At 40.4% G+C, this 144,179-nt stretch overlaps 1 protein-coding gene across 1 annotated transcript; it reads left to right on the forward strand.

Annotated features, from left to right (window-relative positions):
• The first annotated feature begins 17,543 nt into the window (after positions 1-17,543).
• LOC133977882 (chemokine-like protein TAFA-1) lies at positions 17,544-118,352 on the forward strand. Its single transcript, XM_062416181.1, has 4 exons — positions 17,544-17,667; positions 106,156-106,296; positions 116,925-117,049; positions 118,326-118,352. Exons 1-4 carry the CDS (start codon positions 17,544-17,546, stop codon positions 118,350-118,352), a joined length of 417 nt encoding a protein of 138 aa, XP_062272165.1.
• The last annotated feature ends 25,827 nt before the right edge of the window (positions 118,353-144,179 follow it).

Consider the following 144,179-nt stretch of genomic DNA (forward strand, 5'->3'; position numbering starts at 1 on the left):
TTGCATTTTCACCTAGTATTAAAATGTGTCTTTGCTATCTGAACTTTTCCCCCATTGTGAATGGATATCAATATGTAAACTAGTAAGGCAAACCTGCATCTGACATGTCAATAGACACAGTGTCTCCCAGGTTAAGGAAAGCAATGCTACGATAAAGTGGGTGAGAATACACAGTTGGTCCTAATTACTCTTTGTCTTTCTTTTCATACTCATCATTTGTTTATTCAGCCACTTTTACATCCACATCTTGGAGCATTGCTTTCATTGCATACTATCCTGGGTTTTGTTTGTGCTTAGCATTGTTTTGTTACATTTTTTTTACTGTATCTGTATTTCTGGGTTTAGTTATGAGACACATGTATTTACGCTCACCTATTGATTATTGATTTAAGTTTCAAGAGTTTCACTAGTGATAGATTAGCTTGCATCATTACAAATTAGACTGAAGATGTCCTAATCTCTCAAATATTTTCCATCATAACTGGAGTTAGCATGTAAACATCTCAGTATCAAAATGGAGGCTGAACTCTGATGTTTCAATTGACACCTCTCATGAGAGAGTAGGAACTTCCCACAGCCCACAATAGCCACGAGAGTCTGAGTTGAAAGGAAGTGCCTTTGAATAGCCAATGAAATTCCGACAATGACCATTATACAGCTTTAGTAGTTTCTTCAAAGCTAGTAGATAGTTTGCTTTGTGTTACTTACATATGTTACTGCTTTTCCGCCACAGCATTTGTTTATATGCACAAAACTTAGTTTCTAGAAGAGAACTATCATTTTGTTTATGCTACAGTTACTCTGAAGCAGGGGTTATTTGGTGTCTTTAAATGACGCTTTTTTGCAATATGCCTAAGGAAAACGTGTAAAAAATTCATATTCTCTGGCATTGTTATATTAAATTTAAACTTGGACAAGATGAGGCTCCGTGCTGTGGTCCCAATGTGTTTTCCAGTTAATAAGTCCCAGCTATAGGGCATCTGCAGGTATCTGTTTGCAAAAAACAATACTCAGGTGGAAAAAAAACTACTTTAGTGTGTTCAAACTTCTATTACTCAACTCCAGCACACTTACAGTGATTCTGACTGTTGGGGAAAAAACAAGTGTTACCTTTCAAAATAAACAAAGATGGTTCAAGAGCAGCTTTCAATTTACTTTAGGCATGCCTTGGATAGGAGTTTTAGGCTAATTTTACAGGAATTTAAAAGAATATCATTAACATTATATGGTAAAATATCCACAAAAAGATGATATTTTAATATAAGGTGTAAATGGGGTGTTGGTGATCACATATTTTATGTGAGTTTAGTAGGTACCAAACAGCAATTGCAACCTCCCTGTGGCATTGGTCTAGAGGGCAGTGTGGCAATGTTACAGCACAGAATACACTTCTGATTGTGTACTGAATAAACAGATGTGTATATGCTATTTGTTTACTGGTGAGCTTTACAGGTGTTGGTAGGCATATTTTTGACCTTTGGAGGGAACCATGCTACCTGCTTTCTTATGCTTCCAGTATGGCCCAAAATAGGCTAATCTCCTAGCTTCACATTTAACTAATAGATATTAAGGCGCCCGCTAATGTAAAATTCAATTAAAGGATTAAGCTTTGCAAAATCTTATTGCCAAAGAATTGTAAACAATGTGAAACTAATTACTTAATTGTCATCTAAAGTACTAATAATTACTGAAAAAAATCCACATTTTATGGTTAATGGTGCTCCGACTGATGGAAGATAACTCTCTACCATTTCACAGCTGACACTGTCAGAAACGTTCTCTACCTTTCCCTCCACCGTTTAAAGTAACGCTGAAATAGAACAAGAAGGTCCTGACGTGATGGATGTCAGGGGTGATGCACTGCAATTAGCTGTGATGAATTACAGGACTCTTTAGATACTCTGTAAATAATTGATTTTAAAAAGAAACATCAGGTGTAAGCATTCCAAAACTACAAGCATCAGTGTCAGTAGGTGATGTATGGAAACCCAGTTAAGAGCCCATTTCCCTCCCATTCCAAGGGGACAGGAGAGGCCGCAGTAAATAACCACTACATCTCCAGAGAGGAAAAGGGAGAGAGTGGAGAAGCGAAAATCCCCTGTACCTTCGCCACCTTTCTTTCTCCTTCTGCTTCCCGTTAACGCTACTTCATGCATTCATTTTCGCCTGCTTTCTGCTTCTCGCTTGTGTCCCTCTCGCTTTCCTCCAATCTCTCCTCTGTATGTCTCAATCTCCTTTGCTTTCTTGCCCTCTCAATCGTGCTTCTTTCATTCCTGTGTGCCTGGCGGACGATTGCTGAAAGGAAGGTGGAATTGGATGCCTCCCTTGCAGTGCTTCCCTTTGAGACTTGTAGGAGATTTTGTTTTGCTGGAGTGAGCCGTTACAGCTCCCTGGCTCATCGTCATCTAAAACATCATCCAACAGCATCTGTCACTGTCTGCTATGGCCCTTAAGAGTTCAAAGCATCTAGGACAACAGACATACCTTGATCACACGAAGGAGTACATACACTTATGATATGAAGCGAGATGATCTATCTATGACATACTGTAGGCGTTTTTCTTTCATGTGAATGGTTTCCATTTGCTGCTTTGATTGATAGGGATGAGAAAATGTTCCAGTCGTTACATGCTCCTCAGAGCTGTGCTAAGGTCGTGGATGAAATTGCAGTCATTATTATCAGAATTTAGTGAGTCACTCCAACAGATGTGTTCTCTGTGATGCTGCTTTCAAGTATGGCTGACTCATCCCAGGAACCTCTAAATGAAGAGTCGGAAGTCTCTCTCCAGCTCGAATGATTCGCATTGGAACATGTAATCCTTTGTAGGTGGGACTTGGGTGTTTGGAATTCAGCTGCGATATTTTTCCTCTTGGCTTCAACCAGACTTTTGACAGGTCATAATTGTCAGCAGAGGGGAAACCAATCAACACCCCTGTCTCATGGCTGATCAAAAAGGTCACTTCAGTTCTTCCATGTTACCCCAACCCGCTGAGTCACCAGTACAGACAGCAGTGGCTGACAACTGAGTCGTCCGAATCCCCCACCCCCATTTTTCCTCCCTATCTCTCCAAAGCAAAGCAACAGAGGGTTTAATCCCCACCCACAGGTTGAAACCATCTCCTCTCATATATCCCTCTCTTTCTGCTTCTCTTTGAATGATGGACAGGCTGCTTGAGCCGTTGTGGAAGGCAGCCAGACAGTTCAAAGGTGACTTGAGTGGAATAATCCCTTTATGAAACCCTCCTCGCCTGCAGAAGTAAAGCTGGCGTAAGGAAGGTCAGCATGTAGGCTCTGTCCCTCCTCAGCATCGGCCGAAGATTGTAATGCTCTATTCACTCTTTTACCTTGAGAAGCACACAGCTGGCTTATCACCCTGGAATTGGCTGTGCAGCCTGAATGCAGCACAAGAGAGAAGCCAGATGAATGTTTGAATGGGGCTCGAGTGTGAATGCCTTTAACTGTTTCACTCTATCTGCCGTCAGCTTCTCTCCATCCTTTATCTCTTGTTTCTCTTTCACTTAGTTTTATCTCAATCTATTCTTGCCCACATTTTCTAACCCTGTGTGAGGGAATTGAATCAGTCTCCTGTCTGTGATGTGTGTGTTTTTTAAGATGACCCAAGTAAAGAACAAGTTTTGCTGAGAGGGATCATGGCTTTTTCTACAGGTCAGGTTGGATCAGACCTGTTCTGTGTGTCCAGATGAACCTGCTAAATTCCCAGAAAACACTTCAACACAGTGACTCTGAACTTTCAGTACATTTGAGTTTTGTTTTGCAGACAGATATAAAGACAGAGTGACAAAGTGTGTGTTTTTAAAGCTACACCAATCAATATTTTATATTAACAATGTATTACATCACTTTGTTGAATGTGAAAGTGGTTGCTTGTGGTGATGAACCCACTAAAAATGATCATCTGACTCTATAGTTCCCATCAGCTCTACCAAGTGCTTTAGCATCTTTCAGCTCTTTGTTTTGATTTTAAAGCATGTGGTTTTACTGTTTTAGGAAAAAATAAATGGGGATGGTTAAGGTTAAGGGATGATTGTGATCATGGTTCAAAAACACAAAAACACCCATCCATCTACCTCAATCTCCCCTACAGACTTTATCTATCTATAATAACATCCTGCTACATTTCAATCAAGATTCTTACCAGTTGGCAGGACCTTTGTTCCAGCCGCTCTACCAAAAAACTTTTGAAAACAATCAAAAACAAAATCCTACAGTGTCTACTCTATTAAATAAATATGACTTTATCTTTATTTAATCATCATATGTATTCTGTCATATTCTTGTATTCTGAGCAGCATGCTGACAAACGACCCACCATGGACTATGATCAAGCGCTCAGCCTACAAGGGGCTGATGGTGACCTGTTAACCCGCACATTTCTGGCAGTCTGGGCCCTCTCTTAGGTCATGCGTTTCAGATTTGTATTAAATTATTAGTTACAGTGGAAGTTTGATCATTCTCGCTGATGATTAATCACAATACACTTATATTAACACTCTATTCAAAGGACAAAAGTGGTGCGTCATTTTCTTTTTCAAAAAAAATGTGTCATACTATGTTTTGAGAATGAATCACTTCACATAGGCTACCTTCAGCTGTCAGAGGTGACGCCTGCCTCCTGTGAACAACACAAACCTCCATGTTTCCACGTTTCAGTGTAAATGTGTTCAGATAAACTGTGCCACTGCATTAATGGTGGCTTTGCTTCAGAACACAACACATTATTAGCCGGCAGATTCATTCCTAATGAATGTCTACATGAATGTACACAGATTCTAGCAAAAAAAGCCTCTTTGAGACTGTAGCAAAAAATGCTTTATGTTTGCAGCATCAGATTTATGTTTCATTATTAAGGTTTAAATGTTGATTTAGGTGCATTTCATAGAATTAAACTAAAGTCTTATGAAGTGGTCAAATAAAACACTCATACTTCCTCATTCTAATTTTTCAGTTAAATTGTGTTGAACATCTGTTGTTTGGAGGGAGCCTGGAGCAAATCTGCTATTTCCCCAATTTGAAAAGTGAAAAGCAGTGGGAGCATTTTTTTTTGTCTCCTTGTTCTCATCAGCATCACTCCTTTTATCACTTCTTTTTCTCTCAGTTAGTCCCCTGTCTCATCAGTTTATTAGTGGTGTATTGAGAAAAGCATTTCCACAGGTGGTCTCCTCGGGCAACAACCCAACCCCACCGTCCCTGGTCCAATTACAGCAAGAAGGAGAGGACATTTTTATTGGTCTGCAAGGGAACATTTCCAAGGCCGCCATAGTCTCCAGGAGAGGAGTCAGGCAGTGCTTAATTACTCTTCCATCTTGAACTGACAAGGGAAGGAAAATGTCCCCTGCTGAGACCCGGTGAGTCCCAGTGCATTACCAGCAAAGAATTTCTGACCTACTTCAAACAAAAGAACCCCACAACTTATTCTCACTGCTACCTTTTACCTTTTTTTATTTTAGCAGCTCCCCAAGCAACCTAGTCTCAATTCAGAACATGTAATAGCTACATTGATCCACAGCACAAAACATTTCATAATAATGGCTCTAAAATTGTGAGATGCCTACATTTCTTTTGTCCCGTTCTTTTCTATTGAACCTCTTTCATGTGCCATTGCTGTGAAAACAAACAAATCGGCTGACATTCTTTTTATTCACAGTGGGAAATATTTTATTTTCATAATCTACATCCAGTGAATGTATATGATGTTTAGTTTGTTAGTTAGTATGAGGTTGTTTCAGGTTCTGCAAGAAAACTGTTGGAATGCAACGTTGCAATATTGAAGATACAACTTTGGGTCTGGATATATCATCTTTGGTTTTAAAGGAGTTTTATTTTTTTAATCTCTCATCAGCTGTGTCTTGTTTTTAATTTTGTGTTTTATGTGAACAGGAATCCTTATAAGCGGGAAATTGGCTCACGCATCTTTAATGACACGAGCATTTCAAGATTTTCCTCATTATTTGTGGAGTTTGGTGAATCCTTAGATTTACTTTCCAACACAAATGACTTTGTGAACGGCTTCAACGATGCACAACTGCTTAAAATAATGTTGCTCCTCTAAAATGGTTATTTCAATTCAATTCATCATCTGTATTACCTTTGATTACTGAAAGAATCTGTGGCATGAAAAGGGAGTGTAGGAAAACTGAGAGACTATGGAAGAAATCAAATCTTTCAGTATTCTATGAACATATGATTTTCTTTATATAACAGTCTTATAATGGGGAAATTAAAGATGCAAAATACTTGTCAATGCTCACCACCTCTAGCCACAAGTCTAATTCTTATTCAAGACCTCTGATGTATTAGTCAACCCTGGTTTTCCTGGTGTCCCTATTACTTCTTATGCAGACTGTGAAACGTTTTTAACCTTTTTCATTGTGGAAATTACTCTATAAGAAATAACTTCTATTTATATAGAATATACTGTATTTCACATACTGTATGACACTTTCATCAGGCCTAATGGATGTAATGTCTACCAAATTCTTATTAGAAGTTCTAGACTGTACCTGCTCTCATCATTAATAGTTCATTATTTTCTAGATGCGTTCCCGACAATTTTAAGACTGCTATTGTCTAGCCACTTCTCAAAAAACCTGGTATTGATCCCTCTGTAGAGAAAATTGACTCAAATCAATTGTTGGAAGTCTTGATCAATAATATTTTTGAGATGTATTAATCCGGTTTCTGAAAGACACACAGCACAGAGACTGCACTTGTAAGAGTTGTCAATTATATCTTGATGAAAACTGATGCAGGTGAATGCTCAGTACTGGTCTTGCTTGTTCTTAGCACTGCATTTGACATGGTGCATCACAGCATTATTGTTAAAAGAATGAGAACATAGGTTGGTATCTCTAGGACTGCCCTCCAGTGGTTTTCCTCATACTTTTCTAACAGAAAATATGTTGTGTCTGTTTATGGCTTCATCTCTTCAAAAGCATTGTCTTAAATGAAATGAAAATAAAATTGGACCTAGAATGAAGCCCTGTGGCACCACATACAAGGTGCCACAGGGCTTCATTCTAGGTCCAATTTTATTTTCCCTTTACTTACTCCCTTTGGGCAACATTATCAAAAAGCATGATATTTCATTTCATACTGATGATACTTAGCTTTACTTGTCCTGCAAACCATCTGAATTAAGTTATATCCCTTGTATAATTGCCTAGTTGTGGTTTAGGATTGGATGGCAGTACATTTTCTTCATCTTAACAAGACCAAAACATAAATTGTTATTATATACCCTGAACACATTCAGGGCCAGGCTCTGCCTGCTCTTGGCTCTCTAGCTCAGCATATTGTAGCCAGTGTTATTTAGTTATTTAGTTCAGAACCTCACTCTCGAGTCCCGTGTTAAAAAGGTCAGTCATGTTTTTTATCCACATTTAACCGACTTTAACAGACTTTTAACAAAATCATGAAAGCATGATCATACCTCTTCTTCTACTTTTTTGGCCCTCAACTGTATGACACCAAGCTACCTGGCTGAGCTTCTAAATCATTACTCACTAGCCCATAGCTTGAGATCCTCTGATAAAGATCCGTTAGCTATTTCCTGCTGAAGGCTGAAGACTAAGGGTAACAGGGTTTGTGCTGTTAGGGTTACAACCCTTTGGTATAGCTTACCTGAGGAACTATCTATTAATCTTATGTTACTTTTATTCATTATTTCATATTTACTTTTAACTGTTTCATGTGTTATTTTATTAGCACTTGCCTCAGCTGTGTTACACCTGACCCTCCTTTCCCAGTTAATATGTGCCTGCTCTCTGCTGTGTTATGTGATGACTGTTCTGTTTTGTGGTTTTTGACCCCATGGTTACACCCTGATTCATGGTCATGTTAATAAGGTTGGGCTCCGTACTGTTCTGCTGAAGCGGCTTAGATTACAAAGTAGTAGGAGGGCAGCGGCAGCTGTCTAATAGCCAGTCGGGCTCAGTGAGGCAGTCTAATGACATGTTGTGGCAGGGCAAACACCCTCTGTACCCATAGGGTCCAGTAGAGGGGCAGAGTATGTGATATAGAACAAAAGTTATACTATTGTAAACTTAGTTCTATAAACACAGAAAGAGCCCTCTATCTAAGGACACTGCCTCTCCTACACCATCCTCTGAAGTGGTTTTGGGATGAGAGCATCAGTGAAGTGCTGCTTTTTATACTGTGTGAGACACATGTAATCAGTAGGCACGATCCAATTGGCTGGCAAATTTTGACATGCAAATTTCACTGGGCGATTGTGTGCGTGTGAGTGGAGCAGAGTATTACTCACAGACTACAGTAGATGGCTCCGCCTGTGCTTGAAGAACTATGGTTAAAATATTGTAACCTTCATTTTGAAAAGTACTATATAAATGAAGTTATTATTACTATTATTACCCACATTGTATTATTAGATATGTGCCAAGTAATAATCCCTTGGAATTTGGTAGAGTGACACCAGCAGAAAGACTCTTAATAACATACTTTTCCATACAAAGCGTAAAAAGGCATTTAAATCAATTTCAATAATTTTGAAAGCAAAGATGCAACCAGTAAAAACAATATCTCAAAGGTACATATTAATAAAAAAGTGAAAGCCTGTTTAATTACCTTAGTAAGTATGATTTGTATTGTCATAATATATTAATGTGATGATAAATAGATGTACAGTGAATATAAATTCTTTTTCAGTCTTTTGAATTCTACTGTACTTACATGGAGACAGTCTTAAAGCAAGCATTGAGGTCAGGTATATTGGCTAAGCAGTTAATGGATGATTTACTGAATGACAGCCTATATGTAGCCACTATCAAAAACAATCTGCCCAGTGCAGCACACATACAATATATTTCATTGCTCTCATTCGATGAAAAATCCTAGCTTTTCAGCATAAGAAGAACAGTATGCAGAGGCTGACAGTCGCTTACATGGGGATTTTATTGTGTGCCAAGATTTATAATGCTAGTCATATGTTTATCAGCATAATAATACCCACATGCCAGGCAGTGATAAGAAACCTTATATAAATTTGTATGTGCAGATAGGGAACAGCATAACTGTTGCAGTACCTGATTTTTGTGCTGTACCATGTTGTGTGTGATGGCTGTTTTTAATGTTTTAATTTGTTTCCTTTTTCTTTTCTTTTTTTTTTTTTACCATGGACCAATTACCTGGGCGAAAAAAACTGTTAATAGATAATGTAAATGGAACATTACAGACTTCCTAAGACTATTTATTGCGGTATAATAGTGTTACACTACATTTACCTTTATTGAGTTTAAGCAGGTTGTTACTGTATCCAATATTTAAAATCCACCATGCAGCTTTCAAGGGAAGTCTGGTGGTTTCTGTTTTCATAGGCAAATAAAAATGCATGTGGTCACTTACCAGTGAAAGGAAATTTGACAATAGATTATTTTAGCCACCTGGCATAAATATATAAATAAACAATTATAGAGGACCTTGGTCAGAACCAAGAGGAACTCCACTGTTTAGGGTGTCAGTTGAAGATTTAATTTATCTTTAGTGACACAGGAAATCAACCACTTGAGAGAAAATCATCTGATCAGCCATAAAAGCAAAACACAGGTCCTTGTTAGGCATCACCGGGGGAACGAAGAAGAGAGCCTTAGCACCAACAGAGTTTGCTGAGAGAACCTCCAGATGGCTATGGATCACATGGAGTGATCTGTGGGATAAAGCTGCTGGGACATAAGTCTGGGTCTGGGGGGAATGGCTGTGTGAGGCAGGAGGGCAGAAGTTGTCCAGTAACATATAGTAATAATAAAAATGATAATAAGAGAAGTCATTACCCATTTTGTCCTGTATCTCTATAACTCCCTGGCGGTCTGTTCCTGCAGTTATCAGCTCGTAAAATCTTGTTTTAAAATGTTATATCGGAGTTCAACTGGAGCTGTAACTGAACCTGTCCGACCACAGCTCTGCAGCTCTGCTCCAACAGTGGACATGTTGAGTTTTTGTGGTACTGCTCCAGCAGTGGACAGGTTCATGCAGGACAGACTGTTTCTCCAGAGCTGTGGTTACATTGCAATTTAAAAATTTAAAACAACATTTTGCGAACTGATAACTGCAGGAACAGACAGCTGGAGAGTTGAAGAGCTGCATTTCTGTTGTTTTTTGTGGTTTTCAGCATCTCTTCCTCCTGGGGAAAGTTACAGACTGAGAAACCCCCTCCAGCAGGCCGGTGCCGCTGTTAGCTGCTGTTAGCTCCTGAAGCTAAAACGTCTCCCTCGATCAGCATATTTGAAAATGAGCATGGGCAGGCTGCACAGTTTCATAGATTCCCACTACAGGATGGGGATTGGGAGAGATGGGTGTTATCATTCTATCATGTATATAAATGTATATAAAATGATAGAGAATGGTCAACTCTGTGTCAGCATTGACCCTAGCTGGAGTCGCTTTTTCATACATTTGGTTTCAATGTCAATATTATTACCAGCATTGATGTGTTTCACAGTACAGTCATATAATTTAGTTTACAGTGCAATAACACTAATAATAATGCCCAAAATAAGTCGTGAATGAGTGGTGAATACTGCATCTACTTACAACATCTCATTACAAAGTTAGAAACCAAAATCAGACTCAGGAGGCAGATCAGGTGTACTAAAAACAGTTTATACCTTGTCAAGAGGTAGGCCTGAAACCAGCGAGGGGAAGGCAATCCACCAAACAAAGAACAAATTGAAAGTGCCATAGCAAAGGCATCTTAACAACAGGCACAGACAAAACATCCAAGGCTGGAATTCTAAGACAACATAAATGATTTGGCAGAGAAGGATATCTAGAAACTATGTGTAGAAGAACTAATGGGATGATGGGAGGCAGCTTTACAGACAGATGATGGGGTCAGGCTGATGGCTAGGGATGGGAGACAGCATGCACACTGCAATTTGCAGTGCCAGAGCCACATTGTAGGTCCAGCCATCTAACCTGACTTGCTTCCTCAGACTTTAGAAAGTGGTATAATATCATATGATGTCCGCCATTGCTATTGAACATTAACCTACAGACTACTACCCAGTAAAAATAGTCCAACTATAGAGGATTGAACTGTGTCGATGACTTAAATTTGCCACTTGATGAAAATTAAGGAATAATTTGGGACATTACAGAATAAAAATATTAACATTTATGGCTATGAAATTAATCATTTGCTTTTGTGGAACTGTGTATATCTTTCTATTAGAGTTTGTACTGACATGTTAGTGCTTTTTCTGTCAGTGTCTGCTGACAAAACAGAAAGGTGAGTGTAAATCCTGACAGGTTTATGTGCAGAGAACTGTATATCCACTAATCTCACCCTTTACACTTAAAATTCCACTGCTACAAAATAGACAATATCCTCACAGCCAGGTTCTCTCAGTAATGAACACCTGTGAGCAAAAGCAGAAAAAGGGATGCTGTGACAAATGTGAAATAAATTATTATTATAGATCAGGCTCCTTTGTTTCATTAATCATCTTCTTACCTTCACCATCCACCAGTGAGCATTAGTTGCCACCACATACTTCTTCCAAATTAATTTTCTCTGCTTGCCTTAATCTTTACTTCTTTTTTTGTTATTTTCTTCCTCTGTTTCTGTGTCACTACCTTTCTCTCAAGTAGTGTTTTATAGAGTGTGTCTACGGAGAATAGGTTTACTAACATAACACCTCCCCTCATCAGATAAAGAAATGCTTGGTTTGCTCTAGTGAGAAATGTTGAGAGGTAGGTAAGGAATAACACTGGACAAGAAGTCATTTTTTAAAAGAAAGCATAAAGCTGTTGGGGCGGGGAGGGAGGGGCAAAATTGGTATTTTAGTACTGCTAGCGGATGTATATTGAAGCTTCTTGGCTGCACTGGAAGGAAGAATCTTATTAGCCAGAGGGAGAAACAGAAAGAAGGAGAATGACAGAATGAGAAAGAAAGAGTGAGAGAGGGATTTTGGCAAACGCTGCTGTTTAACAGGGCTGCCCAGATCCAAACACAGAGTTGGCCAGTGATTGGTCGGTTGTGGTTAGGTCCTGGCACGGACTGCGGCGACAGCTGTTTGGAAATGATGGAAGCCCCCGAGAAGGCAGACAGGGAAGAGTGGGACCACGACAACAATCCACAATTACTGTGAAATACTGTTGTCCCAGTCCACTCTCCCAACGCAGCTCGGGCTGACGCAGAATAAAGAATAGGAGACCACAACGAATCAACAATAGGAAAAAATTAAGATACAAATGAGAGACTTGCGTTGATACCGCATATTGCTGAAAGGAACAAGTCGTAATTGGATGCCTTCAATCTTAAGTTCTCCTCTGAGGCTTGTTTGTGGGCCTGTTTCATTTCACGCCTTCATCTCATTCCAATGGGACAGATCATAAAGACATTAAGCGCTGAAGACAAAATGAAATTCAAGCGTGCATGCTATTAATGCTCCTTACAAAAGGAAATATCAACAAATATGCACAAATACAAATAAGCCTATTTATTGGTAATCAAGCCATTTAGTGCAAATATAGCTTGACAGTGTAGAAACACTAATCAATGTGGTAATTACTCCGCAGTTCCTGCTTAATGTGAATCTGGTGACTTAACATGTGGTGTGCTTTACCCAACTGAGATCCAGATGGCAGCTTCACTATTTATAACTGCATTCCCATTAGAATATTACAGAAGTATGTGAATACAAAGGACGCAGTCCAAAGGCAAAAACACATCAACACATGGCTTAAAACACATCCAGGAATAACTACCACAATACTTTTTTTTTTTTTTTTTGCCCAATATTTAGCCATACATGGAGGTCTCTGTTAACAGCTACTTGTTTACCCACTCAGGTACTCACATCACACTTTGAGTAATCCAACAGACAGAATAATAAATCCCCTCCACATCTCTTCCTCCATTTTGTTACATTGTGTTTTCTGCATTCATCACCTCTCTCCCCTGCAGATTGTAACTCTGTGGGGCTGTGAGCATCTGGCTGTCAAATCACACTATGGCGTGTAAAGAACAAGCAGAGGTGATAGCAGCAGCAGATATGGTCCAGGATGCCCTGTGGTATGACACAGTGACCAGCAATTGAAGGGCCTGTTAACCATCTCAAAAGTTTCACCCACTTGATAAGTGGACAATGGGGGTTGATACTTTTTGCACTGTAGACACACATGGATGTACTGTATTTGCATACATCATCACACAAGCAAAGTTAAAATGGAGTAGAAGATATTAATCATCAAGTTCATCTGTCTACTCCCCAACAGCACTGACACTATCCTCACAGTCTGCCAGCTTATTTAGCCCCTCAGCTGTGCATTGTTGTGAGTAGCATAGGGTTCATTTTCTGTGAAATGTCAGACTGTGAGTGAGTCAGCCATGGCAGGTGCGTGGGATTGGCATATACTGTAAATCTCTGTTAACAGTATAATGAGTTAAAGGAGAGCTCCTCCATATGGAAGAAAATGTGTTGGAGGAAAACATACTCCACACAAATAAGAGTCATTGCTCTCACCTGCCTGGCTCAGGCTCAAACAAACCAACACACACACACACACACACACACACACACACACACACACACACACACACACACACACACACACACACACACACACACACACACACACACAACACACACACAGACAGACACAGAAACACACATGCACATTGTCCTAGGTCACTTTTGGGGATATAGCATAGACTTACATACTTTTCCTGGAGACATATTCTAACCTAAAAATGACCCAGACATCAACGTTTTACCAATTGGGGACACAGCTTTTGTCCCCAATTGCACAAGCTGTCCCCGACCAACTGGTGTTAAGTCTGGTGTGTGTCCCTGAAAGTGGCTGAAGTCATACCCACACACACACACACACACACACACACACACACACACACACACACACAATACACAGAGCCAGCAGCTTCAGTATATGAGCAAATGACAGACGGATGCTCACAGGCTCTGTCAGGCTCTCACAGCAGATGCAATCATTTTCCTTGGTGGGAAACATCCAAAAGGTACTGGCTGTATGAACACTGATCCCAACCCATCACCCCAAAAACAGGTAAAAAGAGCACAGCCAGCTTGTAATGGATAATATGGTGATTGCAGAACTCTGATGAGGCACTCTGCCTTCTATTAAAAGTGCTGTGCTTGAAGCATATTTCACTCCAGCCCCTCAAATGCTGCAGGGTGATGACTAAAAGAAGCACATTCAGTCATCCTCTCTCCACACCCTCTCCAACATACACACATACTTGTGCACATGGTTACACTCAAACACGTTGAAATTGAGCTGAAGGCTGTACTTTGCCTGTCTACTGACGTTGTGGACGGGAGGTTGGGATGTAAAGAGAGGGGGGGGGGGGTTAATAAAGCATGCCTCATTTGCTGATGAAGTCTTGATGCAGAAGTGGGCAGTCTTGCTTTAAGACATGTGATCTGACTCTCTCTCATCTCTCTCTCTCTCTTTCCAGCTGGGCTACATTGTAATACACACACACACACACACGCACGCTCACTCACACACCCGCTCTGCCTCTCTGACACAGACTCTCTACTTAGTGCGTTGGAGAGAGGACTGAGGCTCACACTATCAGCACAGCTTCTCAATGGGGGGACGCAGCCAAGAGCAGACAGAGCAGTCATTCCACTGGAGCCTTCCGCTGCCCGCGTGAGAAGGAGACGACAAGTGAGGAGGGTAAATTAGCTCCCTGTCAACACAAAATAGGAGTTCTACTGACGGAGAACAGACAGAGACTGAAGGAAGGAGAGGAGAAGAGACCTGCATGTATGTGGCTAATACAGCAGTGACATGATCAGACTCCCAGCCCTCAAATCCTGGCCAGTTTGTGACACAGACCCCTGGGTGTTTTGCTTTTGGTGAGTGTTTGTGTTGCCAAGGATCTCAAAGGAACTGAGCAGCAGGGGTCCAGAGGAGGAAATACTGAGGAAAAGAACAGCATTTTATCCCCTTTTGCAAGGTGTTTGTCTAGTCTGGTACTGGAATTTCATGCGGGAATCCCTGGCTTCAAAGTATGGATGGATTTAAGACAGAGGAGTGAGTCTGCTTGGCAGACAGGCAGTGAATCTAACTGAGCTTCTTTCCTCCTCAACACACTGCTCAGGTAAGGGTGTGGGACTTTCGAGGAACACCTCTGATGTTTGGGGATGGGGTGGGGGGTGATTTTACTAAGACATTTGTATCTCTGGGATATATTTCCCACAAAAGACTGCTTGTAGAAGAATGTGTTTGAGTTGAGTAGAAAGGCACATGACTGGGAAACTGTATGTATGAAGTCAAAGATGGAAAAATGAAAACACCCTACATCATAATACAGTATTTAACCAATATATTATATAACTTTCAACCACGTTTAAACGGGTGAAATATGTTGAATTTAAATTCCATATTATAAGTGTATCATCAGTCAGTCATTATGTTTAATAAAATGCAAAAAGCTCAGCTGCATCTTTCAGGTGATATGCTGTGTTGAGACACCTCGATCATGCAGCGTCAACAACACAGCGCATCTTTTGACACTGACTGCTAAAGTTGTCTGCACATGTGAAGAAGAAGATAACCAGGCTCTTAGAAACTGTTATTTTGTTCAATCAATGTCGCACGCAGGAGAATGGGTGTTTAGTGCGCCTGCAGGTCTGTCTCCTGTTTCAACTCCTCGACCTGCCTTCACTGTATCACGCCGGACTTACCAATTAGTGCGCATTGTAGAGCTGTCCTCTCGCCTTATGTGAGATCACGAACCCAGGCTTTTAAAATGGCTTGCTTTCTGGCGTGGAAAATAAAGGAAGAGAAAAGCTTTCTTGCGCGGAAAAAATGGTTCTTTTTTTCCCCCTCTCCCTGAAGTTCCTTTAAAATGATGCCCGAGCACGTTCGTTTTATTCAAAGTGTGCTGCGAGTCTTCACCTCTGGTAAAACGCTGCTGGGAAGAATCACATTTTATTTTCGGCAAGACTGCCTTCCGATAACCGAGAGGAACTCTGTATGCAATATGCAGCAAACTGTGAACGCGTAACGACTCTTTTGAATATGAAGCCAGTTTGGCAAAGAGAAAACACTGTGTGGTTAAAAAAAGGAAGAGGAAAATATACCCATGGGACCAGTTTACATTTCCACAAACCCGCGGATTATGGTGGATTTAGCGCAGGGGTGGGGATTTACAATGTGCTTTTAATAATTATATGCTTAATTTTTCCCTGAATATTAAGCAGTGTCAATGTCACAGAGGGCACAGACACAAGCAGTATTTAGTAACCTAATGGCTTTAATTTCAAATGCACATCAAAATATTGTCTGGTTTGAGGAAACAAGCAAGCAAGCAGTGGCTTTGCTTTGTGAGAATTGCTTATTGGATCAGGCCTGCTTTCATGACACTTTTTGCAGACATTTATGTCTATATACAAGCTCTTTAGTCAGTTGTGAAATTGCTTGGTTTGAAGATCATATTGAAGAGACTCCCTGGGGCTCACAGTCTGCTTTATATTCTCTTGTGTATTAAGATATGGTGCTGTAGAATCAAACATGAAAGGAGTACTTGATTGTAACATTAGAGAATCAAATTCACACAGTCACCATTCGAGTGAAAAAGTAAGAAATGTAAAACAGATGAAATCAGTGTCAGTAATATCCAACCCATGCTGTTGACTGAGTGTGAAAAACAGAAGTTGAATATATTCTTCTCAAAAGTTGGGTTCAGTTCAAGGTTTGTTAACTTTTTCCAAGCAGCTGCCGACAGTGTCAGTGAGTAGGATGTAGGTAGGTGTACAGTTCTAAAAGTCTGCTTAAATACACCACGGTTGTAGTTTCGAGGAGGTGGGTTGATGCTTTTAAATTTCCCACTGCTGGGTCTTGAATGGAGAGAAGCGCTGTTAACACCTGGAGAGGAGGAAAGTCTCATTATTCAATGAGGGCTAAGGCGTGTCTCCATATGCTGGCCCTCACCAGATATTAGACAGTCGCTAAACAAATCTGTGAGTTTGTGCTTAGAAATGCAATCTTTTGCACAATTTAGGACTGCTGTTTTTAATTGAACTGTAATTGAACCCTTTGTTTGGCTATACAAACTGTAATTGTGTATGGCCAAACGTAGGAATCAGGTTATATTCCTGCTACCACTTAACAGTGTATCGACTATGTTTGTGTGGTACACGACTGTTCAGACTACAGTGGGTTTGGAGAAGACAGATATTGACTATCTCAACTTTGTGTTTGATCAGTTCTTTTGGTATTTTGTGCTCAGGGTTTAATACTGAAAGCCTCTCTTATTCTCTTTACTCCTGGTGTTAAGATAAGAAAATACCCATGTGCAAACCTCTAAATAAATCATTCTAGACATGTTAGTCCAAATATTTCTAACTGACAATAGCATAAGACATGTCAGTATACGTGTTTCTTTTGTGTGGCTTAACTCAGTGTGTGTGTCTGTGTTATAGATATGTGTCGAGACCTGCTGTAATATAACTCTTTTCATGTTTCCCTGTTATGTTTCTCCCACTGTGTGCCATGCTGCAGACTCGGCCTTAACATGTCCTGGTTGTTGGCCATGTGGATTAGCCTCGGCTTCCTGCTGTTGTGCCAGGCCACCCTCTACCAGACCATCCAGCAGCACCATGTGGCCCGGCCCGGCCGCACCGACATTCTCACCCTAGGTACGTGTGCTTCTTTGTCAGATTTCGGCTTCCCAGCAAAGTGATACAATGTGAGACGTTGCCCCCTCGATGGGGCAGCAGTTGTTAGCTTTGTCTGTTTTAAAAGCAACAGCGAGAGACTGCTGCAGTATGTCAGAATTTGCCACAGCGCTGTACTGTAACATGATGATTCACCATGCTTGCAGTCATACAGGATGAGCAAAAAGGAAGACGACTAATTGTGCTTCTAATTGCATGTTACATCCTTGGATTTAGTCAGACTCAAATCTATACGTCTGTATACATTTTGTACTATTTATGGAAGGAATGTGCTTGTTTCACTTTGAAGCTGAGCTGCACGCTTCTGTTTAAATCTGAACATGGAAGTCCAGCTAGACAAAGAGCATCTTACATTGTGAGTTAGCTGGTAGGAAGATGATTTTCCATGTAGGGTGAGAAATTCTTGACGATTGCACCCTGAATCTTGCTGGCAGACTCTTATGAGTAGGACAAGCTGTAGGCAAAAATCCTTATTACTGTGCCGAGTAGCCAAGGGAGCTTTGATCACTGTGGCTTAGATGGAAATGACAATTATGTTTCCCTCTTTTGCACTGGAAACGTTTGGCAATTAAGCCTGACGCCTTCTGCACCGTAGGGGCAAAAGGGGAGGGTAGACGCTGAAGCGGATTTAATTCTCTGATTATGAAAAAGCTTACCACCATTGCTTATGGTGTATGAGGAAGTGTTACAGGGAAGGCAAAGGTTTTTTTTTTAGAGCAAAGCGAAGGCTTTCTTTAAGCTTCTAACAATGAGTGTGACTCCCATGCTGAACCCTCACGCAGAGTGGGGCTCTCTCTCCGGAAGCCAAGCGGCTGTTAAACATTGATGCTATCTTCAGCTTGGTTCCCTCTGTGTGTTGCATTGCCAAGCAAAAAGACAGTAATTGAGGCACAGCAAAAGAAAAAAAAAGAAAAAATCCAGCATTGAATTCTCCATGCTTGTGTTGAATACTGGTGATTTTAAGCAGCATGTCGGAGAACTGGCTTACTTTACTGTGGAACAGCTGACACATGAAAATCCCAACTATGATAGATAGAAAGTTCTCAAAGTATCCCGGTGCCGTTAATTGGAACAAGAGGGTGAGGGATGAGCGACAGAGAGCTCAGAATGAATTTTTAAAGGCTGGCTTCCAGTTTTTGTGTTTTTCTTTCTTTCTTTTTTTTTTTGACTGGTTGGCAAGTCGAGCTTGGTGCCAAAGATGTACAAGGAAGTGCAAGGCTCAGTAAGTGTCTTTTGAATAATGCAGCTGTCCCAAAGGGGGAAAAGGGAAGAAAATAAGATCCCCCCCCCCACTACCACCAGTTACTGCTGCTGCTGGTGGTGGTGGTGGTGATGGTGGAGGAGCGGATCCACAAGAGTCGCCCAGGATGGATGATGATGGTTATGGCTGAGGGTTCTCTGGAAGGTTTCCTGTCAGACAGATCAACTCACACTCTAACTGCATACAAAACTAAAGAGGGTACGGTCATGTACATGCTCACACATTTACACGCCGGTTTCTCACTGAGGTCATTATGATTGTGGCATTTTCACGGATCTTCTGGGGATACTGGAGCTGTGTTCACAACACATCAGGTCCGAGAAGTTGTAAGCTGCACAGACGCTCGATAACCACATACTCTGCTGATTTGATGTTTTTAAGTTTCATTTTTTCATTAACATTTTTAGATGGAGCCACTCAATGATGAAAAATGTGACCATGAAGTAATCAATATAAATGTTTTAAAGCGTCCCAGCATTCACACTGAGACTGTTGCAGTGTTATTTCATTTATTTATTTATTATTACACAAGTACCCTCCAGAAAAAGTTTTTAAATCAACAAACTGTGATGGATGACAGCAATAATTGGTGCTGACAATCATAATCTCAGGATATGTTATGATATTTTACTATCCTAATCAGCTCGGCTTCCCAGGGATAATGGTCTATCACAACTGGGCACTCAGAGAGAAAACATTTCTGTCTGTTTCTTTTTCCTTTTTTTTATGCTGCTGGGCAACTGTACAATTTACTGTATATCATGTTATTTTAAGAGGATTAAGGCTGACATCAATCTTACTCAGCCGTGGAGTGGCGTTAACCGATCTAACCAGAACTGCTCTCTCACAATTGAAATGCTATGATGAATATTTGAATTAGAATTGATTTTATAATTTAAGAAGCGCTCTGGTTACATTGAGGCCAGAACCCTCAGATATAAATAGATATGGCCATGTAGGAAAGGGCAAAAAAAGCAATGTCTTGCCTTGAAAAATCCATTGACTTTCATGCTTTCCGTAATCGAATAATATTTGTGTTTCAAAAGAGAAGATGAGAGAATGTGTGATATACTGTTTGCCATACAGTAAATTAAGTTGTACATTTGTTTAAAGGAAGCTTTTAAAATACAGGATTCAAAATTGTTTATGCTGATAACAGCTTAATGGTAAAGTGTATTTTCATAGGATCACACATGCCGAGATTATTGATTAATTATCCCTAAAAATAAGATTTGTGGAGCGTCTTTCCTATACCTTGGAATATGACATGTCTTGCTAGTATATTGTCTTTTGGCAGCCTTAAGCTAAGTCTTGAAGTGAAATAGAGGGTTGGTATTTTGTAAGAAACACTGTCTTGAAATACACTTTTGTGGATCTTGGCGAGGAGCCTGGCCAACTGCCTGAGAGACTGAGTAGTACAAAAACTCACAAACCATCCCACATAAGACAAGGACACACAGACAAGGGGCTGTGTGGGTATCTGAGGACGGGAAGTGAAGGTCATGGTGAGCTAGGTACAGATATAATCCTCCATTCTGTTGAAACATCTAACAGTGTTTGAGAAATCAGCTTGTCTGCCTCCCGCAACGTTGAGCTGATACTGCATACCAAAAAAAAAAAAAAACAGAAAGAAAGAAAAACTGCGTAGATCAAGTTTCAAGATAATATTTAGTTGTTTTGTTGTTTTTTTTCTCCAAATGTTTCCGTGACAAATCGGCATAGTCACCGCAGAGGTGGAGATTGAGTAACGAGTCGCCTGCTTCGTCACCTGCTCAGGAAGCGGTGCCGCTCTCCTTCCCATGAGCCTCCGCTTCACACCGCCTCCCCTGCGTCCTGCTCGTGCGGCTGAAGATTGATGGCGGCCTGATTCTGGGCAGCCAATTCTGGTCTCTCAAGAAATAATCCACTACATTGACAGATGAGCCGAATGTGACATGACACACACAAGCCTGGCTCTGCACTCTCTCCACCTGCCAACACAGCGAGCAGAAGTGTTTACTGCCAAGACTGCTGCTGCACAAACCAGGCCACTCTTGACAGCGTATAGTATTGGACTCCATCAAAAGTCAGTAAAAGTGTAACCAATTTACAATGTCCATACATTGCGGCCATGACTTACAGCAGATTTGGTGTCTTCTAATATTGAAATGAAAGCGTTCCCTAATGTTTCATCTGCAGTGTTGTACAATAGTGCCAGTAAGTTACGCTTAGCAGGGACTGTGGTTATTTACTCTTGTTCAGCTAAAGAATGCATACAGCAGCCATGTTCATAATGTATCAATACCCAGAGGAGCAGTCGGAATATAACAACACTTTAGCTGGTGCTTTATTTTTTATGACTCTGACAGGGCAGTTTAAAAGAGTCTCAGATCTAATAGAGCAGGATGATTCCTGTTCCAGGTGCAGCTGTAAAACTAACTCTACTAGCTTCTTCCACTTTAATTGCGGTTTGTTGCTGACGTTTTGTTTTACCATTGTTTTTGTCAGCCATGATGACAAGGCAGGCACATTGTATACCGTATGTGCACTATTACAGAACTGTATACATATTGTTAAACCTCTTAATATGTAAGTTACCTGCTGTTGGTTGTGACTTACAGCCACAGCATGCTGATTTTGCATGTATATGAAAACGGCACATGTAGGCTTATGTTATATGTTACGAGTGTAACTGACACAGTAGTGCTGCTGTTATGTTTTTTATCCAGTGATTTATCCAGTGATTTGAAATGGCTGGTAAAGTCTCAGATGTTTTGAAGACATTCTAATGAGCTCATTGTGCAATGTGCCATAATGCTCCCTCGGTCTAGAGCATTATTTGAGGTGGAAAAAAAACCATTTAATTACTTTGATTAGCCAAGACGCATTATATGGTCAGACAATAGCAACAGCCATTATAAGTGAGGGGGTGTTTAGTAAATTAAGGAATGCAACTTCCACTTTAAGAACACAGACAGAAGAACTGTCAAAATACTGTAGTGCTGGATTTAAGCTTTATGTATCTATTAAAGCTCCAGTTTTTATCTTTAGATCTAAGGTTTGGGTTTTTCTGGGAAGAGGAAAATATGACAATATACAGGGTGCTAAAATAAACCTTGAACTTGATTTAGGATTGCTGTCTTTTGGCAAATGAGGATGGGATAGAAGTCTGGAAGCCATACATATACACAGCATGAATTGATTTTTTTCCTCCTTTCTTTCTTTCCATTGCTGAGCGGATGGCTGCTTCAGAAGATTGCTGATTTTTCTGGCAGTGTTTGAGAATGTTAAGAAATTAGCTTCACGGGCTCCCAAACTGTATGCGCACACCATTTTCAACTTGGAACTCATTTCCATAGTCCTCAGTCTCCTCATTACAATAGCGGCAGAAGTGAACATTCGCTTTTTTCCCCTTTTTTTTACATAGTCAACCTCAAATTAGTAATCATGATGCTTCACTTCTTCTGTGGAGATGTAGGAGCGACCATCCTAACCGTATCTTTCCATAGAGGCTCTCTGTGCTTTTTGTCTTGCCGCTAAATCTGCTGTATTTACATCCCCCATTAAACTGAGGGGACTAATTAGTGTGAGAATTGATTGCAGAAACAAAATTCAATGAAATTTCAGTCACTTGAGTGGATGACGCCTTAATCATATTTTTGTGAAGTGGATCAAAACTAATTGTTTGATCCAGCTGTAGCTCAAGCTGAAAAATATCAACATGCAACCCATAATTGCATGTACATATAAACACGTCCAAACCACTAGTGTCCAAGATATTGAAATAACCTTCTCTGAGTTTGCAGTGGGCAGGTTTTTTTAAATCCATTTTGTTATTCTTAATATCACTTGTTTATGTGTGTGTATTTGTGTGTGTGTGTGTGTGTGTGTGTGTGTGTGTGCGCGTATCATGCCTTTTAAGAACTAAATTAAACTACACAGTGATGAAAATCATACATTTTATATGACACAAATTTAATTAGAAACATTCATTTTCTGAATGTGGCATCTACAAATCCTGCCGTGTGCCAACCGAGAAACTAAAATCCGATAATCTACCTCCACATGGGATTATAATTGCTTTGAAAACTGTGGGCTTAGGTAGAGAGCTCATCAGCGCTGTGTGATCTCTCACTCTCCATCGCACAGCATGCCCTTCGAGGTAATGAAAGCAACCTCTCTAAAAACCGGGCAATAACTGCCTGATCATTCAGGTGCCGAGCAGCACTCTCTCAGCGGCTGGCCTCTTCCCCCAGCCCTCCATCGTCTTGTCCCCTACTCCCCCTCCTCTCTCCTCTTCCCTCCCTCCATCTCCTCGTCTCTATTGGCCCCTCAGACGATTTGTCATGGATCAGATGAGACAATTTGTCATGGATTAGTGCACTTAAATGTCTGTGTGATAGTGGAAGCAGTCACTGGAAAAGCTTAGGAATCCTATTACACTGCGTTTTATGGCCGACGAGAGTGGAGGGAGGAGTGGAGGTTGAATTGGCACTTTCTGTGGCCTGTGTACCATTTCTCTACTTTTTCCTCCACACATAATCAGATATTCACTTAGAGGTGAGCTCTACTGATGTGTCTGAAGTGGGACTGAACATTATATATTCTTTTAAAGATTCATCACTTCACGCTGCATAAGTTTAATTAGGGTGTTGTCTGCTTTCCTCCACTGTACCTACTCATTTTATCATCTCAGTGACACATTTGCAGCCAAATATGAACAGTCTGTATTTTGAGTGTCACTTGCATCAATAAGTGAATCAGACAGCGGGAAATTATCTAGGTTCCCTTCACTGTCTCGCTTTTTTTATTAATTTTTTTTTTTTTTTTTGGAAAACATATTCTGATTCACCTCTGGCAATCTTGCTGTGTCATTAGTACGTATTTACTCTGCAGTGTTTCTCATCACAAGCCTTTTTTGCTGCATGTACTCTGGTGCTTTTCCTTCCTCCTTGAGTGAGATTAGATGGTAGCAGATTAGATACTTTCTCCTCTGATGTCAGATAATTGTGTCAGACAGGGTGCACAGGTGCTATTTAACACAGGTGGCATGTTCCACCAAACAATTTCTCATAAAGAGCACGAAGTATGAAAATACACACACATAGCAAAGTGTGTTCAAACAACCCGACAGTCAGGCGATACCATGAGATACACACCTGTGTCACAGTTTTTCTTTTTTCAGCTGTCTTTTTAATTAGTGTGTTATTTATTTTTCTGCCAGATTTTTATTTATTCCAGCCCCTTACAGCACATCCATTTTATTTATACTAAACAGAGTTGTGGAAAGTTACTGTGTCATAGATCATTACCATCTTTATTCATACTATATCTCATGCAGCTTCTCCATCACCTCTAGGCCCCTCAAACCCTTTAGTATCATCTTGCTGAGGTAAAATAGCTTGCTTATGTTAATGGGGCAAAGAGACACTGGCAGGTAATTGTGATGCAGCAGAGCTACTTCATGGCATCATTTAAAACCACTGCAGGGGACAAATGTTGCTCATTGAGTGTTTTGTTTGCAGAGGACTCACTTTGCCCCAGCAACTCATTTACCCGGCAGCAGTCAAATTAGGTGTTCTTACTTCCATGTTACTAATTTACCTCTAAATCTGTTCACTTTTTTTGCAATCACTTTTTTGTAGGCAAACGATTCAGTGTTTGATATGAAACCCTAAAAGAGACCTAAAATAGTCTTAGCATGTTTTTTTTGCCACAGTTCTGCAAAGAGAATACACACGTAGCCCTCTTCTCTGACTGGCATGTTGAAATAGATGACAGATGTCACTGATTTTGAATTCCAGTTTGCCTCTGGTCTAAATTAATCACTTCTTTGTTCAATGACAATTTTAACCTCTAAAATATTTAAAGTTAAAAATGTATGTTTCTACTTTAAAATTCAAGTCTTCTTTATATCATGTTACACTTCCAAATGTACACTTGCCTCACTTACACTCCCAAAATGTGTGAAACCACTTCATCTACACAGAGTCTGTGTCCCCGAATTGTTTTCACACACCTAATAACATGAAATTTGAGATGCATGTATTCAATTTGTTGCCAAGGTGACTTCTCAGTTTGGCCCAGTGAATCATTCATTCAAGCCCTGACAGGGGACAAAAGTGGATTATGGGGTTTGGAATTATGGAAACAGAAATCCTCTTGCTTGAATATGTCCCCACTTGTCAAAGGAATGATTGAAAGTCTGTCTAAATTTTCCACCCGGGGTGCTCTGTCAGCATTAGCTGAGGTCTATTTGTCTTGTCTGATGTGTCTGGATCAGTCTATGCGGCTGCTGCGCCGATGCAGCTCCATATTGTCTTATCACAGCCTTATCTGACAGCAGATGCTCTAATAATGGAAGTTGGGTTGATATGTCACAGTTAACTGTTTATCACAGCTGTAAAAATAAGCCACATGAGATGGACACAGGCAAATACCTTAATAGATAGACAGGATATCTTATTTTAATCTTTTCCATACTATTGTGTATCTTGTATTAAATATGCCCGTCACTTGTACTGTACACAGTGAGAATGGTGACAGACTGTTGAAAATGCAGGGGGACAATTAGTATCCGCTGGCCCTGCAATGTATCTTCATTTGCGACAGTATCTCCAGCACATGTCAGGTTCACTGAACATGGCTCAATGCCCTCATACCTTCCTGCTCTGTGCCTGTTGGCCAGGAGAGAGAGAAAATGAAGGATGGGGTGGCACCTGCACGTGTCTGTCTGTAGCATAATGACCCAGAGGAGCTTTCTCTCTCACACTGTCTCCCTCTTCTCACTTTCATACTCTTTGTCTTTGTCATTCTCCGGACACTTCGTCTGCCTATTAGGTCTGGTCTGACCTCAATCCTGTACCTATAAACTTCTCTATACATCAGTTTCCTCTATGGCTCTCTCTCAAAAATAAAAAATAAAAAATGACAGGTTTAATTATGTTGGGAGCTGAGCAATGTTGGCAGTGTGTATTTGCAAGGAAATATTTAGGCAGCCAGGCAGCCTATGTTTCCCTTCCTCATCTCACATCCCATGGGGTTTTAAGTGGTACGAGCAATCGAGCTTTTCCAACAAAAAGACCTTTTGACCTGTTCTCTGTAAGTTTTGAGTTGAGTTTAAACGAGGATTAATGCCTGCTCTAAAGAACTCGTTCAACCTTTTCCCCAAAGGCATCAACAAAAGTGTGAGGATGGTATACATGTGTATAAAATAAGAGTGTTATTGGAACTGAGCTGATAGAACTGAATACCTTTCCACATGCTGTCTTTGATCTTAATATCTTTCCCTGTCCTTGTGGATTCCCCCTCTCCAAGGCATAAACTGAAAGGTACACATGCATGCTAAATAAAGAGTACTGGAACTGTACTGACATACAACTGGATCACTCACTTCATCTCTTATCGTAATTTTTTTTTTCTCAGTCCTTGTGGAATCCACATCAAGGCCTGTGAAATTAAGCTCCTGTCTGAAAAACAAACAAAAATGAGAAATATAAATACAACTAAGGTTCTATGAATACTGGATGACCGCCAGAAATGGTATGTAATACCTGGATATCACTTGCATGTGTAGGAGGTCGAGACAAAATAACTGGGTAACGCAAGCAATCTGATAACGGTGCCTGGCAATCAGCGGTTGTCTCCTATGGAATCTTCTTGTCAAGACTCCAAGTGACTATGAATTCTGGCAGTCATGATTTCATAGAACCTTTTATATTCGTAACTCTCATTCTATTTCATTATTCCTTACCACCAGAGACAGTATGTAATACTTGGACAACCTATACCAGCAATCTGGCCATGGTATAGGAAGAAGCCCAAGTAGCTGTGGAAGACCCTATAAGGCAGCCCCAGAGCTGAACACACTCCTGGTTGAATGACAATTCACATGGGGCTTCTGAACCTCTGACTTACAGAACAAAGCTGACACATGTATTTACTCTTTAAGAACCTGAATAGGACAAAGTAGGTTGACATTAGAATGCAGTTTGTCCTCCCCTGGCTGTGGGGCAAAAACTACAAAATTGACAGGCTGCTGGATGTGAAAATCTGGAAGCCTCTTCTGAAAAAAAGAGGGGTTGGGCCACATGGTGTCCCCAGATTCATTAGAATTCCAACACAAACAGTCCCCGGCAATGGACAGGGCATGGAGTTTACCAACTAGCTTTGCAGATGCAACAGTGAGCAGAAAGGCCATCTTACCGGACAACCATCTGTGGTTATCCTGTTCCAGGGGCTCAAACAGTGGAGGACATAAAGATTCTAGGAAATCCCATGATGGCACCCGTACAACATGAAGGGGCCACAACTGGAGAGCACCTTTCAGAAAACAGCTCACCATAGGATGTGACCAAACAGTTTGAAAAGAGGAGCATCTGGCTCTTAAGGGACTCTGATTGTTGTTTGCAGTGCGTAGAGTGCCGGTGTGTCTTGGTGTAGCAAATGAGCCCGGCATAAGTCAGCAAACTATTGCCTGGCTTTGTTCACTAGCGCACTATACTCCAAGGCATGGTCAATGGGTATCCGGTCTAAAGGCCTTGGTTGTGTTCTGGAGATACTATCTAGACCAAATGCTTACCATTGATAGTGTTGTCTTTCATAGCAACCAAGGCCCTGCAGTCACTCATTAGGCAGAGGAGCACCTTGGAGTCTAGCTAGCACATCTGAAGTTAGTGAATGTGTGACACAGAGGGTGTAACTCTGAAAGCAGATGGTGTGCAATGCACTTGAAAAGGCACTAGAGGGAACAGTCTATACAGGAGCAGAATTTAGACCAAGCCATGAAATGGCCAATTGGATGGCTTGCCTTTCTGTGGAATGACCAGCCTTCCTTCAAGGAATCTGCTCCTGACCTGTGACAACCTGTCACTGATGGCAGGGAAAGAAGAATCCCTGAGGTTGCAACAGATGCAACATCATTATGCCATTATGCTGGCTATCAACAGAGGGTAAAGTAGCTAGGCCATCACTGACATCATAGGCCTGGAGTGGCGGCTCTGACACAGCAGAGACAGCAGACAGCAAGTTAAGAAGAAGGGTCTTAATCTAGGGCAAACTCCGAGGCCAATGTGTTCACTTTAATAGCCAATGGTTCATCACACTTCCATTTCTTCTTAGTGTTGGAGGCTTGACCCTGTGTGTGCCTGCAGCGCATAGAACCTGAAGGAGGACTAAATGCAGGCATTCCTGAAGGAAGTAAACCAGCTTCAGCAATGCTACTGTCAGACCTTGCCAACCTTGCATTCCTCTCTGCTAACAGCATGCAGCTGCAATTAGTGCAAGCATTATCTGTCAGTGCCTGGCTTAGGTGTTGGATGCCATGATGGACATGTTATTGACATCCTCTGGACGGAGAAGGACCAAGCAAACGGAGAGCATAATCGACTTTAGTACAGTCTCTCATAAACTAGAAAGAGGGTATAGCCTGAGGGATAAGATAGTGTAACAGGTGTTGGGGAACAAGCCCATTCCTACCCCACCCAGAAACTGCTAAGGTGAGTGAACCTCAACACGTGTAGCGCCCTATAGTTTTATAATAGTAGCAGAGCAAGACACTTCCCTACAAATGTAAAGTAATTTAGCACCTATTATGCCGTAAGGCTAGCGATATAGCAGTAGAGTGAGAAAAACTCACCTACAATTCCCATTAAACCAGCACCTATGCACCGAAAGGCTAGCGATGTAGCGCTATAGCGAGAAACACTGCTACAAATCCAATTTCCACTAATGTTGCAGGCAATCCTATTGTATGTGTGTGACTTGTAAGTGTGTAATGAAAAGTCTACTCAGAGCTGAGCCAATGTGCTCTGCTATCGTCAGGATCAAGGGCTTTAGTTTCACTCTCAACAGATGCAAAGAAGCACAGTAACGGTGTGATGTTTCGCTGAAGAGAGACCTCTGGCTCACTGACTGTATATTGGCTTTTAGTATTACATTCCACCTCTTCCGCTGTTTTGCTGAGTGCAAGCCTTGCATATAGCTTCGCTCACATCTTAACACGACTTCCCCTCTCTCTTAGGTGCAATAAAGTGCAAGTCTTTGATTTAACCATGAATAAAATAGATAAATATTTTGTGATACATTCAGTGGAGTGATCTGCAACTCTGTCTAGCTTGGGTGCTAAATGTTCTATTTTTTTTTTTTTTTTTTTTTACAGAATGCGTGTCAGGCAGAGAGCTGTTAGAAAGTGATGAATGCTTAGGCTCTGTCTCAGCATTCATATTAGTCATAGTCAACAGTATTACTCATTCAAAATCTTGGTCACTTATGTCACACTTCCACACCTTCTACTGTCTCATTGGAGACTAGTCACTATGGTCACATGGTGTTAGCACGATAATTATTTCTTATAGATGACATAGCATCACCTTAGCATGAAACATAGCTTTAGCAGGAGGTGCTGCTTCTCAGAGTTTGTTGGGATGTAGAGGATCTGTGTGCATCCTGTCAGTGTAGTCTCACCAGGGTGGGCCCGAGAAAAGCAGCATGTTGCCTTAGCGATGTTATTACAATTTTGGATGATTCACATGAGAGGGCACGCAGGCAGATAGCAATGCATTTTTTTTTCTCAGCTCCTTTGCAAATGAGAAATGTCACCCACAGCTGTAGCTGGGGCAGGCTTGAGGGGGTACATATTCAAAGAGCTATAACTATGTGTTCCACTGTTGTAATGTAGTTGGCATTATACACCGGAGGGAAGAGGAATAAAGGATATGAAAAGTTGTAGAGTAATACTTAGCCAGTGAAGAAGAAGAAGAGGATGGAGGGCAGAGCAGTGAGGAAGATGGAAACCTTCGAGCAAGGCTCATTAGGGGCTGGAAGTATAAGTTTGACTTGGAGAATATGTATTTCTGACAGGCTGCTCTCTGCCCTGACACTATGACATCCACACTGCCAACATTTATAGAGATGCATGTGTGTGTGAGTGTGTGTAACTGTGTAAAACAGCATTGTGTCTTGGGTTGAGATGTGCAAATAGAAAAGGGATCATTTCCAGTCAAGTGCCCACTGATATGGTATAGTGTTTTTATCACATTTTCAACCTTGGCCTTCCTGTTAGATTGTGCCTTAGCCATTTGATAACCTGGTGTTAGATCCGTGTCATACAACTTCAAGCTCTACAAAATACTGTCAAACATCCTTATTTTTCTTGTAGGAGAATATTAGTGTGAAATACAGTAAAACCTCACTGAAACAATTTTGAGCTAAATTGAACTTTTTTTGTCCTGTTTACACACAGGTTAATTTTACAGTGAATGCCACGCTGTTATCACGTGCAGGGTCATTATTTTTATTTACTTATCTTAAGTTGCTTTAACAGTAAGGTGACCAGATTTCTGAAATGAAAATCGGGGACATTTTCAATGCAGCAATGAAAAATCATTAAATATTATCATTATGAAATAAAAAATGGGGACAAGTACTTTTTCATGTATTTTAACCAGCTTTTATTACACAAAAGGGCCAGGTTAATACATCAAAATATCAGCACCCACAAATATCATGTATCAGTAGCGCACAGCAGTGTCAAAAACACAAATATAGAATAATACATGAGAAAAAACATCTCTCTTCCAAAGTTAAGTGTCATGTGCAAAGACAGCTGCCAGACCAGTAGCTAGTAAATAACATCAAGATGTAATTAATAATAATTACCAAGTCAAAACATTTAAAAAGATGTAAGTGGATCACATAATGTGTGCCACTGGAAACTGTGGGCCTGGCCCAAATAGTACGAAAAAAAAGAACAAGAAAATACATCTCTAGTAAGAAGGCTGTACACAAAAGGTTGCAAGCAAACAAAGAACAAATGGGTGACATCACCAACCATCCATCCACTGAGGAAGAGAAAAATATATTTTATGGATTTTTGGTCAAAAGTTTCTACTCACAACTGAATACTGAACTGATATTTATGACACAAAAGGTGGCAATCAAAAAAATGAGTGACATTACCGTGATCCCCTCATTCATCCACCTCTGCCTCAGGAGCCTGGGTAGAATAAGAACAGAGGAGAACATGAGAAAAACTGCAAGAACAGAGCCAATAATAATAGTTTACTACTGTATTAACTGTATTCTTTATTTTTGCCTTTCCACACTGTTCTCCTGCTCTTTTCCTATTTTCTCCTTCACTCTGTTGTTTACTTCTTTATTTCTACCTTTCCACACTATTCTCCTGCTCTTTTCTCCTTCACTCTGTTGTTTACTTCTTTATTTCTGCCTTTCCAAACTGTTCTCCTGCTCTTCTCTCCTTCACTCTTTACTATCAGTCTCTCCTATACTTGTCTTCCCCCTAATCTACAACAGAGCAACATAGAGATAATATTGTAATCTCCTGGTAATCTAATATAACAAGTTACACCTTTACTAACAACATTGTCATACAAAACAATGATTCAGGGCATCAGCTAATCAGATGGTCTGCATTTATAACTACTACAGTCATTGGTTACCCACACAGCCTGACACAAAATACAGTAGTTAGCCTAACACACACAACTATCAACCATTGACTTATTATTAATTAATTTATTATTTTAACAGTCTCAGGTCCCTATGCCTACAGGAAAATCACATGCTACCAAAGCAGTCTTCCACCTCCCCCTCTTCCAAAACAGAGCCACATACAATGTGGTAATCTCATGCTAACGTTAACATTACAGCTTGACTAATGACAGATATGAAAACATTGTCATAATGTTAACGTTCACTAACTTTTATAACGTTACGTTAGGTCTTCAGTTCAGATAAACAATCATACTTACTTTAACGTAACATCACTTCACACACACACACACACACACACACACACACACACAGCCAAGTCTACTGCCAATTTACACAAAATAAATAAGTTTATAAACAACATACCATTTATCGCGGCCGCTTGTCTTCTTTTCTCTCCTTTTTGCCGCCTCTGAACGTCATACGACGACTTCTCTGGCGATGCGTTAAATGGCTACCGTAATAACTGGTGTTTGAGTCTGCGTGCATTTTTTCCCCAATTCAGTGTCAAAATCGGGGACATTTTCGGGGACAGCTTTGACCGGGGACAGGTCACCCTAAACGGGGACTGTCCCCGGAAATCAGGGACGTCTGGTCACCCTATTTAACAGGACAAATCAATCTTGAAATTAAAGGGGACCTATTATGCTTTCCCTTATTTTCAGTCGTACATATAATGTTACAATGTCAGATGTTCCTGTTAAAAGTGGCCAAAGTGTCAAATAATGTGGTAAACGTTGGTAGAACTAATCCCTGTGAGCGAAAAAAGCACTGGCTTCAGACTGCTCTAAACACTCAGTTCCAATGTTTTTTTTCTACTTTTAGCCTGAAACAACATCAGCTTGTGACGGATTTTTGTTTATGGTCTTCTGCTCCATGCACTGCTCCACTCCAATAACATTATGACATTTTTCCATTTTTTTGAGGGTAGTCATTCTGAGCAATGACACGAGTCTAACTGGCACACTGTGAGTGTTTTGCCATTACGCAGCAGGGCAAAATAAAATAAGTAGTTTACTTGTTGGAGACGTACTGGTCGTCTGCAGCTCCTCATCAAACATCATCATCACTGTGGCTGTTTCTTTACTATTAGTCCCTGCATCATTCCTAACAGATCTGCTGAACAAAGAGCTCCAAATATCTTCATATCTTGTTGTTTCGACCAGTTTTTTTGGCTCCGCAAAGGAAGCCCTTTTAATTTGGTGAGGAACATGTTACATTTCCTGTTAATTCTTCACAGTAAAAGTCTCCACTTACTTAGTCGTTTAAAAGTTTTTAATATGAAGCAGCAAAAGCAGGAAATGTTGGGTTTTCATCAGCAGTAACTTAACACAACTATGATACGGCTGGCCTTCGGCAGGCTTCCTGAAAGCTGGCCAATCAGAACAGAGTGGTCTTTTCAGGAGGGGGGACTTAAAGAGACAGGAGCTAAGACTGCTTGTCAGAGAAAGAGGCTGAACTGAGGGTATGCATGAAGGGCCAGTATAAGATAACTTTGAACTGTGTATCATGCAGAATGACTTTCGTTAGTCCCAGAATAAAGAGATGGAATTGAGCATAATAGTATTGAGACGTCACAAATAAAGATAGATGATGTGGGAGTCAAGTTTACAGCAACATGTTTGTGAAGAATTATTGCTCGTGGAGATTGTGTCTGTAAGCACAGTGTAACACAATCATAAAAGATGTCAGCAGTCAGTGAAAAGTTTTGACCTGGTCTGACCCCAATCACTGGTGACAGAATGAGTTCCGATTTTTCTGATTCTTTTTTTCTTTCATCTGGCTGGGGTTTCTTATTACTTATTTTTCTTTATTAGTCGGAGCAATTGAGTTACACCTTTTTAAAATGATAAATTTTACTTTGTCATAAAAGTGTCATCATGTTTGGGGTTGTTAAGTGCTAAGCGGTTTGTGCTTACATTTTTTAATCAATATCGGTTTTTAGTCTTTTGGGCTCTGATCAAAACCTGAAATATTGTGTGGTCCAGATATTTCCTGTATATAAATAAACCGATTTTAAAACACATCAACAGTAAATCACACAATAATACTCAGTCTTTGACAAAAGAAAATAAGGGCTTATGTTCAATTTCAATTATTTACAAGATTCTATCAAAACACTCCAGAATACCTGGTGGAGGTGAGGGACAAAGTAAACTCAAACAAAAAATGTAATATGCCTTAGAGCTGAATCAGTAATCAGTTAAAAAAAAAACTTAAAGTAACTGCATGCTCTACACAATTTGTGTCACTGCTTGAATTAGTTTAAGTATAAAGAAGCTTAAATGAAAGACAAAATTCAAGAATTTGACACACTAACACACGCTAACCTTTTGAGTTAAAAATGTATTAGTGCCTTTCAATATTGAAAAGTCAACATTTTCTGTAATAAATCTTTCACCTACCCCCGCATGGACAGAATAGGAAGAAGAAACGTGGAATTAACCTGTGTGCCTCTTCAGCACTGAATCGATGAGAGGAGATTTTCTGAAGCCCAAGGAGACTTAAGCCCTACAGTTGTGCCTAACAGATGTTATCCGACACCAGTGCTGGAGAGGAGGGCACCTCTTTCTTACTCTCTAGCCAGAGGTGTGTTGTGCTAATGTTAGTATTGGTGATATTGGAAGGTGAATATGAGCACTGCGTAAGGTCTTTTAGGCTCTCGTGAACACATCATCTTATCCTGCGATGAATTGGATGAGAAGCGAGCACAGATCTCATAAGTCCCCTGTAGGAGTCACGGCTTGCTCTGCAAGGCCACTCATAATAGGCGCCTTACACATTGGATAGTAGTGATAAAACAGCCTAATATTTCTTTTCATGAGGAGGAGGGGATTATGTAGTCTTAAAAGAGGAATGTGGCTCGCATACTGTACATGTGAAGGATACACATCTACACTAAAGGCATCATGTGTAGGTTTAACATTGATAATAGTGTAAATCATTTAAGAACCATATGGTAATGACTTGCTAATCTTTCTAATCTCTTATTGTTAGCTAGACAGAATGCCTGTGTCTGTGCTTTGTGGCTGAATATGAGAGTGAAAACAATTAGATTTGTGTTTCTGTGGATGTGTGGATTGTATTCAGGCCTTGCTGCCAGTTGGAGGAGGCAGAAATGTAGTTGAACAGTGAGAAAATTTGGCCAATCAATCTCACGTCCCCTGTCCAATGGCTAAACTGCCATCGATCATCGTTTACCCGTTACATCTAATTTCCAGCAAGGTGCTAGTTGCCATCTCGTAACACTTTCCTGTGGACATTTGCATGTCTGGCTGGATTCACCTTTTATGTGTGTATGTGTGTGTGTTTGTGAGAAAGAGGGAAAAAACGAATGAGTTTATGTGTATGCAAAAGAACGAAATAGGATGTGTCGGTCTGAGCCAGCCAACCAGCTTGCTGCGGTGCTGTTGCTGAAGCCCAGCCAGACAGATGGCATCCATTTGATCATGAAAATGTTGTAATGGTTGGCCAGGAGCAGCTAAGAGAGGCTGGTTTTGGGTGCTCTTGAACAGGCCATACTCTTAGTCTGCCAGGCAGGGAAAACTTTAACCTTTTAAAAAGCTTTCTTTCTTTTCCCCTTACTGCTGATGTGCCAGATTGTTATCATAACTGTTTCAGAGCTCGGAGTGTGTATATTCATCAGTGTTTGCATATGGACATACTTGTGTATCTGTTGCACTTAAAGGGTAGCTATTATTTTAATTTTATCCACAAAAAGAGACCACAATGAATTCTGCATTGAACATTTGTCTATATACACTAACCACAACTTGATATAACTTAATCAACTTAAGCTCTGTGCCATAGACCTCTGTTGTATTACAAAAACAATGAAAATATAATTAACAATACATATAAAGAAACTGTTTTCTTATTAGTGTGATCATTACAATAAACATCAGAGTAATCTGAAATGCAAGGACAGCATTTGTAAACTCTAGAGAGTAACTCCAGGCAGCTGATGTTATGAGCATGTTAGAAGATTTTATCTTTACTTCTGAAAAGAATAAAGTATTAAATATACGATTGGATGGATGTACACAACATTTTATACCCAGAGTATGAATTGTAATAACGTTGGAGATCCCCTGACTATTCTTATAGTGCCATCATCGGTTCAAAATCCAATGCAGATCTAAAATCTGAAGCTTCTTTGTGATTAGTGCTAATAAACTAATGTTAGCATGCTAACACTCTAAACTAAGATGGTGGCTAGGGTCAAAACTTCACCAGCTCCTCAGTATGTTAGGATTGTTATTACGAGCATGTTATCATGCTGATGTTAGCATTTAGTCAAAAGCCTCACTGTATGTACAGTCTCACAGAGCGGCTCTAGCTTTAGAGTCTTAGTCTTTGAAGATAATGCAGTGGTATGGCATTGAACCATGAGCTATGTCAGACTGGCCATACAGAAAGTGGGATTTGTCGATAATTATAAAAATAAAATATAGCAGCAGTCCTTATCCTTAAAATGTGGAGATGCATTACTGTATGTGATACAATAGGGCTCTCATGCTGGGCTCCAACCTATGTCTATCATTGTTCAACAGATTTAGACAGAGTTTATTTCTCTATAAAAGTGAGACATTAGCTATGACGGTGATGTATTGTTATCATTATTTTCCAGCACTACCACTTATACAGATGGTATCCACCTGCTTTAAAAGGTGTTAGATGTTAATGGCAATAGCTTTGTGCTGCATTGTCAAAATAGTTTTTACTTAATCAGTCCAGCACAGAACATATGCTAAGTACACAGAGTGCTAATCTTCCCTGTGCACACATTTGATATGAGATGAAAGGCGACATCTTAAGCACAGTGTGTTTCATTTTTCTATGAACACTGCAATTGTCTCCCCTTCTTTCTCTCTCAGTGTCTTGTCACAGGGCAGAGACATTTTCATGATCACATTCGGTCCTTATCTCGTCATACTTGCAAATCCATTTTTAAAAGGTTAGACATTAATGGCAAAAATCCCCTCCTTCCTGCTCCTCTTTGCCCTCCCACTTCTCAGATATGAGATTATACATTTCACCCTGGGCAACAGACAGAAACTAATCCGTGGTCCATGTGAGATATAGTATTAGGCCTATGCTCATGGTGTTGCTGACAGCTCTGCAGGGCCAAGTTTTGATATTGGGCATTTAACAGGCCGCTGTAAAAATCCAGCTTCTGTTACGCACTAAACCACACATACCACACACACACCCCCACTCACTTGGTGTTGTGCGCACCATCCGTATATGAAGACAAGTGTGCACGAACATACACACTCTCAAAGCAGCAGTCTAGTTTTGATGAGAAGCTATGCAGCGTGATTTCAAGTACAGCAAATGTTAAATAGCAAGATAAGCATTGGGCCTATCAGAGTAAGTGTGATAAGTATCCCATTAAGTACCCTATGGCTTCCACATTCTCTCTGAATCAGTGTGTGTGTTAATATTTAATGCCGCTGGTACAGACACTTTGTGGGTGATTGCATCAAACTCACAGTGGATTTGACCATATCTGACAAAACTTTTACAACATTAGGCTTATCTACAACTTGAAATTCATTTACAGCCAACATCTCAGCTCTTCCCCCATTTCACAAGTGTTGCCGAAATACATATATTTGCCTACAGTGCATACAATATTCACACTTGTTTGATTGTTTTTTCCTTCCTCAGTGCTAACATTTATACACTTGCTATAACATTTAAATTTTGTCTTTAAACAAATACTTTTTATAGCCCCACAATCAGTAATATTCAAATTGAGCAATTTAGATGTGCTGACAGCAAAAAGGGTCATGATGATAGGAAATGTTACCAATGAACCAGATAATTATTTATCAACTTAAAACATGATAGTTATTTGTAACTAAGAGCTATTCATCAGACCGTACAGAATACAAGCTTCAACTGTTGGACTTCTTCCCATTGGCTGTTGCACTTTACAGCTTTAATAGTGGCAGCAGTATCAAGTAGACCCTTAATTTTTATTAAACATGAGTAACTACTGTTCACTCTGTTTAAATGAAAGACAGACTGGACTGCAGTTTTAGTGGCCAGGAGGGAATTTACTCAGCATTCATCATGCATGTCCAATTCATTAGCATCCAGCTCTTTGTAAGGGTATCATAATTCAATTTCAGATCTGGATTTTAACATCAAGAACTTAGCCTTATTAATAAATTACCACTACATAATTTGGATTAGTCTGAACCAAATTTTTTGTGGTTGAATAAATCAAAACAGGGTGTTAAATCGTGGCATGTTTTATGTTGTCAAAGGGCATAAGCATGCTCATGACACTATGTGTGCATGTGTGATTTTTGTAGTCACCCACCCTATAGCATCCAGTGTTAAATTATTTAGTTTTAGTTTTACTTTAAGTAAACAAGGCTCGTTGACATGTCTCAGGCCTCAAAACAGAACCAGAACAAATCTGAAATTGTGGCACATATCAAAAAGCATCTAAGTGTCAAGGTCAAATTAGATTAAAAGGCATTCCTGGATATACAGCGTCACATTAGCTTGAGTGACTGAATGACTCGAGTTGTCGACTTGAGTTTTGTCATCTGTGGACATGTTTCTTTGAGACTCTGTCATTCAGGACAACTTTGATGAGATTACAGTTGTCTTTTGTCTCTTTCAAGAGCAACACGCTCCCCGCACAGCTCTGTTTACAACATAGAATAGATGGCAGTCGATAGACAGCCAAGTCTCTATTGTGTTCCTGTTGTGCATACAGCCGTGAGGTCTGGACTACGGTAATGAGTTACTGTATGCGTGTTTGAGACGCGAGCCAACGCTGAGCCAACGCTATTCACAGAGTTGCAAAAGCGGGCAGGGAGTCGGGTTTGTCAGCATGTGTGCTCAGACCCTCCATTCACACCAGTCTGTTGGTGTAAATCCAATTCATCAGCCCTTAATGGACTGCACAAATTGTCTCTCTAGGATCTTAACTTGAGGAGTGGACAGACTAAGCAGGAATAGAGTGGAAGCATATGGCGCATGGTGTTGAGCAAAGGATAAAAAGGCAAGAGCTGCAGAATTGATTATTAACATATAAAAAAGGGTTTTGTGTTGTAATTCAATTTATATTTTGTCATTACCCCCCCCCCCCCCCCCCCCCCCCCCCCCCCAGGCAGCTTAGCAGAATTACTGGCTTAGAAATCAAACATTCACTCTGGAGAAGTATTTCATTCACACTGAGCAACAAAGCTAGATCTGACAATTAGCAATTACTTTACAAATTAAAATTCTGACGTTTTATGACAGTATGAGTGCTGGAGTTCTCAAGAAAGGTGTGTCGGAATTGTGCTGCAAGTTTCAACCATGCTGTTTTCACACTTAGCATTGCAATCACAGTTCGGAAGAGCTGGCAAACAAATGTGTGTATCTGCCCTGTGGTGGTTGTGCGGCTGAATGTCAATGCACACATTTCCACTGCACCGGCACTAAAATTACAGATGGTGTTTTTCAGTGGCAATGAGCGTCTGTCACAGAACGATGTTCAATGGCCGGTGGACTCTGCTGTGAGTGGTGCGCTGGAGATCTGAGAGTTATCCTTTCTCCTATAGTCCATTTACTCCCTCCATTTACCTGCATTTGAACATGATCACACAGCTCATAGGGCACAACAGCGGCAACAATGACAACATTAGTAAATTGTTGCTCATTTACTCAGGGGCAGCAACATTTACCGGGCACTCAACTCCACCAAGCCTTTGATCCCATTTGTGAATGGTGCATGTTTATGCATGTGTGTCTGTGTGTAATACACAGCAGCACATACATTGCATTTCTCAGTATAAGTCTTGGTTTCTCCTGAAAGGTACATTTTAAAGAAGAGCATTTACTGTGGAAATTCCAATGCAAACACACCTTTAACTGTTTTGCCCCCACAGTATTTCTTGTTTTTCTCAGTTTGTCTGCACCCTCTCTCCAGATGTCAAATTACCACTCCTCTGACTTGTTTCACTGCAATTGATTACTTAGTACAATTTGGAGGAAAAAAAAGAGCAACAAGGTTGGTAGACTGGCTCACTTTGTTTCTTTTTTTCCCCTCTTGTATTTTAAATGAAAGGTGAAAGGGAGAGAATGAATCCATCTGCACTGAAATGACTCATCAGTCCTTTTCCAAGGTTGATATCGCTCTTAACAATCTGGGATTGCAGTCAGTCTCCCAAATACTATACTACAACATCACCGGTAAAACACCAGACTGGACACCTTTCACACACAAGCTCAGCTTTATACTTCTGAGAGAGAACGTCTAAGCAAACCTGAATATTGGACAATGGGAAGTCGAACTCTTGGATAACCTATTATTGTGACATCGCTATTCAGCCTAATCATGACTTTGGATTATTCTGAGCTTGTTCCAGTTAATGTATTATGAGAGTTGGTCTAGGATCAGCCAGTTATTCTCTTAAAATGATGAAGCTTCCTTTTATCTCCCAATAAGGGACTCCTCTCGGCTTACCTCTTCTCTGCACTCTTGCATGAGGCTCTCCTGACCTTACTTCACGCTCCGCTTGGCAGGAACACTTAAAGACTCTCCATCTATTGCTTTTCTCTCTCTCTCTCTCTCTCTCTCTCTCTCTCTCTCTCTCTCTCTCTCTCTCTCTCTCTCTCTCTCTCTCTCTCTCTCTCTCTCTCTCTCTCCCTCTCTCACACTTTCGCTCTGCCCAGCAGTGACATAACCGAGGGAATCGACTCTCATGATTTTTTAATATCTCTCACATGTTGGGACTCGGGAGCCGAGGTGAAGAGTGTTTTGTGTGATCAATGTTTTCCAGACTCTACATCTCGTTTTAATCAGGATATCATCTCCCCACTCGGGTATGCTGGGACGGATCTCCTTTTTTTCGCTTTCCCTCTATCACCTTTGTCTTGCAACCCTACCACCTCTCCCTTTCCCTGAGGTGTGAGGATGTTATTTAAGTCTTCCCTGCAAGAGGACTCCCTAGGGTAAAGGTAGAGAGAAAGTGTGTGGTGTGAAAAGAAGGAGAGGGAGCTTTGACTAGGAGGTTGGTTGCATGACGCAGGATGCAGGATAAGGCCAGGTCAATGCACACTGATTGAGCTGAGCAAATCCCTCATGGAGATAGAAAACAGTGCCAAATCACAACTTCCGTTTTATTTTAACCCAGTGGATACATTTGTCTGTCTCCATTATCCACCCTCAAGGAGAGTTTGACACCTGTGAACAAAGGCGTATGGCTTAGGAAGCTAAAGGAAAAGACACAGTGTGAGATTTTAGTTTATGTTGAACTGTGCTGCTATAACACTTCACTTAGAAGTGCAAGGCTGTCATATTAGCTCTGCGCCAACAATTCAGAGGTACAGAAAACAAACCAACTTTTTTCCAAGTCACATCATAAGGCACGGGTGTCACAGTGACAGCTCGAGCAAAAACTTCTTTGCAAATTTGGCTTTTTCCACTTTTTTGCCTTGTAACTTCGTTTTTTTTTCTTCCTTTTTCTGGATTCACTTTGAGGTAAATATTGTCATTTTAGGGATCAGAGTGTACAGTATAGTCTATCAGAGAGCATTTTATTTCTCCGGGTCTCTAACGTTCCAGTGTGAGTTGGATCAAAAGCGCTCATCAGATCAGAAGAAAGCCAGAGCGGGCCTGAACCCACACTGCAAAGGTCACGGTTCACTCCATTATTCATCAGGCTTCCATGCTTAAGCCGTGGAGTGTCAAGAAAGAAAAAAGGAGAGGAGAGATCGAAAGATTGATTTAGAGAAGCGCCCCCCCACCTTTTTTATACCTGTCCTCCTACAGAGACCCTTGCCAAAACAGCCAGCTCTCCCATGGATAAAGAACAAAGGGTGGAGGCAAAATGAATGAGGGAGCAGCACAGAAAGAGAGAAAGAGGCAGGGGAGGGAGAGCACCTCGCTTTGTGTGTCCTGTCCCCTCTACCTCAAAGACCCCTTCTCCTGATTTAGCCATCTCTCCTCGCTTCCAACACCAACACCCGTCAGAGATATGAGACCAAGACAGATAGATGCCCTTTATCTCTCCAAATATGACAACGGCAATGCCACCTTGATGTGTTCAAGCCCCACCACCACTTCACTCCAAGACCCTCAACCACTGGCCAAGATGAATAGAGTTGCCAAGAACAGAGAGAATATTCATTTGGTAGGTTCCCTTGAAATGCCTCCCACCTCCCTCCCTGTCATCAGCAGCAACAGCAGCAGCAGCAGCAGCATCATCACCAATAGCAGCAGCAGCTTGGCGCCCAACAATCACTGTGTCACCCATTTCAGCAAAGCGCATACCTGTTATTCTCTGTTAAGGATCGAAAAGAAGTGAAAGCACGAAGCCCGGGATGCTGTGAAAAAAACACACATTCACACTTTTCCTGTGAAATCTAAATATGTCTGGGGCCCTTGTTGTACATTCTGTACAGCTATTGTATTCCCAGCAGAGTGTATATGCTGTAGCAGTTCCGGCTCATTTTATTTTATTTTCTTTATTTATTTATTTTATAAAACGGTGGCATAGGCCTAGCACTGGCCGTCAGCAGAGCTCCGTCTAAACAGTGACCCACGCTATCCAGCCTCTCGGGAAAATCCTGACGTCCTCGCTACCCAGGGGAATATTTCAGGAAAAGGAGCATGAGAGGTGAGATCTATAACTGAACACATATCACATTTCTTCTCCTGAGTCGCCCCCGCTATCGCTTCCATCCCGTCGACACACATATACACACCACCTCCGCAGAACAATGAGAGAATTCTGTGATCCCCCGTTGTGAAAAAAAGCACACTCCTCCAGTCAACTTTTTTTTTCTTTTTTTTTTTAATAGCAGCATACAGTATCAGCAGAATTACTGCAGCTCGGCTTTGGCGCTGCAGCAGCCTTGCTAGAGTGTGTCAAGCCCAGAGGGGTTTACGGCTTTGATCTAACGTACAATACCCAGTGTGTGAGGGGAAAAAGCGTGCGTGTGTGCGCACGCGCAGCGGTACGCAAATGAGCACACGGATCACGCGCACCAGCAAATGCTCACAAACACACACACCTCTACAGAGACACACACACACATACATCCCCTTTGATATAGTTCCAGGGTTTTAGTGGGTGATTAGGAGAGGCGACCCAGCTAAGGTCTAGAGTGATAGGAGGAAACAGGAGCCTGCTGCTCTTTAGTTAGAGGAAACCAATACGCTGTCTGTAGATAGAGGAGTAATTATGCTCAAGGATTGAAGGGAAAGAGGAGTGAGCATTTTGGAGAAGAAGCCAAAGAGGGGAGGAGGAGGAGGATGGGGAGGCGGAGGGGGTGTGAGAGGTTGGGTTGGTTTCAGATTCCCCACTGTGTCACCCCCACATAGCAATTAAAATTCCTCCAGAGGGTTTTTAATGTGTGTTTATTATACATGTGTGTGTGTGTGGCTAAGCATATGTATATTTACATTACGGTGCAGGGTGCGGTTGTGCATAAATTCACATAGTGCTGCATAAATGCAGTCGAGGCTACCGTTGTGGTGCATGCCCACATGTGTGAGTGTGCACACGCCTGTTTACTGAATCCACTCTAACACTTGTTGGTGGTCTAAGGGCTATGAAATATTAATGCCCCCTCTCTCTTAATGATTCATAAATTGTATTCCGATACTCGCCACTCTGCTTCTCTTCGCTACTTTCCACTCCCTATAATTGGACTGTTGGCTTGGTTAAAAAAAAAAAGAGAGAGAGAGACAGAGACAGAGAGAGAGAGGGGTGTGAACTGTGGGGCAGGAGATGAAAATCAAGCTTTCCTCCCTCCTCACACATTTCAGCAAGCCGTATGCAAGTGCTGAGGGATCATAATGTCAGTAAATAGTATTCATGAACAAATGCTCTCCCGGGGAAAGTGTCTTTAGCATGAAGCACTGAATAGTTGACCTGGAAAACCGTTGCAGACTGTCAGTGACACCTTACAAAATATTGGCTTTAGCAGACAGGAAGTGAGTGAATGCTTTATTTACTGTAATAAACCTTCCATTATCAAGAGAAAGTTCAGGGATTATTTTCTTCTCCCTCTCCACACATAAAGATATGGTGAGGTCTCACTCTAATGTGTGCTAATCTAAAAGAAACAGATTCACATTATGTTTGTTTTATTTATTTATTACTCGGCATCGATCGGAGCAGCGAAATAACCACTTGGGACTAAATGAAAAGAAAATAAGCTCCTCACTCTATAGCTTCTTTGTCTCCCGTTTCTCTCAATCCCCAGTCTCACCTTATTCGATCCAATAACACTTTATAAAGCAGGAACATTAATATTAGAAGAGGAGAAATCTAGAGTGGGAGTTTTGGCTTCATTACATGCCCTTCCTCACTCTCTCCGGCCTTATTCTGTCTTGAACTCTCTCATACGTGCACCTAAACGCACACACAGGGGCATAAATGGCCCATCTGCAGGGCCAGCTGCATGTCTGTTTACTGTAACCAGTTAAGAGATAAAGCACAGAGCTTCCGCGCACAAGTGAGAGCATACGTTTGTGCATTCGATGAGCCTTGACATAAGCTCCTTCATTACACTCACACACACACACATAATGAGGGATAAGCCGCAAAGGGTTTTGCAGCAGGTGGGTTGTCATTCTTGTCGAAAGCAAGTAAAGGAATCAAAAAAACAATGAGAAAAGGGATGACTGTGACTTGCACAACCACAGACCCTGTTGTAGGTAAGATACAGGGACATGTATGTTCAGTCATGCTCACTTTAGTTTCAAGGATTCATCAGGAATTATCAGTGCAGCTGGAATTTCCTCCCATATCGCTCTCGTGAATGAAGAATGTACTGTACTAAATATTACTGATCATCAATCATTTGCTGTGATTGGATTTTATCACCTGCACTTAAAGCACATAAAGAAGAAACTTCAAAATACAATTGCACCTAATTGTGCTTTTTGGACAAAAGGAGCAATAAATCAATCAGCCCAGAGGTTTAGCAGGAAACACTTTTTAAAGCAGGGACTAGTGGCTCCTCAATCAACCCCCAACTCTACTGACTACAGCAAAGGTCAGTCCCTCTGAGAATCGAAACGACCAGGCCAAGATATCCTTGCCGGTGACAGGGGCCTCTTTTTTTCCCTCTGCCTGAGCCCACGCTGACCAATGACTAATGAAGATTGATCCAGTATATTATGGAGATAACAACTTCCAGGAGCTGATAAATCCTGCTAGTGCTGTTCTACAGACAGACAGACAGACAGAGACACAAAAAAAAACAGAGAGAGGAGGGAACAGGGTGTCGGGGGGGAAAAACAGCTGTAGGGTTGTTGATGTGCTCCTCCTTCCTATTTTGTGGTACAGATGTTTTACTTGGAATAGTGTGGGAGTTATGTGGGTCAGAGTCCAGGGACGGGGTTATTTGTGATATAAGAGCATGGTGGTAGTTGCTGCAGGGTTGGAAGTGTGGTAAATTTCACACACAAAAAATGAAAAGAATGACATATTGACATGGTGTGGTATGTAGATGAAGCATCTGTCACTACAGGGTTTATTCAGCTGTGGATTTGAGTTGCACATGTGCAAGCAGATCTGCCATCTTGGACAGTTAGGTATGGCAATACCACTTGGACAAACCAAATTTTGTTAAAACAGGATTGTCACTTCATGATCTGAGTGTCAACTAGGATTTTGCACACTTGTTTCACAGCATATGAGTTATTACATAAAAATTATTTGGCAAAATGGGAAACTGTATTCATTCTGTAATGTATGTGAATGTGATCTGTTTTGTTTCTTCCATCTTTGACATTAATTTGATAAAACATTGGGACTCACCTTCTGTTTCCTGAGATTCTGGAGTTTTTATGTTGTTTATTTTGGTCAAACTGTTTGGTTCATGTTCAAGATGTAATTTTTTGGCCCTGAAAGTTCTAAAAGTAGTGTTGAAAAAATAAAAGTGTACAATCTTTCAGTATCTGCTTGAGCATTCACTCTGAAAAAAATATAAGCTATGGCCTACATTACCACATTGATACAGAATAGCGAATAAACTCACATGTGCTTAAAATGCCCCCTGCTGCTATATATTGATATAAAAAATATAAATAAAAACATATATGCACACACACACACAAACACACACACAATGCACAATATTTTCAAATGTAGTGGAATTGGTTACTGAGTGAATTACTGTGTTCATACATACAATCTGTAACATTAATGTTACAACTCAGGGATTAACTCGGGATTCATTTCAATATAGCTACTGTAACCCTTTATCCAGACACACACACACACACACACACACACACACACACACACACACAAATACATGCATAGGATATGCAGTATGTATAATTGAGATATATATATCTTAATGTTGTGTTAATGCTCATATTACTGTTATTGTGTACAATCCAATTATTTGGAAACATTGTATTTCTTAATATTGGAGTATATTTCTGTAATAATTTGTAAATGAACAACAATGAACATTTGCAAATGAAAAACTGATGAAAAAAGTACTAATTTCATAACACCATACTACGTATTTTCAGTGAAAACTGCAAAGAAAGTAACACGATACACTTGGAGATTGACAAGTCAGTACTGACTGAATAATAATGAAAATGTAATTGGCTCCTTTTATGTACCCGTATCCTGCCAGAGCTCTCACCTTACATGCTTCCCTTTAGACATATTGGCATAAACTGTCACTCAGTGTGGTGTTACATTGACTGTTATGAGGTGCCCAAGGAGCATATGAGAAATGCATTATGCAATGTATGTTTTCTTTGATGGGATTAAATAAAACCCAATGTGATGTACTGTAAGGTAAAATGTCTTTACTTGTGTGTTGAACTAAAAAACTTTCATCTGAAACACATATACTGTGTATTCCTCTTATAGTGTGTAATGCTACAGTAAATCAGTGGCACGCATACCATCCAAAAGTATTTATTTATACAAAAACAGGAGCCGGAAAACAAAGCTTTTGGTTGACCCTACAAACCCCTGGTTACATTCACCTTTGGGGAAAAACAATTGAGGAAGCCTATCAGGTGGAAAGGCTGAGATAAAGCAAAGGGTTTGGAGAAGATTGAAGAGGAAGGAGAGGGAGAGGAACTGACAGAACTGACAAGTGTGATGGCTACCCTTGAATGTAAAAAAATAATAAAAAATAGATAAAATAAATAAAAAAAAAGGTGTGCACATCAAACATCACAAAGTGTAAAAATCCTGGCCTCTTTTTTGCTGCCAAAACTTGGTTGGAAATCCATATCCAGCATCTCTCCACTGCATTTGGTCTCTCAGATACAGGGCAATATTTTTGATATAATTTTCCAGAGGGGTGAAATAAACTCTGTCATGTAAAAAATGGCCAAGACATTTATGCTTTATTTGAAGATGATGTACAATAATTCCACCAATAGACAAAACTAGCCATCACACTGTTAATGTTAGCACCAGGCTTTGTCCATCTTCTTGGGGTGGGCAGACCTCCACTGACATCGCTGGGTAATGGCAGAGAGGATGAGTTTCATCTGAGGGGATTGCCAGTGGAGATATTGCAAGCCCTGCTTGAGTCCCTGTGATGAACTTCACGCTCTTGATGTTCCAGAGATCATTTCCTGCACAGTGAATCAACAGGACACCTGGCACAGCTCTTCCTCCAAGGCACCAATGAAAGAGGGGGAGGAGGTTTCTCCAAACCATGCCATCACTAGACCAAGGGTGATCCTTGGTTAAATGAAAAAAATCACAACATTCCAGATATTTCCATGATATTTATTGATTGATGACATCTCCCCTCGTCTAAGGTGAGGATAACAAAACTAAAACAATGACTATCCATCCAAATATATTGACTGTACATGAGAAGACCAGAGGTGTGTTTTGTTTCTATCAGTCGCTAACATTGAATGCATGTGCTAACCTGGCTAAAGCATAGACCGTATGAACTGAAAAGAGAGATGATTTGGCTGTGATAGTTGTGTTTAATTTCAATAATTTTCAATAATAACTTCAATATGTCTATATACTTTTAGAAATATAGTATGTGAGTGACCTTTTATGCTCATTTTCAACTATTTTATTTTGGACTCTACTAGAGTAGCTTTACATGATAAACAGTTAAAAAAAACTCTTTATTGATCTTATGCTGACCCTTTATGCAGCTCCGCCTCTGTCTAATATATATGACTGAAAATAAAGAAAAGCATAATAGGTCCTCTTTAAGATGTGTGACTTTTTGAATACTGTGCTTAGTTGTTGTATTTACCTTATTTTAATGAGCCTTCCGTTGTAGTACAACCAGTAGGAAAGCAGCCAGGCTAAATCAAAAGGGCCTGTGTGCTCAGTTTGTCCAAGTGGTGTTGCTGTACCTCGCTGTCCAAATGACAGATACGCTCATGCATGTGGGACTCAAATCCACGGTTGATTCAAATCCTGTAGTGACAGCATCCACACACACAAGCGCTATAATAAGCATATCACCACTCTGTCATCATATTACATGTGTCATTGCTGGACGAAAAACCGCCCACTTGTTCACTGTTTTCATGATAATGTCACCCACACACTAGCAAAACGAGTTAACATGGCTGCCATGTTAGGAAATGCATGAGTTTCTACTGACAGTGAGGTGATGATAGTTATAAAGCATGTCACATACACTTACTTCCTCAGTGCATTTAACATAGCTGAATAGAGAAGTTAAGACAAGACAGTTTTCTCCTGGACTGTGAATGGGGCTGTCTTTAATTTAGTTATTTCATTATAATTATATTTAATGAGGCTAACAGAGCAAAATCTGGCAAAGAGATAAAATAGCTAGCTAGCAGGGAAATCCTTTTATCACTGAGACAGAAGGTTGGCTGGTCACCAGCATGATGCAACATGGTGACATTTTTATCATCTGTCCTTACGTAAGCTGTTCCTTAATACAATAGGTACATTGTGATTTTTTTTTAAATTAAGATATCTCACAAACTAACTCTTTTCTTCACAACTCTGCTTTCATACTTTTTTCCCCTTCCACACACACATCAGCACTGTCACAAATGCACAACACAGATAACACACAAGTCATTAAGCCCCCCCGCCCTCCACATTTCCCATGTTTTCCACTCAAAATGAGACACAATACAGTCTGAGGCGTGCAACCATCTCTCTTCTTCTCCATTTAAGTGATGTATTAAAGCAGCAACTCTCCCCTTCATATTTCCACCCACTCTGGGGTTATGTTGTGATGGGTGGAGAACTGCGCCCGAGGCCCCCCCAGGCCCTTCCACATCTGGAGCCTGCCACTACCGTTCTGTTCCAGCAGGCTTGTGAGCTGCAGTGGTGACCACCTCAGGCCACCCCTAATTCAGTGTCCCTGTTGTGGGTGGGGTACACCTCCCATCAACTGACATAGATGCTGTGCATGTTTATGTATGTTTCGATTCTAATAACGTCCACTTCATTTATTTGCCAGGCTAGACAGTGGTGGGCCACCATATGCGACTCATCTTGCACTCTGACTTGCCTGTCTGCCACATGTCTGCACTACCAACGCAAGGCCTTCATGGAGCATTGTCTGAGCTTTGTCTGTTTATGCACTCGCCTCAGGGTGTTCCAGGATAAGCTGCCGCATAGACTGTAAATGCCTTCCATACCATTCCTGTCGCTGCCTCCCACCTCTACCCGTGTCAATATGTCATATTTATAGTATGCACTACACGGCATAATAGCAAGTGCTAGCTTTTGATTAGTTGATGTCTCACGGTAATGCACTCTGATGTTATGTATAGAAGGGGAATCGAAAAAGACCAATCTCCCAAGACGTCCTTCACCACCAAACACTTAGTCGGGGCTGATGTTTCACCCCATGTTTAAGATAGCAGAGGAGGGAGAGGAGGGAGAGGAAAGCAGTGTGGGAAGAAGGGGAGGCGAGGAGCAGAGAGGAGGAGTGGAAACCTAATAGTGAGGGATTGTTCCGTGACGTGGCCCTACAGAGAGAGACAGCCCTCCATCTCACTTATCTCCTGTTTTCTCAATTTCCTCTGTGTACGGCAGTGCACCTGGGGTCTCTCTGCAGCCTCCCAATGCTCCTCAGTGGCAGCCCCCATGAGATAATAGCCAATCCCGCTCTCCCCACTCCCCAAATCAGACAGGGCCAAAAGACCTTGCGCTTTGTTTAAGATTTCCAATGAACAAACCCGTGTCCCTGTGGTAGCAAGCCATTACAAAACCAGACAGACTTATATCAGACTCCTTTTTGCTCAGCTAATAATACAAAGGAGAAAAAGAAAAGAAAAGAAACCTCTCTGGTCTTAGACAGAGGTTGTGTCAACTAAAAGGGGCCATTTGGCTATTGTGTGCTACAGGATGATTACTCCATAGAGGATAAGAAAAAAACGTATTTCACCATGATTACCTTGAAGTCAATAATCCAGTTACCTCAAATCAGAGCATTACTTACAGTATGATTGGCTGTTAATGGGCGCAGATTGTGAGATACACACAACGGGCTGATAACAGCGATAGCAAAGCACTCTGTATACAAAGTTGCAGAGCTGCCACAAATGCTTTGATGTCCTCCACCATTATGCTCCCACTCGACAACGTGTCTCCTTTGTGTTTGCTGAAGGAGTCAGATGCAATTATCAGATGGCTCATGTGGCGGTGTCAATCAGTCTCTCTTCTCCCAGATACCTAATTCCTCTTTTAACTTGGACGTTGTGTCTGTCATTATTAAAACGCAGCAGCTGCCTTTTATGAAAGGTATTCACACTTCTCAGTTAGAGCCTTTCAAATTCATGTGACTGCCGAAGACCCTAAAGTTTGCAAAGGGCTAACAAAATAGCAGGTAATTGGATATTTGTGTGGCATTCATATATAGGATGGATGTGAACAACTACATTAATTCTGAATTATATTTCTTTATAGACGTGGTCAGCAACAGATTTCCTCACATTTTATATACACTGTAAAAAATAATTATAATAATAATAATAAAAACTGGCAGCTGTGTTTGCCAGAATAATTCTTTAAAAAATACAACAAAACTGTAGTCATCTTTAAAGAACAACCTGTAAATGTTTTTCTGCATTTAAACAGTAATGTTTGGTTTAGTATTTTACAAAATCTTATGGTAAAGTAAACAATGCTCCATTGTATTTCCATTTACAGTTTTTTGATGTCATGATTTAACAGCCGTTGGGTGTTAATTCTATGAACATTTCTTACAGTGTATGTGTGTAATAATTAACTGAATCTGTTTATTGGTTGATGTTAAAGTGCTTAAGCCTACTATGTCTGCTCCTTCCTGTCACATACTCAGTGTATGCAGAGCTGTGTTTTACAGTGTAGAGGAGTATCTCTGCCTTCCTGCAGCAGAGATAGGCCAAACAGATAGACCGTTATAGCATAAAGTAACATCCCAAGGGTACGCTCTCTTCTGGTCAAAGAGGAAAAGAACCGCAGGTGAATCGTTAGGAAATCCAAACCTTTAAAAACCCAAGCACAAATCAATGAGCAGAGCTGCCTGTAAGGAGCGCATACAACCAAACAGCCTTTGACTTCCCGATTGCCGCACTATTAACATTTCATGTTGATGTGACGGGATCAGCAGCACAGTGGGAAAACCACTCTGTCCCTGTCCGTCATGGTCAAGACATATGAGATGCTAAGGCCCCTTAGAGATGAAAACAGAGATATTACCTACATGCAGTCAGAGCAGACACACATATGCAAACTGCACACCGGCATCCAAGCACACCCAAGCTCGCTCACACATATTATGAGCAGCGGAGCTATCAGAGCTTGTAAGCCGCAAATCCATTTGATATGAGAAATCCGAACAGAACAACAGGATAATCAGCGACACAGTGATATGCAGCACCTCTTCTCCTCTCACTCCTTCGATGTCTACAACACACAGCGCTCTAAAGGAATCCAACCTTAATATGTAGCATACTAGTGAGAGCTTTTAATGTCTCCTGTTTCTGCACTCTAAAATGCCAAATCATTGCTAACCTACTTAACCCAACACCCCTGGAAAGGGTGAGAGATTACAGCAGACTTTTATCCCTCTAGTAAAAACCACACATGCCAGGGAGAGGATCGGGCAGGGAGGTTCCTTCTTAATAGGGCCCTCTCTAACTAATGCTCTTAAATGATAGATTAAACAAGGAGACTCTTGGTGGTACAGAGGGTTGTGGGGAGATCCAAGTGATCCGTGAGTGAAATTAGAATGAGAAAGACACATGGCAAGGGAGAGAGAGAGAAGGAGAGAGAGAGAGAGAGAGAGAGAGAGAGAGAGAGAGAGAGAGAGAGAGAGAGAGAGAGAGAGAGAGAGAGATACGTAGGAGTGGGAAATGCAGTCTGCCAGAGTTGAGTCCCAGCACAGCAAGCATACACAAATTCTAAATAATGCAGGGTTAGACACACAAAGCTTTGATGATGTTAACTAAGATGCTTTACCACACGCTGTCCTCTTGCTAATCAAGTATGGGATGAACCAACAAGCCAGGTTGGGAATTATAGGAGGTAGTTAAAGCCTTTTATGGCACAGTGTGATAGGTTCTTTAAAAGTAAGGCCTCGTCTCTGGAGAGTCTGCCATTAAGGAGTAAGCGATAGGAGGTAAGTTAGACACAATCAAACCAGAGATCATAAATACACAGATGGTGCTAGGCTGCCTGTTTAGACTACTAGTCTTAACTGCTGTGACATTCAAACACGCCCACACTGGTATACTAACAATCATTCACAATAGCCTGACTCAGAAAAGGGAATTGGGAAATGTCAAGAGAAAGTCAAGAATGCTTGTTAGTCTTAATGGAATGTCTAGTGCCATTGTAAATGCAGAAACATTATCTTTAGGTTTGTTTGTTTGTTTGGTTTTTTTTCTGCCATAGCTCAGATTCAGTTCAGAGACGCTGCAGTTCACTGCTCTGGTGTCTTTATGACAGTCAGGAGGTGTAAGTTAACTTTTCCCGTTGAAGAGAGGCACTTAACATTGATGTGTGCATGCTGAGATATTTGCTGGTTCATTTAACTCCAAGTGGACATGCTGCTCTCTCTCGTGTGAGGCTGTGTGTGTGTGTGTGTGTGTGTGTGTGTGTGTGTGTGTGTGTGTGTGTGTGTGTGTGTGTGTGTGTGCCCGTGCACAAATGTATATTTATGTTAAATGTTTTTGAATACTTATACATGCATGCTTTTTAACAGCAACATTTCAATGCAGTATTCTGGATACTACCCCCCCCGACTTCCTACAGCTTGTTCTCATTCAGTCGGTGATACTGTCTGTCTGCGCCTCCCAGCTCATTAAATGTGCCAGTCTCTTTTGCCTCACAAGCGCTGTTATCTAAGAGATGAGCAAATATACAAATAATGACTCATCCACATGTAATTATATCAGATTATTGTCACATTACAGTTATTGTATGTGATCGCCGGCCCCCTCGTTATCATTTATAATCTATGCAAACCCCCATAACTGTCCTCCTGTTTTTATATCTTGAATGCATGCGCTTTGACGTAGTGTTACATGCAATTAGACATAATTGGTGATGTTTCATGAAGATCTTTTCCTCTCGAGAGCAGCCCGAAGATTACTTATTGAGATACATACTGTATCTCTTATGACGCCCGGCCACAGCGCCTTGACTGTCACAATGTATTAGTCAGTGTAGTATTCACACTGACAATCCTACCACACAAAAAACGCACAAATAACTCTTTATTTTCCAGAGAGGATACTACTAATTTTCTGATTCCATTATGCTAAGATGAGTCCTGCCGGAGACAAGGAAGCACTTGTGTAATTTTCTTTCAGAATTATAAGAAATTATAAGTGTGAAATATTTGATATCATGGTTTTACAGAAGATTAGTGATGAAAACAGAGACGGAAGAGTGCAGAAACAACAGCTTGTACTCTATACATTTTTCAGAACAACTGATACTGATATTGATCAAATATTTCCTTGCCTATGTCAAATAAAATTCAGCACTGGATCTGAGTTGAAACATAAATCATCCCACATGTGCAGCCTTGCCTCTTATCATCCACATTATGAACATCTAATTGCCAATTGCAGACCGGGTTAGGAAATAACAACATTTCACCTTTTTTATACGTCTCTAAAAAAAGTGTAAATGCTCTGACTTTCCCTCGCTTATGCAGTCATGTTCTCAGTTATATTAATACTTTGGCAAACAAAAGTGCTATTAATCCCTAATATGGTTTTTAAAAGGACACGTGTGCCTCAGAGGGCAGACTGCAGCCTTTGTGATAGTTAAAAACAAAAAAATCTATCAGACAGCCAGGCCTTGGAAGTGTAATTAAGCAGCTACCTGGCAAAATTCTCTCTGATGCCAAAGTTTTCAAAGCCCACCTTGCTTCAAAGCAAAGGACCCCTGAAGAAAGGAATCAATTAATTCATTATTTATTGTTTACCGACTACAAAACTCTTTTTTAAGCACCTAATACAACCTCTAAGCTCAGCTCCTCTGAGAGTAAACAATGGCTGGTTTTAGTTTTCTGCATCCTGCCTCCGCAAATTATTTTCCATTATGTGTTTTTGTGTTCACTGCAATTTAGAACACATATGTGCTCCGAAGCAAATGTCTGCTGCTCATAATTATATGACTTATCTATAAGAATGTGAGTGGATGAGAGGCACTGGAAGAAGATAGATGGAGAGCAAGTGACTGATTCTTGGCACCATAGTAACAAATGGCAGCCTTGACTCTGAGTCACCTATGGGTGAAGGCCTGCTGGACAATGTGTGACGCTAATGTTGAGTGACACAGCAGCCTATTGGCTAATGGGAGCCTGGTGACCAGACTGAAACTAGAGTTTTCCTTTCTCACCATGCATAATATGTCACGCAAATATTTATCATTTCATAAAGAGGGAGTTCTCGACTCAATGTGGCATGCATTGTAGCGCATCGCAGATTACTCATAAATTAGATTTTAGTGTCTTAATATTTTGTAAACCCATCCGGGCATAGATGTCACTTTAGCAAACTTTTCTGTGTACAAATAATGAGGTTGTTTAATGTGATTATTTTGATGTCAACGTGATAAATGTGTTATTGTTTGGGTTTAGAAATATTAGATGTTGCACCAGCCGTTGTAAATGCTTCTGCTGTTAGAAAATAACACAATAGGACATAACAGGGTAGAAAATTACGACACAAACGAGGAAAATGTAAAGCCTAGAATTAAATACCAGTGGAGCACAGAGCCAATCAGTGTCTTTCGAGGTGAAGCAAACTTTGCCTTCTGACTTTGCAATAAGTAAAGTCAAGTGAAGTCTTTTTAACTCAATCATCCCTCTCTAAGCACATATTTCTTAGTTTGTTTGAAGATCCAGTTGAATTAAGTCATATGCATCAAGCAGTGAGCAAATGTGTGTAACACACACACACACACAATGCTCAGAGGCCGCTGATCACTTCTCATTCAGACAAGACGAGGATGCACAGAAGATTTGCACATACAACTGTGTACGTCTGTGGGGAGCCCTTTCATTTCATACAGTCATTTAATGATTCACTGCACTTGGAAATAGCGTGAGTGCTATAGAGAGTATCAACATGCCTTCATAAATGTATGTTGTAAAGCCAGCATGATTTGACATGATTGCTATCAGCTTTCACTGAAGAGGAGCTGCAGCAGCAGACGCTAAGAAGTAAATCACTCTGAGAGGATGATTCACAGATGATAGATTAAGCATTCAGCATCTCAGGGAGTGTGCTGTTATTGTAAATAATGACCCTATCAACCTCCCGCATTATGCACAAAAACCTGTTCTTCAAACATTACAGCGCGACCGATGTTGTTATTCAACATCAGCGGTGCTGTCATTCAGCTTTGCATCTGACAGCCTTGCTCCTATTGCCTAACATTTAATTAGCTAGAACGTTTTGCCTGCCACCTGATTTCAGCAGCTATTGAGCAATGAAGATTTTCAGAGGAGCATCCTTGGGCCTGAGCAAACACTACACCAACACCACAACCGGAAAAAAGTATTTCTTGAAAAACTATATCTCTATATTATAATTGACCCTGAACATCAATCAAATTAAAATCCTCCCATCAGCAGTTGCTGGTGAAGTGGTATAATTGTTGCTCTTAGATGCTGAGAGCCATGCAGTGCTATGCAGTGCAGCAGGCTCTTTGCACAAGGGTTGATAGTTGCCATGGAGACAGGTATCTGCACTATCTAAGTTGTGATTTGTCAAAACACCCTCAGGTATGTAGTTTATACTTGAGGCTCTAAGAGGAGGAAACTCCTCAACTGCATGGTCAGGACCAGTCAGGGAAAGATTTTAAATCTGTTACAAGTTAAGTGATAGTTAAAGAGTTGGCCTTTAAGACTCTTAGTATCAGGGAATGGAAATTAATATTACAACCTGCCTGTCTTATATATACAACTTGAGCTGAGTTATGCCAACAGTGTGAAGTCAGACCAGTGGACAATAAAGGGAGCAAAATCCCTCATGGCTTTTTGAGTTTGAGTTGGCTCAGGGGCTGTAACCCAAGTGAACTGGAATCATTACGACCTCTTGGACCTGGCTCTGCAGAAATAAAGCTCTGTGCTCAGAGTTGAGGAAAAGGGGGTCAGGGGCCAAATGGTGGCTGGGGAATGGGTCAGTGATTACAGTAAGAGGCCCAGTCGCTCATCGATCCCTCGGCTCAGCCGAGAGCAGGTGGACTGGAGCTCTCACAGACAACCACAGACTAAAATGGAGCTGATGCAAGGAAACAGGAAGTGATGGGGGCCAAGGAGAGGCCAGGGACACTGAGAAGCAGAGGCTTGCACTATGAAGTCTATCCCAATGAGAGTAGGAAGGGCAGTGTCAGCGAGTGTTGTGTAGAGGCAACATGAAATGTGTGAAGTGAACCTGAACTAAGCACCCGTGGAGAAATGTTCTCTTTTTTGTTGGGAAACTTTAAAAAAAAAAAAAAAAGGAGTGTATTCAATTTTCTTTGTGGAGTATTTGCGTACAGATGCATACTTCACATGCCAAATACTTCTGACTGCGCTCAAACTTTAATTACTTTCAAACATGGCTGTGATTATCTAGCCTGCAACCATTTCTTTCTGAGAATCACAGACTAATGTAGTCCAGTAATCACAGTGAGTAGGGCTTATTGAAAAGCTAATTGCCTATTAGGCTCAACTTGTTGCCTTAGATTTTCCTAGCCTGGTCATGAGGCTGAGGACTAAAGGGCTTGAGAAAAATATGAGGCGATGTTTTCAAACTTCAGAGAGAAGCTGTCAAGCTGTAATGGAAATTGCCAAGTTCTGCAATGATGGTTTTACACAGCCAGAGAAAACAGCAAATATTTATAAAGTTCGAGTCACTCCATCATGCTCTACTTCTTTGAAAAAGCTATAATAAAACAACAGTTTTTTTGTTTTCTAAAATGCAAACACTAAAACAAATATAATAATATGTGGTCTCAAATTTGCATTCAAATACAATGAAGAAGAAATAATGAGAAATGTGTTGGATTTTAATTATTTTTGCAACACCTTCAAGCTTCTCTCACATATTAGCTCATTCTGCAAGACGAGCAGGTTTATACCATCTAGGAACACTAAAACATACAATAGTTCAATTCAGACACACATGCATACACACACAAACAAAGTGGACAATCTCATCAAATTGTCCACCCACTCCCCCTGCCAGTCCTACTCCTGTCTGCACTACTATTTTCCTTTCCAAGCCCTCTCCACCCCAGTCCCTATGCAGTCCTCACAAACATTTTACCCCCACTGAGTTAATCACAGGGGGAGGTTACAGCAGTATACCTACAGAGTATACACTATAATCTGTCTAAACACACACTTGCTACACACACACTGCACCTGTACTCGTATAGGTTATAATCAACCTGGTCGGCTCTCTCCCGGTGTGAGTAGAAGAGAAGGGTGGGCCAGGCAGCAACAGGAGACTATTAAAGTGATGATGGCCTGAGCAGTAATCACTACCTGATGATGCGAGAGGGGCCCACACTGGGGCTTTGCGTTCTGGCCCCAATGCACCAGTGCTATAAAACATTTTTAAAAATGCAAATTGATGTATTTCATGCTTATTGCACTTGTTTTTTTTTTTTCATTTTACACCCTGATATATCTCTGTTTGTTTCTGTGTCACTTGAGGACAAGGAGATGATTCTTAAAATGATAGATTACCACAAAAGTCAGAATAATGGTGTTTAAAAATAGCCACTACCAGTGTTACATCCCAGCACTCACAGAAAGCCACACAAGTCTGAAGCAGAGCCACCACCCCCCCACAACCCCAACCAAATGCTTATGGGGATGCTAAATATAGAAACCATTTTCCATATTTCTTTTCATCAACACTAGGGCTATTGCCCAGTATATCATTTTCTCATCATGCAAATTGGCAGAAGCTTGCATCATTTGTGTTGTTCATCTATTTGGCAGAGAAAAGCCTGTTCACTTCATGAGACAGCGTTACAAAGCAAACTGGAGGGTTTCTGCTTGTTTGTTTGACTTTGATATAATGCACTGTAGTGGAAACTGTAAAAAAAAGAAAAAGTGCGAGATGTGACTGAAGGAAGTTTCTAATGCATATTTATGAACTTAATGGTGCAATGGCATGTGGAGTGAGGAGGAGAATACAACTCGAGTCGAAACTAAAATGTGGCATTAAAATATGTCCTGCTGGGTAAAAAACTGCCTCTGCGATCAGAACATGAACAAAAACACCAAAGATCCAATTTAAACAATTATTATAAACCACAAACCACCGGTCGGTTTCTGGGTGGGGGACACTCTAACTTATGAATGTGTAAATAATTCATGTCTCAGTTTCAACAATGCATCCAAAGTATTATATATTCATCTATGATAAAGACGACAAACTCCAGCCAAACTGCCTGAGACAGTGAAAAGTGTTTGCATAGTCTCTCTGCTGTTGGGGGAAAATATAAATAAATAAAGGAATAAATATAAATAAAGAAGTAGCTGATGAAAATAGTGTGATAAGGGATGAGAATACGGCAATAAGAGGAGTGTCTGCCTGCTATCGCCAGGACGTGGCAGAGTGAGAGAGGACAGAAAAAGATGGTGAGGCTGGAGAGACAGAGAGGTAGAGGAGCTCTCAGCTTCCTAATGGATCAGATCTGCTGCCACTAACTGCAGCTGTGCTGTCACCACCACTTCTCTTTAAACCTTTAAGGAGGGAATATGTAGCCAAGAAACCTGGCTGATAGGGTCTAACCTACAGTAGCAGGAATGCATTACAGGATTGCTGCTTTGTGCTCACTTAAGGCTGTTAGGAAGGCTTCTTTTGGACGCTTTTCAGGTGAACAAATGTGCACTAAATGTTAAAAAACCAAACAAACAAACTACTGCCTTTGGCCTCCCCGTGATTAGATGCATCCCTTGTGTTTTGTTAGCATTGACTTCACCCTCTGTTGAATGTCTGATTACCTGAGCTGAAGTTTTTTAATTACTTAGCATCATCAGTTGATATTTATGATCAATTCCAAATCAGATTTTGTTCCCCTCGTCTGTTTATTCAAATGCTAATTGAGTGGGGACTTGCTGCTTGTTATTGCACATAAATAACAAGACATTTCTGATGATTAATTACATGTTTGGTTTGATGATGGGCTGTGCCGGCAGGATACATTGAATATAATTTCATGAAGTGTTAATAAGTGTATCAACCAACAAAAATAAACAAGAGGATACATTTTTAATCAGGATATTTTAAACAAAGTGTGGCGGTCTCTGGACACTTTAGATTGATTATTGGATTCATTTCATATATTATAGATGAATGATATTAAGGGCAACACTTACAAGAGGCATCTCTAGCTTTTTCAGAGTAGGTTACCTTATACAGCCGACTTTTTAGTATCTAAAGATGTCAATAGCATACATAGTAAAAGGTCTTTTGACCAAGAACACAACTTTTTTCAGACTCACGTCCTAGACTAAATTTCTATTTCCCACTGCAGAACACACTTTTTTTTTTTTTTTTTTTTTTACAAATGCCAGCATCTCAAAAAGTGCTGGATCAAAATCTTAAGTGACTTCTTTTTTTTTTCCTCAGCAAATGCATTTTTGACAGGAGAAAAGTTGCCACAAACATCCAGACTTTTAGTACTAGAAATTCCAGAGTAGGAAGGAACTTGTGTGTGCTCAAGTGGGAGCAAAATATCTTCTCCAGGCATATTTTGTGAGGTGAATGATAAAATGATGCCCACAGGAAACAATATAGTTGCATAGCAAGCAGAAATTCCACTTAAATTCAACTAAAGCAAAGCTTTTTCTTCCTGTGGTGGGTCCTACGTGCTTGTCTGACTCTTAATCCACGATGATGTGTGCGTCTTTGAACACGTTTCAATTCCTGCATCATTCTCCCCATCATCACCCGCAGCTGTAAGACTGTTGAGTTGGGTTTTTTTCTATTTAAAAACAGCCATAAAGAAGAGCAGCACTTCCCTCTCCATGTTCTCACTCTTAATTACTTGTGATCACTCAGCTTGTTTCCAAAAGCATCTATTCACAGCTCCACAACTTGACAAAGACAACAACAGAGACGATGCTCTTATTGCAGGGATGGAAGGAGAGAGGGAGGAGGAGGAGTGTGTGTGCGTATGTGGTATGTCAAGTCAAATTGTTTTTACATTTCATCTTGTTGGCTCCTTATCTATTCCAGTGTTTATCTGCATCTCTGCTGGGGTATGTGCAGACTCCTGGCGTGTGTTCTCTGTGTATGTTTGTGTGCAGCAACTGCCAAAGTAAGAAGGCAGTCAGCTTGCTGTGTCAAGGGCTGTAGGGGGAATGTTCAAACCCCAGTCAGCGGGGGATTGTGTGTGAAATACAGATGTTAGAAAAGGCTCGACTGTTTGCCTATTGTTATCACTGCTCTTTGGCTAAGAGAAGAACAGTCTCGGGTTTTGACTTGACAAGGGAGAAACAGAATGATAAATTGTCCCACCAGCTTTCATCCAACCCACCGCTCCCACTCTTCCCCCATTGCTCTGCCGCCCCACCCTGCTGTAGATAGCATGAAAAAACCAACAGATTACAAAGTAATACACAGACAGCTACACAATGAGCAGAGGAGATAGGAGTCCCCACCCTCTTGTCTCACCAGCTGCCACATCGGAAAACAGGGCATGAATTAATAAGGCAAGAAGAGGGTTACAGCAGTTTTTTTAAATAAGGGATTTCTGGGGGCTGAATGGAAGAAAGAAGAGGGACTGACAGCTAGAGACGAAGAAATGTAAGCACAGTTGTGTGCTATATGAAATTAGAGCGGAGTAAAATAATAATGCATTCTGAGATGGGTTCTCGTGATGATAATGATTTTTTACAACGCTTGTTTTCCACTGCTGTTATATATTTATATATATATATATATACACATACTAATTAGCCACAAGAACAAAGAAGTCAACTCTCTGATCTCGCCTGCTGAATGCTGACGATGGGCAGTTTGGCTGCAGCAGTAATTAAGTCCAACAAATATAGTAAGTTACCCAACAAAGTAAAAGAGTTTCGCGCCTTGGTGAAATGAGGTCTTTTATTTTTTTTATAATATAATAATAAAAAGTAAACTAGACACAAACAACACACATCAAGGTTTCCGCAACATCATTAGCAGATACGTCACCATTTGAACGGGGCTTTCATAGTGTTTGTGTGGCCTCTGTGCAGGCTGACACCGCATAAAAAAGGAGATAACAAAACAAATATTTTTGGCAGTAAAAATAGCGTAGAACAGAGCCTCTTGGCTAATTAAAGACCTGGCACATAAGGAGAAGAACGTTAGGTGTTAGAGTGAAGGTGTGGATGTCTAATTAATCTGCAGAGACCACTGGCATGGCTGTGACTAGTGTTGCTAATGAATCTATGCATTTTCAGGGAAGCTTATACTAATACTGTATATGGAAAATGCTGTTATAGTGTGCCATATTCTAACAATTCACTAAACAAATGTGAAAATTGAGGCATTCCCAAAACCTTAAACCTCACATAACCTTAACCCGTATCCCTCAAATGAATAGCACACACTACAAACCTACCTCCTACACACAAACACAAACACAAACACAAACACACACACACACACACACACACACACACACACACCCACACACACACACACACACACACACACACACACACACACACACACACACAAACACATAACTGTCAACCCACTATGCACCTCCCCAACGGAAAAGTAAAAGATCTAAATTTCTCCACCGTGAGCTGCCGGAGCACTCAGGCTGATGTGTAACATTAATTTCTCATGATGTCAGTCAGCTTTCATCAGCGTTAAACTTTAGCATGCCCGCGAGATGACCATCCGGGACAGACGTGGGAAGACACCAGAGGGCTATGTGAGAAGATGACTGTCCCCCTCTGCTCCGGTGGTGGCGAACCCCCCAACCCCACTCTGAACTCTGAAAAAAAAAAAAAAAAGATGAAACTTATACATTTTAATATCTTCTGCCTGGATGCCTTCCCCTGGCTGCATGGTCATGTTTCCTAGGATGCCTTCACTGGCTTTCCAATTACAGTAGAGAACAAAACAGGAGATGGGAACAAAAGAGCGTAATGGAAACACACACTGCTTGGGTGTGTGTGTGTGTGTGTGTGTGTGTGTGTGTGTGTGTGTGTGTGTGTGTGTGTGTGTGTGTGTGTGTGTGTGTGTGTGTGTGTGTGTGTGTGTATGTGTGAGTGAGCTGATGTAGGTGTGTTTCTGTGTAGTTGATGCTTTATCTTCTTTGTTATCGAGGTGCAGTATTTGAATATATTATTATATAAAACAGTGGTGTAAAGCCTATCAGTGATATATGATTGTGTACTGTACATTATTTAAACAGTAAATAACAGTACCGTTAAGATTAAAAGATTGTTGTATTCCTGTATGATGTTTTGGTCTTAAGTTAATCAGTATTCTATGAGAACAAAGGTGCTTTTACACACTACTTTTCACCGTGTCTGTCTGAATATTCAGTAGACATTGAGCGTGTGATGGAGCTGACTGGCACTGTGCAGTGGAAGCACTCTGTTCACTCTCTTCTAGTTTCAATCATAATAGGATCTTTTTTTTCTCGCATGCAGAGTAAAGAGTTAGGACAACATTGACACAGAATTTGACCTTGTACTGCAGGTAGCTGATAGCCCCTGCAGGAATGGAGTAAAAAATCGTTAACCAATAGCGATGAGGTGTATGGAACTTAAGATGCTGTCTGCAGGGTTTAGCAGCTTCCTCTCCTCACACAGTGTTCAGCCTTTGTGGGGAGAGCAGCGTTTCCATCCATCATGCATCACCATGATAGGACAGCTTCCACAGCCAGCTAGTTTTACATTATGTATTGTGAGCCAAGTGGTCTTATGCAGGCTTATTGCCACTAAAGGAACAGCCAGCGCTTCTCTTACTAAAAGGATTTTTTCTCCCCCGTCTCTCTCTCTCTCTCACTTGTTTGCCTTTTTGAATTTCTATGAAGAGGAAGGGGCTTTTAATCTGTGTAACACATGCTGGTGCCTCACAGAGAGAGACCTTCACTTTTATAGTTTATCATTGGTTCAACTAATCCGTTTGGCCATGGCTAGACAGGAGCAGAAGCATGTCTCTGCGTTATCTTACAGTACTTTGAGCTCTTAACTTCAATGATTTTTCTTGTGGGTTGTGCGGGAGAGCGTCTTTTCATCTATCCCACTGATAGTATTGGTTTATTAAGAGCCTCGAATAATCCTTGGAATCATTCCCAAGTGCCCTGTCCCCAAAAAAATGGGGTAGGGAAGGTAAAAAATGTAAAGCAGTTATTGTATTTTTCATGTGGTGGGTTTTGTGATACGCTCACTTCACAGTTGGAAAACCGTCAATGAGCCGTGCACAGTGAGGAGAAAAAAAATAATTTTGTTTGTTTCAAGTTGCTCTCGAAGAAGTCATTGCTCTGGCACGGAGTAAGAGAATATCGCCTCACACAGTTTCGATGAATGACTCAGGAAAACGTGGTTCACCACACAGAATATAAATATTCTGTCAACGTGCTTCTCCATAGGGATCTATGTGGACTATCAATATGATGGATTAGTCTTTGCCTACAGGAGAAAAAAAATAATTACTCAAAGCAATAATTACACTAGCACCATGCTGACTTGCACAACACTCTGTCAGTAGATAAGATTTAATTGTCAAAGTGCTGAACTGTATAACATGCAACTTGAAGGACAAGCGGAGAGCAACAAACTTCACAGGTCATCTGTGTGCACATTTTTATGCCTGTTTATTCTTCGCTTACATGACAGCTTAATTAAATGTATACAGTCCAGGTTAGCCCACAGTTCTGCCGATGTTATATTAAACCTGAATACACTTAAATTATTTAATTTCAGCTCTCCATGAAGAAATACTATGTAAAAAATATAACCAAGCAGAACAGTAGTTTTGAAATATACTTTATCAAGTTCTTTAATGGGCGAAAAAAGTGGTTGGATGATGACTCTCCAACTGGGGTTTTCGATGCTTTGGACCTCTGCACGAGCCCTTGTGTTCACGTAAGCATGTAAGCAAGTTCATCGTATGGCTGATATAAGCCTGTAGCTAGTGGAGAGACTAGCAGTGCTCGAGTAATTAATTTATCACTGAGTGACAGTTAAGCTGTGGGGCAGAAGCTCGCCTGTCGTTGATAAACAGATAGGAGTTGATTTATGTATAAGTCCAGGGGTTTGTGCGCTTATCTGTGTGTGTTTCTCTGTCTGCTTGTTTCATTTTGCCTGACATGCATGTGTGTGTGTGTTTATACATAATGCAGTCTCTACAGATGCTGCCCTCAGCTATGCTTTTATTTATATTTTTAAGGTCTTTGGAGTCTCTCTAAAGTTACTTCATAGTGAGGAGATCCATCAAGCCGGGGGAGGAAAAACAACAGAGGAGCAGAGGTCAATTGAGAGCACCGAGCACATCAGAGGAAACAATGGTTCCTGAATTATTGAGTCCTTCCTCTGCCATCAGCCATTTGTCCCATGCCTAATGGGTTTCTTCTCTAAAAGGCAGTGTGAGAGAGAAAGGAAGGAAATATTCATTGTTTTTTTCTTTCTTTCTTTTTTTTGTTGATGTAAAGAATCAAAATAAGGCTTTCCTCCTCGAGACAGACGCTTCCTGCCTCAGCTCAATATGCTTGTTTAAAAATCTAAAATTACCTCTTTCACTTCCTCTTTGAATTATTACATTCCTTCATACTACTAGATACATTTTGACTGCATTATTTGTTCAGAGTAACAGTGCCTGAAGTGGTCTGAAAACCAGGGGTAGATTCACAAAGAATGGATTGCGGGCACTGATAGCACAATATATCGTGCATCAATAGCAATCACTAACTGCCCGGTCTAAGGGTACAAAATATATTGCACTAATGATATGACGGCGCAAATGTGTCGATAAAGTTTTGCAGCTGAGTGCAATTTGCCCCTGTTTTGCATCTGATTGAGTGAGTAGAGTGGTTTTCAGTGTTTCAGGCTTTTCTCCACATTTCAGCACACTGACTGGTCCATAATGAAAACTGCAGAGAGCACAAAAGCCTCAAATTGCTTGCCTTTAATTAGCAGAGGTGCACACACACAGAGCTCTCCACAATCAAAAAATGACTTTAATATATTTTGCCTCTTTTCCTTCTCTTGTATTTCACATCTTCATTTTAATCTACTGAAATGTCAAATTGTGAAAATGCAGCTATTAATGTGTCTGAATTTTAGCATAATGTTGTTCAGGTATCACTAAATGTATCAGGGATTTTTCAGAAACATTAGCATTGATTTTCTGTTTGTTGTCCACAGCTGGCTATGTGTCACAGCTGGCTGCAGCATCACACAGCAGATAAAATAATAAGCGTGTCTCCAAACTAAGAAAGGGGCTGTTCGCATTTACGCACACGGCACAGCATTAGATCTGATGGAAAGTAATGTTCTGTGTTCTGCGATACATCTACACATAGATACCAGCTTTATACAGTGTGATTGTAGACATTAGGACATCCCCAACCCCGCCCCAAAATGCCTGAATGAAGATTTCAGTCTTGATATCCATCAATATCAATTTGGTATCATTCAATGCCTCACAAGCTTGAATACTTGGAAAGAGAGAGAGAGAGAGAGAGAGAGAGAGAGAGAGAGAGAGAGAGAGAGAGAGAGAGAGAGAGAGAAGAGAAAGTGAGTAAGTCAGTCAGTGTGCTTCAGTTCACTTCAATTCACAAAGACCAGGCTATTAACGCTGGTCTTTGTTTTTGCATTTAAGCTCATTTGCATAGAAAGGGTCTAATTTTGTGCCAAATGTATGCATATTATCTCATTTACATATGTGCAGATAGCAAAGGAGCACCGATACAGTATTTGTGTGGCGGCACAGTTCAGAGTGCATTTCACCCTCTGTGGGTGCTTTGTGTATAACTTTTCTTTTTGTCCTATATGCACAGGTTTAGCGGCCACTAAAATGGTGCAGTCCTTTTCTGAATTCGCCACTGAGATTAATAGGAGGGAGATGCTGTTTTCAACACACACTCACATTCACACAGATATGTATTGAGAAGAGGCATTGACTGACCAGCAGTCTGAATGGTGCTGTCTGCAGCTGTACACGACTCTGTCTGCCAGCTTCTTCGATTAGCCCACACTTCCTGGGGCTGGTTAGATTTAATCCTCATCACAGTCAATATGAGCTCACTGCACACAAACATACACACGTTTGCATGCACAAATCAGAAATGTGTCCAGTGACACATATGGACAGTTAATAGATACACAGTCACATGTACACACACACACACACACACACACACACACAGCCTTCACACCTTTCCCGAGCATGTGTGCTCCCGTGGGTTTTATTGGGTGGGCTACAATCCAGCCATGAGTTCAGGAATCTGGTCTGTCAGCTGGCAGTCAGGACGCGGCAGGTGTCTCCTCAGCACAAAAGTGAAGTCAAGGGCCAATAAACAACCACAGCAGGAGAACCCAGGGCTGGATCAATACAGAGAGCATGTATTTTCCCTGCACTAGCTATAAGACCCCTCTTAATCACATAAAAACTTGCCTGCCCTTGACTCATGGCGCTCCATTCACACGCACCTCTGCCTCAGCGACATAGAAGTGACATGCTGTGGGCTGCAAATGTCTTCTCTGGAAAAGGCGACGTCACTCTGTACGCTCGCCCAAATCTACAGCTGTTATCTCCCAGTGTATGTTTGGGCGTGATTGCTGTCAGGTCATTTAAATCAACACATGGAAAAAGCAGCCGCACCCCCCCTGCACTTCATTTCCCCCGAGTATTAGCTGTTCATCTAATTTGCTGAACTTGTAATATTTTATTATCTGGTAGCATGCAAATGGAAAGTAAGTGTTTTCGTCTTGTGGGTTGAATGCCAAACTTGCAAAATCTGCAATTCTTCCTTGACTGGAAATGAGTTGAATAGATGAATCCAAATATGTTGGAGAGTCAGTTGGCTGGATGAAGTTTGAGCTTTGAGTGATTCACACTGAACTCAGGTGCACTCAGACATGCTGTAATTATGCTGGTATTGTTGAAAATAACTCTTTTATCTCTGCGCATGTTAACTCGCTGTGAAAGATAAACTGTGGTTAGATAATCCAACAATCAGAGGGCTAATTTAAGGTCTTATAGCACACTTTAATGTAGAATATATAATGATTTTCAGTGTGCAAAACATGCACCAGGCTCATAGGGCCACTGACTGATTACTATTTCATTTTCAGTGGTTTATTTTTACACATAGCATAACCATTGCATGAATTAAACCTGTTTCTAAGTTAATAACCAGTATATACCAACACGTTACAATCTGTGTCATCCACAGGCTGTTGTTGCACCATGAAAAAAAAAAACTTTAACCCTTACTATTATCTGCCTCCGCCACAGCTTTTAAATCTCTCACATTAGTTCGTTTTACTGTGGCTGGAAATGTATTTTCCCTTCCCTGTTTCTTCATTCCCTCTCAAGAAGTACATGCGCACAGATATTGGTACAGTATGCATGTTCACATACACTCTCAGACTTCAAAGATGCACGCTGTCAGCAGCAATCAGCAGACCAGAAGATGTTAACCCAGTACAGATGGCTCCCCTATAGATTTCAATAAAAAGCTGTAGCACTGCAGTTGCTTATTACCACTGATTGGTGTTTCCGTGACCTAACAGCTCGAGCAGTCAGAAGCCAGTCTTTGCCTAGAGCACTGTTAGCTCCAGACAGTCAGACAATGTCACACTGAATGTAGATACAGAATTGATGAATAGTACGCTGGTTTCAGTATTGTTCAATTATAAACATATTCATAATGTATAACTGTGGCAGAATTGTGTGTCCCTGGGGCTTTGACTGCTGCTCTGTCTTCTGCATGTGTTTTTCTGTCTTACATCAAATTAGTCACTCTGTAACTTAAAGAAAACCGATATACAGGTATATTTAAAAAGATTAACATGTCTCTCAGGCTTGTTATATTAAAAAAAATAAACATTAAAGGAATAGTTTTGATTGCAAAATGAGAATATTGATACCATACTCATGTGTAGCTTAGCATTAAGACTGGAAATAAGGAGATAGAGCTAGTTTGGCTCTGTCTAAAGGTAAAAAAAAAAAACACCAAAAAAAAACCTATCATCTCGAGAGCTCACTAATTATTCCTTCATGTCAAACTATTTTCTTAAACAACAGCTCATCTTTAAACGTGAAATCACAAATTGTTTGACACTGTTTTAATCAGAAAATATTAAACGCTGACAACACTTTTCATAATTTTAGTCTCCATCAGTGCCTGAAACACTGTAACGCCTCCCTGATTAAATTTTTAGTGTCAACTCCACCCTAAGATAAGAATTGCTTGTTAAAAACTGCTAGCTGAGCGCATAACATCACAGAAAGCTTTAGTACCTAAATGTAATGCTATGCAGAATATATATTTTATACTTTAAATACAGTATTTATGGGTAAGATTGCTTTGAGGATACGAGCCAAGAACTTCTAATATGGCCCTTCATACAGAACAGAGAGAAAAAAATCAGGGGGACATCATCACCCACGTGGAATCTGTTTTACTCATCATTTAACTGAGAAATTGTGTTTTATTTCACGTATCTCAGCATCCATTAGTGAGGATTTGTCCCTGTTTGCTAGAAGTTTTGGTACGGCGGAATTACAGCCACATGGCTAACCTCTGTTATCACGACTTGGGATCCACCAGAGCCTGAACAATTACAAGGGAGTGTGTTCTTGTGAATATGTGTCACATTAAATTTGCTCTGACAGGAAGGAAGGAGGGAAGTGAGGACAGAAATGCTGTAGGGATTAATGTTGAGCTCGGGAGCCCATTTCTTCAAGGCATTAGCTGCCTGGTGGAGCGCTGAGGGCCTGACAGGGAACTATGACACAGCGCGTTGAGCCCTTTGGGAATTTTACAACTGAATACACACATGCTTTCTAGAACCCCAAGTGTGTGTGTGAGTGTAAGCTACCAGCCAGATCACACATCTACACTTTTACCTCAGAGAGAGCAGGTAGCTCTGAAGTACTTAGAGAACTCCTGCGTGTAGACGCTTGTGACTGATTTCAGTTGCGTTAGCACAAAGGGCACCTTTAAAAGTTCAAGTTTCAATTTTGACAAATGTGTTACAAACTAATTATGATAACAGAGCATGAAATTTTAATAAATATGAGAAGACATATTGTCAACAGGGCCCCAGGCAACCAAACATAGAGGGAAAACAGAGGTTGATAAATGATGCAGAAATGCATATATCTACCCACACCCGTCTGTGTTGTATGTAAATAAGTTTGGCCTAAAGGTTTGGTCTATTTGAAGGGACGGAGCTCTAAAAACAGGCCAGAGGATTTCAGATTGGTGTTTTAACGGTGTGACCTTTGAGTGAGTTGAATACATGCAGACAGCAGCATTGAGCCTGATGAATAGCTTGGGTCTTTTCCCAGCTGGGAGAGCAGATGCTGAGAGGAGAAACAGTACATGTTTTTCTATCCTCCTGCACTCTCTTTTTCTCCCTGCTTCTAATCTTATATTAGAGATCTGGGGGAGGGGGTGCCTGGTGGGTTTGGGAGCGAGGGGCTCAGAAGATGACACACTATTAACTCTCCTGGCGTTAATCTTAATGACTCGTGCTAGAGGACTATACACAATCCATTTTAATGCAATTAGCTCTTGCCAGGAAGGATGAGTTATTCAATGGGAGCATAATTGCATCCTCAAGTTTTTACACTGGTTCATTCCAGGGATGTAATTACTTTCATACGTGGTTTAACACATGCCGCCACTGACACATACAGTATGTACACACACTGAGGCACTCATGCAGACACATACACAGTCATATGGAATTAAGTTGACATGCAATACATCACACAATTTTACCTGATTATTCAGAGTAGAAAAGTAGAATTGGCCAGCATCAGGTTTCATCTGTGCTGGCTTTCCCGTAGAATTCCCAATCAGCAGACCCAGGCACAGTGGGTCTGGAGATTGATGGTCTGCCTTTGAATGTGTCACCCTGAGGGGGACAATTGTGTCTTCCTGCTGTCCTACAAAGCCATCTATCTGCTTTGTATTAAAATCAGGATGACAAAAAAAAACCAAACATTACCCTTTGATATTTGAGGGGAAGATAAAGCAGGGATGCACAAGCTGGCATGTTGCTTCCTTTTCTTTTACCCTCCCAATCTACTTACCCCCCTCCTTTCCTTCTCATCATCACACTTTTTGGCTTTTAAGTCCGTTTTGCCTTAAGTATTTCCAAGAGACTTGGCAACACCATGCTTCATAAAACTCTTCCACACCCAGCTCTTCTTCCCATGAGTTTTGTGTAGTTTTTTTCTTTTTTCTTTTTTTGGATGTAAAGTTTGCCATAATTACTCAATTAGTTTTTTTGTTTATGGTATCTATACATGACAGATTGAGAATTTCAAATGAAACTGTAGCATGATTAGTTCAGGTTTGAATTGGGTTCCTTAGAGTTGATTTCTGTCTCCCTTAAGGGATAATAGACTTTAAAAAGATGGGGACTTTGCAAAGATGATGACATCACGTTGAGAACTATTGCAAGGATACAACACCACAAAGAGCGGTTTCTTAAAACTTGATAAATTCTTTCGCAACTCACCGTGAATAGCTTAAACACTAAGTCCCTGTTCACTTTCCACCATACTGTAGTATATTACACAGACGGTAAAGATGGAAGGCTTACAGCATTGTCCCTTCGAGGCCAGCGCTTAACGAGTGATGTCTGCGTAAATAAAGGTTCCATGTAATGGAGGGGGAGCAGAGACCAATGAGCTGCCGCAAGGGAGATTGTTCCTCTGCTCTAAGTCTATAAATAATGGAGATGAAAGGGAACTAGGGCTAGAAATGATGTGGAGTGGCCCTGGGCAACCCACAGGCCCCTGTCAGGGCCAAAGGGAAGGCAGGCCCTACGTCCACCCACCACCCTGGTCCCAAGCCTCCAGTTAAATTTGGCAAAACAGCAATGCTCAGTCATTTCAAGTGAGGGGGCTGATCAATTGTTATGCAACTGTTTCACTTCTCTTACCAATGTATTTTATTGAGCTAATACACAGCAGTGGAGAGAGAGTCAATCCACTTTACCACTCTTTGCAAGGCTTGCAGCATAGCCTTTGAAAGGCCATTTCTCACAGGCTATGAAAAAGATATTTCAACTCAAACCCCAATTCTCAGACATGGCTGTCAAAGGTGAGGCCCTCTGTGCCCCTGCGATGAACCACATGCCCTTTACAGTGGCTCCCCTTCCACATCCCCCCTCAATCAACGGTAGCAGCTGCAGCATATCCAGGTGCAGTGACCCCTCTTCTATGTAGCAAATCGCTGACGAGCAGCTTTTTCAAGCAAACTCAACAGTGTTGGCTGGGACCCTTAGAGGGTTTTGTTGATCCCTGAAACCCTGCAGCACAGATGACCTTCACTGCAAAAGGGTGGAAGCTATCTGGTGCTAGTATACTGACAGATGTCAAAGCTGTCGTGGCAGAACTGCAGGCAGAGAGAGGAGGGGGGGCCGCATACCAAAAACCTCTAAGCATGCAAGACCTTGAGCGCTGTATGACTGACACCTGCACATCTACAACCTCCAGGTAGCTGGATCTGTCATCCCACACACAGACATGACCTCGCTCCCGCTGTGAATCACTCACATTTGGTCCACATGAGTTGTTATGTCTTGGCACTGGAGCATGAGATGTCAGCTGTTGGGTTCAGACTAATACAGTTAACCCATATACGTGTGCATACACACACACACGCACACACACACACACACACACACACACACACATACACAATCTAGCCTCAGCAAAGTGATAGTGCCTCATTGCCTTAATCCTAGACCCTGAGCCGTGGAAGTCATTATATTGACCGACTCTTAACTGCCATGTTTCTTTTTTCACCCTCTTTCTGCTCCACTAACTGCAAGGATTCAGATATTTTTTACCTCTCAGCAGAGTGGACACTCTGTGAATGCATGCTCTTGTAGTAACTGCGCATTAATGTGTGTGTGTGAGCCTGAAAACATCTATCCTGCCTATTATTTCTCCGGCCATTGTTGAATTTCACACCGAAAATTGGCACAGGGGCCGAATGTGAAGAGAAAAATTTACATGGCCAGTAGTGTGATTCTACATAATAACCCTCACCGTAACCCACTTCACTGAAGAAAACTGACACCCAGCCAGAGCTAGTGTGTCTATTACTGTGCTCTCGCCATGCTCAGGCACGTCTTGTGATGCAGACATCCCGCCAACTCATTTATAAATGATCAGAGGGTATGATACATCCCTAGGAAAAAAAATATAAAAACGTGTAGCTGTCCAAGCGAATTTCACTGACATGGTGCTTTATATAGAGCAGACTGGACTTCAGAGTGGAGAGAGCGAGAGTGAATTCCGTTTGGTGTTGAACTCCACTGTTGTACCTTCAGGCTACAGCCGTGGACACACAAGTCCCTCTGTGACATCCATTTCATTGACTTGGTGCTGCAATATTTACCATTCCATTCCAGCACACTGTGTAAAATACACCTTTTCCAGTATTTGTCTTCCATTCCAGTCCTGTGATATATAAAGTGTTTCTGAAGATAAAAGTGTGTTGTTGGGGAGTGAACTTTCACCGTTTTTTCCTATAAATCTTTTATGCTAGTGGTTGTGTTCATTTACAGCAGCCCATGTCTGCATAATGATAATGTTGTTAGCATCAGCCATCTCAGGAGGAACTTAAGTATCTGAAGGTGAAACGTTTTACTTGTTTTTCTCTACATGTCCCATGACTCTTGTAAAACTGTTAACCTGTGGCTCCAGCTTTGGCAAGTATATTGATAAGCAGGCTGATACACGCATTAGCATATCAATAGTAGCTACTAGAAGAAAACAGAATGACAAAACAGTGAACATGGGAGTGGGAACAAAACAAGCTCTTTGTCTCTGGTGAAAACCACTGTTAAGTATCAGCAAGCTTTAGAATACTAGAACCAAATACTGCCATCTATGTACTATGTATGCCTATGTATCCATTTCCAAAAACACTCTTTAAGTACAGCATATCTAACTATTCTTTTACCTTCCCTTGATTTGGGTAAATTGTGTTCCACAAAACGTCCACCTGCTTATTTGAGATAATGGGGAAGTCTTTAAACTTGTCAGTGGCACAATTAGTCCTGGTATTCTCTCAATTAAGAGCTCACAGATAACAAGTCATGTTCCTGTATCCTGAAAACCATGCCGTGGTCTAGTCTCTCCTTAAACAAGGGTGCACAGTGTCTCTGATTAAAGCAGCAGAAACCACAATTGACCAATATTAGCTATTTTCTGAGTCTCAGAGACAGCAGACAGAGACCTGTTCTGGACCTACAGTACAGTTCCAGGTCAACCTGTGCCACCTATCAGCTGCGGCTTAGACCTTCTGTTTCAGGAATGCTTATCTGCGTTATCTACAGGGAAGCAAAGTTATGGCTGCCACAATTTTGATATTTGCACCACATTGAGTGGATACAGCAATTTCTAAAGCGTTTTTGTCATTCGTTGTGTTCATGCATGTGTCTGAATGAGACTGAAAGTACACATTATCAGTGAATAATAGATTTACAAAGTCTTTAGTCTCTGGATGTGTGTGCTACGCAGAGGAAGCTCAACTAAATGTGCTATCTCTGTTAAAAAAAATCACCACAGATCAAGTGTCACTGCAAATGTGACACTTTTTGTACTTTTGTGTCACTTCAAAAAGATGAAGTTTAATGTTGTACTTTAGATAGTGTTAAAGTAGTATGAAGCATTATGGATGGAACATTCATTTTGCTCTGATTTCTTTACTGTGAAAGACTACATGACTCTGTCACACATTACCTCTGTCAGACTGCATGCACTGAACACATATGCTGAACTTTGATTTCATGCTGCCATTTGTAGGTTGACAGTGAAAAACATGATGTTGAACTATGTCACATGAAATAACATGTAATGATGAGTGCTGTCCAAAAATGGAGAGAGAGAAGGTAATTATACTTCATTTGCTGTCAAAAATGTTCTGCGCGTATCTGTGTTTCATTTCTGAGAGTTCAGAGTGCTTACAGGCAGAATTTCCACGACAATAGTCAGAGAGTTGGAGTTATAGTATAGCTATAGTCGAGCTGACACATGACAGATGGATAACAAGTATGACATTGAAAAAAAATAAATTGAGAGAATTAAAATTCTTCAGAAAACTATAATGCTGTCCAAGCAGGTTATTCAGTCAACTTCACAATTGATTGCATTGGTAAGTAAAACACTTTAAATCCTCTTTCATGTTATTTAGAGAGTAGAACAACTTTACCATGAAATAAGTACTGTAACTATGAAACTGTGCTGATGAGAACAGATCAGATTAGTATGAACCGTAATAGAAAAATAAACCAAAAAAGAAACTAAATAGATAAAGAAATCAGGAGACTGCAGATTAATATGTTCCAGTGGTTCAGGGTGGCACTTGCATGCCCTTAGCAAATTAGTTTAAAAAAAACATTTATAAAGCAGAGCAGAAACCGCAATTGAGGTCATTTTAAATTTGCAAACCTGTCTACTATCTGCTTTCTGAGTTTCAATGGAGCTGTCCTCTGTCCTGTTAATTTTCGTCAAGCCGACTTACCCGAGGGTGAAGTCAAGAACATTAACCTTGCTCATCCTCCTGGAGCATCTGCTGCCGGGCACCCTCCATCAAGGCTGCCCTTCCATCAGTGGCGTGACAGGTCCTCTGTCACACCTCTGCCTCACAACTCAGTGCTGAAGATGGATGGGTGTGAGTCCCAGTGCCCAGGTGAACTACACTGGGCCCTCTATGCCATTGTGCTCCTAGCTGCCAGCCCACCAGCTGACCAGGCTCGAGCTGACAGCTCCCTGGCCCAGGTACAAAGCTGGATTAAGCAGGAAAGAACTGCCAACACTGTTCTGGTACTGGGAACACAAGCCCTATGACAATTACTCAGCAATTTTACTTCCGAGTAAAATTACACCCACCTATGACATCCCCAAAGTGTCAGCTTGAGCAGGCTGGCATTTATGTAGGTTGTGTAAACAGTTACTTTCAATATGCAAGGTGACTCCAAGGTAGTACAGTACCACATTGCCTACTGTTTTCTGCAGGGAGGATCCTGGGTAATGAGCTGGCATGATTGATCAGAGACTGTCGAGGGGCATCAGCTGGAACCTAGCCAGTAATGCTCACCAGTCAGCATGGGGGCACCATCAGAGGGCAGCCGTGCTCGGACACAAGCTGCAGGGATGTCTTGCACCATGCTGCTCACTACATCAGACCTCTACAACAAAAAGATTGAAGAAATCCCACATACTGTTTTTGGTTTGTTTTCAACAGTCTGACTATGCTGCATTGTCACAAAATTTTGGCTGTGATGTGTCTGTGTTGTTCTATATTGTGGCAGTGTATTGCAGTGTTGTGTTTCCCCCATTTTACTGAATAACTACTGTATATGATGTGGTAATTGCATGGAGTCACAGATAATAACGACTGTGGATTTTGTCAGAGGAGAAATACGTTTTCCTTTTGTTTTCTTTGTCAGCTCTCTGCTGCCTTCTTTTTGCACCATTTGTTTTTTTTTCCCTTTGTTGTTTTCACACTTGCATTGCGTTTGTCTCTCAGGAGTCTGTGTTCATAGGCACAGTAAGATTGCCTCTAAACGGACCGCTGGTCTCTCTTGGTAGGATATAGAGTAGCCATTATTCAGGCCCTGGCCTTCTCCCCAGCTTGCCTGGTCACCCTTCCCAGCTGAGTGACAAAGAGGCTGGGCAGCAGAGGAGACTCAGGGAGGCGAATATGACAGGGAGCAGGCTGCTGTGAATATGGATGGAGGTGCTGCTGAGGAGGCGTAGGTGGTTTTTTGGTAGGAGAGGGGGAGGAGCGGAGCCACAGAAGCCTGGATCCAGGGACCATTGCTCGCCTGTCAGAGAGGTGGCAGAGCGGACAGACTGCCTCTGTGCTGAGCTCTCCCCGCTCAAGAGCCCAGTAACGGCTTAAACACCATGGAACATCCAAAAACGTTACTGCTCAGTGACTGCTCAGCACACGACTACACATCTGAAACACTTCTTGCCCCAGAGGCTCAGCAGAGTGAAGTGTAACTAATACTGGAGCTAATAAATAAATATGGCCACCAACTTTATCAGAATTGAAAGAACCTATTAAATTAAACTTTGTCTGGACTTTGTGATACAAACTGCCTTTCAAATCTCAGAATTCTCACCTTCACATTGAATGAAATGTTTTGCTCATAATAATTGCTATCCTCTGCACTACAGTTACTGCAGTTAGCCATCAGAAGGGCATATCATACTAATGATACATATCGCTTTCGGAAGTGATAATACACTGCCTTGGATGCAGTCGTACTGATGTCAGGGTTCATGGCTGATGATGTGATTTAAAAGAATGACAGCCAAATTAAAATCCATGTCTCGCCACCCTTTCTATTGATGCTGTAGGAAACTCTTTGTGGTGGTTATTAGAGCTTCATTTTGCATTGAACAGAACAGTATGACAGTATACATGAGATCTACAGCTAATCTGAGCTCCCAACAATCCAACTGCAAACCTAGAAATTATTGCTAAAGTGATATACGGCCTATGGGACTCAGACAGGAGTTCTTTCTCAGAGGGAAACACAGTGACTGAGCTAAATTCACAGGGAGCTGATATTGTGTGTGTGTGTGTGTGCGTGCATCGATGGGTTTACTGAAGAGTTTCTTTATTTCCTTTTGTGTGTGACGTTTTTCTTCTCAAAGGTTAATTGAATCTGTTGACCCCAGAAATACTTCTTTTTTTCCATTCAGGAAAAACATATTAGTGTCACTTTCAGCAAAGAGCAAAAATAGACAAACTCAAAGCTATATACCAATATTTTCCAGCCATAGAGTGGCATTTAATGTTGCATTAATCTTCAAAAGTTTACAAAATAAGGTGTTCTAATGTTGCACTGAGGCGTCCCAATCTTTAATCCTATACTGTGTAGGGTTGGGAGTACTCTTTTTCCACAATTTGCATGTAAGTACATGTCTGCATGCAACCACACCCGTAACTGTGAGTGTGCAGCAGGTAGAAGCATTTATATGGCTACACTTGGTTTCCCTGAATTATACTCCAGTCATCCCTACCATCGATCAGCACCTCTGTGTGACGGCAGGAAATCACATCATATTACTAGCCCTTCACTAATGTCATTAGCGGATATTGTTCTGAGGCGAAGTGTGGACTTGCCCAATGTGATTAGGCCCTATGATGAATTTGCCCTGTTGTTTGGAGACCGTTAACTGACTAGAATGATTGACTTGACCCAAGAGCCTTCTGAGCATTTATTGATGTTCCCTGAGTGTTATTCCTTTAATGACTGCACTCTGATCATTGCCAGCTTTATGGCTTGAGGGAAGCCAAGTTGAGTTAGCAAAGTTAGACTAAATGGAGTTTTAGAGGTTCATGGTCTCAAAACAGGGATACCATGCACACGTGTGTTTACTGCAGCTATAGTGTTTGTTGTATCCTCTAAATTGCTGTTTTTAGTGAATGTTTGTGATGACTGTAAAAGCTTTCAGATAGGTAAAAAAGAGCCAAATGACTAGAGGGCTCAGTTTTGTACATCTGAGGATGGAAGATGTCAGGTCTCTCCTGGGGTGAGGCAAGGCTGTTTTAGCTGAGACAGAGTGGCCAGAGTACACCATGAGTTGGTTTATTTTCAGCAGCCTCAAGAAGTACAAGAAAGGGGTGAGGTCAGAGTGTTGCGAACTACCCAGAATTTCAGATGTTTGTCGGACCAAAGGATTTTTTTACTGGAAATCTTCTGACCACTTTCTACAGTATATCTTTCAGTATATGAGTTGGTGTTTATGTGTGTGTGTGTGTGTATGTACACACTCTTGCAATAGCCTATGGCCTGTGTAGGTAGAAGAGTTGTCTGTCAGTCAGTGGGTTATCTGTGCACTCAAGCAGTCCCAAGAGTCAGACCCTTACCTGTTAAATTGACTCCCTCAGGCCATTTTGGCAGAGAGCTGTTGAATGTGAAGAAACAGAAACAAAACAACACTTCCAAGCAGAAGAGCGATAGCAACCGTATCACCCACTCACCTGTACCAGAGTACAGGCTGCCATGCCACTGATATTTCAACAACAGCTAGTGTTTGTGAGTGTTTGGCAAAATCAACACCAACACAGGTTTTAGTTGGGTGTTAGTTGTAAAAAAGAAATGGGCTAGTCTCTTTCACTTATCCAAGTTTCTCAACACATTAACTTCTTGCTCAGATTGCAGTTTGCAGTTTGAGTCAGGCCAGGGGGCTTTTTCGCGAGTCGTTTCTTATCTTGTCTCACTGTTGTCTTCCTTATAAATGCAAAAATGCCCCCAAAAATACTAAGGAAAAAACACAGAAATGCTTTGCTTTCAGCTTATTCAATGTAAAACTGACAGCAGTTGCTGGCACCAGTGCTGTCCGAACTTGTAGGTGCACACATGTGCAATGTGTTACACAAACTGAAGTGGAACATCAGTTTGAAAAACACTGTTAATAAATCTGTTTTGTAAAAAAAAAAAAGCCTGGACGCCTCATCAATTCAATTGTCTGTAATGATATTGGATTATTGTCTGATTAGTAGTGAATTAGTTTTTAGCCAATTTACCTCATCTTGGCATTTTCAACATCAAGAACTAAGATCAGAATCAGTTACGCAAGAAACTTTGCACACAGGGATAACTGACTTGAATCATTCACAGCTGTATGGTACTGTTTCATTCCTCCCCTTTAATACAGTAGATATGATACCTTTACAGTGTACACATGTGCCAGCTTATTTCTGACATTTGTAGCGCATCATGTATGTTTCCCATTTCCCCTTTCTTCCAATGCTAAAAGCCTTGCTTGTTAGCAGGAGACATGAAGGGAAAAAGTAAATGTGAGGGAAAAAAAGAGGGGGGAAATTTAATTATTGTTGACTGAAATTTCATTCATAAAGAGACACTACAATATGCTATTTTGGCAATTCTTATATTGATGTAGCCTCATAAAAGTAAAACATTTGATGTCCTTGTCCTTCCTTATCTACAGTGTCAGTCAGTCAGTCTTCTTAAACAAAGCACAGAAAAACAGAAAAACAGTTCTTGTTCCTTCAATATTAGGCTGTATACTTTTGAAAGCAGTTCCATTTTCTGTAATCTGCAACCCTTCAACAAAGTCCTATAGGATCAGTATAATAAACAAAGCTTATGACCATGGCAATAATAATAATTAGTGTTTTTCAGTGTTTAGTATGTTCTAATTAATAGAAGGCTTTCTACATATGTGGAAAATAAGACAGAGGGTGTTTACATTAAATGATACATTTTTTGTAACACGTAATACTAACCGATACTGTGCACTGTTATATGTAATACACTGTATATTATATACACCAACACCTGTAATATATTCTATACTTAACAATATGAAAAAATCTCTTCATAATGTCCTATGTGTTTGTAGGTTACTCAAACTCCATCATCTGTTTGTGTTGTGGATAACAGCCCTTGTATCAAGCTGTAGACCATATGCTTATAAATGTGACTCTCACATGGCTAACTCCTTTGTGTGACGACACTGCCCACATGCCTATCAGAGTGTGTCTGGGCCCATTAGTTGCATGTAAGCCTTCCTATCATGAACATGCGGTTGTGGTGACCTCCAATACCCCCTACATCCCTCTATCCCTCCACCCACAGACACATGCACACAGACTGTGTCCAATACCACTATACGCAACATCCCAGATGTGTAGTTACCCATCAGCAGAGGAGAGAAGGCTGAGTGTGCTGCATGTTGATTTTAAAACAGCCGCTCACAATTCGCCCACACAGAACAATAAGCTCCAGGTATAAACACATTTAAGAAGGCAGATTGTTACTATGCAGAGGGTAAAAGTACATACATGAATGCTTCATTCTTGTTTTACAAAATACAAAATAATATAATATATATTACAGGCATCATGCAATATTGTGTGATTAAAGATTAAATGTGAGACCAGTGAGGATTGTTGAACACTAGCTACATGGTGAACTATGGTGCCAGCCAGGAGCCTGCATGTACAATAAGACTTGCACAAAATGAGAGAATTGAATACAAGCCATCAAGCTGCAGAAGCAAATTATTATTCATCACTTATACTTTTAACATGCATTAGTAAACACTGTCCAACTCAATACACAGGACATTGTTGCTAAAATCATTTAATATGACATTTGTTATATATTCATGAATATATTACACAAATGATGAATGTATGTATGCTTAATGATGTTATTCGATTTCAATGTATCATAGATGCTGTCATTTTGCTTATATCCCATGTTCCATAAAATATAAATGTTAAGTTGCACGCAGTGTGTTTTGCATTTTGCTCTGTCGCATTCAATTGTTGCACACGCAGCAGGAAGATGGCTACTTTAACAATGTAGGGATTTCAGAATCTATGAATACTTAATAAGTGTCTGGTGAATGATGTAATGGTGATGTAAGGCACTGAAAGCCATTAACCAGAACAGTTAAACCTGAAGACTTTTTTTTCTGCTCCAATTCAACTTTTTTGGTTTGGTGTCCTTACTGGTTACCTTTGTGTTTTATTTGTGTGTAGATACAATGTAGGGAGTGTGTGCTTTAGTGTATTGTGTAGTGTGTTTATGTGTGTGCATGCGTGTGTGTGTGTGTGTGTTTGTGTCAGGAATACTTAACTACAGTGGCGTGAAAATGAATGCGGACCATTGAGGTCTGCTCATTCTAAATGACGGACCAGGACAAGGGCCTTTGGTATTCACTTTGATTGTCTGTTCAACAGTGATGTCAGCCTTTCAACTTGTTGGAATAAAATATCGTGGATCCCTTTACACAGTTGCCCTGAGCTCCACCATACGTTTGCATACAAGGATCTGAGGCTGAGCGGAGCTGACAATATCACTTCATGACTCACTGTATGCACAGTGGCAATCCTTTGATCCCCATCACTTTGAGCATTGGATGTGAGGCGCGCACACACACACACACTCACATACAATGGTAGGCATTTGGCCCCCACCACAGGGGACGCTGATGCACTCAATAGAGCCAATTAGAGCAGGAAGCATTTAGTGATTCATGCAACATTTGACACATCCCAGTGGATCTCCCCGTCCCATTCTTTCTCTCTTTCCTTCCCTCTCCTTCTCTGTCTGTTTCCTTTCTTTCAATCAGTCTCTCCGTTTATGCGTATGTCTCTTACTGCCAGATGAGAATGAGACTCCTACATCCTGTTCAACTCCATTAAGCAGCTAGTGTGCCTCAGTTCACCACAAATCATAATCTTCTCATGGTGAGAGGAACTATTCAGCATGGATGGGACTTGACGCTAGAGAGTCACATTGAGTTTAAGAGAGGGAGTGTGTGTGTGTGTGTGTGTATGCGTGTGCACATGCATGTGTGTGTGTGTATGTGTGTGTTAGAGAGAGACAGTCAAACTCAATTATTTGCATGTCACACCTCACACAACATCACAGCCACTCTTTTAACATTACAGGGTAACCAATCGAAACTCCACTCATGTCACCTTCTGTACCAAACATAACTGTATCACTATCACTACCTCGCTGCAGATGTGACATTTCTTGGCACATGGATGACTGCTTTTTCAATCTTTTCCACTCCCAACTCCTGACATGGAGTGTGCAGTAGCTTCCTCCTCACCTCAGCAGGGAGTGGGAGGGTCAGATCAAGAGTGCAGAGCAAGGTGTGACTTACTGACTCTGTGGTTTTATTCCACCCCATGCAGGCACCCCCACCTCCTCCTGTGCAGACCTTACAGTGGGACACAGCAGGACTTGTCATCCACCACTGCAGCGCATGTTATATTGATAAATCTCGTCTGAATTGGGATACGACAGGCCAGCATGTCACTGCACCAAAAGTTATTCCCCACGTCTCCAGAGTCAACAAGATGGATCTATTGCTGTGCTGCTTTAGTCAAAACTGTTCATGTGATTTCCCTGTTTTTGGAAGCTTGGTGAAGAGTTTTTGCTGCTGGTAATGAGAAATGAAAGTGATTGACAGAGAGGGTAGAAACATACTCTAGAAAGATACTTTAGCAAACACTGAAGCCAATGAACTGAGGATTTTATTAGTGCCACTATGGTATCATTACATATTTTCTTTTTCTTGCTATTACCCTTCTTCTCTCTTCCACCCTCTCTAAGGCCATTATTAGCATGCATGAGCCTTGTGTTCCTCAGTGCTCTCAGGCAGGCTCTCGCCCAGCTAGTTCATATTTAGTCTCCTGAATGAAACATTCATAACTCAGGTATGTGGTCTTAAAAACAATGAGTGCTGCTGCCTCTGAAAGGCCTGCATCAATCACAGGCCTGAAGAAGTTACTGTAGACAAGAGATAAAAACAAGCGTCCTTGTCAAAGTAATTTGGGCTCACCTCGGGGACAGCGTTGGGGGTCATGAGCACATGGTTCCAAACAGGGATCCACAGGAACTAACAACATAATTTGCATTTTCAGGGACCACCCATGTCTCAGTGGGATTATTATTTTTGCCTTTCAACTGATTTATCTCTTAAATACACAGAGTCATACAGTAGCACAACCTCATGATAGCACTGCCTGGTTTATTTTCAGACTTCAGCCTCCCACGGTTGTGTAACTCTAAGCCCCCACTATTTTTCTAAACACATTAGTGTTGAATTATGGGTATGCATCATGTAATTATTGAAGAAATGCCCACAGAAAATGAACTCCCATGAGACTCAACTGTTGTTATTGTTGTTATTATTATCATCGTTAGTGCTATCAGCTTGTCTGCAGAATAAATATTCTGGCTCTCAATTGTAGGACAATTGCTGATTAATCCAATACAAACAAGGCCTTGCAATTTGTGCCTCAAGAACAGGCACAAAGAGTTCCTCTGCTCAGTAACCGCCCCATCTCATATCAGATCGGCCCTTCACCTATCCTCCCTCATCCTCTCCGATGCTGTTGAATCTCTAATTAAACTCCTAACAGGAGAAAAACAGAACACCCTGGGATGCCCCGACCACCCAGTGATAAACCTCTGTGGGAAACTAACAAGAACCTCTTCTCTTCTCCGTCATCTTCCCCGCTTCACTCGCTTGCAGTCAGACTCCAACTATTTGATTCAAATGACTTTGATTGTGTTAATTAGTGCATTTCAATTTGTGGTTTAGTAAAGACCCTTTCAGGCCACCTACCTCTTTAAATTTCACTCCTCGGCAGGTTTCCTTGCACGAGTAGGAAGAAACTCCACTCAGGAAAAACACAGTTTTGATGTCCAGCATACAGAGAAACCCCACTATATAAATGGAGGTACTGATTCTCTCAATAAGTGATGAACAGTAGCCACAACTCACTCCAGGTCTTTGCTCTCTTCCTTGCTCCCACTCTTTCAGTTTTGAGATATCAGAGACAGCTGCCACATATTTTTAGCATGCGGTCCAGGTGCTGTTTGGCCGGCTAAGGACTCCCTAGCGCTGAAGAGAAGGCAGAGCCTCAAAGTCTCCACTGCCAATAAAGAAAGGGAACAGGTGAAAACAGAAAAAGGAAATTAGTAACAGTCTGCTCAGTCACACACACACACATGCTGTTGGTCAAGCCGATGTATGTAGCCGAGCTCTTCCTCCAATAAAAATATGTTCTAAATGAGAGTTGGTGTATACCTTCAATCAGAACTGAGGGTAAGGATGGTGTAAAAATAGTATTTGCTGTGATCATTCCTCCTCTCCATACTGGCTGTGCAGTGATCCCTTCATAGTGCAACTAGTGGGTTCACATGTAGGTGTGTTGCCAGGATGAACCCACACAGAAATAAACACATACATGACTACCATACACAGTCTTTTAGTTTCTGTAACAGTAACTGAGGTCATGTCCTGTGGTATTCTTTTTTCTTCTGGAAATTTTAGGGTTTAAACCTCCAAAACCTTTTTTGTCTGTTTGCGAGAACACAACACTGAGACAATATCACCTTTTAAGTTGATAACTGGTTAACAAACAGCCAATGCCTATGTACACATCCAGCAGATAAAGAGCAACATTAGCATTTATGGAGTCGTGTTTCTGGACATTTGGTCAATGCAAGTCCAATATATACTCTCCTTTTATCTTTGTTTTTGGTGTCCACAAACTCCTAATGGAAATATCTGGTTGTTTAGCTGCTAATGCTCCACTATGTTCACTAGAGGGTTGCTAACTTTATTAGTCTACCGTTGGGTGTGTTTTTTGATAGCATCCGTTTTTGGAGGCTTTTTACTGAAAGTGTTTTTTAAATGGCTTTAAAGCAGCATTTAGATCATCATGTAACTAAACAGTTTGGTTAATTAATATATATAATATGAAGAATGAATGATTTACCACAACCAGTATCTGTCAGTTGTAGAAAAGTAGAGAAAATTGTATGAGATTATGTGTTTTTTAAGGCTGGAAAAAAAAGACAAAGAGCCTCCCATAACAAAATCATTAATATGCATGTTTTCATAGATATGTATTTCATAATAAAATACACCTACCCGTTGTCGGTTATTTTCAGAGCCTGAATGTACAAAATCTTAGTCAGCATCACTGACCGTTGCTATTTTTCTGTTTCCGTGAGGGTTGCATTCGTGATATCAGCGGATGTCACCTTAGAATGAGTGTAGGTGTGCAACTGTGGGCGTTTTTGAAAAATGAAAGGGAAAGAGAGATGTAGAGTGAGTCCAGTTGTGACAAAAGTGAGTCAGCCAATGGAAATGGGGCAGGTTGCTGCCTTCCTAACTCCTCGCTTCGTCGGTTGGAATTTATTTATTGTGTATTCATTCACCTGTTTGGCAGTTAGTTTGTTCTGATAAATGAGCAGCATCTGAACTGAACAAACAAACTGAGGAAATTACAGGCAACAGTAAAAAAAAAGTTTCTGTGTCCTTCCCTTCTTTTTTTTTTGCTCCAATTTCTTTAGGAGAGGTGACAGTGTGGGAAAAGAGGGGGGCGGGGAGCTTCTTTATGTCTGGCAAAACAAAAATGTGGAGAACTGGCACTCACATACTGTACCTGCTCTCAAGAGAACAAAGCTGTAAAAGCCACATCCCTTCCAATGCCAGAAACAGGCTCATTTTCTCACAGAGATGAAGAGAAAAAAATGACTTTCAATCTGCATCTGTTCTTCAATGCTGAATCTTTCAGTTGAAGTGGAGTATTCAAGAATAAGAGGGAGAGAGAGAACCAAAACAGACTGGGAGGAAGAGAGAAAAGTGTGAGAGGCAGTCAGCTTGGTTCAGCCATTTCATCACTTACTGAGTTGTGAGACTGTCCCACTGCTCGGGTTCAGCGCTGCCAACTGCTCGCAGGAAAGCGTCCTGCTGAGTGCTGTCTTTTGGCTGCCACTCTGAGAAGATTTGAGACAACACAGAGTGGGCAATTTTGCACAATTTTAACGTTATTTTTGCCGGATACATTTTCTAAACTTCTTTCTTCTATATTGAAGTCAAACATTCGTGAAAAGCTGCCACTTTCAACCTCTTGAGCATTAATGTTGCTGCTAATATGGGTTCCGTGCCTCTGGACTGAGCTGAAATCAAAAGTACAATCGTCAAACATGCCACTTGATAGCGTTGTGATTCCAGTCGCTTTCATCGACTTCAATTCAGACATTGGACGTTACGGTAGAAAAGCAGTTTCACCACTTCAGGTGACCTCCCATAGTGGGAATTGAATAATAACTCACTCAATAGTTGCCCAACTGTGGTGTGACCCTGTTTATTTTATACTGCGTGTCAGCATTATGTGCTCCACATTCAGTTTTCTTTAGTCCACCAGTCAGATACCACAGGGAGGAGTCACATGTGACTTACTCTTTACCAACAAGCAGGCATAAATGTTTCTCTGAGAAGCATGTTTGTGTGCAAGCAAGCGTTCGTGTGTGACTGAGCGTGTGTGTGTGTGTGTGTGTGTGTGTGTGTGTGTGTGTGTGTGTGTGTGTGTGTATGCTAATTGCTCCAGTGAAAGACAGATTCCTTTGCAGCTTGAGCTTATTCCTCCAACATGACCCCTAAGTCAGAACTAAAAAGGGTCACTAACACAAGACCTTCATTATACCACAGCCCCATGCAAATCAACCCCACTGACAAACTCCAGTGTTTTCAAAAAATGAAAAAATTTCTGAAAAGGTTAGAAGGGCCCCTTTCTGCCCGGCTCTGAGACGTCCTTTTTCAAGGTGAGCTCCCCAGCGCCATCATAATTGAAAATTAAGTATTTGCTGCAGTATAATTAAATACTGACCTTTGAACTCAAATGAGACCTCAGATGCATATTAAGAGATTAGGGAGCTCCGCTCTATTCACACACCACTGTGTTCACACGCATCCACGCACACTCATTCACGGACGCATACAATGACAAGGTAACAAATGGTGGCAGCTTCTTAATTATCACCCGGCTTAAGTCGTTAAAGCACAGCCTCCAACATCACCTTTCGATTTCTACAGCCCATAAGTTCAGGGAATATCTCATTTATTTCTAATTAATTATCAGATAGCCCCATAAAGGTGGTAGTAATGATGAGGGAGAGGGCCAGACAACTCCTCGGGGCTAATTCAAGGGTCTTAATTTGTGAAACTGGAGGTTTTGGTAAAGAGGAATCCAGAAAGTTGTTACTCTGTAGCTCATGAAAAACAGATCAATTTAAAAAGCTGTTTTTGATAACATGAGGACAAACTTCACCATGCATAGTAGACATGCATACAAAGCGTCCCTGCATAGTATCTTAATTGAAACAGATTAGTCGGCATAAGGCTTCCTGACTATCTTTTGAAAGTGCTCACCAAGTCATATTATTTTCATTTGCTGACCACTTGCTACCTAATGTCTTGCTTCCAATTATCTCACACTGCAGAAAATGGTACAATACTATTATTACTTTTATTATTATAGATTTCTAATGAGTCATAAATTAAAGCGTATATTCTGATATGGGAGAAAAGCGTTGCGTCGCCTCTCCCCATTTAAACAAATGGAATCATCAATGGAGTCTGGTTAATATAAATCTTTTAGCAATGTTAATATAAATATGATTAATGATTATGAATGTAGGCATTTTTTATTCATACAGAATTATCCATTACTTTGATGGCCCTCACTTAAATTCACTTTAATTTCATTTCCCTTCTATCATCTTCAGTTTTATTCTCTTTTCTTTCTTTAACGCCCCAGTCGAGTTCAGCAAAAAATCACTTCACTTTTTAAAAAATAAATACTGTAGTTGACAGATCAAGGATATCAAACCATTTATAAAGTGAAAATAATACTCAATGACATGTGGTGTTTGCTCTACTGTAGTATTCTAGGTTTTGCGGGTCAAATGGAAGATGGACTTCAGTTTAGTAATAGCATCACTTAACTGGGATCAGCACAGAACACCCACTTCAATCCTTTTGCACAAACTGGGAGGGGATTGTTATGCATACTGCTTTGAGCTCAGTAGTGGTTGAAATTGATTAGCACGCAGTGTCTCCTACTTAGCGGAGGAAGTCTACATTTAAAAAAAAAAATCACAACAGCTCTTAATCTTGGCCCTTAAAGAGGGAAGAGCAAAGGAAATCAATAGTGTTAGAATGTAGTTCTTCCTCTCACTTAGCTATGTCTCATTCTGTGATATAAGGAGTAGTGAGAACAGGAGCTTTGAAAAGGCTCAGTGCATAATTCAAGCAAAAATGTCAGCTATATGGTGATGTCAGGAAATATGCAGCCCACAGTAGCTCAGGGAACCTTTAGTGCAGCACAAGAGCAGCTATTCAACTGAATATCCCAACTGGCTTCTTCAACCAGGGATTGAGTGAAATCTTTTGATATTGACTGGATTCTAGACTTAAGTGTTTTTTCCTGCGGCTCAACCTTATTCACTGACTGCATGGGAAATATTTCAATGACATATTACACTTCATTTTGTATCTCTCGGCTCTGTCCACTGCTGTATATAGCTTCCTGTGCACCAAAGATAAATCACTTCCCAGCCAGCTTATTACATGAAATGAAGGGATTCATCATGGTGACAGTCAACCGTTGCGAGGCGCTCACTGTGATTTATCTGGGAGAAATTGATTGATTAATTAACACTGAATGAACAGTGCTTCGCTGAAGGGGCAGCATGGCGGCATACCTTGCCGCATGCCACTGTACATGTTGAAAGAACAGATCTCCAGTAAGGAGGCCTTAGCTGGGTGTACCTTGTAGAAGCATACAGGGGCTCCAATGTTGCCAACTCAGCTCATTACCTGACCATTGTAGGCTGTGGCTCAGAGCTTGAAGCTGGCACTTTGGTGCAAAGAAACAGAGCGTTCCTAATGAGTTCATCCATATGCCTTCAAACATAATGAATAATGTCTTATAATATGACACTAACAGAGCTTTTCCTAAGAGATACTGCAAATTAAAGTTCACAGGGCCAAATTACTTCTGGTAGCATGGCTGATGTTCCAACTACACTGAGTCCTACCTGACAGTTACACGGTTTCTGCCAGAAGAGGGAGATTTAGCAAAACCATCATTTTGCTTTTTTCAATTTTTTTTAGAAATAAAACCTATTTAGTTAATTTTCGTATCAGCACACATGTTCATCGAATTAAAAACTCTAAATTGTAAAATAGTAAGTGTGTTATCAATACTCAGTTGGAAAAAGGATGCCACAATTATAAACTCAAGGGGCCAAGTCCACAAAAGGATTGCACTGCTTATGCAGCTGCTAAAACGGTGCAACAAAAAAAATTTGAATTCACAAAGTACTTGCAAAGGGTGAAATTCACAGGAAACTGCTAAACCAAGCAAATACCGTCATGATGTGCCTATGTCATTTGTATGTATGTAAATTACGTAAAATTCATATAATCAACACTATCTATCTATAAACAGCTCTGATGGAGCTCAGGATTCACCTTTATTTCAGACAAACCCAAGAATAAACTTGAATCTGTGTGTAATTGCTGACCTGTGTAGATGTGTAGCAGAACACAGAACATTCATTACCATCAGATCCTGACTTATCCAGTGTTAATGAAGTTACCACTGCTGTGCCGCATGCGTAAATGCGCACAGCCCCTTTGGAGACACACTTATTGATTCAGCTGCTGTGTGATGCTGCTGCCAGCTGTGACACACAGCCAGCTGTGGACAACAAACAGAACATCAATGTTAATGTTTCTGCAAAATCCTAGAAACATTCAGTGATACCTGAACAACCTTATTGTAAGATTCAGACAATAATGTAACGTTTCAGACCTGCCTGAATCATTTTGATAGCTGTATTTTGTATATTTTGACATTTGACATTTCATTAAATTATGTTAGTAAGTCAAAGAGACAAATTACATTAAAGTTGGTTTGTGATTTGGTCTGGTTGGTTTGTGAGGTTAATTTCCCTTCTGTTGTCTTGTTTTATTCTCTTGTTTTTCAAAGCCCCAGTTCATTGTTTAAAAAAATAACTTATCAAGGATATCAAACCATTTATTTTTTTAAGTGAAAATAATACCCACGGACATGTGCTGTTTGCTCTACCTCAGTATTTAAGGTTTTGTAGGTTAAATTGCTGATGGACTTCAGTCTAGTAATGGCATCAGTTGACTGGGGTCAGCACAGAACACTCACTTCAATCCTTTTGCACAAATTTGGGGGGGATTGTTATGATTTTAATTAAGAAAACATCTAAAAATACTTAAGAAAAACAAGCAAGCAAACACTGCTTAGGCCTGGCAGAAGGTTCACTCAGGTTCAGCAAGCTTCCAGGCTTGCAATACAATGTGCCTTAAGAATGCCTTGTATACTCCAGTACAATAAAGGCACTGATCAATAGTTTGAAGCTCAGCTGGAGAAGTTGTGTGCGACTGTCTGTCCTTCACAGATGTATACCCACTTTCATGAGAAAACTATCACTTCCATGGCAGCAATTTTCAATACCTGACTGGAATTGTGTGTTTTTACAGTGTTTCCGGAGTTATTTGGCAGGTGATACAATGATAGCTAATGTTAAGGTTTTTTCTCTTGTCTCCCTGTTGGTGGTCATTCTCTTAGATTGTCTGTTATGTCAGTGTTGCAGAAAATTTTAGAAGTAAAAAAAAAAAGGGCAAACCCATCTCAATCTTTCTGTTTAATTGCATCAGCGAAAATAATCCAATGGGGTGGTTTTTTTTCAGGTTTTGATCTGAGCAAGTGATTTTGATTAAAGTGTTTCTGTAAAGATGGGCTTTCTTTGTAGACAGATTGTGCATCAATAGTTTTGCGATTACAAGTTTTGAGTTATTCCGGCAGGGCTGTCCCATATTTATGGTCTTGTTTATCTCTTAAAAGCGCAGCAAATAAATACAGTGGTAAAGTCTTGTTAAAGTTTGTCCTCTAAGAAAAGTTTGAATAAAAGTTGTGACAAGGTGAGTGAGAGAGAGAGACCTAGTGTTGATGAAAGGAGAAAAAAGGGATGTGCCTTCTGATGAGTTATATGAGGAGACACAACAGTATGGTGAGCTTGCTGGCTGGCAACCTGTTCCATCTTTTATCCAACTGCTTGTTCTTCCGCCTCTTTTCATCCTTTTCATCTGCCGCTCTCATAGGGCTCCAACTGAGGATTCTTTTTATTATTGATTATCTAGTGGTTGCTTTTATGATTGATCACTTAAAATTACACATTGATCCATCTTAAGATACTAGATCCCAAAATCCACATCACATTTTTAATTGATTTAATGAATTGATATGAAAAAGAGAAAACAAGGATATTCATATTAAAATTGCATCAAACTGTAAATGTTTTCTGTTTTTAGTTACGTTAGCAGAGTGTATCAAGAGATAGCAATGTCATTCAGTTGATCAATCCATCTAGCACTGTGGGGCAAACTATGGATGGATTATCTTGAAATGTTCTAAAAACAATCATGTACTCTCCAGGAGGAATGGTAACAACTTTGGTGATCCCTTAACTTTTCATGCAGTCTACCTTTTACAATATTTGTCATTGTGATCATGACAACATTAGTCAACATTGAGCTCTACTGTACTAAGGACAGCCGTACAAAGCTGTAGATGATACGTCTACAGCTAGGAGAGCTGTAGACTTATCATCTTGGCACTTTATTAATGTATTCACAGAAAACTGAGGTTTATTATATCTTGAGTCTTATTTTCAAATCTCTGGGCATCATTTCTATCAGTCATGACTCATGACAACATTATATTCACCAAAGCAATATCTGGGCACACAATGACTGAGTGATTACAAAAAAGTTAGACAAGGACAACAACACATTTATTGCTAATAAAACTACAACAAATAAGATTCAAGTTCTATGACGCAAATTTTTTCAACTCATTTCCTCCAGTAGGTTCTGTTATAGTTACTGCTATTGTTATACTTAGTATTATATATAGTCAGATTGAAAGTCTGAGGACCCGAAAATACACCACAATCTATGTCTTCCTCTGTTCCTCCGTTTTATCAGAGCCCTCCAGCTGATGCAAACAGAGGTGGGTAGGCCAGATGGGACGTGCCAAGCTCCACTTGTGACGTCAACAAAAAGGTGCACTATTCTCAGAAGGCCACATGCCAAATTTGAAGTGATTAATTCAATTCCAAAGCGAGCAGGTGGGCCTGAAGACATTTCTATTTTGAAAAGAGCAACAACTCTGAGAAAGACAGATAAGAGACCTTTTAAGCACATTTAAAGCTGCCACTGTATTCAGCTGAATGACTCAAAATGAGTCAGTGTGTAAAACATACAGCAGTTTACCCTCATGAAATGCCATCAGTTATAAAAATGAGCAAATAATGGAGACCTTCCAGAAGAGTCCATGGTGGCAAACATAGGAGTGTCATAATACAGTAACTACTGGGGATTTGCTCTCGGTGTGATCAACCATCTGTTGCTGAGCCTTGAGAGCTGCACTCTAATTTGATTTGTGTGTGAGAAACAGCTGGCAAATATTGTTATTACATTTTCTTTTGTTTAGAGCGCATAGGTGTTGACAGACCAGGGCAATAATGTGAAAATTAATGTACAAATTACCCCATGATGAAATTAATCAAAAACACACTTCTTAGCAACAGTGTCAAGCAAAAGACACTGTTGCAATTCAATTTGTTTCCATCTAGGAATATGAACCTGTGCAGCCCTGAATGTCCCCGTTGTATGACAGACTGAATTACAATAACTACTACAACACATGTGAGTCATTTTGAAAGGATAATCTGTATGTGTCTGTGTGTCTGTGTGTCTGTTTGTGTACAACCATAATACACACATATTCTCTCTGTTCCCCATCTGCATGTATTCATTTGTAACGCTAAAGCATGTTTTCTTTGGGTCATGTTCCTTTACTTTGAATATGTTGGGGGTGTTTTTGCATTTATTATAGTGACATGTAACAAAGAGAACCAGGGATGTTGCAGTCCTATGGTATGTGTCTTAATCATGAGGACACCCAAACATGCTGGTAGAGTTGCCTTTTTACAGTATAGGCTGCCTGCCAGTGTGGCCGCTGAGCCTGGATGAACTTTTGTCAGTGACCTGGCGTAATTACAACCCTTCAGTTCATCCGAGTCAGATGGTACATCTCTCTCTTACACTGTTGGAGATGAGACATGAGAAGAGAAGGCAGTCAGTGAGAAAAGTGAAATGGAGACATTCTAAGACAAGTATTAGAGTGAAAGATCACGTTGCAGTTGTGTGTGTGTGTGTGTGTGTGTGTGTGTGTGTGTGTGTGTGTGTGTGTGTGTGTGTGTGTGTGTGTGTGTGTGTGTGTGTGTGTGTGTGTGTGTGTGTGTGTGTGTGTGTGTGTGTGAGCGACAGAGAGGAGTTGATGAGTCTCTAACAAGCAGCTTCATCAGAGTGAGGAATGAGCTGCCAAGCAGGATCTTTCTTTTGACCTACCTTGGAGAGCGATGGATGGATGGATGGACAGATTGGTGGGATGGATGGATGGAGGGAGACAGAACAGAGAGAAATAGGGAGAGCATCTACTGAAGTGCTGTGCAGAGGCTCCTTTCTTCATTGCCTGTCAAGGCAGCTCGTCTGTCTGCCGGGAGACAATCACTTATCTCCTACCTCTGATCTCACAGTCACGACTTGGAGCACCACCAGTACACAGGCAATGACCAGGGAAATGATGCGGCAGATATGATGGATAAAGAGGATACACACGGTGACTGCTGCTTTTGGCACTGTAACCGCCATATCTCTTCCCAAGCTGATGTGTTGTAGGGGTGGGGGGACTGTTCTTTTTGCAAGAACAGTCAATGGGTGAAAGGTAGAAAACGCCATGGAAATGTTGTCAAGGTAGACCTTTATGTACATGAAAATTGTGTTTAACCTTATTTTTTTCTCCTGAATAACACCATTCAGTTTTTTTCACAATATTTTTTATTTTTCTTTGAAGAGAGATTTTCTTTGGTTGCTTTCTTGCTCTCTCCCTCCTCTTCTCTCTCCCCCTCTCTCCATCACAGAGCTCAGTGCATGCATTGCTCTGGCATTAGTATGCACACTGAGTTCAGTCACACTTTGATGTGCAGCCACATGATTTCACAGTCCACCCTGGTGGCACAGATCAAATTTACAGGTATGTAGGGGCAAGACTGATGAGGAGATTCAGGTTTTCATTTCGTCTTTACTTAAGGTTTTCACAGTTACAATGCAATATAATGGCCGATATAGATGAATGATGTGAATATATGGTATTGATGTTGATACAGAATGGCACAAAGTTATGTGTTGTTTTGTCACATAACTTTGGCTAAGCAGGTAATAAAGTAACATATTAATGCATAGCCAACTATAAACATTTAGTTCATTCTATCACTATGTCTCTTTGCAATTAAGTCATCTTGTAAGAGGGATTGACCTTGAGAATCAGCATGGGCACGAGTTGAAAACAAAGTCACGATTCTAATCTTGTAATTAATGGGTACAAGAGCCTGTGCCATTCATTACGGCTGATATTTAATCTCTTACATGGGGGATAGTTTCTGTGACTGAATCATGGCATATCTCAATTCATGATTGATTCCTCTTTGCAGAAGATTGCTATAGAAGATGAAGTAATCACTATCAGTCAAAAGGAGAAGGGTGTTAGAATAACCAAAAACCTACTTACTGTCCACCTGGTTAGCTCAGTCCATAAAATTAAATGAGGAATCATTTGTCACCTTAAACACTGTCATAGAAAAACAAGCTCATATCAATGATCTCTGATAACAACATTTTAAGCTCAGATTCCTGGAGCTCTGTTATGGTAATTGTGACTTCATGTGCTTTGAACAGCAAACAGAGAAATAGGATTCATCCATCAAATACTTCTTTTGTTATCTGCAACTGAGAGCCTTCCTGAAAAAATGTTTATGTGAGCAGCTGACATTACCTTCATCTGACAGGGGTGGAAGAGGTGCTTCACAGTATCAAAGGCTAGAGGCAATTTATTAGAAAGGTATATTCAAAAATAATGCATCAATGTCCAAAACAAAACATTCATCGGTCAACAGAGAGGTGGCAATCTGACTTGGGCATTACTATAGATGAGGACGTATGGTCTGATCTATATCAGAACAGCATGTCTGTCACTGTAAACGCCAGGTTTAAACTGGTCAACTACTAATTTCTTCATCAACTTTACTTCACCCCTCAGAAATTACACCAGTACAAACCTGCAAAATTGAATATGTGTTTCAGATGCAGCATTACTGCAACAACACACAGTGTTACAGTGCACATGGCAATGTGCCAAAGTCACAACATTTTAGTGTGACTTATGTGACATGCTGACTAAAGTTATAGATACACCAGTCCTATTAGACCCAGGGCTCTGTCTCCTAGGAAACATAATAAACTTGAAACTAAGTCAAAGTTCCAGAAAATGCATTGATATAGCTCTTACTGTATCTAGAAAATGTATTGCATTAACTTGGAAGTAGGATTCTCACCTCTCTATAGCAACATCAGAAATGACTAACTGTATGCCCTCAGAGAAAATCACATTTGCACTGAAAAACAAATATGATGTATTTTTTAAGATCTGGCAGCTTTTTATTTGACACATGGCAACATTTCTTCTGTCAACTGCGGATTCCATATAACCTCCAACATAGTCCAGTACTAACATCCAGGTGCACTGGCTGAGGTATCTCAATGACAAGCATAGGAATTGTGTTGTGTTTTTTCTCTTCCTTGTATTATATGAAGATTCTAAAATAAAATATTCAAAAAAAGGAGAAGTGAAAGTTAGGGCTTTTACTTTCAGCATTCAGCAAGATACTATATCTTCCCATTAATTTAAAACGGTTGATAAGAAGCCACAGGAAGTTTAAAAAGGGTTTGATTGCAATATTGAACTGAACACAGAGAAAACATGTGAACCATATAAAAACTCTTTCAATAAACACTTCCAGAATACAAAAGTCCTGATTCAAAGAAATGTCAACAGTGGGAAAAGTTTGTTGTTGTCCTCATCTCTGCGGGGATGTGAAATGGGGGCTTGTTAATGATAAACTCGTCAGTCATTTTTGTAATGAATCATCTCACTCATTGCTCTGGTGCGTTTAAAAGACCAGGCTCATTTTTCTCTGTTATGACCTCAACAATGGAAACAGATGAGACTGAGACTTTTCTCCCACTTGTGTTACCACATCAAGATGTTATCTCCAGCTTAAAAGCTTATCAAGCCGACAGTAATGATATTGAGTGACTGAATTGTGTGTTTTGATGGATATCACTGTGAGTAATCTGATGCCAAATTGTGTTGCAGTATTCGTATTGTTCCGATTTCAGAGTCTGCAAATAACTATGCTCCCCTTCTCCTTTGCTATTACCCCCACCAAGCCACCTCCCCCCACCCATCTCTCGTCTCGATTATAGCCATTTGTCATAGCTATGATTCTTTCCCACAGGTAGAGAAATAGGTTTAAAACCCATTTTAGTGCCTTGTGACACAAAAATAGATCATTATTGTCCGATGCCGATTGGCCCATAGGTAATCTGTTGTACATTGTGTACTTGTGTCTTCAAAGGTATGAGGAGGATAATGAGTTTTAACAGTGAAGAAGCACCACTGAGGATGGTGACAATTAACAGTGAAGACTCCTTTCATCAAATCATTTTTCAAACCGTTTGTGGCTACAGTTACAATGAATCACCAATGGGGGGAACATTTGAAAAATAACTTTCATTTTCATGCCTTTGCTGGACACTTAGCACTCAAAATTGGTTTGTACTTTGCACAACTGGTTATCCATGTTGGAAGCAAAAAAGCTGGTCTGAATGGTGGTCCACATCAGAAAGGGCATTGAATGCTGGCCATCATAAAGAAGCACAACATGTGAGAATTCAGGGATAATGAGGCATATTTCCTGGAAAGCATTCATAGTGTTTCATTTGTTTGTACAAAGAGTATTGCATTGTGTAAAGAATGCAAAAAAGAGCTTGAAATTGAAGTGCAAACCTCTACACATCTGGCCAGGTTTTCAGTTACAGTGCACTGGCACCTTTAGTGAAAATATATGCTGGATTAGGGTCATCATTTCATGTACGTGCAGAGTAGAGATGGGCAATCAGAGAAAATCCTCTGTCATAGTCATTTCAATGGAAAATCAATTGAGAAACTGTAAGAATATCATAAACTGACAGGGATTAAATACCAATAATAAATCAAGACTCATATGAATGCTACGATTATATGATATATAATACGACTACGCTGGTGTAAACATTATGCCAAAATATCAGATGGATGACAAATTTAGATAATCACATAGTATTAATTGTGTTGCCAACCTTATATTTATATTTATATCTATCAAAATATTTGTGAAATACCAAAAGTAAGTGAAAACCACACATGAAATAAGTGCAATGACAAACGGTGGTTATTTTAGTGAAATAACCCTTGTGCCCTATGTTTGATCCATTGATTAAGAAAATCATGAAACACTAAGATTCAAGTTCACAAAAGAGATTTTTGAGTCTGACCAATCATCTAGTAAACAGATACAAGGAAGAAATTAGTATTGCCTGATCAATTTAAATGATTATTCTTCAGCCATGACAGATTACAGCTCTTTACGACAGCTCCATGCTCATGTCTTTCTCATACTCCACAACACGCTCTTGTCCTTGCTGCCACTGAGAGCAAGGTCAACCACTAAATGCCACATCTGACATCGTTACTCTGAATTGTCAAACAGCAGCTAAGTGTTTAGCACATTGATTTTCCTCCCTTTTGCTCTTACTTAGATTGATCACTGTGTGGAAGTCGGTCTTTTGGAAAGTGATCAATGCTATATCATCTTGCGAATGCGTCGTTTAAAGCCAATATCCATTTTAATAAGGTGCTTAGTGGAAAACACTTTGTCATGTACTGTACATGTCAGCCAATGACACTGGAAGTAAATACAGAATACAGGCATTGAATTGGAGAATATTTCAAAAATATGTAAGTTTTTTTTAAACACATTCCTGGGTCTTGACACATTTGAGGAATATGTAAGTAGTTAGATGTAGCATGCATATTTGAAAACAGGCTGCTTTGGTTCAATTGGTTTCAACCAGTTACATTACATTGCAAAGCAGGGACACTTTTCACAGCTTTCTAACTACATTTGCACTAACAGCCTGGAGTTATGTGTTTGTACATACACATGTGCTACAGTAGCGCATTTGAATTTCTGTTTTTGCCTACAATCATTTACTATGAAATAAATAAATGAATATATAAATAATTAAGGGAGAACATTACCAGACTGACGTGCAACTGCCTAATGGTTTAAGGCAGCATTAAAACATGCAAACACACCAGTGAGAAGGATATGAGCTTATTAACATTTATTGCATATGGAGCCCCGGCTATGCAAAATCATGTGACTCCCTGATTGCTTGGCTTTACAGAGAGTAGGCAGATTATTTGCACAGCAAAGAGCCCTTCCTCTATATACATTACTCTGGGAGTTTTTGCATGCATCCATAATTTGATGTTAAGTGCCTTCTGATGCATTATGCATATTAGATAATGTATTGTTAGTAATCCAGACAGTGTCATGCCGATCAAGAACCCACACGCAGAAGCCCTGTAATAGCTTGATCACTGGTTGAGACAGCCAGCATGTTCTCTGCATCACAGTTCCTTCACAGTGTAATTTAGTGTCACACAATATTTAGGATAAATCTGTGACCAGACAAAAGGTACACCGTGTGTCATACTAAACAGACCTATAAAGCCTTTTGTAACTTCTTTTTTTGTGTGTGTCATTTTCAGAACTTTTTCCTTTAGAATAGGTGAACTGAAACTGGTGGTCTCTATTCAGGCCATTTTCCAGGGCTCACAGCATCCAATTGTTTTCTTCCAAGGAATGTCACTTTTTGAAGGCTGCTCTACGGTGCCGTTCAGAAAGGCAGTTTTGTGATTTTGAATGGACAATTTAGTTGCTCATTTCACCATCCGACTCTCATTTAGAGTGAGCAGTGACCTGTGTCATATGGACATTGAATAGAGGTCAGGCAGTACCAACTGTACTGCAGGGTGCAGTAAAACACGATCTGATGGCTGTGTGGGTGTGTAAAGACAAAAGAAAGTACACACACAGGCAAAGAACCAGAGGAAAGGAATAAACTGAGATACAAGAAGTGATAAATAGAAGTTTTCAGATTTTATCTAATGTTTCTTTTAATATGACTGTGACAGCATACAGTAAATTCTGTATTATAGTATATCTGGCACTGCTCTACACTATTTCTGGCTTCACCTCCCTGTCATGGAAATAAGATAAACAGGATAAGGATAAGCACATTTAAAATGCAATGAAGCCCTACTTCACAGAAAAATAACTGCTGTGCTTATACAGGAGTATCCAGCAAAGTTATCCTTACACCTGAAAGATCACGGAAGTAGGTTACATCCTGCATATATTTACCATAATCACTCCCTTTTCCCATTCATCTGTAAGGCAACTTCTGAGAACTTTTCTCCAAAATGATGTGCTGTTTTCTTTTTTTCTCTCTATTAGTTTTCATCACTTTTCTGAACAACCATGTGGGTAATAAAAGCTAGAATTGACATTTAGGCCATAATGGTTATCAGCAGACCATGTAGTGCCCCTCCCTTCATGGGGCCTGAGCTTGGCAGTGGGTCTTCTAGCAGCGGGCTGAGTCCATGACATGGAGAGTTATATATGCCAGGGCATTACAGAGCCCTTCTTAATCCGGTTTGTCACGCTGCTCCCTCTGGACTGGGGTAATTTCATGGTGCTGAACTGGTATTGATAGAGCCTTGGTAAATGAGGCACGCAGCAATCGTTAACTTTAATAACCATAAAGATGTGAGCATTGGAGTCATACAGGCCCACAAGAGGAAACCCATACAGGTGATTAAGAATCGACCAGGGTCGTGGCCAGCAGCACTATCTTTTCGTATTCGTACTAATGGAATTACCTGGAATTACCTGTTAAAGATGTCAAGACTATTACCACCAACGGTGCAATTTCTGCACAATACAACAATACCCAAACAAAATGCATTTCTAATATTTCTCTTTTTGTGTCTTTTTTTCACCCCGACTTTCTCATTTATCAAACTCCATAGTAGGTTTCTATAGATTGGACCCACTCTAGTAAAGTGGTATTCAGTATTCTGTGAGGGCACAGCAAGATCCAAAAGTAAGCCATACCAGCAGTAGGGGGGACGACGACATTGATTCTTGTGACTCTAGTATAGCTGGGTCAGTAGTTCCTGTCACTCAGCTTGAGCTTTGGAGTGTCTTTCTTCCCTCTCCCTCCTCTTCCCCTATCTCTCTAAGGTTTGTGATAGCTGCTGGCGCTACTATAGCTGCTATGTCTGCTTGTTTGTCTACTGCCATTACTGTGGGTGATGCTGCCTTAGGAGGAAAGTGAAAACCAGGCCACAAAACGGTTAGTGAGAAACCAGCCTGAAGCCTTCACACTGGCTGAGGTCAGAGAAACCATACGAACAACTGCAACAGGGTGCTGCTGATGATAACCGTTGAATCCACTCCAGCTCCTGATACATCAGTGGCTCAGGAGGTTTTCAGATTAGATGGTTAACAACGCCTGAGATTAATTTGTTTGTTATTCTTAGAGACATTCTGCGCCATACAAACTCCCAAAGCTGGCATTCCTCCCACTTCTTTAGATGTGCTTTGTGGTAAATGGTGCGAGCTGTTCTGGTAGCGTTCCTGCTTGAGGCTACCTTTTATTATTCATTGGTGAGAGTCAGCTCTCTGGAAAAGGACTTCAGAGTGAGAACAAGTGGCTAGGGCTCAAACCCTAGTGGACTATTTACCCTCAAAAGCCATGTGAAATTCACCACTGCAAAGAAGTACTCTGCATCCAAACCTTAAGTGGCGTTAATGATGTTGTTTCATACCTTCATTAACAAGCAACCCTTTCTTATACATACCATCAGTGTCAGTGTGTGTTAACACCTCCATTCAATGACATGCAGACCAGCACAGCTCTAATGTGGCACGTGCACTATGCATGCAGTCAATCCTTGTTTTTTCCTTATTATTGCTGCTTCACACATCCACTTCATACTCTATGAGGTGTGATTCAAAGAGCATTAGTACCACAGACGTGATATACTCTGACATGAAAATATAGTAGTAAGGTCTAATTCTGCTCCTCCTAGGGGTTTTTTCCTCACACACTATCCATTTTAACTGTTCCCGTTACAGAAGCAGGAAGAGTAAATGAGGGTTGTGTAATTTCTGATAAAATATATAAACAGTATCAGTTGCCAAGAGGAAGGACATGAAATTTGTTCCCTGGCACTGCCTCCAAGGCCCCCATTTGGAAGCCACTCGACAGTGCTTTGTAGCATGTTTAAACATTATCCTAAGTAATCAAGAGGAGTGTTCATGGAGTTCCAACTTGATGTTTAAGTAATGAAAAGCTAAATTCTGGTGAGCGTCATTAAACATATATGCAGTGGGACAGCTGGCCCACAGCCACTTTGATGCCTTTGCCTCTTGAAACAGATCATTAATAACTTTCTTTTTTATTCCTTTAAATTTGAAAAACATGAAACTAATCGGGACAAACAGAAAATAGCTTTTTTTTAAAATTCCAGACATGTCTGGCAACATTTCAATCAGAAGTATTTTATTATGTTTAAAACTATGCCTCACAAGTAATAAAAAAGGTCATTTCCATTATGCATGAATTCATAGCACAAAAGTTGACAGAAATAAACCATCTCAATAAACAATGCTGCATAATAAAACATTGTGGGGGGGCTGAATTGCCTTCTCTGGCACAGAGTACAAAGCAACTTTGTTCTAGTGAAAACGCATTTGGCGAATGCGAGATTCTCAATTTGTCTTCCAAATATGTATAATTTTCAGCAATATTTTGGAATGCAGCTTGCATTCTGCGTTTTAAATAAAGCCAGAGTGTCAAATTTACATTTCTTAGCATGTATCTACATTTATTTTCCAACAATGCTTACCATAATTCTTGTTGCTACCTGAGATGTAAATTGACAATTAGAAGTACTAAGACAGTGTATAGCCGGTGATTGTTAGTGATGCAGATGCACTGGGGAATGACAGCAAGCCCACAAACAAAGAGAAACTGTAAAGAAAAACAGACTGGATGGTTGATGCAGCATCTGCCTTTCTGGCAAAACATAACCGGCACTCCAGTATGCAGGTGGAAACAACTTATTTTCACCTGAGCGTGCACTGATTAAGTTGTTATGACAAGTTCTTGAGAGGCTTAAGTTTTCCCAACTGCTGTGTTCCTTCCCTTGGCCATATGTCATTACTTAATAACTCTAGCACAGAGAGAATCAGTGTGTGAGAGAGAGAGCTAAAGAGTGTTAGAGAGAGAGAAGGTGAAATATTTGCTGGTGGTGAGCCAGTGATTACTGCTCTTGGCCACTCTGCATAGATTAGTGTTGTTGATGTTGAAGCTGAGCCAAGGTGTAGTGCAAAGAGCTTTTCTTTGTTGTTATTGTTCTTTTTTTTTCCTTTTGCGGTGACATTGTCAAAAACACCTGCATTTATTTCTGTGTCAAAAAACTGCCAGATGCAGTGAGATCAGAAGGCAATCACTTGCCAGTTGAGTACATTTTTTGCCACTCATAGGATAAAAATAAACTGTCACTCTCATTCCTGTGAGCCTGGAGTCTTATGATGTCACAAAATGAATACATAAATATGTCATATATGTTACTATGACCTTGAGTTTATGCACAGACATAATGAAACCCATTGGAAGTCATGGAGTATATAGATCTTAATGGTGATTAATCTACTGTATGGGTGTTATGCATGTATGTGAGTGCACAAATTTATTTATATGCACAACTTTATTTCAAATGTAACTTTTCGTGCCGCAAATCCCCGACTCTGTGTACGCTGCAGAAAACTCTAATATGAAGTGTGGCATTTGTCTTTAGCTCCTATTCCTTCTCCCCCTATCTATCGCCACGTTTTACAACCTTCCCTCATTAACAGCTCCTAATTGGCCGTTGGGCTAAGCTGAAAACAATGAAGAATTGATTTCCTTAAACATAATCACCTCATCCAGGCATTTAATGGCTGCTGTCACTGTGGGCCGCCAAGAGAAAAATGACCAGTCGATGGTCCCATCGATGCCCTTCACCTCCCTTCACCAAAGGCTAGAGTGCACAGCCACCCACTCCATCTTAGCAGGTTGGTTTAACCCCTTTAGTTGCCTGACAGGCTCCAAGCAAAACATCCATCACGACCCGCAGTCACGTCTCAAGTTGTTGCAATCCCATTAAGCACTGGAATGCGCACACAGTTACTATTGTGCACTTGAGCAGAACGTATCTGTTATGAAATACTACCAAATGTCACATGCATAAACAAACTCATATGGACACAGACACCATGCAAAAACACACCATACACACACACACCTACACACAAACTCAGACACCGATAATGGATGGTTATTTACCCCACCGTCGGCTCCAAGCTACCTGAATGAGATTATGTCTAGTCCAAGTGGCCATTTGTCGTTTAAGTGGCTCTTGTGACTGGCCCGGTAGTCATCGTGAAGCCATTTACACTGTTCTCTCCTCCACATACCAGATGGTTCATAGTGATCACGCCTAATGTCCACCTGGCTGATGGCTGGACTTCACCCCACTGCTGATACACACGCACAAGCTTGTACTAATGTGTGTGTGTTAGGGATATTCCCAAATACAGAATAATAATAATGAAAATAATGATTTTAATAATCATTAATCATCAGTGTTTGTCTGTCCTACTTAAGTGTATTCAGTCAGACATGTTTAAGTAAAACATGCTCAACAAATAATATTTCACTATTATATTAGCCTTATCATGTATTTTTAAGTAACTGAAGAACATTTACATCACTACATTATAGTGGAGTTTTAAGCATTATTATAACTTCAGAAGAAAGTTATATTTAGTTAAAGTTATGGCATCATGCTGTAACAGCTGGAAGTATGATTGCTCTCAGCTCCTGTCCCTGATTGGACTCCCGCATCCTGCACCAATCCCAACCACCAAATGTAAGTCTTAGCCTTCCGTCAGTGCTGGGCTCCCTTCAAAACTAACTACTACAATGAATAACTTGCTGTACAAAAATGTAACTCAATGATTTCCCAGTCAAAACTATTACACTACTGTCTTGACAACATCTAGAATGGAGCATAACATTAGTTCTGGCAGAATGCTCAAGTCAATACCACATCAGCCATTGCACTCATGCTAAGTATCAGACAGTTGATGCATCATCTATTCGACCACCAGCTGACTTAACATCCAATCCCATCCATACAAGTGTACTAGGCACCCTCTATAACCTGTCAGTTCTCACTATAACTCTTTTGATACCCATGCCAACAGTATTTGCTGCCACAACTCCCTCTAGCAGCCCAATGTGATTTGTGATTGAAGCTTCTGTATTGATTTGCTAAGCTCTAATAGTAATTTATGTTTGCATCTGTCCTTGATTCTGCACTATTATGTTACAGGCAATTTGTTCTCCCAGTAGATTCCCTGTTGTTGCACAGATGAAAGATTCCTCAGAGAGCAGATCTTTCTCTGCCAAAGTTAATAGTATAACCAATTGAAATAAATGATCAAGTGGCTCTGACACAGGGTTGCATACAAGCTTCAGCATTTAACTCACAAGCAACTGTTTCCATAGCCTGATACCCACTGAAGAACCAAATTTAAAAGTCTCACTTTCAGGACATTACATGTAACGCACAAAGGTGAATGCGACACGAATATTAAAAACATTGCCTTTTGTTGTCCCTTGTCAGATGTTTTCTGGTTACACTTGTGTAATTCTAACCTGAAAAACAGGTGTTGAAGCTTGCTGAGGGGACTCAACCGGATTCGGTATTCTGTGACGCAATGTAAACTCACTTATTGAGATCAGTTTTGACTTGAAAGCAAGTCTGCAGGTCAGGGAGCTGTCGGTAAAATATTCGACAAGCCAACACATTGTGGGGTTTGTGGTTTTAGCACACTCAAGGGATTTTTCTCCTCACTTTTATAGTCTGTGTTCTGCCTCCTCCTGCCCAGAAATATCTAACAACAAGCGCTGAGAGAGTGACATTAATACTGCACGACAGAACAGTCAAGCAGGACTGCAAATGTTTGCCTTTTAATCCAGGACTCAGCGGCCTTTGGTCTGGCCACGGCAGACATTGATGGGAATGGGAGAAGAAAACTGCTGCCAAACTTGTCTGGGCTGCTGGGAGCTCACTTCCGTAATTCATGACCCGAGCCATTTCAAACATTTGCACAACCAACCCAGCCAGAGAAACACACACCGGTTGTTGTCATGCCAGTGGAAGCAAATGCATCTTCTCACCGCAGCGGGATGTCCTCTTTAAAATGTGGTACAGCCGAGTGGAACAAGGCACACACAAGATGGAATGTGGCATTTGGTTGCCTCTCCTTCTTTTTACACTCTATGCATTTGGTAGATTTGAGAGGATAACTTCAACCCTCTGCTTTTTCTCTGTCTCTTCTCCTTCTCTTCTCTTCTCTTCTCTTCTCTTCTCTTCTCTTCTCTTCTCTTCTCTTCTCTTCTCTTCTCTTCTCATTTCCTCGTCTCCTCTCCTCTCCTCTCCTATCCTGTCCTATGTCCTGGGATGAGCTCCAGTTTGTTGGACGCTGGTGTCTGTTGCAATGGCTGTCAAGGGAAGATAAAGAGTTTTTCCTGGGGCGTAAAGAAAGGGGAGAGCTGTGATGGAGGGCCTCTCTCCTGCAGCTCCGCTGGCTGCATTAGCCCCTTGCTTTATAATTGTGTGAAGGGGGCACTTCCAATGGCTCCCTCATTACTCACTGGCATGGTCAGTCCCTGGCAGCCAGACACACCTTGTCCTCTTGTTTTCTCTCTCTCTCTGTCTCACTCATTCCAGGATGTCCCTCAGCTTCATCACCCCCTCTCACTCCCCTGGGCAACCCTCCCTATTGTTATTTTGACCCAGCACCCCCATCAGTGCATATCACCTTCTCTTTTCACCAAATTGTTTTGACATCCTCCTTTGTCAGACTAGGACCTATTGTACAGCATCTGCTCTGACTGATGTCACCTATGCTTTTGAGTTAATGCTTTCGTGTAGTATAGCCTAAGACTGTATTGGCTACGGCATGAGACTCAAAGGTGTCAGCCATCTAAGTTTCCTGACAGGAAAGAAGAAACAGAGACAAATGATTCATCCCTCTTTAATTATATTGACAACATATGGGAGACATCAAAAATGCAAAGACAGCCACATTAATACATACTGAGTGCATGATGTGATCTTCATCATGTGCTGATTGGTATGGAGTGAGGACAGCCAGCACTGAGTGAGAAGCAATTAGATAACATAATTGAGATGCCTCGAGGGCCAATTTGTTACACATACTTACAGTGTGAGTGCCCAATAATTTTACTTCAGTGTGCCTCAAATGATATGACGTGAAGTAGTTGAGTTTTCTTAAGCCTATTATCTTCTATTTACTTTCTATTTTTGGTGTTAAAATCACTTACAATCAGTTAATTAAGACTCGCAGGTCCTCTGCATGTGTGTTAATTTTCTGTGACATGTTTCTTCACACACACTGACCGTGTACTTCTGTGTCTGCCTATCTGCTTGCAGAGGGCGGTACGTGTGAGGTGATCGCTGCCCACCGATGCTGTAACAAGAATCGTATCGAGGAGCGTTCGCAGACAGTCAAGTGCTCCTGTTTACCGGGGAAAGTGGCCGGGACGACACGCAACAAGCCCTCCTGTGTGGATGGTGAGGAAACTTCATGTATTTTGAGTGCTATTATAAAGGGGGAAACATTTCCAATGCAGTCTGATTGGCCCCTGCTCTAGTAGCAGTTAGTATTTCTATACTGTTAAAGGAACAAATGGCATTTTTCTGTAAAAGTATTTATGTGAAATTACAAAAAAATACAAAAAACAAAATTGTGTCACTTAAATATTGGTGAATATGATAAGTAGTGAATAGATTGCAGTTAATATTAAGTCAGTTACAGTAAATCAGGATGCAATTTTGGGTATATTGTAAGAAATCTGACACTATTAAGTGAGATTATGGATTGAAACCTGAGGGGTAAATATTACTGCACACTTCTGTTTGGTTTGAACATATGTGCATGAGTCAAGGTATTGATTGTTGAATTTATTATTAGGTAAGAGATTTCTCTGATTCATTTTGCCACAGTGCAGCTACAGCGCCAACATGTCATAGGGACTAAAATCACATGTCAGAGACAAAATCTGGTTTCCAGCTGGGGTTATCTTTAAATTAATTATTACAAAGACACTCACTAGTCACATGCTTTTATAAATACCCCAGGCCAAGACCTAGAATATAAGGCAATACAGCGTTGATTGTATTTGATTTTGCTAATAATAAAACTGCATTCAACCATTAAGATCCAAGTAGTGCAGTGCTGCTGGGCATCATGAGAGATATAGGATGATCCAGTTGGGCTGTTGAACACCTGAGCAGGGAGCATGTTGCATTTCACATTTCCTAAGGCAGATAAGCCTGATGGAAATGAATAACTAATAAACACGAGTCAAGGAAGCTTCAGGCTAGTGCACCTGATTTACCTCAGCTGAGGAAAACAATCGGGCAGAGACAGCTCCATGGAACAAAAAAAAAGAAAGAAAAAAAGCTGACAGGAAGTCACAAGTCTACTGAGACAGAACTGCGATGCCCCCTTCACTCCACGGAGCTCATTTATTGCTCTTCAGTCTAGATCTTTTCACCCCCACCTTCAAAAGAGATCAAAGTCATCTCTCTGACTGCCCTCTTGCGAAGAAATGACACCAAAATATCTTCATATTCTTCCAGACAGGCCTGTTCAGTGGTTTTCACAGAGTTGGTTAGCCATAGCTGACACTCAAGAAGATCCTAGAATATCAATTAGATATGAGAAAAAGATGACACAAAAGAACTTTCTTCTGGTTTGATGAAAATGTACCTAAAACTGCTGAGTTTTTAAGTCCTTGAGACATTTTTGTTCAAGAAACTGATGTTCTGTTTGCCCTGTGGTTGGAGACATCTCCTGAATGAAACATTTACAGAGTTCTGACCTTGAGCTGCATCTCGACATTCTTTTTCAGCAGACAGTGTTGTACTCATGCATTGAGGCAGACAACCATACACAGACTCCCCAGCAGCATCTTACAGACAAGGGACTTTCATGGAGATTGGCTCTCATGCAATAACATTGTTATATTCTTATCCTTGAAACCCTTCAAATCTTCTTTTGTGATGTGTGCACATTTGAGTATTCCAAGTCAGATCCAGCAAACGAGGTGCATGTTTGTGAGATTTGATCATTTTGAATAGCTGATACAATTGAAATTGCCATACAAGACAACCACTTCTGCTTTGTTTTCGGGCAAGTTCCATTCATAAAAATGTTAGATTGGAAATCAGCAGACAAAAACATAAAAAGTTTCAGCAATCAAACCAAAAATACGAACAGCTGCCAATGATGTGCCATCCAAACAGTGTGTACCGTGACACAAATAAACAGGGAATGGTTTAACATGAGGTGAGATGCTAAAAAAAAAAAGTCTTGTTACAGCAAAATGAGAAATGTGGGAGTTTTTTGTTTCTTTTTACCTGTGGAGAAATATAAATTGTATGACAGGGTGTGAGCACTCGTACATGCCACCCAATAAACAAATCTGTTCATACGAGCGATTTCTTGCATGAGGCCCATTTTGTTTTGTTTTTTTTCAGTGACCATGGCCTAGACTAGACTAAACTTGATAAAATACCTGAAAACCTTTAGACATTTTCTCGCCCACGACTAAAAATCATGCCTCAGTCCTTAAGATGAAAACCATGCTGCCTGACTAACGTAATAAAACATGAATGAGACTTGAAGCATAAGGCCTTTTTCCCCACCGTGTCATTATGAAATCCAGGGTTGAAAGTTTAAGTTGGACAAAGGTAGACTAATCAAAAAGTACATAGCACCGTTTGAGACATGAAGGTGGAGAAGTAGGAGATGTTGTTAACACTTCATGCCTCTATGCTTCGGGCTCCCGCAGCGAAAGAATCCTTGCTGTTAGGTTATTGATCAACAAGCACTCATATAGGGAGTGGTGATAAAAATGGAAATGACAAGCCACTGAGCAGCACCGCTACAGTATTGAGCACCATTGCACCACACCACAACACTTAAGATGACCTGAACTCAATAAACAATAAACTTAATAAATATATTTTCATGACTTAGGTCCTTTATTTGCATGCTTGGATTACTTTCACTTGCTTTACAGTGAAACAGTCTATTTGTTATTTAACACAGTAGCCCCCACAGGATAAAGACTGTGATTATTCATCAGAGCTCATTTGTAGTCAGAAGTGTCATGCGTTGCAAACGCATCATTTAATTAAGGGATCTTTTTTGTAAGCGTGGAAATGAATGGACACAGGAGAGGAGTATTCCATTCAAGGCTGTTTGATTGTCTGGGAAAGCCACACTATGAAGTTGAGCGTGTTTGTCAACCGTGCCTGTGGGCTGCTGTTGCACTCTGTGAGGGATTATAGACTTGTGGAGTCAGTGGTCTGTCCCCTCAACAGTGCACCGGCCTGGCCCAGATGGAGCTTTCTCCCCAGGTCCTGGCGTTATTAATGTTCCGTCCAGATGAGGAACGATCTCGCAGCCCAGCTCATCTCACCACCTCCCCCGGGGGACACCTGCCGCCACTGTACCATACACAGGTTAAAGAACAAAATAAAATAAAATAGCCAGTTTTCTGATATAACAAATCAAAAGTATATCCTCAGAGGTCATTTGGTTTGGACACACATACAGAGCCCGGAGGAGTGAACACTCCTTTATCTTTGGCCAAATTTGCAGCTACAGGCAGTCTCCCCGATGCGTTATATTATCAGTCATTAGCATCAAACTCCAACATCAAAGCACACGGTGAACATCAGTCCTATTGTTGAATGTTTACTACCTCGTGAATACAGGCCACATGGGGTTATTCCAGTTGCTATTGGTAACTGTTTTGGTTATTATTAATATATGGGGATGTGACGACAGCTTGCGTTGGGAGGCGTCATGCTCAGTGGGGGTCTGCTGTCAGATTATCCCCGTTGTGGGAATTGATTATTAACTTTGAAAAGGAGAACTATGTCCCAGTTATGTCAGGGCCAACGAAGCTCTTAGTGAAGAACATCCCTTTTAACAAGTCAAACGCTCATATCTCTCCTGCCTCGCCGGCCCGATCACATGCACCGAGATTAGGCGCTCATCACTGCACCACTGCCTTTATCCCAGTGTATGAGACATATAAACCCTTAGCCACAGTATGGACATAAATACGCACGCACACACACACACACACACACACACACACACATGCATTTATTCACTCAACACATGCATGCAGATTCCCTAATATGCACACATGCTACCACTTTGTGTTGTCATGTAGCTGCTGCAGCAGTAAACTCTTTCAACAAGAGATGCACGCAGATGCCTGCTCGCTGCTGATCACTGATGGGGAATGAACCCTTCTGTTTGGCTGCGGGCGCGTATAGCCGAGCATGACAGGTTGTCATGGTACATTTGAGATACATCCGGGACACACACACACACACACACACACACACACACACACACACACACACACCCACACACACAAACACACACACACACACGGACGCTACTTGAGAGGGGGGACAAGAAATGCTGCAATTCTTCCAAGTACAGTGCTGGTCATACAGATGCACATTATGAATTACAGTGAATCAGATTATCAAAAACATGCTAGAATGAGATGCACTGAATAGAATAAGATGTACAGCCTTTATAGTCATTCTTTCTCATTACAAGCAGAGACATAATTGCATTTCCTTGTTGACAAAGCTTGTGCTTGCATGGGTTTAATGCATAAAGGCGTGTATCTGATCTGCAGGATTTTATTAATTCATGTACTTTCTTACATGGAAAGCAAATCCAAAATGATGACACACAAGAACGGGACGTAAACATTACACCTTCTTTTTATAAAAGCTTTGCCTCCCACTGCACAGCTATATTGTTCCAGAGCCCCCCTGCTACTGTATGATGTTGGAAAGACGCAAACCTGCTGCAGATGCTGCCTGAGGGGATGGACAGAAGGAGCACATTATACTGTACAATAGAAAACAATGACTCCTTTCTCCTACTGTCAAACAAACACAAAGGCAGACATAGAGAAAGAGACTAACAAATACCGAAATCCTCCTGGGTCAAAAAACATGTTTGTGTCTTTTCGAGAGGCTGAAGATAATGATTGTGAAGCAGGTTTTCACATCCCGCTGATTTTTTGCAGCATTTGAAGATGTGATTAGACTCTCAACCTTTAACCTGTCAGGAGAAGATCCGATCCTCAGCCACATCTCTCTCTCTCGCTCACTAAATGTTTTAAGCAACATACACACAGAGACAAATTAAAGGAAAAAACAACACAGTGTCTCAGTAAGGTGTCAGGGCCACCACATGCTACCAGAACAAAATCTCTCAGAGGTGTTCAAATGGGTTGAGATCTAGTAACTGTGAAGGCCATAACATATAATTGACATCATTTTCATGCTCATCAAGCATTAAGTGTCCCATCATGCCCTTTGGATGGGGCTATTGTCATCCTGGAGGAGGCCACTCCCATCTGTATAGAAATGTTTCATTACAGGATAGAAGTGATGACTCAGAACGACTTTGTATTGATTTGGAGTGACCCTTCCATCTAACGGGACAAGTTGCCCCAAAACATGCCAGCAAAATGCCCCCCACAGAGCCACCTGATCGCCTCACTGTAGGGGTCAACCATTGAGATATGTACCAGTTTTTTCTTTAATTTGTCCCCCATCTCTATTTCCTTACTGCTTTCACTACCAAGTAATCAGTCTGCAGTTGTGCTGTGTGACAAGCACAGAAACAAGGCAGATCTTTCAGTCTGTGTGTGTATCTGTCAATTGTGTTGAAGATACAATTTTGTAAGTCGCTTTTGTACCTGTAAAAAAAGAAATAACCAGACAATACAAGGCTTCATTGTTCATCCATTAATAGGCATTCAGATACTATACATGCCCACTCACACAGTCTCTCACACACACACAAACACACACACACCAAACCACTCCATAGACACAAAGTTACACATGTTCTCTTGTGCACACACATACACTCTCAAAAAGGATCATAACATCTAATGAGAATTATGAGAATTATTTATAAAGTATAAATATTTTTTTGTGTAACTGTTTTCATACCAAATACCACTATGCTGAATAATGTATTTCAACTAAAAACTTGAATTATTCCACGTGATGTGTATACCCATTACTTTCAGTTTGTTCCCTGAGAAATGTTACTAAAGTTTGTATGATTCATGTGTAACCGTGCCTTCCATTTTCATATGAATGAATCTGAGGTCATGCAAAGTGAGAAATGCCTCTGCGCCATTGTTAATAATTCATTAGAATTTAAAAACCACACTGAAAATAATCAAATGAAAACACAGCAATTCTTCTTCAAATCTGTGCGTGCCGGGGTGTCCATTACTGATTCAGAAATTCACAAAAGCTGTGTGATTAGAAAGCCAAACAATGTTTCCTGAATAGCTAATCAAGCCTCGGCTCTCTCTTCTGTGAGAGGGGCAAAGATTAATGCAGAATAATGACTCTCTGAAACTGACCTCAGGGTCAGGGGTCCGAGTCTCAGCCCCGCTGTAATTATACACTTGCTTCATTTGCTTCATGCTCCCGTGACCCTCCCGATACTTTACAAGAATGCTTGCACTCATACTTCTGTCTCATTAAGATGGAAATGTTTTTTAAATTCACTGTAATTCTTTCAGTCAAGTGAAAGAGGGATCATTTGATTAATGGATGCTTAGTTGCATGACGAGATGAATGAATGATTGATTGATTGGCTGTTTGTTTGGTTAATAAGTAATCAGGGCAACTGCAGAGCACTGACGTCATCTGATCATTTTAAGGGCAAGATACAGAAACTCAAATAACTTGTACTAGATAACCTGGATGTTCAGTATTATCCATTGGGAAGCATCGATCCTGCATCCTAAAAATTCAACCTAACAAAATGGCATTAAAAATTTAAAGTGTAATTGCTCTCTGCTCCAGTTTAAGACTCAAGGCAACTGATTTACATGACTAACCACAAAAGGAAAAAAAAAAGATACTACAGCTGACAAGACCTGAAAGCCATCGTTATGATTAATTTAAAGTAAGTCCACCAGGCTCTGTGTGGCCGCTCCAAAAACATTAACTATTCATAGAGCCCATGGACACGTATTCACATTGTGACACAGACAGAAATCAATTCTCCTCCTCATCCGTCAAGGTGTTCAAACATTCTGCTACCTGGCAGGGACGTGTCAGTGAGTTCAATCCATCACACGGCCAGCTCACCAGTGATCTGACAGATGCACTTGTAAAAGGTCCATCGCTTCATGTTTTTCAATCAATTCAAGTCCCACTCAGTTGTTTGTCCATCAAAGTTAAAGACTGCCGACTGCTACATGGCTAACATCTTGAATCAAACTCTCTTTCAGTCCTGTTTCCTGATTATTCCAAGACCAGCTGTCATATTTGACAGTGTACTGTGGGTACTTTATGCTAACGTGAGGATCATGTTAATTGAAGGTGTTCAGCTTGTAAACAGATGGGTCTGAAAATTAATAATTAGCCCAAAGGGGGGGATATAGGACAGTTGTCAATGGTAAGACCCCACCTTCCCACTGCACTCATCAGCAGACAGAGGAGGAGTAAAGTTTGCTGATGTCGGAACAAAGGTTATACCATCTATGCTGACGATTGCACAGGGAGTAGTTAAAGTGAAACGACTGTTAGAGGTCAGTGGTCACCAGAGAATGATGCATGGATCCTGGCCCAGAGATGGCTCCTCTCCAATGGTCAAGGTCACAGCCAGATTTCCTGACCAGGTACAGCCACAAACATGAAGAGTCTGTGTTCACATTAGTCTTGACTCTTATTTTTATTCTCACGGCCGTCAGACCAGAAAGCAATGTGTTGTCAGGTTTTCTCTTATAGATGGGTGTGCTGTTTCACATAGACTGAATGTAATAGATATCTAAGGCAAAGATCTAATTTGAATATCTATAAGATATGTATTCATAATCACTGCTCATTAAAGTTCTACTCTCTTTTTAGTATAGTACAAGATGGGAAGCTGTCAAGATATTAATTAGGATTATGCAAAAGAGCCTCTTTAAAGGACTGACTCCAGCTGCAAGTTTTTGACAGTAAAGCATGATTTGAGCATAACTTTGCAGCGTTGCTCTAGTTTACAATTCCTGGATGGTGTATTTCTTGGCTTAGGTACTGACTGCAATTTGTCCAGACTGTAGTTATCCGTCTTTGATCTTGTCGGTACATCATTCAGATAACAAAGAGATTGTGCTGTCTCTGGTTGGATGTTTTATTTTTAAGCTAATGAGTTGTAATAGCTACCTAAGAGCAGCTTTGTGAATTTACAGCCTAAATAAAAATGTACAATTAGAGGATTTCTATTGCATGAAAAAGGTGAACATTTCACATATTGGTGATGCATGCTGCCTTTGACTTTAAATGACATAAACAACACTGCCGCTAGCATGTTGAGTACACTTTGACATATCTTGATGGTCAAAACAAACCACAGAACCAGGTTTTCCAGTCAAAACAAACTATACAAATCGATAAACCCAGTCAAGGAGTCGACTGTTGAACAACCAGCAGACTTTTAAAGGCTCTTTTAGAACTCAAAAACATTACAGAAACAATCCATGCACTCTGCACTGATCATCATAGGAAAAAAATAACTGAGGCAAGAAATAATACAAAAGCTTAACAAATTATACAGTGATTTTCTAGACTACCCTTGTATAAATTATCTGTGCTTTATGTACACATTTAAAGGCATAGAAGGTGAGGTAAATTCTGTGTAAAGTACAGTAAATATCATTCAATTTTTATTCAAAGCAGCTCCCGTGTCTCACCCGCTCATGCCAGGCAGCGTTTTAATCTCCTGTCTCGTTTTTTGCTTCCTTTTCTCTCTGTTCCCTGCCTTCTCTCTTGTTCCATTTGAAGGAATTGATTTTTTTTTCTTTGCAGGTATTACTTTACCATTTTCGATTTCAAGTGGATTTCAAGTTCTGCATTCACATTGTTGAATAGAAATTCTCCTCGGTTGGAGGTGTAATGAAAAACAACTTCTGCATTCCTTCTCATTCTTTGCGGTGAGAAGAAGGGGGCTAAACAGAGTGGCGGCGTCCCGGCGAAACATCACCGCTCGATAGAAATGATTAAACACGTTTTCTCGAGCCTACTCATAATTCGCCACTTAATGCAGACTCTGTGCATAGTTGCGGTGTGTTACCACATCTAAACAGCTGAATATGATACATGATTACAGATGTGAAATGTATATGTATCCTATGCATGTAGATAGAGGGAGATAAACAAGATAGAGGGGGCACACAGTAGATGATGGAACAACATGTGGTAATTAGTGGAAAAGGTAAACAGCCATGGGGAAAGCTAAAGGTTGGGTTCACAGCTGGTTAGTGGATGCTCTCATTCTGGAGTTCAGTATCCCCCAGGGCTCATGAAGGAAAAAGCGAAGGAGGAAGTCAGGATCTGCAGCAAGTTCACTGAATAGCAGTGGGGTGTAACTCTGTGTCCAGTCTTTTTCTATGTATTCTTGTGTGTGTGTGTGTGTGTGTGTGTGTGTGTGTGTGTGTGTGTGTGTGTGTGTGTGTGTGTGTGTGTGTGTGTGTGTGCGTGCGTGTGCGTGCATGTGCGTGCCCTCACACAATGCAGCAAAAGACTGCACTTTAACCATCTTCTTCCATCACTTTGAGAAGACATGTTGCTCATACTCACAATTGATTAGTGGTTGGCCTGTAACCTTGGCAACACAAGCTGGAAGGGGAAAAAAAATCCAAAAGGTAAAAAAAAAAAGGAGTTTGGAAAAATAATGATACTGCTTTAACTAATTGCACATATCCATTCATTTGACCTTCACATCCTTATGACTCCATGATGAAAGGAAAAATACTCTTTGGAGATTTAAACACCAACTTTTGACAGAAAATTGCCGTATATACTGGAAAAAATTCTCTTGGGGGTGAAAAGATGATTTGTGATTTGAAAAAATGGTTTTGAACATTTCACGTTGGCTGTCGGATGCAGAGGAGTGTAGGAAAACAAAAAAACGTTTTCGAGCGTCATGGTTAATAAATGAGTCAAAACTTGACTTTGAAAGAATGCTAAAGATTCATGTGCCAGTATTTAATTCAAAGAGAATGACACCTGGATATCACAAGAAGGAAAAAAAACAAGAAAACAATGTCAACTTATTTCTACAAGAGCGATTTTTTTAGCTCTCTTGATATAAAAACTGCTAAAGATTATACTGTATATATTTTACACATCAAATTCAGTTAGAAGCTACAGTAGATGGATGTAAAGGAAAAGGGGAACACAGGGACAACTCACATATCACAATTCCTTTTTTTGTGTGTGTGAAGATTTTTGTATCATTGAATACTTAAAACATATTTTCAGAACATACACACGCACACAGAGAAACACACCCAGAGACACAAATAGAAAAAGAAGGAAGGCAAAAGAGAGAGATTGTGATGAGAAGATGAGAACATATTTGTTTTTGTCAAATAGCTGCAGGAAGAATTCAGTGGATGTTAATGAGAGGCAATTAGTTTTGATTAAAAATGAGATTGCTCCCCTACATGCGATGTAGCTATATCAAAACAAAATAATGATTAATTTCTGTTGGTATAAGACATTATTGTCAACAGCAAAGTACCCATGCAGCAACGATACAATAGCTCTGAGGCTGAAGAGGAGGAAAAATATTCATTTAGAGACATGGTTGGGTGTTCCTCTGGAGCCGCTCATAATATAGTGTGTGGGTTCTTGTGTATGTGTGCACTGTGCCTCTGTACGTGTGCCAGTGTATAATATGCACTCAAAATATGTTTGCGTAGGAGGTTTCTGCATGTGTTCAACTTTTTGTGATAATTCCACCTAATCTGGTTACACCTTATGTTTCAATTGTGTTTTATTGTTATATATATTTTAATGCTAATTTAACCTTAATTTTTAGTTATGCCTCTAATATAGTATAGTATGCCTCTTAAATTAGTTTGTTTTTTCTTCTTTCTTTACTTTCCACTTTTTTTCGTCTTGTACATTTTTCTTCACCAATTTTTGCCAGTATTATTAGTATACGTATTGGCATCTGTACATCATGAGGTAGACGTACACACATGAATTTGCCTGTACAGGTGCGTCTGTGTGTTTAATAAACTAACCCGCTTTGTTATGTATCTCTGCTCCCCTTTCCCCAGCGTCCATTGTAATTGGAAAATGGTGGTGTGAGATGGAGCCGTGTCTGGAGGGAGAAGAGTGTAAGACTCTGCCTGACAACTCCGGATGGATGTGCTCCTCTGGGAACAAAATCAAGACCACGAGGGTGAGACCTCACACAAATGCATCCAGTACATGCACAAACCTGCACTCACAATGTGAAGTTGCACACAGGCATATACAACATATGCATATGCCTGTACTGTGCATGTACATATTTTACCCGGGCATAAAAATGCTTGCGCACATATCCACGCGTTATCCCTAAAATGCCTAACAGATTTTACCTTACTGTTCAACCTTTCTTCTTGGACATGAAATGAAGAAATCACTATAAATAACAAGAAGATGTGTGTGAATACCTGGATTAAATGCTTCAACAGAGCTTTTTTACCAACTGTCTGCCTCATTTTTAATTTATTTTCTGTCATTTAGCAATCAAACAGGCACAGTATAAGGATACGCACAAATCACACCGTAGAGAGAATACTCAGAAACCACAGCACATCAGTGCCCTCTGTGTAACAAGGTGGATTCTGTTCGGTGTAAGCAACCTATCTAAAAGCCCAGTAGAGAGAACAAACATAAAGCAGGCAGTAAACAAACAGGTGGGCTCTGCCTCAGGCCACGTTCTTCTCACAGATAAAATTAACGGCCACTCTGCTTCTCCACTGCCTTTCGGCTCTGTAAACCGACTATGAATGCGGCATGCAAAAATAATGAAGGGAGTTAAGTCCTCAAAGCCAGCAGTCCGGCACTCTGTGACAGGTTGATCACCCGATTTGTATTCATTTAATTGACTCGCCCCCCTACCTGCTCGCGATCAGCAAACCCCCCGTCTTCTCTTATTGCTTGGTGACAATGACTTTGAATAGAAGCAGAGACTAATGTGATGGTAGGAAAAGAGGGAACAGCCAGTGAAGGTTAGACCACGCGGGGCTTCCCAAGGTTGTTCTGCAGATTTATACACCAGCAGTTACACATAAAGCTTTCACTGGGCCACCACAGGCCTAAAATTTTCTGAAAGAAGTTGATTGAATGGGGTCTTGCCAGCCTGTCAAGGTAAGGTGCAGTACTTGGTTCATTCTAAAGAATGCATCTCTAATTCTCAATTCAGTCCTTTGCACAATTTTTAAAAAGTAAACTTGAATGATCATTGTGGTGATATAACTTACATTAGCAATATTTAGATACATTATCAATATCACTTGTACTTTTATGCACACTATTGGGGTAAATAACTTTTAACACATATTTATGAATAAAATGGAATTTGTCTAATTTTATCTAAATCTTAAGAGAAGAGGGCCAAAAGGTCAGGCCTGAAGCTGCTTTTCTACCCAATACACACGTGTCCTTTTCTCTTGACCCTCTCTTTGCAGAACACCCAGCCATACTCCCCTTTTTAGCTTCCGGAAGCAAAATGCAGAGGATGCGTCAACAGAAATTGAGCTGCATTCTTGCTTCTGTAAAGGTTAGTCTTTCTCAAGCTGTTCTTTGTTTTTGTTTTCACCCGTCTCTATCACATCACTGTGTGCACTTGAGTGTCGGGCGGTAGAAGTGGAACCAACTCATGTTCAATGACTTCTCATTAACCCAAATACTCAGTGCGAAATAATCAAGTGTGTGTTTACATGCTGTGCATGATTAGGCAGGCGTGACACAAATACTGAATGCACCGCCACCCACTGTAAATATTTATCACCAAGCACCAAGGCAGAGCAAGGATAAATAAAAAGTACATTGTGGCCTGTTTTTTTTATATATATATATATATATATATATATAAATGGTTGGACATGTATCACCAAAATATATCAGTCAGCATATAGAAGTTTAAACATGCATATACTGTAGCAGCAGATTCGTGGAGTACTGTAGAAACAAACACACATGCAGAGCCAGGTCCACCCTTTAGCAGAACCCTGCTGTCTGTGATCAGTGTGTAATGGTAGGATCAGTCCCTCTTCCTTTCATTGCCTCCTTTGTTCCATGTCCTGTTTTTGCTATCGGCCACTGTGTGGGTTTGATTACAGTGCCTTGCACCAGTCTGCCAATCCCATTAGGCACTAATCTGTGACATGCTACTTGCTACTCTCTGTGTGTGCTTCTAGTTGTGAATGCACGCACATGTTTGATGTGCTTGATATGTCTGTGTTTGTGCATGTACACTCACATGTGCGTGCGAAACCCCCGGGCAGGCCTCTTCCCTTTAGTTGTGTGGCTCCTTATCAGAGGCCACTTGATATCCTGATCCCCCTCAGAGGGTCTTGTTGAAGCAGCTATCAGCACACAGCATAGCCCACAGGCTACATGAAAGGCCTTTTATCCTGCACTCTGCTCTCTTTTTTAATCAACTTTCCTCATTCACCTGCGTCTCAGGCCAAATTGCCTCATTTGTATTTGTTCCGTCACAAGCCAGCAAACCCAAAACACAGCATTGTTATGAATTCTCAGCCATTTTATTTTACCTGCAGGTTTTCATTTTGCTCTGAATAATGTCAGTGAGGCACAATGCGGCAGGCACGCACACATGTTCTCTGCACACAGACTCCGTTATCATTTTTCATAAAAATTGGCATGGAAAGTAAGAAGTCAAGCAAAGCCAGTGCCTGACACCCATGTTTCTTCTTTTCTTTCTTTATGTCTTTCAGAGAGGGAGCCCTTCATTGCCTGTTCTATAGCAGCAGACAAGGCAGGCCCTTTTGTTTGTGGAAGTCACAGTGAGAGCGAGGCTGGGGAGCACCTTCCAAAACACTCGCCCACCATAGATCTGCATTACCCGCTCCACTGGCTAAATAGATCAATCCATTTCTGCTCCCTCCAAACAATTATACACCTTAAGAGAGACAGACAGAATGAGGGAAGCTGTAATGAAAACATCTCTTCTCCTACTCGTTCTTCTCCCCTGCTTTTGATGATAGTGATAAGACTTATGTTCATTTGATAACCTATGCTAGATTGCATATGAATGTCATCAGTATCAAGGCAGGAATTTCATATATACAGTATGTAATACAAGCCTCATCAGAAATTCAATTAATTTAACGGCTTTTTCAGTAATTTCACACCACAACATAATCACTTATTCATTAAAGTAGCTGTTTTAACTCTATAAAGACACTGCAGTTCCACTATGGAGTATGTAAACATTTGTGAGTGCCAATCATTGAACTCAAATGAATCAGTTCTTTAACACAACCATCTTTCACACTTTACTGTGTGTTTCCCCTTCAACTAGTCCAACATGATTTAGTTGCTGTTCAGAGAGCCACATGTCCCTTATTAAAAAGAGCAGAGGGCACTTTTTCAAGCAAAATAACACACTGTGACAGGTTGTAGCCCATCTGTGAGACAGTTTCAGAGCAAAAGTGACCTGCCAGCAGATGCATCACCATCTAATTTGTCAAATCGGGAGACCAAACACCCTGCAGTTGATCAAAATGAACTTCAAGCGGCCATGCCACATACAGTCCAACTCCACCGAGAAATCATCTGTTCCACCTCTGTGCTTGACAACACTTCTCCTCCTTGCCTCCTCTGCCTTGTATAATGTCATTATAAAGACAAACCATGCACAAATGGGCAACATTGTGTCTTTTCAAATAAATAATAAAAGACTTTCCTAAAAAAAAAAAAAAAAAAACTAAAAAAAAACAAAGTTAAGTTATAAGCTGGTAGAAGCAGGCGAGGCTGCCAAGACCGCCCAGGTTGTCATCCTCATGACATTTTTATACAGGTTTAGGAGGACGGAGGAGTTCATTCCAAGTGCTACTGATTAATTTATGCTTTTTCCATTGTCAATGTCACATTAAATGGATCTTGATGTATTTTGTTGTCTGGAGTCTTCTGTTTTTACTAGGTGCTCTTTAGTGCCATTTGAAGAGGTTTCTCAGCTGGCATGATTGATTTGTTCAGCACTAAACGAGAAAAGGGGGAAGGCTAGGCTGTGTTTGCACTAAATTATTTTTCTAAGGCAATTGTCCTTGGCTCCTTTTACTAACTGAAGTCTGAGTAAATTGCAATTTAATGTGGCCAGCAAATTAGAATGCAGGCGGCTTAGTTGCAAGCAAAGATGGGATAGGCAGGAAATCCTTCGGCAATCCGCTGCTACCTGCTGCACTGTTCATTTGAAGAGAAAGAGGACAAAAAAGAACAGAGGACACTTTTACTCACACACACACTCACATGCATGTGGGTTGAAATGATAGCATTTGCATACAACCCCTCTTCTCCTGCTAACAAACCTCTGGTGGATTGTATCTGAGATAGAAAGAGAGCCGTTAATATGTAACCTGTTACTGCTCTTGTTCTGGCAGAGGTCATTCTCTGCTCCAACGTTTTGATACATCGTTGTAGATGATACAGATGCAAATGCTGGACAGTTGAGCCCAGAGGATTACTTTGTTTAAGGATCACGGAGTGAAAAAGGGCTACCTTGTACAGAGAAAGACACTGTGACAAGACCTGGAGGAGGGATCAACACGTTAACTTTGAAGCTGTGCAGCTATTTACAGCGCACAGACGAACAGCTGCCATGTAACTGCTTAAAGAGGCATGATGCAAGGGATAATATGTCAGTACTGCTAAGTGTTTCCTCAATATGGAGCTCAGAGACAGTTCGGATGGCATCTGTCTTAGCATGTTGTTGGGTCTTAAAAGAACAATTTTCTGAAAACAGTCTGAAAACGGGGTAGATTAATTCCACTTGTTTTCACTGATGCTTCCCTTGTTTCCGAAATTTCTTTAGCACCAGTATCCTCAAAACAAGAAAGAAATAGAAAGCACTTTTCCCTGCAAAGGCTGTCCAATCATATAAATGTATTTTTTGAGAAAGAAGATGTTTAGGTGTTTAGAAAATTATTTTTCTGCATCTAGAATTGCATCAAACTGTAAATGTTAATGGACACTTATAGGACACATATTCCAGATGTTGTGATAATAGTGAAATTGGTTAAAAAAATAAAACATAAAAATAAAAACAAAAATCTGGATCTGCACCTGCACTCAGGTCTGAACCAAAACAACAAAATGTTCCTTGACCTATGACCTAACTTTACACTTTTCCAAAAACGCTAAATGTACTGAAAATGTTCTAAAAGGTTTTTGAGATACAATCCAAAGATCCTGTTTACTAACAAACAAGTGATGCAAATGATAATGAATGATTCTAGACAGGCTAATTTGGATTGAAAACTGATGAAACAATCTCACCCATTTGGTTGAGTTGGACTCCAAAATCTACTAAATTACCTGCTAAAATCTGGATTTTTTTGCTGTCTTCTTTCAAATTAAATGCAGTCAACCAGTGAAGCTACTGAAATCCATTATGTTTTCAGACATCATCAATGTTGACGCTAAATTAAATCTAAATTATAATGCCTGAGAGTCTCCTGCTCTTCTGATCATTATCTGAAGTATAATCTCAAAATAACACACATTATGGCCGGTGAGTACAAGGCGCACACACATCTACGCACAGAAAATGCTTAAGGAAATCATTTGGCTCTCGTATAGCATGTCAAACACGCTGGAGCTATGAGACCCTCTGTCTGAGAGTCCCAAGCTGCAAGTCCACAATCAAATCCACACACCTGGCTACCACCTGCCAAGCCTGCTGGAAATGTCATGGCTTTATTTCTTTGTTGAACAGGATTATGGGATTTCTAATTGGCCCCACGGTGTGCAGGGGGACTCCAAACTTCTTCACTGTAAAATCTGAGAGTAAAATAACTAAGGTAAATATAAGTTGAAGAAATGTTCCGACAAACAGTTTTGCTGTATAGACGCAGGTCATAGAAGGGCAAGGAACTCGACTGCTTTAACTGTTGCAGACATCATGCACACAGAGTTTTTATTGAGCTTCAGGTTGAGCTGGATGCTGAAAAGCAGGACATTCAATAGCAGTCTCAAGGTTGCACAATGTACTATTGAAATGTGTCCAGGTCTGCAACTGAGGCTGAATAAGAGTCCCTGAACCAGAGTCACGGACAGACAGCTCAGACTCCACAGCGGGGGCCCGGATCCTATTTAGCAAAGCCAGAGTCATTTTATTGGGTTGGTGGATATCCTCAGCTGTGATTGTTGGCTTGGTATGAAGGTGCAAATGAGGGAAGGGGAAGCAAGGTAAGGGTGAGGGAATATAGGTAAAATAGTCTGAGATAAAGTCAAAAATAAGACTGTAGGTATAATTTTGTGAAGCAGACATACACAGCATGGAAACACACCAGGGTTTTTTTGTACAAAGAGTTTTCCAGATATATCCCGGTCTACCTATAAATGCCAAACACACCTCCATTTCCAGCATTGTTCCCATTTGTATAAGCTGTCTGTTTTTAGTAGCAGCAGGAACCAGGTGGTGAGACGAGGCTGTACAAAGCCTCCACAGTTCAAAAGACTCCCCTTGTTTTTGAAACATGCGAACGGAGCAATTCCTCGGGGTCTAATCCTCGCACACTTGTTTGCCTTTGTTCTATCTAAGTGCATGTGTGTTTTCTCTCCTCTCCTCTTCCTCCTCTGTGTTGCAGATTCATCCCAGGACCTAACAGAGAGCTCCCATCGCAGGGCTGCGTGCCAGGCTCTTTCCCTCATCTACCCTTTCTCTTCTCACCGAACGGACTAAAACTATTACATCCACAGCAACTGACTGGATTACCTGGGACCACAGAAAGGATATCCACCCAGATAAAACAGCTTTGCTGGCGTGGTGCCAAGGATTTGAAACCAGACTAATCCCCTGTTTGATCAATGAGCCCCATGTTGGTGACTCTCCTCTTCCACACAGCTGTGGCCAGTTTCTGACCTACTCTCTCTCTCTCTCTCTCTCTCTCTCTCTCTCTCTCTCTTGGTTTTTTCTCATTCCGTCTCCCCCCTAGAAAACTGAAACAGCTTAGCAGGGGTTATTTAGAGTTTGCTCAAACAATATTTGAAGACATTGGCCCCGCTCGCCAAAAAATGTAAACCAGTTGAGGAGCTTACATGGACCTGAACATGGGATCCACAGAACTGAGAGCACGAGCGAGGGAAATTACCTTGATATCCTTTTGTTTCTGTGTGGAAGGCATTTGTATTTGACTCGCTAACCCAGCAGGACAGCTTTGCAGTGACTACATGGGGGGAGATTTGACCGAAAATGCTGGATTCTCACTGACGGCAAACACTAACAGCCCGTAATGAGTTAATGAAGAATTTTTGAGAGGCTTTAGGGCCTGCCCTCATGGCCTCACCTTCATCCCCCATGATGGACGTTTGAATTTGACTCTTATTCATGGGCATGCCCAGTGTAAATTCATGAGCACTTCTTTTTCTTTGTATGTAAGATACTTTGTGTACATATACATATATAAATACATTACATACTATAAGATGACAGATCCAAGAAGCTGAAAAGTATATTTAAGACTCTATTAAGAGCTCAATCCCCACAGTGAAATATTGTTCGGCCCCTTATGCAGAGGCTGTCGCCCTAATAAGATGTGTATAGGACTGCTTTACAGTGTATGCTTGCATTGGAAAAAGCCACAACAGAGTCATACAAATAAGTATTGGTCACTTTACGTCATTCAGCAATGTCACTGGTTAAGCCAGAAAACGCTTGTAGTTTCTGTAAAGATGAGGAAAACACTGTATAGAACTGCCTCACAAACGAAAGCAGCACTAACAACAACCCCTGGGCTTTCCACTCAGATAAAGAAGGGATTTAGACCAACTGCAGGAAAGACTCGGACCATAATCGCACAGTTAGTGTCTATTTCTGCTGTGGAGAGTGGTCATGGACGACTGCTTGACTGTGTTTGTTATGTAGATCTCACTCTCACACGGCAGAGAGAGAGAGCGTTCCGATGATTTACCTAAAATGACAGTGAGGAAGCATTAGTCACAATGGAGAAACATACAGTTATTCCCCAGTAGATATAAGTACATTACAGGACAGCCTTATGAGAAATAAAAATGGTTTTCTATACTGATATGCTGTCTCCCATTCCTTCATATAACTGATATTTTGAAAAATGTTCTTCTTATGACTATTTGATATGTTGTAATATGTGGGTGAAAGATCTTGTCAGAGTTTCATTTATATGAAATGTTAACATTGTGAATGGAGTTTTTGCTTGAGTAAACAGGCAATCAACAACGACACAAGGCGAGTATGAAAATGACTTACGGGCAGACAAACACTCACACATGCAGCGAACACACTAACAAATATGTGATGCTTCATTTATACTATTCCCTCGGTGACAGAGAGGATTTATCAGAACAGCACATTCAATTCATTCATGCAATTAGAATAAAGATTTCCAATATCGTGCAAGCCCCAAATTCCACATGATTTTCAATATCAACCTCCTCTCTCGGCTGATATGAGATTCGTTTATCCTCCCAGTGGATACCTTAGTGTACATTCATCATTTAGGAATTTGGCTACTTTCATGGAGCCCAGTGCCTCGCTGAGCAGTCACAGAAGGTATGAAAAAGACAGACACATCAATCTCCCAATGGTCTTGCCAGAATCATGAAGGAATATGCAAAGGGAATGGCGGCAAAAGCATGTTTTTTCCTCCTCAATGAGCCGTTCCCGTCTTTGTTTTCTCGCATCTAATAGGATTCACTATCCTGCAGTCTTATTGAGGCTTTGCAAAATAAAATGAGTGGGGAAATGACTGTGTGTATGTGTGAGCGAGTGTGTCTCTGGGTGCTGTTTTGTTGCTGTAAATGAATACATGCCAGCATACGTGCGTATTTATCTGTTCTACCAGGCGTCTGTGTGTATTTTTAGAGAGGTTACCCGAAGTCTGCGAGACAGACGTCCTGCAACCACATACTGTGAAGATTATCCTCAAATTCAGCGTTTGTGTAGAAAATCAAGGGATTTCTCCCTCCCTACTTATGCAAGTTCTAAGTGGATTTTTGCTTAAAAGGTGCTTGGGGATCAGGATTGAAAGAGGTGCTTTTTCTTATTCTCTTTTATGCACTCCTTAGCTCTTTCTAGAAATGTTGGAGTCGTGCTGTGGAGGGAGGTCCTGCTCCATTTTAGGCAGGGCAGAAAAGGAACACTGCATGAATAGATAACAGGGGCTGGGTCCTCCTCCCTCTCTCCTCCTCTGTGGTGCTGTGCGATCTCCAAAGAGAGACATCCATCAAGTCCTGCCGACCTCCCACTGAGACACAGAGACAGCCATGTCCACATCACGCTGGATGGCTAATCAACGGCTGACAGCAAGGACAACCCTTTTCATATGTGTGCAGAAGATCTCGGACAGCCTTGTTTATAAAACTTGTGTTTGTAACTTTCAAGGGTATCTCAAGTAAATCCTTAACTTTTGTCCAGCACGGCAGTTAAATGCTTATTTGCTTTTAGGAGCTTTTAGTTGGGGGCCTCTGCTGTTCTTTGACAGTGCTTCCTGACTGTGCAATTTATCACATTCATATTCTTTAATCATTCTGCATGGCAACCTATAATTTCTAGAAAGGGCACACTGCTTATCTGTGGGGGCTTTGCAGTCTATAATTATAGTCATTATGGCCATGAGTCATTGTAAATGTTGCTTTTACAATGAACTGAACCTGGACAACTAAAAGCATCTCAAAATCATTAATGACACTAAAACTTGCTCTCAATGATAGCTGTTCAGCAACTTCGGGCATTATTACCAGAGGCCCATTAGCCATGTCAAGTAATGATATCAGGTAGTTTAATGTTTCAGTGCATTCTTGATTAATCCCTTTAATCACTGGACATAAGTTAGTACTGTCAAAACTAACAAGTCTGATGTCCTTTTCAAGACAACATAAACTTCAAAAAAGATCAAACAGCTGATAAAAAAAGTAGCCCACAGCTTCATTTGTGCAACAGCTTTAGGGCTGCAACTAAAAAAAAAAAAATTATTGCATTATGCATTATTCATTACTTTCAGTTATTTTAATCAATTAGTTTTTTGGTTTATAAAACGTCAGCAAATGATGTCAACCACAGTTTTCTAAAGCCCAAAATGAAATCCTCAAATGTCTTTTTTATCCCATCCAGCAGTCCAAAATCCAAAGCCAATTAGTTTAGTATCATAGTGGACTAAAGAAAACAGAAAATATAATATATTGAGAAGCTTGAATAAGAGAATTTTGAATATCTTTTCCTTAAAAAAGGACTCCAAACAATGAATCGATTATCAAAACAGGTAGTGATTGATTTAATAGTTGACAGCTAATCGATTAATCATTGCAGTTTTAGACAGTTTCTAATCAAATCTAATCTAATTCAGTCAATGTTATATAGTGAAACAGTGCCCTGCTGCAATGCCACAGTGTGTAACAAATGAACACATACTCTGATGCGTACACAATATATCACTGTCCTAGTCCCATGACACTGCGCCATACCCGCCAACCACCAATACACTTGTCAGCCAAATGACTTGCCTTGTCTATGATTGTCAGCAGCTGCCATAATGATAATTTATTTCCCTACTGCTTAACTGTTTTCTCACCTTATTTTCTCTTATGTCACAACCCAAAATGCAAGAACTTGCAAAACTTCAAACAATGAGATCCATCATGTTCTACATGAACAACCGAATGCAGACTATGACAGGGTTTGTCCCAGCAGAGGCACCAGTGTCGTCACAGACCAGCCTCCCTGGGAGATTTCAAACTTCACTCTTTCCCATTAAACGGAGAACATTTTTCATGGCAGTGTCTCCACAGAGCCAGGCCGATGTCAACACACCGACTCTCTCGAGAGCCAATGACCAAGCACTGGATTTGGAAAAGAGAGGGATCAGGTGGAGAGAGTGAGGAGCTAATACATTGTTCCGAGCCTGAGGGGAGTATACGAGCATGCTGTGTATATTTTCATAAGTCACATAGGTTTAGCTTCAGTACGTATTCCACCTTGTACATATACAGTACATCTCCCGCAGAGCAGGACTGTATAATGCTATAGAAATGTACAGAAATGCACACGTTCAATGATTTGTTTTCATGACCTTTTCATGGTGGCACACAGGGGATGCAGGAGCCCCCCTGGTCACCACAGGCAATGCAAACAGTCTGCTCTTATTACAATGGGACTATCACACACAAAAGGATGAAGACACACAGCATATCCTGCAGACTTGAAAAGCACTTACCCGTGAAATTCTATGTTTCACACGTGAAAAACCAAGACATGCATGTTTTGTTTTACCATATACAGACTTGCAGAAAATAGAAACCTCAGTGCCTTGCAATACAACACAAAAAAACAAACACCTCTGTGCCCTAGTATTGCATTGCATTTCATTTTATAAGGTTTCTTTGTTAGTGTATTTATGTGTTTATCTATCCATCTGTTAGATATTACTCTATGTTTAAAATATTGCATTGTTACATAAATAATTGAATTCGGGAGGGGGAAATTATTATATTGGCAGAATGCACTTTAGCATTTTCATGTTAGAGGTCAGATGAAGTTTCATGTTGTCAATCCAAGTTTGTATGAATAGTTCACAATAGCCGCCTGGCCTTCAGGCTGCCTGCCAGAGACAAAGCACTGTACCGCTGGTCCAAACCTGCCCACACACACAGCATGCTGCACTGAACTTGTCTAAAATCTGGACGATGGATTTAGTTTTGCCCACACACTGACCTCGAAGTTTCACCATGTCACTGGGTTCATGCAATACCTCTCTGTCACTCACTGTTAGGCTACTTGTGTTTCTTAATCTATATATTATGCTGTTAATGTGAGTAGAAATGGTTTGTTTTTGACATGTGACTCTGATGACTCTCACGACTGCCATGTGACCTTCACATTCAAATTCAAATCCAAATAAGCTTTATTGGCATGACAGATCAGAAACCAGCAGTACATAAAATTACCAACATTGACAGATGATTACGAATAAATATACAATATGCAAATATAAACAAACAACAAATATATTAAATACAATATAGTAAAAAGCTGACCTTCACTAATCATGTGCTTAATACAACACTCATATGACATTACCATGTGAATGACCTAACATGGTTCAAATGACTCACCACCACTCTCATCTGATGAGATCTCGTGGAAGAAATCTGTTCAAGACTAAAACAGCAGGATTAATTGTACTTTTAGATACCCTGTAACATTGATCATCTTAACCCTGTAATGCCTAAACCATCAAATAATTGTTTATTGGATTTCCTGACAAGTAATTCAAAAGATTAATTACTTTGCATCTACTTTTTGCGTTTTTTTAAACACTAAAAAACATATTAAATACAACATTTTTTAAGGTCCAGTTCATATCACCACTGTCAAACCTTTTTATGCATGATAATAATACATAATGCGTGAAATGCAATAAATTGAAAATATTTACTCATTCAAAATTGCATTGGGTTATAGTGTACTACATGTACTTGATTGTATACATCAGGTTTTTGGATTAAAATATGATGATTTAGCTGTCTCTAAAACTCTTGTATCAAATATGATTCACTTGGTGATACAGGGTTAACATATGTACTGCTCATCCTCTTCCAGTGCTGCGAGGCTCTGGAGACGGGAGGCAAGGGTACAACCTGGGCAAGTCACCAGTGTATAGCTGGGCTAAAACATTCATATCTACAGGTAGTTTGGAGTTTATTGTACACCTAAAGGTAGGGACACATTAGAACAGTTGAGCTGATATTCAATATTATTTGTCTGATCAAACAACACTGGAGTGGATCTGTTCCAGTCTGGGTCAATCGGTGTTGACAGTTGGTAGATAAAAATCACACAGCGTGCCATATATCAAGATTCTAATCTCAAATCTTCAGATCCAATCATTCTCAGAAAGATTTTTTTAAACATGTCAGAGACATTTTCAACTGGCTTTGACAACAGGTGTAATTTGTGTGTCATCTGGCGGAGATGTACCAGTAAATAAACAACAGAAGGGAAAATAGAAAGCAAAAAGATTTGTGGTGTGAGAGAAAACTGGACAACTGATATGGCGGAAAAGTTGATTGAACTGTGTCAGGAGAATGAATATCTTTACAAAATGAAATCCAACACCTACATGGACAACCATAATCACAAGTTAGCTTCATTTTATATGTCACATCACTCACATCCAATTCCCTCTGTAGTCTCTACAGTCCACATTACCCACACTTCTCATCCAGGATTTCACCCCAAAGCCTGCTCTTTTTCGTCCCCTTTTTAAGATGTATGCTCTTTATGTATGTGTCCAGTCTTTGTAGGTTTCCACTAGTCAGGTTTGCCCCAAGCTTAACCTGCATGTCTTTGGACTGTGAGGGGAAACACACTGAAAAACTCATGCAGACACGAAGAGAATTTAGGCCCTTTGCCATGAGGCGACAGTTCTTATCACTGAGCCATCTTTACTGGAACACTCCGCAAAGAAGCATGGCAGGTGAAATGGGTTAGTGAATAAATTAAAGACTATTTGATTATTCAAACGTTTGACAAGAAAAAGAAACTCCTCATGAGCTAACTTTCTTTCCCACAAAAGATGAATGTCTCTGTTCAGTCTTTACCCAGCGCTGTCTCCTCTACATTGTATCATTCCTCAAGGACTTTTCACTCAAAGTCCCTTCCATTCTGTCGCCTTTGAAAATGAATCGCTGTCCCTTTGTTATTAAAACATATCACAAAACTCCAAGCTTGTCACCACAACCAGGAGAATTCATGAAAATCTGTAGTTTTACATCATCTGAAACGCTAAAATAACACAAAAAATACAGAGCCTGGGAGGTGTCATGGAGATCACGAAGAAGACTTTATCAGGGTTGCGAACTCTCACAAATTTAGTGTAGGGCACTTAGTTTCATGCTCTGTCTCTCGCTGCACAAACAAATCTAACACCAAATAAGAGGACTAAGCCACTGTAATGAAAAATATTCAGTAGCAGTATAGGTTAACTAGGCAGCCTCAACATCTGAACATCAGGCTTTTTTTCCACATTCCAGCTCCGAAATTGATCTACAAACATTAAAGTGTAAAAGCTACAATTAGTGTGGCTGTAATTTGGCGGAGGTGACACACTCAGACCTCAACAAAATCACAAAACACCTGTCATGCATGTTGAGTTTTACGACTTTCACTTTCCTCAATTTTGAAGAGTCTGCAATGCATCAGGTTAAAAACGATTACCGATTATGTTGAATTATTGAATCATTTGTAGTTTTGGAGAAACATCAACACTGATGTGCTGTTTGTAGGCTTTTGTTTTTGTATTGAATACCTGCAGCCATCACGCAGCAGCAGGAATGATACAGGCATCTCCAAATTAAGGTTGGGGCTGTGGAAATGTTTACATACATTGTACAGCAGCATGCATAATCCTTTGCGGTGACAGGATTAGTCTCAATATAATGGGAAGTTTTCTACAACAGACAGATAAGTTGTAACACACAGATTGCAAGTTTACGCCCCCAAGATGAGCCCTCAATGTTCTTTTTTATTGTACTGCAAGTAACAACTAAAAACTGAATTAAAAGCAGTGCTGCACTCTAGGGAAGGAGGCAAATATAAAATAGGATAGAGAGCACAAATAAATAATAAGTTTGCACAAATTATTTACTTTTTTCTTCATGTCCCAAGTCTGTAGAAAATAATGAAATACAAAAAAACGGAAAAGCGAGATAAATAGTGTTTGAGAAAATCCATTCAAATTGAAACATTGTGACATTTGGGAAATTAATTTGAAACAAATGTAACACATTGTTGTTTTTCTCTGTCAGTGCAACATGTCAGATACCACATGAGGGGGTTCAGAGACTTCTGCATTGATAATTTATAATGAACAAAATAATCAACTGCTAAACATAGAGTCTGACTGCTTCTTTCATTTTGTATTGGGAAAAAAAAAGATTCCACATTTACACAATGCAACTGTGATTCTGGGTGTTACCTACATTTTAGTATTGTAGTGTTTACTTTTAACAACATATGAATCTGCTGAAGGCATATTAACATACTGATGCAGTAGTTAGAAATAGCTCTCCGCAGCTCTTTACTCTGGGTTAATGCTAAAGGTGATTGCCTAATGGTTGCAGGATGGAAACGCTCTTTCCAATTCCACCCTCGGCCAATTGGGTGCCTCACTCTCTGGTATGCAAATGAGAGCCACAAGGGCAAGCAGACATGGTGAAGGACGCAGTCTTTGGACCAGGAGGAGACAGAGCCACCCTAGAGGGCCGAGCATGCCTCATTTAGATTCAACACTATCATTTCACTTAGGCAGGCGAAATCTAAGTATGATGCTGGCACTCTTTACAGTGCCAAGAACACAAGCAGGTCTTCCTTGCTCAGTCTTGTTGAGCCTATCAAACTGGAATGTTGTGTGTATTACCATAATGTTGTATTCAGGCCCTAAATAGATATAACTCTGTTTAACAAATCACCATAACTTAGCAACAAGCACAAGGGCACACAAGCATGTGAAAGGGCCTTTATCTAACTAGCCAGTATAGCAAACCTTGCTGCTAGAATGAAATGTTAACATGAGCATGGGGCAGAAATCAATTTAGATGTTATTCCCGTGACAGTGCCTGGGTATGACTGTCCAGGGTATTTCTATTTTGTATTACCTTCCCTACCTTGTTTTTCCCCAAGCTATCATCCCAAATAGAATGGTGTCTGTGTCTCAAGGCGACGGCCATTGATCCACATTGGAAGTGAGATACTACTGCCTGAGCCATCAGCACAACGCATTTTATTTGTCAGGTCACATTGATGAGTGCAACCAGACAGACAGACAGACTATAGAACAAGTCACGCTGTAACACATGGCTGTGTTAAAACTGTCTGCACTTCGTCATGATGCTTTTCTCAGTAAATTACCAGCTAAGCTCTATACATAACATTTTCCTTCATTATGTATTCACAGGTATAAAAATAACCAATTAGAATTGGTCTACATGAATGATTATGTAAAATGTGAGATGTGGCACTCACATCTCATAAGCATTGCATTGTGTTGGACGTCAAAAGGAAATATGTCACAGGATGCAGGAGACGGATGTAAATGTAGGATGCAGCAGCCAGAATGAACTGAAGAATGTTTCTTTATTTAGGCTCACATGCAGGCAGAGCAAACCTGAACTAACAATACAGAACAAAGGACCCAACAACACTAAACTAAAAACCAGGCATTAAATACAAACTGAACTAATGAAACAACATGTAACAGGTAGAAAGAAACAAGGGCAGGCTGAGAGGTCGTTGGTTGGGAAAGACAGGGAGCAGGGCTAACAAGACTGAATGCGGGGCTGGTGTGAAGGGGAAATCAGGCTGAGGAGGAGTACATGAATACAAGAGGGAAACAAACAGAAACTAAAAACCCAGAAAATACAATAAGTCAGCTAATGAGAACCTAAAATGTCAGCAGGCCAAATGCAACCACAAAAATAATCTGATCTTTAAACAAACTCTTATTCTTAACCAGGTGAAGGCAAAAGTCTTACAGATTACATTTAGTTTTGTTAGCTCTTCCAGTGAAGCACATGTATATGAACTGGGCAGTTAAGTGTCTGGCCAAATGTTCAGTGAAATGAGCTGCAGTTACTCAAGTGGTCTTTTAATTGAATCTGAAACTTATTTTGTCTGTCCATCTCCTACTCAGTCCAACACACAGGCATAACGTCTGAGGGCATCTGGTGGATTGGTGGATAATGGCACCCATGGAACAGTGAGCCAGACTGGGACTGAACCATGACAAAATAGAGCCGAGAGATTGTAGCATAATATGCTGTCTGACAAGCGTCTACGGTGACAGTTTCGACATACTACATGGTGGCCGTACTAAATCTGATAACAATACAAATTTAGAATGGCCATGATGCCTGAACAAATACTATGTTTGTGTCGTGAAAGTACATGGGTGCAAAAGAATAAATGTGAACCATCCAAAATGAGCACCCTGTTCACTCTGTGTCCCTCATGGATCTAATAGGGAGAAATAGTTGAAACCCTCTGGCTAGATGCAGTCCACCAGAATCTCTCATTTTATCATATTGTTTCATAAAGTAAACTGGTACCACTTTCACATTCACAGCTAGTTACACTCAGCATCAAACAAAAGATATCCACTGTCTCTGCCATTTATCACCAGACATGCTCACATTTTGCCAACCAACTGATTTATTAGCATCTTTTCTGTATATCAGCTGTCACAAAGTTAACTTTCCATCCTATCCCCCTCCTCAGCAGACAGTAGACAAATAGGCCTACGGAGTACCTGTAGGTGACATGAAGCTGTCGTTGTGCAAACTGAAAACTCACACTGAAATATAGAAGTGAGTTCTTTTTTCCCGCAGCACATGTTAATGAGGAGGCAGTCAGTGAACACTATCTCTACACACTCTATTAAGGGATGCTCACTTAAACACTATATCTACACACTTTATTAAGTGATATTCACTTAAACAGTGTTTCTGCTTAGTACTGTGTTCAACGTGATGCTCCAGATGCTGTTTTGCAAAATTGTGTAGTTAATTTAATGTGCCTTTTTTTGGAAAAGTCTAACACATTCATGATGTGTTCCTGTGTCAGAAACACTGTTGTACTCCTGCACATTTTGTGCATGGTGGCAGCCGCATCAGCTGCTGTCCACCGCTGTTAGTATTACTTAATATTTGGTCACATTTTGTCGCATGACGCATAGTCTTATGCTCACATATATCACACACTTTATTCAGTTTATGACAGCTGTTTGCTCATTTGGGTGCAAACAATTTAGTTAGCATTTGGTCACATGGTTCTTTAATTTGCAAGTACACTTACCTTTTGCCTGTAACCTTACTGGCAAAAGACCTAAAGTTTGGGTCAAATGGTCTTTTAAGAATTTGTCGCAGGAAGAGGAAGAAACCAAAAGCTTGCATAGACAAAAGGGGGACTTAGATTAAGTATTCATAAAATATCTCCTTTGTTAGGGTTTGTTATATTTGCTGGAAGCTGATTCTTTCCTTCTTTGTAGATAATTTCTTTTGATATGTTGTTTATGTTTGTTAGATGTTTAATGTTGTTATTGTTGGTCAAGTTTCCCCCGGTGTCTGTATATGACCGATCCATGTGTATTAAAACCCCTTGTATCATTTGGAAGGTTAGGTCAATTTGGTTATGCTGTGCTAGGTTGAAGCCTTAATCTTTTATTGACTAGTCGACCTCCTTTCAGTTTGGGCTGTAGTACTTTTGTTGGTTTCATATGTTATATTAGGAGGTATCTATTTTAGTCATTTGTTATCAAATTTTTCAGTATTTTTATCAATCAATCAATTGCTCATTTTTACACCTTTGTCCTTTAGCATTTTTTGTCCCTGACATGCAGTTATTTACTACAAAAATTAACCTAATGTTCCATGTCAGTGTGGCCCAGTGAAGGTCACAGAATTTCACCTTCTAACCACCTACATATTGAGCTGCTCCTTCAAATTACCCCTGACGTGAAGGTTATTGATTACCTATTAGAATGTGCATCATGATGACATGAAATGCATTTACAGTAGCGTGTTTAATAACTATCGTTCATTGAAGCCATGTTCCAAATATGAACCTTTTCTAAGTGTTTTACAGCAATTTTCAGTGTAGCAAAGCTTTGATTTAAAAGGTTTTACTAGAGAGAAACTGTGATTCCCCAGATACAGCATGCTGCAGGCCAGTGCAGGGATGTCCCCTGCCACTGCTCTCATTTCATATAACACTGGCAGTGCATTTTCCTGGAGTGCTCGGAGCAAAACTATTTAAACTCGCTCCCCATATGAACAACTTAGTAAATGAGTGCCTGGACTGTGTCATCGATTAAACAGCACAGTCCTTCTCCTATGATTCATAGGCAGGGTGTGTGCACTCAGCCACATAATCTCTCTTTTTCATTTCAGCACCTCCAGAATTGCCTTCTAAACACAAATAATGACAGTGGCAGCAAAGCTCTGCAAGCTTATCCACAAGCTCATTTGAAATGTGTTGATCATTTGGCTGATTCATAATTTTTTGCTACCCAGAAGCACAGTCCTGTGCTGCAGGAGTCAGGCATTTGTTTTACTGCATGCTAAATAGCAATATATTGATATTGCTGAGACTATATTTGAAAGACCCTTTTAAGATGCCACGCTACATTGAAGAACATGATATTCCATCACAGTGTGAAGACACTAACGCTTAAGATTAAGTGTAAGTGTAAAACAGATTATTGTTTTTTTTAATTTATCGTTTACTCCAGAATAATCATTCAAACAACATGTAGGCTCAAGGTTACAGTAATCAGTAATTCCTGGTTAAATAAACAAACTAAAACTTCTCACAATGATGTAATGCCTATTTCATTCCATTGTGCTTAACCAGACTTTCAAGTCTATCATTTCTGTTGTGTAACAAATGAAAGAACTGAAACCAAAGCAGTTTTCAAACCTTCCACCTGAACTCCCCATCCCTGCCTTTATTACATTAATCACACTTGCCTATATTAAATGAAATCCATTTAAATACCCCTGGTTGCACAAATAATTTGTGTAGCCAGGTTGAAAGAGTTGGGAGTCAAAGGCGGCATAATTAGATGGGACGATTCTGAAACCTAATACAAGATGCAATTAAGGAAATTAATAAGGTGTCAGCCCCCTTTCAAAGGGTGCTCTGCCTGATGATTAATCACAGCTCGGGCTAATTTGATTTGTGACAAGGAAAGGGATGACTTGGTAAGTCATTTAGGAGAGCCCAACTCGACAGCATATGACATTAATACAACATGAATAGTGGGAGTTCAGAGAGGAACGAAAATCCACTTGCGATCCACATGAAGCGATCAGATTAAAGAAGTCTTTGGATAGATAGTCTTGTGACAAAGTCACTGACAGAGGAGTGACTGGAGTTTAATCAACGTCTCTGATGTTTCATTATTGTTATCACTGAGTAATTGGACTTTGCACTTTTAAAGATCAATAAGTGTTGGCCAGAGCATTCTCTTATGGAGGGAGGAGATTAGGTCAAACCAAACTACATTCTTGATATGTGAACTTTCTAAGAATCTAAGAGCAAAGGAGGCTGGTTGTCCTAAAGCTATGCTCTCATCTTAATACGATACAGTACTAATTATATTATATTATATTATATTATATTATATTATATTATATTATATTATATTATATTATATTATATTATATTATATTATATTATATTATATTATATTATATTATATTATATTATATTATATTATATTATATCATATTATATTATATCATATTGTATTATTTTATATTATGCAGTTCACCTCCTTTTCTTACCTGTGGAATGAAAGACTTGGGGTGGTGAGAAAAACATTATGTATTTTTTTTCTCAGATTAATTTAAATAGATTTGTTCTATATTTGTAGAGGGAGCAAGGAGTTGTATTTATTTTTTTGTGTTTCCCCATGGAGAACGTAGATATAATAATAATGACTTCTGTATAATACGAGGCCTACCTATAGCATATAATCTTTGATTTTAAGCTCCAATGCCGCTGTCTGACTGATAATTGATGAATGAATATCACTCTAACACAGATAGCGTTGGTGAGGTGTTAAGTTCACTATGGAAATATATCAGTCCAGAGTATCTGATAGTGCTTCTGCATTGGATTGCATTATATACATCCACTCCCTGTATGAACTGCAATAACATACAAGAACACACAAACACACAGCATGGATGCACATGCAAAGGAAACAGACATGCATATGTGTACACACACTTTTAAACAGCATACAGCATACACCTGACTACACTTTCTCTCAGGAGTCTCCAGAGTACTCCTGTTGTTGCCAAACCACCAGTTCCCCATTGTTTAGTCTCCCAGGTGGTTAGGTTTGGCAGGGTCAAGTCCTGACCTGAGAGTGTGTACGTGGGGAAAGTAACCCTCTGAGTACTGTAGTGGGACCAGCCACAGAATGAGAAATAGTCAACAGCCATTACAATCAAGTCTCTGTGGACTATGGTGACTTGGGGGAGTTTATCATACACACTTATTGCCATAATTGAGTGCAGATGCTGCTAATTAAGATGTCATAAGCTGAGAACATTATGCACAGCAACACCAGCTCTTTATCCATTTCACATATAGGATAATGTGTATGTGCTGAGACATGCCGACAGTGTGTTATAATTTCATATTCATCGGTATTTATGGAAAGGGCATTTAACAAGGTTGAATCAAAGCCCTCTGTGATTCAGAGAAGAGTGACTAGAATGTATCAAGCCACTGTCATTAAAAACATGCACTTAGGTGTAATAATTAAGGGGGGGGGGGGGGGGGGGGGGGGGGGGGGGGGGGGGTTGAGTCTTGTCTCCAAGAGAGAAAAAACAATTATTCCTATATATTAAAAGTGTTTTGTTATTCTGTCTATTCAATTTTCTTCCCATAATTTATGACTGATGTTAAAACATTCAGTGGGTTTATTATAATTAATGCAGATATGGGATTTTGTCATTCTCTTTTATCTTGAATACTCAGAAGCGTAATTTAAACAAAAACAAAAAAATGTACAACCTGGTTTTTCTCAAAATTCATCTCCGGTATTGGACCAACTCCAGGCACATGTATTTCAATGGAGTACACAGAGCAACCACACAAGAAAATTTGTTTCATAAATATCTCTAATATATAGTTGCCACTCAACTGTAAAGCTGTGTATACCAGCATCTTTGCATATTTTAGCAGTTAAGCTGTCAAGGAAAATTTAAGCATGATAGTTGATGCCGTACAAAGCAAGGCCACATTTTGTGAGCTCTGTTTCCCATTCAAGATTTAAGTCTGGAAAAGATCCAAGTCCGACTGAAATGAGATTGAGTTTTTGTGTGCTTCAGCATATGCAGTATATCCTCTCTGCTTCTGTTCTCCTTTGAGAAGAAATCTGACACTAAAAGGGAGAAATTCATATGCACAGTCCCAGTCGAATGTTAGCGACAGTGTGTCCAAACCTTTGACTGTTACTGTTGATGGAGACCTTGTTTCAGTACAGCCAATTAAATCTTTACACACAGCAATAATGTAGCCTGATACACAACACAAGCGCCACAACAATGCACATTAGCTCTCCTGCTAAAGTCTCCTTGTTATCTAACTTACAGACATGAACAACCATTCTGTCCTGCACCTTAGCTTGTTGAAAGAGCCACCAAAGAAACATTCACCACCATTACTTTTGCAGGCTAGACAGCTCAGCAGCAGCACATTAAACAGCATGTAAACATAACTGCATTATGTCACATTGGTCTGGTTAAATGCTGATGTGGTTTTACTACTCTTCAACCCACTGCCAACAACATACTGTATGCCAGAATTTGTAGCTAAAGGGCAAGTTTGTTTACTGCGTGTCTTGTTCACAACAGTGTCCAGCACTCTGGCAGCCTGTCAGTTGTGAGTGAAGCACAGACAACAACACATTTAGACAAAAAGAAGCATTTCTGATCATTTATTGACATTATTTTTTATTACAAAAAGGGATGACTAGGCACAATCTAGCAAACATTTGGGCACATATATATTAATGTACCTCACTCCCCCTTTGAAACTCATTTTGAGTTTACCTATTGAAACTTTGTAGTTGTAAAATGAAACATCATTTTGTTACTCCACGGCCCATTTCTTATCTTAAGTTATTCATAAATCGGGTTTGGTGGACACTGAAGAAGTAATTTGACAATAATGCCAGAGCACGTGTCATGCTTTTTCCAGTGTGAGAGTCCGATTCAAAGACTAATGAAATCCTATTTCACCTAAACTGATGTAATGATTTGTGTTGATGTCTGTGTGAAAGCTGGAAAGTGTTATTCACCTGTTATACCACCCATTTGAAATTATACCTGTCTCGTGCTAATATACCCACAGCCTTGCCTGACCATGATGACAGAGGAAAGTGTGGGCTGGCTTTGACAGGCCAGGAATAATGTCTTGAACAAAAAAAAAATGATGGGCATAATTAACTGTATTGACTGGACATGATGATACAGAGACAACTGTAAGTCTGCACAGATATTTTCCCTGAGAAATGGATGTAGCCGGAGGTGGAACAGGCCAAACTGTCAGAAATACAGCATGGAGGATGTGAGTAGGTGTAAATAGCAGTCGGGCTATCTGGCCGAGTTGTGTCGTAACCTTCCAGTAGTAATAGAGATGTGAATGTCTCACTGACAGCCAGTAGCTACATAGCCAGGGTTGCTCATCAGAAGAATATTTACTTTAGTTTGAGGGAGATCTACAGCATCAGTCAAGCATACACATAGCTCTAACATTTACCTGAGCAAATGACGAGATATGTCCTATGAATCAAAGTCAATACACCTGTCCACTAAACAAAGGGACTACCAGACACACAGGCCAATCTAGCCATGACTCAGTACACTGCTTCCAACAGTTTTCTGCAGTGATGCACAAGATATGCTGGCAGACACTGAAAGGTCAACATAAGTAATGACTTCAAGTTATTTCAGTGCAGTGAAGAGCTCTGAAGCGTCAAATGAGGATCTATGAAAGGGAAAATAAACTAAACATTAGGCCCCATGTGCTTCACCTCAGATTCCTTTGGCAGCGTAGAAGAATACAAGAGCCATATTTCAAAAGGAAAGCATCTGTGTGATCCCCTTTGACAGTCAGTGCTTTATTTCCACTGATTGTCGGCAGTCTGTGAGCGAGTATAGGGCTGAATGTGTCGGCTTGCTCGTGCTGTTTACTTTTTCTCCCTCCCAGATGTTGGACACCAGGGCTCCTGCTCAGCAGTAGATGCAGATGGCGCCATTGACTCTTTGGTCACCGGCACCAGCTGAATCCCTTCACCAACGCAGTGCTCCTTCTGGCAGCAGTTGCAGGTGTTGCCTCATGCCAGATCGTGCATCATTACGCTGGCGTTGTTTTTCAGGAGACTTTTTAGAGCTGTGACCTCGTCAGAGACTCCTGCTATTTTTATACATTTGTTCTTCTTTGTTGCTGTTTGTGAACTGCCACTGCCATATTGTATTATATACTTATTGAGCTATTTAGCTATTTTGTTATATTCTTCACTCAGCACCGATCTCTAAAGAAGAAGAAGAATGGCTTTCCCTATTTTGTTGTCATGTCCAAGGTAAGTACAGGTTATTTCAGATGGTTTTTTTGCCCTGGTGAGATAGTTGTCATTTTCTTTTTTTTAATGCCCAGTGTCAGCCTGCGAAAACATTTGAAACAGTAACTGAGAATGAAAAGAACTGAAAAAAATATAGAAGTGTGATATTGCATCCAACAATGTGGACAACCCAGCACAAAAGGAGGGGGAAAGACCAGTTGGCAGAGCCTCACGTAGAGTCCAGCCTGATTTTCCTCAGCCAAAAATTGTTTGCTGTTTACGTTGCAATCTATACCTACCTATACTCTAAACATAAGTGGTTCTATAAGTTTCTGGCTATTTCACCCTCATCACTAAAAATCACTGTAAATACCATACCGTATATGCAGAACATTATAATCAATCACCTTTTCAACCTCTTCAAAATTATCATACACAACAACAGTTCAATAACTTAACAATAAAAGACAAAAAGCTTATTGCAATGATATGACATTGACATCATATGGTTTGGCTTCAGTGGCGTCAAGTCTTTTTTTTCTGGTCAAAGTTGCATTCTCCTTAATTTCCCATTGGGATCAATAAAGTGACTATCTATCTATCTATCTATCTATCTATCTATCTATCTATCTATCTATCTATCTATCTATCTATCTATCTATCTATCTATCTATCTATCTATCTATCTATCTATCTATCTATCTATCTATCTATCTATCTATCTATCTATCTATCTATCTATCATTATAATTGTGTAGCAATACTGTTAAAAGTGCGGTCTGATTTTAAAAGTCTCCCAGTCTGGTTTATTAATCTTCAACTGTATAGACTGGAAAAATGATTTCCCTACTCAGAAATCCAAAAGCCCTGACTAATCATAAAGTAAGCAGTAATGTTATTTTTTCTGACTTTTCTTTTGAATGAACCCTCTGAGCACTCAGTTTCCACTCGCTGCAAGACCATCTTACATAAGAATGTTGCATCTTGCATCCTTTTCATTCCTATATGTTCCTGCTGATTTCTTTACTAAAGCTGTGTCAGAATTATTTTTGTGTTTAACATTTGTGTCTAATGAAAGTATTTTCACAGCTTAGTTATGTGAACAGATTTACTATTCACAGAAATGACCTGCCTGTCCTCTGATGAAATTGCTTTAATGATGTAAACAGACATCATTATGGGTGAGAGTGCAAATGAGCTATTTAAACTAACTGAAGTTGATGTTTATACTGTTGCTATACAACTTACTGTAGCCTATATGTGCAAATACAATAAAAGTAAGAAATGACAATCTCTGGATTGGTAAATAGTGCATTATAAAACTGATTTAACGATTTGTACTCAATCCCTTGTGAATGTTAAGGTTATTTATTGTAATTTATATACTGCTTTCTTTATTTTAAAAGGTGCCATTTTAAGACATTGATAGATTTACCTCTCAGATGCTCAAAACTACACCAGAGTAAGTAATCTCAAGTAAACATGACAAGTTTTCAAATAAACCTTCAAAGTCTTCCAAGGACTCTTCATTTCCTGCAGCTTACATCATATAGTCACATAGCCTGAAATACACTGGAGGTTTACCCAAGGACAATCGTTCACATGTTGACATCTGTCAAGGCAGTTGAGAACGGGGCAGACAGTCTGATCTCATGGGCTTTCCGTGCATTTACACTGCTGTGGACAACACCATTTCACACAGGCTAAGGTGTGCAGGAATAATAATGAGATGATGGTTTATGACTTTCCCTGTGGACATCTTATGCTATTATGCTAGCTAATGAGCAGTTCTAGCTCCCTTGATCATGGCCCTCGGTTTCCTGTACACTACCTGCCAAGCATACAACAATCAATTATAAAGGACCCTCCTCTCATGGGCCTAAATTACCAGCTAGATGAATACTGCAGAATGAAATGGAATACAGCTGTTTTTCAAATATAAAATCAATATAAAAATGTAACTTTTTATATTTGTCATACAGTATTTAAGAATCCGGTACAGTTACTACAATGCAATACTTTTTTTTTTCTTTTTTCTTTTTTTTTTTTTTTTTTACAGTGCATACATATTTTTTAACCTTACCAACAACCCAGAATAAGGGATTGGAACCTGTTAATTCCCACACTTATTACCAGGTCCATTCATACACTGGCTTAAAATGAAATATAACTAATTCATGTTCTATTTGCCAAAGGCTCCTCCCTTACGTGTTCATTCTTCACTGTGCAGCAATGCGCAGAAGCTTGCATGTACTTGTTTGGCCAATCAGAACAAACCCAACAATAACCCCTCCCACTACCAGCTGTAAAAACATCTGTCACACCTACAGATGGGATCCACAGTGTTCATCTGAAAGAGCACAAGATGAGTTACCTGCAGTCCAGGATGACCTTGTTTCCTGCCCAGGTCTTGTATGACATCCGTCAGAGATCCAACCGACGGCACCGCTGAGATACCTCCAGGGTGTTAAAGTGATGAACGCTTTCCGCGGTTTGACAGAGACCTAGCTAGCAATTCTTCTAAGATGGTTATGCCACCCAGAAGGGGTATAGTCAATCATGTACGTAGAGCTTTTGTTCAAGACTTTTCTATTTTCACTGTCCCCACTGAGTCCTAAATCACCTTGTCCATCATCAGAGGACAGAAACATGAAGCTATTGGGCAGCCCCCTTTCCTTTAACAGATAATCCCAAAGCTGTCTTAAGCTTTTGCCCATGTCTCTTATATTATTTGTGAACCTTTCTTTGGGTGTATTAAACTAAGGTAACTGTGTTCAGATATCTGTTTGCCACAGTGACATGTCAGCTTTGGATAAAATGTATAAATTCCTTCTGTTATGTGAAACTGCTTTGTTAGCTCAGTGTAGTTAACAGCAATAAATAAATAAACTGAAGCACAGCAGTAAAATGTGAAAGACATCACTTTCTCTGGCATTCAGTAATCTTTGAACTCACACCTGATATGCAAAATTATGCTTGTTTTAGCAATGTTATGTGTGTTGCATTTGTTTCTTTGGCATGATTTTATTGAATGCTGGTTAGTCAAGGGAGAGGTTCACATTTTTAAAATCTCAAAAAAACAACAGTCAGGTGCCTAAATGAACATTGAAATTGTTTTTTCTTGCCATAAACATGCATCCTGTTAATACTGGCCGTTAAAAGATCCCTTCAAAATGTATGTACAATGTA

The sequence above is a fragment of the Scomber scombrus genome, chromosome 3 (assembly GCF_963691925.1).
Source record: "Scomber scombrus chromosome 3, fScoSco1.1, whole genome shotgun sequence".
In the NCBI taxonomy this organism is placed as follows: domain Eukaryota; kingdom Metazoa; phylum Chordata; class Actinopteri; order Scombriformes; family Scombridae; genus Scomber; species Scomber scombrus.

Bases quoted from the DNA above. Each gene is read 5' to 3' on its own strand.
- LOC133977882 (XM_062416181.1), top strand. From the start codon at position 17,544: ATGTCCTGGTTGTTGGCCATGTGGATTAGCCTCGGCTTCCTGCTGTTG. The intron at 106,297-116,924 runs GTGAGGAAACTT...CCCTTTCCCCAG, and splicing joins CAAGCCCTCCTGTGTGGATG to CGTCCATTGTAATTGGAAAA. The intron at 117,050-118,325 runs GTGAGACCTCAC...CTCTCTTTGCAG, and splicing joins ACAAAATCAAGACCACGAGG to AACACCCAGCCATACTCCCC.